The sequence below is a fragment of the Thamnophis elegans genome, chromosome 3 (genome assembly GCF_009769535.1).
Source record: "Thamnophis elegans isolate rThaEle1 chromosome 3, rThaEle1.pri, whole genome shotgun sequence".
NCBI classification, from domain to species: domain Eukaryota; kingdom Metazoa; phylum Chordata; class Lepidosauria; order Squamata; family Colubridae; genus Thamnophis; species Thamnophis elegans.
The window spans coordinates 21,422,287-21,566,465 of NC_045543.1; the positions used below are offsets into that span (position 1 = coordinate 21,422,287).

The 144,179-nt window shown below is 40.9% G+C and overlaps 1 protein-coding gene across 1 annotated transcript; it reads right to left on the reverse strand.

Annotated features, from left to right (window-relative positions):
• Window positions 1-1,701: 1,701 nt before the first annotated feature.
• On the reverse strand, window positions 1,702-64,152 carry JAG1 (jagged canonical Notch ligand 1). The gene is made up of 26 exons (XM_032213680.1): window positions 63,452-64,152; window positions 62,352-62,657; window positions 48,727-48,778; window positions 38,180-38,434; window positions 34,249-34,309; window positions 28,899-29,029; window positions 28,535-28,654; window positions 26,983-27,096; window positions 25,756-25,869; window positions 24,567-24,680; window positions 24,040-24,086; window positions 20,254-20,427; window positions 19,701-19,854; window positions 18,272-18,436; window positions 17,581-17,694; window positions 15,295-15,408; window positions 13,520-13,633; window positions 13,314-13,430; window positions 12,388-12,415; window positions 11,169-11,254; window positions 8,684-8,797; window positions 8,077-8,186; window positions 7,743-7,979; window positions 6,972-7,103; window positions 6,261-6,411; window positions 1,702-3,998 (listed from the first exon to the last, which is right to left on the reverse strand). The coding sequence occupies exons 1-26, from the start codon at window positions 63,530-63,532 to the stop codon at window positions 3,541-3,543; spliced, it is 3,663 nt and encodes a 1,220-aa protein (XP_032069571.1). The 5' UTR covers window positions 63,533-64,152; the 3' UTR covers window positions 1,702-3,540.
• Between the last annotated feature and the right edge of the window lie 80,027 nt (window positions 64,153-144,179).

Genomic DNA, 144,179 nt, shown 5'->3' on the forward strand with positions numbered 1-144,179 from the left:
TGTAGAAGACCCCTTCCACAGCTAGACCTCGTCCACCGAGCTAATCCACTTTGCATTGAGTGAAATAGGGTGGAATGCATCCAGCAGGATCATAAGTCATTTGTACAATATTGACTGAAAAGAGATTCCATAGAGAGATTTCATGCCCTCAGCTTTCCACTAGCTGGCCTGGCACTCTTCAGTTGTGTTAATTGGGAATCCTGGGAGTTGTAACCCCAGCATATATAGGAAGTGCCAGGTTGGAGAAGAGTGATCTCTTGACTGATTTTTATCAAACCCTAATCCTGTAACGCTAAGAAGAGATAATGGTGCTTAGTTTAGGCACACAGTAGCAAACAATAATCAGAAAATACAGAGTTCAAAGTGTTTGCTCATGGGGAAATTGAAATTGCTCTTGCCTAAGTTGTTTTGCAACAAAGGGCAGGCTTCTTGTTTATCTCATAAACAGCCCTCTTGGCTTCAGGCATTCTTTTCATCATGGCTTAACTTTGTTGGAGGACGTCGAACAACCTTTTTAGTTGCTCAGAACCACATCAGCTTTTAGTAACCACAGACGGTCTTGTTTGATACTGTAGATCAGGCAGAGAAACCAGCCATCTTCTCTTGGTAGTCTAATAGAAATCAACAACTTGAAGAGCGTTTTATTAGCTCCTCCCCTGCCCGCCCTTTCTTGCTCTGGTGTCCCGGAAGATAAACTGGAGTTCTACCTCCACAAAGGCTGGAGTTGCAAGCCCAGGGCAGCTCACAAAAAGCATTGGTATAAGCAACAAAAATACTTTATTGAATCGTTCAACGGGAATGTGTCAAGACTCATTAAGCCAAATAGGTCCAGCCACAGTTCAGATATCCTGTCTGTCCCACCATGAGCTCCATGATGGAAGAAATCTCTGAATCATTCACTTGAAAGGAGTTGGGCCAAACGTTAGGAAAATATGGCCCTTCCACAGATCTTGAGTCTTCAGGCCAAGACTGATGGTAGCATCAGGGAACACACAGAAGAAACTTGGAAAGTTCACATTGAGAAAAACAGACATTTAATACGCTCCAGGGGTGTAGTCCTGCTGGCTTGAGTTGAATTATTCCATAATCAACCAGATTAACACACATAATTGCTGAAACCTGGTATAAGGCAGACGGTATAAATCCACTTATTGGAAATACTGACTGGATTCACAAATCACATTAAGTTATAATTTGCTTAATCATGATTTAATAAAGGATAATTTGCTAGGTTCACATAACACGCAAAAGCAAACACACCATATTATGGCTTCATATGCTGTCTGAACCCAGCCAAATCTCATATGTGAGTTGCACCTTCATAAAACTCATGAACGAAGAGAACACCATTGTGCAGCCTTACACTTTATTGTTGAGCTCTGTGAGATTGGGAGGACAATCCTTCCTAATTGATTGGACCCTAATTACGCTAAATTACAATTTCCAGATAGGACTGTAGTGAAATGACCACTCCCCATTCCTACAACAGTGGCAGTGGGTGCACATGACCAATTGAGTCCCCCGTTTCTTCCAAGCAAAGGAAGCTGGGATCTAGTGCAATTACATGTACTTAGTGAAGACGTAGTTGGATTGTGTTATCTGTGGAGATACAAACGCCATCTTGGGTTATTGATGGCTCTGGAGTAGAAGATTCTACTCCATATGTAGGATCAACCTGGCCAATTTTTGAGTTGTATTCCAACACGTAGGTGGCATTGAATTGGGAAAGGGTCTTGATGTTTATGCTATGAAAAATATATTTGCCAGACACTGAAGTCAGCAGCTCAATGAAGCTCATTTTTCACAGTTTTATACAAAAAAAAATTTAATAAATATTTTTCAAGATTTATTGCCAGGAATAACACATCAAGAGATGTATTTTCATGTTCATGTAACACTAATATTGTCATACAATTTATCTCTGTGATCCAAGTGGTCAATGTCTGAATCCTTTTTTTAAAAATTATTATTTGATCATCCATCTTTTGTAATAGCACTTTGATTTCCTCATTTCTTTTAAGGCGGGCAGTGGAACCTATGCAAATCTACACAGTGATCTTACTGGACGTTCTACTGTTCAAGTATTCAATGACTAGCTTATTAGAATACTTTCTACATACAGTAGATTACAAAAAAAAAGGAAGAAAGAAATCAAATCTACAAGTGGTTCAGTTTTATACTATTTTTGGTGGGGGGGGAAATCAAGAGTTTACAAAGTAAGATTTTGGTGCTTCCAACTTCACACACTAATTCAGTTTTTTTTAAATTACATGCAACCACTCACAACTCTCACATTTCATCTACAGAAGTTATAGCTCCTTTAGTGTTCCCTTAAGCTGCTCTGAAGCAGGTGATCTGTCTGTCATCCTTTCCTTCCTTCCCTCCCACCCCATCTTTAAAGCAGCCAGAAAAAGAGAGAGAGAGAGAGAAAACTAGATCTAACTGCCTTGGCTGGTATTTTACAAAAAAAAAAAAAATGAATGTGATACTATGGAAGATGTTTCCAAAGGAATAAAAGAGACACATTTGACATCATACAAAAAAGTCAGCATCGAAGGCTAGAAAGCCCTTCCTATTGTTAAAAATTAAAAATAAGACAAAACGAAATTCAGAACATTTAAATTTTGGCATGTAGGCAACATGTAACAACAAAAAAAGGTAAAAAAAGTAAAGAAGCCATAAGCAATACAATGCTATGAAAAACCTTCAGCTCTAAACACATACATATAAATAAAAAAAGGAATGATATTTAAGGCTCTTGATTATTAAGTTAATAAATCAAATATACACAGTGATTAATAAAAAAGAATTATTTACATAACTATACAAACTTCTACTTTTGACACATTTTCCTCTCAATTCTTCATTATTATTTTTTACCAGCAACTGCTGACAATGAATCTTCCTGGTCCCTCCCTTCCCGCAAACAAAACAAAACGAAACGAAAAAAAAAATTACCATAAAAAAATAAATAATAAACTTTTTTTTTTGATAGTTGCTGTGGTTCTGAGCTGCAAAGGCACTTTCAAATACAGAACTAGTTGCATGTCATCATAAAACCAATATACAAAAGAACTCTAATTCAATAAATAAATAAAACATACTTTTTCTTCTAAGACTACAGACTGTGATTTCTCGAGAGAGAAGGAAGTTTGGGGGGGGGGGGGACAAACAAAAAAACGAACAGACCCACCAATATGTATATATTTCTTTCCCACTCCAGGAAAAAAGAAAGCAAAAAATCCTAGCGGTTCCTTATGAAACCTTTCTGGGATGCGTCGGCTGCGGCTGAATTGACAGAGGGGGCACTTTTTGACTAGTTTTGCATAGATGTGAAATGCAGCACTTGGTAATCCCGCCAACCACAGCAACTATCACTGCCAGTGTAAGCCAGCTTGTCAAAACTTTAAATTAACACAGGGATATTAAGCAAATAATAGCCTTAGACTCAAAATATTACACAACCGTTTTAAGAACTACAAGCTCCGAGTTGCCTTAGATTGATAGGTAAAGGCCCTGCACGGCAGCACCTGCTGTCTGCTATACAATATATTCCATTCGGTTTAGGCTTTGTGCGTTTTCCAAGTCCCGGTTGTCTTGTTTGTTTGTCCAATTTGGCTGTTTTGTAGGCGTGCCGTTGGGTGGCTTTTCATCTCTGTCTACTAACGTGTAGGTTGCCTGTTTGGCAAATCGGGTTTTCTGCTGGTGCTTGTCCATGTCATCTTCTTCCACCTCTGAATTGTGTGTCCTTATTTTGGCAATTTTGGAGTTCTTGTTCTCATAGTCTTTGATCGGCACAGCATTGGCCCCGTGTTTCTCTATGGGGTTCTTGATCTGGTTCAGTTGCTCCCGCACGTTGTTGGTGGTGTTGTCTTCCGAGGTGGTGTGTGTGTGAGTGCTCTGCTTTCGCCGCTTCCGGATGCACCAGTAAAAGGCAGTGACCAGGCAACAGATCCAAGCCACAGTTAAAATGGAGCTGAGTAACGGGACCAAGAAATCTGGAAGGCAATTGAGGTTCACCATTAGTGCTTCAACAAGTGGAAGCTGCTCCTTCCTTGAATGACAGACCTCATGCCAACCTTCCCCAACCTGGTGCTTCATAATGTCAAATTTGATCCTGGAATTTGATGCTTGAATACCAATATGCTGGGGACGGAGGAGGGGGCTTCATGGTAGAAAAAGTTTTCCCATGCTAATGAATTCCTTAGCTTTTTTTAACTTTAAAAATTATTTTAAAAGGTATAGGTTACAACGTTGCACAAGTTTTTAAATACCAAAGCTGTGATCAAGGAAGGCTTCCTTTTTCTTATGTTAGAGAGTCAGGATTGTGCTATGGGAAATTCTGAAGGGTTGACCTAACTAGAATTGGCTCATTTAGAGAAAACCTACCAAAATCAATGGAATCCAGACAAATTATGTCTAACATGCCTCACAGATTTTTAAAGGTGTGGTTAAGTATTACTAAGCCTGCATGTAATCCTTGATATCAGATATTGATCTTCCTACTTAAGGGTTATCAACATAGCCTAATTAACATTCTAAGAGCAGCTTTGTATTCCTTTTCTTTTTTGCTTGTAACGCTAGTTTAACAATCTGTTGAGGTCATCCATACATGGTATAGGGTTTGGTTATGTACTGCCTGTCACTCATAACATCTGCCTGGCTGATTTGATCCTGTAGTGTTGACAGGTTCTAGGTTCCTTTGATTAAACAATGTCTTTGCTCAGGACTTTGGAGTATCTGCCCTCTAGAACTAGGTCCCTGCCCTCCAAGATTGATATGGCCTCCACATTGCTGTCGTTTAAAAGAGCAGGTCAAGATTTTGCTCTTCACTCAGGCCTTCAGCGAAAGGGGGACCCTCACTTCCTTGCACTTATATTTTCCTTGTTCATGTTATATTTTAATTTGATTGCTGTGAACCAGCCGGAATCATGTTGCATACATCATCATCATCATCATCATCATCATCATCATCATCATTATATACTTTATTCATTAAACATGAAACTCAGCCAACTGAACATTCAAAAATGCATTACAAATACCAGTGACTGGTGCTAATGGTTGATACGGTTTGCTGCCAGCGTCCTAGGTATTAGCCAAGTATCTTCTTAAAATATAAGATGTTCCGAGTACCACAGTTTTTTGCAGTTCCGCTGGTGTTATTGCAGGAACCTGCAATTTGTTGATGTATCTTGTAAAATTCTTGGATATGGTGCCAAGTGCCCCGATTACAATGGGTATCACTGTTACATGCTTCATCCATAACTGTGTATCGATGGCTAGGTCACGATATATTATTATTATTATTATTATTATTATTATTATTATTATTATTATTATTATCTTCATGTTAATCTTTGGTGAGATTCACAGCCTTTGGGGCTGGTTGGTAGCTCAACAGCTCGAGTCCTAACCAAGGGCCTAGGAACTGTTAAGGTTGTTGTTGTTGTTATTATTATTATTATTTTCCCCATTTCATTCAAAACCAGTATCTTACTCACTCAATAATAGGCCACTTGCAAAAGCTGACGAATGGGGACAATGTTTAGTAAGTTTCAGTATCTGAGCACAAGAGGAGTTTATATCTATGGTTCTCATAGGGCTAGTTCAACTTTGAGCTCTACCAAAGAACAATATTTATTGGAAGAAGCCACAGGGGATTCCACTCCTGTCAGATAGAAACAGGAGCATTCCACAAGGGGAATAAAACAAAATTTAAAAGGTTGACTGTTATTGTGCAATCCACGTCAAAAGCCAGGGAAATCGGGAGTTTCAGGCCCTTCAAATGAGTATAAAGATTTATTGCAAGCTTAAGCTCTCTACTAGAATCTGACCAACTAACGGTCAAGGGAAATTAGTGGGAGATAAGAAAGGAATTCAAGGAGGGCTGGACTAAGATCTCTTGTGGGCATTCAGGGACTCATGACTGATGATGCATTTGATCCCTCCCTCCAGCTCAGCCTGGTCATCTCCTACAATCAAAACCTCCCCAATGCATGCAAAGGGGAATGGGGCACTAGTTGTGTGGCTGGCAGCTTGCCTTTTCTGACCCTCCCATACCTAAAGATGCCTCCAGGTACAAACGGAACAAAATAATTTCAAGCCGTGTATTAAAACAACTATTATATTTGGAAACACTTTTATCTTACAATCAGCAAAGGCGCCTCTTCTAAAGCAGATTTAAGAGAGACCAGTTTGTCTTTTTAGTTTAAGAAAAAGAAAAAAAAAAACCCAATCCACTTCTGGAATTGGTTTACCTGTTTTGCTCTTAATTGGCCGCCTCTGGACCCGGACTTCTGCAACAGCTGCAATAAGGGTGCTATTCCCATCACGTTTGCTGACCAGATCGATAATTTTATCAGTTATTTCCTTTACTGGATTATTTTCCTCCTGGATATCTTCAGCAGACTGAAGGGAGAACAGTACAGCTATATTTTAGGAAAGGCAGAGTTTAAAAATCAGCTGCTACTTGAAATAAGACAAAGGCCTTTGAGTACAGTATGGAGCCCAGGGTAACCCAAGGTGGGAAGCGTTCGTTTGAATCAATACAGTACAGGCTTGGATTCCGCTAATTCAGCAAAAACAAGACTATTAATTACATGCAATTAAAGCCACCCGCCTACTTTTCAAAACCCTCCAATACATCCAAATGCACTGCCGAATTTACAAAAAATGCCCACTGTGTTTCTTTTATTAGCTCAGATTACAACATCCCATTATTGAGCTTCCAAGGTGGCTAACACAAAGCCACTCTTGCATAAAGAAATTTATCCTAGAAAACAACAAGAAACAAGGAAAAACGAAAGGCAGAGAGCCTGATTTTTTCCCCCCTTTGTTGGAATTAATTCCATCCAATGCAGTGGAAAATGGCAAGAGGAAGCCCTCTTTCGTCCTTCTCTCTCCCCTCCAGAGAGGCTGGGGGAAAATCTCCAGGCATTTCAAAAACCAGGCTAAAGGGATAGACTTACAATTGCCACGTGAATCTCATTGCTTGCCAAATGCGATGGCTCACAGGTGATATAGAGAGCATATTCAATGGAGACATTCCTCAAGATATTCAGGTTCCGCAGCTCGCTGCAGATATGCTCGGTTGTCAGACCCTAAGGGGGGGCGGGGAGGGGGAAAGAGCATAGGCAAGAAAGCATGAGAATCTGGACCGCAGAAGATTATGAATCATTCATTTTATCCGGCTGTAGTTACACAAGACTCCTTGTCTCCATGTTATAACTGGAGCTGTATATTCTTGTTATTTGCTATTTAGCAAAGAGGGATCATTATAAAACAATCAACCTGAGCTTGCAAAAGTAAACTCAGTAGAGACACACTTATTGTAGTTCCCCAATGAGGAGACTTGCACGAGGAGTGCATTTGCAATTATATTCCTAGAGGGTTTTTTTCTGGTTAAAAAAAAAAACTAATAAGTGAAATGGCTTTGAGGCACTTTGCTGACTTTGGCAATAAGAAAACCAAATTAAGTCACTGCTGACCGAAGCTTGCTCAGCCCTGCAGGAGTCATCTCTGCCTAGATTTTGTTGAAGACTTGATGTAAAGATATGATGAGAAAGCCGCCCCATGGAAGACACTCAGGGCACCTAGGGAGAAACCCGAAGTACCACTATGCGCAGAAAGGTTTTTTTAAAATTGGTTCTCTAAGATCACAGGTGAAACAGGACTGCTACTGCAAAGCAGACTGTTGCTAGGAGTTTCTTGGCTCCTTCTCTGGAAATGGGCTAACTTACTGGAGTCATCATCTCTTTGTTGAAGGTGAAGGTAATGTTAGCACAATGTTCCTGGTAGTAAGAATCAGAACTGCAGGTCATTTTCACCGGCTGTTGATTCGATGGCCAGCATTCGCCCGCGTTGTCACAGGGTGGGACAAAGCAGTGATCGGCTTTAACAGGATGACAGGTGTGGCCTGCAGGACATTCACTGTGGCCCTTGGCGTTTATCACACAAGGCTTTGGGCCGCACCAGACCTAGAGATAATCGAACAGTTAATTGCTAAGTGCCCACCTGAAACAGGGAGGAAAAAAGCAAAGGAGCCTGTTGGTTCAGAGATCTACAGGATGGTACCTTAGAACAGGAGACTTTTCCATTCACACACTGACAGCTGTTGCATTCGTCATCCCATTTTGAACCATCTGGAATAATATGCCCACTGGCAATGCAGGGTCTTCCTGAAACTAAGACAGAAAAGCGTTTAAGGGATTCATCTTCAAGATCTCTGATTCGGAAGGAGACTTTAGATGAAATACCCAGGAGGAAGGAGGAAGGCAAGACAAGAAAATCATCTACACATCTTTGCTCCCAGCTAAATGAAATATGTCCCATCACAGATGAGAATATTGTCTACAAGGCGGAGTGGCAAAGTAGTTAGAATGCAGTATTGCAAGCAAACTCTACCCATAACCAGAAAGACTCAGCCTTTCATCCTTCTGAGATAAAAAGAGGACTCAGATTGTTGGGGTTAATATGCTGATTCTGTAAACCGCTTAGAGAGGGCTGTAAAGCACTAGGAAGCGTTATATAAGTCTAAGTGCTCTTGCTATTCAGCCTAATAATTGATCCAAAAGGAGGAAGACGGCTTTTAAAACATAAGTGGCACCACAGCCCCTAATTTAGAGCATGCATTTTGCTGCAGCTAACTAGAATTATGCAATTTAAATCAGACATGGAATACCTTCTTGACATATGGGACCACCGCGGCCAGGTGGACAAATACAGCGATATCCATTGATTTCATCTATACATGTAGCTCCAAAAGCACAAGGTGAAGACTGACATTCATTGATATCTGGAGGGGAAAGGAGGAAGATGAGGAATGCAATTCATTGGTTTACACACTTTACCCCAACTATTGAGAGAAGTGGGGAAATTCATTTTTTTTTACTACCGGTTCTGTGGGTGTGGCTTGATGGGCATGGCAGGGGAAGGACACTACAAAATCTCCCTTCCCATTTCGCTCCTGGGGGAAGGATATTGCAAAAGCTCCATCCCTGGCCAGAGGTGGTATTTGCCAGTTCTCCAGACTACTCAAAATTTCCATTACTGGTTCTCCAGAACCTGTCAGGACCTGCTGATTTTCACTCCTGATTGAGAGTCTTAATCAGCCTGCAAACCTTGATTGTTTTTATTATGAAAGGTTTATTACAGGCAGTCCTCGACTTGCAACCATTACTGAGCCTGGAATTACAGTCGTAATTTGTGGCAGTTGTAAGATGAGGCATACATGTGACCAGAAGTAGTTTTATAGCCTTTTTCACAGTGGTTTTTAAGCAAACACCACAGTTTTTAACACAACTGTCATTAAGCCAACCCATTCATTGGAATGAGCATTTATTTTTTGCTATAAACTGCTCCTATTTTCTGTATCAAATGAGATGGATGACAACAAAATTTTTATAAATAAATAATCCCAAATCTGAGTCACCTGACCACAAAATGCTGCAACCAGTTATAAAGCATGTGGTCATGTGACTGGGTGGCGTTGGCACTTGACCAGTTACTATGGCCGGGAGTGCTGTATGGGATGCAAAACATCCATTCCGTGGCCACTGTGACTTTGAATGATCACAGAAATCACTGGTCATTAGCTGACAATCCCCTGCATTACATTTATTATTTTCATACACCTATTATATAAAATAATAATAATAATAATAATAATAACAACAATAATAATAATTGGAATTTGTGCAAAAATTATAATATTAAAACAGCAACAAACTGGTAGGAACATCAGCCTTAAAAAGTCACCGAAAATCAGATGGTCAAGATCTTGTGGGATTTCCATATACAAACAGACAAAATACTGGCGCATAATACACCAGACACCACACTGGTTGAGAAAAATAAGGTCACAATCATTGACATCGCAATACCAGGTGATAGCAGGGTCGCCGAGAAGAAACATGAAAAAATCGCAAAATATCAGGACTTAAAAATCGAAATTCAACGACTATGGCACAAACCAGCAGTGGTAATTCCAGTGGTAATTGGCACACTGGGTGCTATTCCAAAAGCACTGGAATTACATTTACAAATGTAAATGTAATTCCAGTACAAATTGACAAAATCACCATCAGTCAAATGCAAAAAGCCACATTGCTTGGATCTGCACGCATATTACGAGAATACATTACGACATCCTAGGCCCCTGGGTGGGGCCCGACTAGTAACCAATGCCAAATCCGGCGAAACAACTGGCCGCTGTGATACAATTTTATTATAATAATAATGATAATTAAAAGGAACACCAAATACTTATTTCAGAAGTTCCATAATTCAGGAATCTTATATTGGGCTATTATAATGATCTTAGATTTTTGGCTAACAATGCCCCTTTCAACATATCGACTTTTCTGATAACAACAGCTTCAATTACATTTTGTATTCTGTGTACCTGATTGGATTTCTGTCTCTTAGGAAGTACAGCTTTGCTTTTATTGGTATGTTTCTATCGACAAAGAACCCTATTCGCTATTTGAAGGTCTGAGCCCAAGGCAAAATGTATTCTAATTAGAGAACATTTCCTTCTGAGTCATTTCTTGGCCATAAGAAAGTCCATTCCCAGGAGGAAAGGGAAGAGGAGAGAAATGTTTACCCCTTGCAGCCCCTCTTGAAATGTCTTTTCCTTGGAAAGAGAAAACTATGACACTTGTGGGCCCATTCAGAAGGAAAAAAATGGGTAGCTTTTGAATACAAATAAGGAAGAACTTCTATATCGCACATTCTTAATTTGTGGAGTTCTATTACGGTTGTGTGATTATTTATTTATTGAAAATATTTATACAGACGTCACATCTTTCAACTAACTCTGGGTGGCTCCCAACCAAAAATTAAGAGTCATAATAAAATATTTGAAGAACTGGAAAACTCAACCAATTAAAACATTGAAAACAACAAAAACTGGTGCCAATCAATTCTAATGTGCAATCATTTAAACTCCCAATGCTTGGGAGATTAGCCAGGTCTTTAAAGCCTTATGGAAGACTAAAAGGGTGGAAGTCCGCCAAACTGCAGGGGGTAAAATGTTCCCATAGGGCAGGGCCGCCACAGAAAAGACATTGAATTGAAGACCAATTCCATGGCAACCACTACTCAAATGAGCCAATTTGCAAAGCTTTAAACCAACGTTTTTGAATCAAACCATTCTAAAAACTTACTTATTCTGCAGTCAGGACCTGCAAAACCTGGAGCACATTCACAGCGGTACCAATTTTCTCCATCCACACAGTTTCCATTATTGTAGCTGTTTGGGAGGAATGAATGAAGAGAAGGGGAGAGAGGAGGGGAAAAAAAGACAATGAAAAATGTTTTGGTTTTTACTTCCACAAAGTGCAGGATGACATACACAATGTAATAGATTTCTAAAAGAAGGCAACTTTGCTGCATTGAACGACAATCCTTAGCATTCTTTAACATTGACTCCGCTATCTGTGGCTGCTGGGATTTAAAGGCCAATGACGCCTGGAAAGTCAGATTGTCCATTCTATATATGCACTATTCTAAACATACAGTTGGCAGTTAATGACAGTTGGCAGCCAGGCATCTTTGTAGGACTGGCTCTCTACATATAAACAAGTATTTGCCGTATGCTAAAGTAAATAAATAATCTAAACATACACAAATGAGTTGTATTCTACTACAAATTGCACTGGCTTAACAAGACATAGGTAATTATATATAGTTATATATATCAGTGATGGCGAACCTTTTTGGCACAGAGTGCCCAAACCGGAAGGCGTGGGTACATGTGTGCACATGCACAAGTGCCAGAGCACCGGAAACCCGATGACCAGTTGGCAGGCAGGCAGGCATGCCTTGGAAACCCAATGACCAACTGGCTGAGCTGGGGCGACGGCGCACATGCCCACAGAGAGGGCTCTGCATGCCACTGGTTCACCATCAGTTATATATAGTGTGTGCTGACTAAACAGCTTGTTATTTAATGGAACAATAATAAACACGGCAAAGATGAAGGAAGTCTTGAAGAATTTGATAGGATGTTTTCAGAGAAATTCAATGGCTTTGGAGGAAGGAGAGGCAAATGTACAACACTTGACTAATCAAATGGAATCTTCTAAGTCAGGGGTGGCCACAGCCCGGGTCGGGGCCCACTACTGGACCATGAGCCATTTGGAACTGGGCCGCAGTAGTGATGTGCAGGCTAGCGCATGCACACCCCCATTTACACATGTGCAAACTATCCCCCCACCCCCTCTGCAAAATTGAAAAGTTTGGGGAATTCTGCTCCACGTAAAGGTATCTACAGCATAAATAGCGACGACAGTATAGGGGAAAAGGAAATGGCTTGGGTGGAGGAATTTCTTTCCCCATTCATCTTTTTTCCCATCTTTATTCAGATGCAAGAAAGTGACTTACCAAGGATGTGGACTGCAGTCATTTGTATCTGCAGAGAGATCAAAGAAAGGCAAAGTTAGGGGAAAGTACGGTAAGAGAAGCTGGGCAATGCATGAGTGATGGACTTTCTTGTGGATGGCCTCTAAATCTTGGTTTTATTCTTTAAGCTGGAAATTTGGATCACACAGATTTTTTTTAAAAAGTAGCCTTGTTGACTACTTTTCAATTAACAAACCACTGACAACATTCTACGTTTGTACAGTAAATGAGAAGCCCTCCTTCAAAGCTCTATTACTCACACAGAGTAATTTTCCTCTTTCTCTCTGCAGCTTTTGAAGTGACTGGCAAGGCTTTTAGACTCTTAGTTATTTTAACAGTGGCAACCGCTACAGGGCTGTCCCATATTTAATGCATACACACAAGTATTTTTTTTTAAAAAAAAATCCTGCTAAAATACTCAGAATAGTCAGGAACTGATTCCCCCCCCCCCAAGAAAAACAGGGTTTAGTATGGACATAATAGAACTCCTGAGCTCAACGGATAGATATTTAGAATATTAAAAAATGCTAGCTTTTGTATCTAGTCTCAAATAGAGGGACTCTTGTGCAATCCAGAGCTTGGTAGACATCCAAGAGGAGGATTACTATAAAGTCTCTCCCAGGGAACTGTTTTGAAGGGTGCGAGGGAAGAGGGAGGCAAAGCCATGTGGAGGAGCAAGTCCACATCTGCCTCCACTTATCCTGTTTGCCACTTTTCTCAGGCCCAGGTCAAAGCTCCATCCTACACTGTCATTAAAACCAAAGGAAAGAGGTGAGGTTCAGGTCCCACATCCAACAGCTTCCCATTTCTGGTTTCAATCTCCAATTCCCCAGAGCACCGTTGGCTCAACAAAGCCCCTCTAGATGTATTTATAGAAGAGAGAGAGAGAGGCGGGGGGAAGAACTCACTCTGCGTGCACGTAGGTCCTTCCCAGCCTTCTTTGCAAACGCATGTGAAAGACTCTCCACTTACAACACATGTTCCCCCATTATGGCAGGGGCTTGGCAGGCAGCTGCTGTTCCGTGCTGTAAAAAAAAAAGATAAAAAGCTTTGCTGCCGGTCTCTTCGGCCCACAACTCGGGAGAAGGAAAGGCGAGGACCCACTGGTTCATACCTATATTGCAAGTGGCTCCATCCCATCCTGCAGGGCACATGCACTTGAAGACGTTGCCCTCATCGTAACACGTCCCTCCGTTGTTGCACGTGGCTTCGTCGCACTGACTGTCACCTACCCGATGGGGAAAAAGCCAAAGGGTCAATTTTCTCTCAGTAATAACGTTTACTAAAATTTAAAAATAGAAAGATAGAAAGAACTAATGTTTAATGTATGTATGTATGTATGTATGTATGTACGTATGTATATATTCATACATGCATGCATATATGCATATAAATAAATAAATAAATAAATACATACATACATACATATGAAAGGACATTATAGTAAAAAGTGCAGAGAAAAAGAAAAGAATATGTAAAGAGAAAAGAAGAAAGATAAAGAAATGATTTCATCAAGACAAGTAAAAACAATTTCAGTAACTTATCCCTTCTTTAACATTTCAATAAAAGATCTTTTCTTCATCTCCTATCTCCTATCTATAAACAAATTATAAAGCCTCATAATTCAGGCCTCATCAGCAAAAGCCCATTGAGAAATAACAAGATAGCTATTTGAACCTCAATCAAATAAATCAGTTACATATTTCTTTCCTTTAATACAGTAATTTATCATTTCCTCTAAAAATACAACCTTCCCCTTTTGCCATCTCTTATCTATAAACAAATCTTTAAAGCCTCCTCATTTCAATCTAGTCAAAGCTACCAAGAAGCAACATGTTAAGAATCCTCATCTTTGATTCCTTCAAACAGCATCCCACGTTAATTTCTTATCATTTTCTCTTTCTTTTTTTCACAAATTTAACACATATCAAGAAGAACATCTATAGTTCAGTCTTAACCAGATAGCCCAACTTTGATATTCTTCCCAAATCCTATCTATAACAAATTTTTAAAGGGTCGTCATTCTGTCCTGGTCAAGAAATTCCCATTAAGAGCCACTGGAAAGAACACCTTATATATATTTAACCTTGATCAACTTTACATTCCTTCTTTTTTACTTTTAAAAACCCAAAGTGGTAAAATGGGGTAATGGTTGAGCTGCATTCAGCTTAGTTTCAAATTCATCAGGGTCCGACACACTCCTTTTTTTCAAAAAAAAAATATTGATTAAAGCTTATCGCAATCTTTTCTCCCCCACTCAGTCATAATAGCTTATATGAGCTGTGTCCCGCCCACTTCCTGTCGTCCCCCTCCCCAATATAAGCCCTGGTCCCTCAATGTTGATGGACTTTTCTAACATATAGGGAAGGTGTTGAGAAAAGGGCACCATCAGGTTGAGGCTGGGAACATTTCCCCATTGATCCCTATATCCAAAATGATGCAGGGTTGTGAAAAGAAATGGGCCCTGAACTCATGCAAGGCAGAGATTGGCATTATGTAACTTCAACACTGGGGTTCATAAACCAGCTGGCCTTGAACCACAGGATGCTTTGTCTATGGGGATTCTCAAGTCATCCAGGTTATGGCTGTCCCAGAGGTGCTTTTTCAAAAGGCAACTGGACTTCCTTTGTTTCTCTTCAAAGACATTTTGCTTTTCATCCAAGAAGCTTCTGAAGATCTTCAAGCAAAAACAAAGGAAGTCCAGTTTCTTTTTTTTTTTTAAAAAAAAGCATCTTTGGGACACAGGATACTTTGAACACTTCCAAGGGCAGAGGAATAGAAACCCACCTTCTACTCTGAAGACAATCACCTTACTGAGTGAATTCAGGCACCAAACATAACATTCTGAATACCACTAGTGTAAGTCTGGAAATGATTGAAAACACTCACGTGAGTGGCAAGTTTTCCCTTTCCAGCCATTTTTACATTCACAGAAAAAGTCATTGACCAAGTCTCGGCACGTCCCTCCATTGTGACAAGGGCTTTTACTGCAATCATTGATATCTGGAGATAACAGAGAATGTCAGCTGGTTACTCATCTGTAGTAGCTAAAAATATTTATAGAGCGCTCTTCGTCTGCATATTCCTCTTCCTCTTCCTAGCCTATAATTCCTGGATTAAATGCCACGAGATCTTGATGCCTATCGCCCCTATTCTGCACTCCATCCCTGTGTTCCCTTTTGGTTTTTCTCACTATTGAGAAAATTGCAAGTCCTTTGGAATGAAAAAGAAGATGTTATAATTGCACCCTTTCCAGGCCAAAATGGTCCTGGAGACACTGGAGCAGGGGTGGGTTTCAACCGGTTTGCGGCGGTTCCTGCGAACCGGTTGGTTGCCGAACCCGGAAGTAAGTAACTTCCAGAAACGGCGAAGGGCGCGCCCGCCCGCGGTCCTTACCCGGTTTTGATGAGTTCTGCGCTTCCATGCATGTGCAGGATGCATACAGCGCCTGTGCGATCGTCCAGGAGCAGCTGGAGCGTTGTACAGACGCTAGTACGCATGCGTGCACTGCGAGCCTGCACAAGGACGCTGCCGGCCCCGTTCCAACCGAACCGTTGGAACAGGGCGAGAAACCCACCCCTGCACTGGAGGCATGTGGCAAACTCCCCTTGAGGTTAGTATTATTGTCACAAAATTAAAACTGAGGACAACAGTAATACAACATACAAAAGGTAGAAGATTCTTTTCGGGTATAAGGTTCATAAAACGTAAGTCTGGTGGATTCCTAATGGTGTTAGGAGAAGAAAATATCTAGAGTGTAGCTCTGCAAAATACGTCAGCAATTTATTCGGCTCCTAGGGTACAGGTAGTCCTCAGCTTACAACAGTTCCTTTAGTGACCATTCAGAGTCACAACGGCAGTGAAAAAAGTGACTTATGACCATTTTTAACACATACAACCTTTGTAGCAGCCTCATGAACATGTAATCATGATTCATATGCTTGGCAACTGGTTCATACATATGTCGGTTACAGTGTCCCAGGGTCGTTGTAAACAGCTTTTGCAATCTTTTGTCAAGCGAAGTCAATGGGGAAGCCAGACACAATTAACAACCGTGTTATTAACTTACCAACTGCAGTGATTTACATTCACAGCTGTGGCAAGAAAGGCCGTAAAATGGGGCAAAACTCACTTAACTAATGTTCCACTAAACAACAGAAACTTTGGGCTCAACTGTGGTTGTAAGTCGAGGACTACCTTTATTTGCCTTGCAATGAAAGCCTTCCAGTACTTTAGCTACACTAACTTTATACTAAACTCAGATCACTGGAAGCCAACATTCCCTTAACCATATAGGAAGTTTAGATAGGGCACTTCAAGTACACAGATAACTTATATGGAGCAAAAGGATAGCTAGAAGAACGTTTCTCCTGTACAGGATATCCTTTTTGTTCAAGAACATTTATTTCATGTCTTATGTGAGCACGTAAAGATAGAAAAATGAAATGCAAAAATTACCCTTCCAGTGGTGCAACAATGGCTTGGAACTATAAACAGATTTCTCTGCACCCCCCCCCCCCCCCCCCAATGGCTTGGGAAAACTTTCCCAGGCTCCTTGGCTGCCTGGAACATTGTTCCAAATCTATATACTGCTATACATCTGGATGTTGAAGCCGTTCCTTGGGGCATTATTGTTTCGTTTCTGTTCATGCTTTATGATAGCTCTTATTTTATTTATCCTCGGTAAGCTGCTCTGAGCTGCATAAAAGCTGCAGTAAATAAAAGCAATAAATAAATAAGGGCTCTCAGCTATTTAGGGAGAGGTGAACGTAAGACAATCATCCTGAGCATCTCAACAGCCAGAAAAACAAGTAGGTGAACCTAAAGCATCAGCACATAAAGGGCTTGTGGGATGGGCTCAGATGTGAGGTCAAAAAGAGCAACTCTTTGGTTTTATGAAAAGAGAATGAATTCCTCTTTGCAAATTAAGACGAAGGAGGGTACAAAAGTGGGCAGGATAAAACATTCATTTACTATTTCCACAACCCGGGGTAGAATACACACTTGCAATTTCTAATGTTGTATGTAGCCTACAAACTCAGAAAAGTATTTTTGGAGATCCCCAATTCTCTCAATATCTACGCGGGCTGCTCAATTAATGAAGCCCATGGTGTTTTCAAGGGATTTCTCCTCCCTTCCATCTTCCCATCTCCTGGAAAAGGAGGAGCCGCTTACTTGCTTCACAGAAGGTGCCTTCCCAGCCGTCACTACAAATACACTTGTAGGAGTTGATGCCGTCAATGCACGTGCCCCCATTTTTACATGGATTGCTCTGACAGTCATTGATATCTGCAAAACAAGGATTGAAAAGGAGATGAGTAGACCGACGGTGCCCTTTAAAAAAATTAAACAGGGAATCTAAGTTGAAAAATGCCGGGTCCTCTGAACAAAACTATTCTAGCTCTGTTCCTAGAGATATTAAGATTAAATCTGTTTCATTCAACATGCAACTGCTCCACCATGGTGCCTGGCCCTTCGTTAAAAAAAAAAGGAAAGCAGGCTAATAAAAAACAGCTTATTCTTAATATCCCCTTCCCCCCAATGCGTTAAACATTATGTAAGGCAGTCAATAAAAATGGCAAGGTAAGTTTGCTGTGCGCTAGTAGAAGCCTTCTGTACACATGCCCAAGTTAATGTTATAATTTATTAAAAAGTTAAATATTCAAGGGCAGGGACGTCTTAATAAACAATTTCCCCAAGGCTCCAGTCTCAATTCACTGCAGGAAAAAGAGAACTCGGGCAGGGTTGACAAGATGTATGAGGGCCAATGCCACGTCCCAAAAACAAATGTTCTTATTATTTACACAAGGAGCTTCAAGCCTGGATGTAAATGAGAGGAATCAAGATAAGCATCTCCAAATCTTACTTTCATGACAGTAGGTGCCAGTGAAGCCTTTGTTGCATTCACAAGTAAACTTGCCGCCCGCCTGGCTCTTGCACTTGCCGTGGGGGCCACAAACATTGGAAGAGATATAGCGAACCCCTTCTGGGGTGCTGTTGGAAGCGACAGCAACAGTACAGCTGTCAATCACTGCAGAAGAGAGACAAGCAAGCAAAGATGAGTCTTCACTGACTTACCAGCAGCTTTATGGATTTTCCACGGTTGTTGCTGATGTGGGGAAAGTACATTCAAATTAAACTAGGTTTTAAAGCAGGGTTTTCCACAACCTCGGTAACTTTTAAGACTTGTGGACTTCAACTCCTAGGCATATTGGCTGGATAATTTTCTGGGAGTCGAAATCCACAAGTCTTAAAAGTTGCCAAAATTGGACATTCCTGTTTTAAAAGCTTGATAAGAAAGAAGAGGGTAGGCGAGGAAATGCAACACAGTTCAACTGGGGAAGAAAAATGGTTTCCACTTTGGACCTCACCACTTTCTACTTTGAACATATCCACTTCTCCCTTGCCATGGCTTCCACCCAGCCCCAATATTTCCCAGAATGTGGTATGCGATCTTCAGTTACAAAGAGCAGTATACTCTTATGACTCTCCCAATATTGCTATTAAAAATCCCTTTTGTAGTGCAAAAGATGATTCTAAAGCACTTTGTATTTTGTAAGTATCCCCAACTCTTTAGGATCAAGAGCATCATGTAACCAGGAAGGCCAGATTATTATTCCAGTTAGATCAGGGATCATTGGAGGCTGAGGATTGCACTAAACAATTTTAGGATGGGCTTCGAAGCAGATAATTGGGATCGGATGGGTTTGATTTGGATTTCTCCAAGTGAGCAGAGCTGGGATATTCTGTAGTTTTTAAACCTACTTAGAAATGCATGGTAAAGTTACTGGGTCTTCCTCCTCGAAATAGCAGGAGATCAATGGCTGCTAATATATTTAAAGGGCATAACTTAATATTCACTGGAGAAGAGCTTAATGCTGGGAAAGATGAAGGGCAAAAGAAGAAGGGGACAACAGAGATTGAGGTGGCTGGATGGAGTCACTGAAGCAGTAGAAGTGAGTCTAAATGGACTCCAGGGGATGGCAGAGGACAGGAAGGCCTGGAAGAACATTGTCCATGGGGTCGCAATGGGTCGGACATGGCTTTGCAACTAACAACAACAAACTTAATATTCAGTGTAACCACAGTAAATGGAGTCTGAAGGACCCATGTTGCCTCATGGCCCACGCCCGCTAACCTACTAACACAGCACTGATTGCGCTAAGTCACCAGACATATCAGACAAACATCTTGGTCAGGTGATCTTGGGACACTCTGCATGAAGAGCATCTATCATTGTCCCCAGTGAATGAGCGATTGCTACACTTCCTAGCGCAAATGTTCAAACAGCATACCTTCACAAGGAGTTGAGCGGCAGTGATCTTTGAGGTGGGAACAGTTCTTGCCCTCGTAATCATCCGGACAGTTGCTGCAGAAATAATCGCTCTCGTAATTGAAGCACTGGGCCCCATTCTGGCAAGGGTTGGGCTCGCAATAATCTACGTCCAACTGTCAGTGATGGTGGAGAGGGAGGAAAGAAGAGAGGATCTAAGTCAAAGGCTTTATTCATCTTCTTCCCACGGTCACAGGAAGGAAATGTGGAATCTGACCTTTTTTTATCTGCCACCTCTACTGCCTGTGCATGCCAGACACAATGCAGCTCTCACCAGCCTCGCTAAAATAATGTTATCGAACAGCATGCAGAGGCTGGGTAGACACAGAGCGCTTGTAACATGAATGTATACAAATGATCCCCGAGTTATGAATTCCCACACCTCACCCTTGGTGGCGGTGGGTTTTTTTTTAATAAAAAAGTGTCTATTAACGCTGCTCACTTGAATGCAGGTATTCAGCCTACAGACCCAGGAACTGCGCACCGAGTTGGCTCTTATCCGGAACCTGCCTCACCTGACAGATGTTTCCCGAGAAACCAGCCAGGCAGAGACATTGGAAGCCATTGATTTCATCTTGGCAGTGGCCCCCATTCAAACAAGGGTTGCTTGCGCACTCATTGATGTCTCTCTCACAGTGATCCCCGATATAGCCAGGTGGACAGAGACAGCGATAACCGTTCACTAAATCCTGGAAAGATAAAAGGGTGGTGCAAAAACAAAACAAAACAAAAAAAAGAGAGATAAGCTTACCTTGCCAATAAACACAAAGCATTCACACATGCAAGCGGCGCAAAACACAGAGAGGCCGTTTGATGTCCTAGGATGGTGTTAGAGCACGACTGTTACACAAGCCCTTCTTAGACTTCGAGGGAATCCTCAAATTATGATTAGCATCGGGGCCAGAGTTTCCACGGTCAAATAAAATGGTTCTTAAGTGAGTCATACTGAATTTTATGACCTTTTTTTTTGGCCACAGTGCCGCAGAGCCGAGGTGGTGGAGTGGTTAGGGTGCAGTACTGCAGGCCACTTTAGCTGACTGTGATCTGCAGTTCAGCGGTTCAAATCTCACCGGCTCAAGGTCGACTCAGCCTTCCATCCTTCCGAGGTGGGTGAAATGAGGACCCAGACTGTGGAGGCAAGTTGCTGACTCAATTTGCTAAAAAAATTTGTAAACCGCTTAGAGAGGGCTGAAAGCCCTATGAAGCGGTATATAAGTCTAATAAATAAATAAATAAATAAATAAACAAACAAACAAACAAACAAACTGAATCACTGCAGTTGTTCAGTGAATGACATTGTTGTGAAGGGAAGCTGGCTCCCCCCATTGACTTTGCTTGTCAGAAACTGGCTGGGATAGACGCAAATGGCGATCCTGATGCCAGGATGCTGCGACCGTCGTAAATACAGGTAGTCCTCAACGTACGACCACAATTGAGCCCAACATGCATGTTGTTAAGTGAGAAATTTGTTAAGTGAGTTTTGCCCTACTTTATGACTTTTCTTGCCACACTTGTTAAGTGAATCACTGTGGTTGTTATATTAATAACACGGTTGTTAAGTGAATCTGGTTTCCTCTTTGACTTTCCTTGTCAGAAGGTTGTAAAAGGGGAGCACAAGACTCCGGAACTCTGCAACCATCATAAATGTCAGTCAGTTGCCAAGCATCTGAATGGAAATCACATTCCCATGGGGATGCTCCAATGGTCGTAAGGATGAAAAATGGTCAGAAGTCACTTTTGTTCAGTACCGCTCCACTTTGAATGGTCACTAAATGAACTGTTGTAAGTCGAGAACTAATCCTGCACATGCTGATTACCAATGTAACTGTGGGGATGCCGAACGGAATGTAAAACACTTTTTTCAGCACCACTGAAACTTTTCAAAATGAATGGCTGTAAATCGAGGACCACCTGTGCAATGCAAATCCACTAAAGGACAATGGGGGAGAAACCAAGCAAACCAGAGGGATTTGGAATCACTGCATCATCAGAGCTAACCAGACAGGATGAGGCAGTGACACTGGTTCATTCCTGCATACACAGTCTGAAATTCATAGTCTAGAGCAGGAGTGTTAAACTCAAGGTCTGGGGGCCAGATTCGGCCTGCGGGGTGCTTAGATCTGGCCTGTAGAGCCACCCTGGAAACAGCAAAGGACCGGCCTACAGTGCTTCTGCCAGCAAAAACAGAGCTCAAGAATAGCAATAGCAATAGCAGTTAGACTTATATACCGCTTCATAGGGCTTTCAGCCCTCTCTAAGCGGTTTACAGAGTCAGCATATCGCCCCCACAGTCTGGGTCCTCATTTCACCCACCTCGGAAGGATGAAAGGCTGAGTCAACCTTGAGCCTGTGAGATTTGAACCGCTGGACTGCAGATAACAGTCAGCTGAAGTGGCCTGCAGTACTGCACCCTAACCACTGCGCCACCTCAGCTCTAGGCCGCAGGTGGCCCTCCTGAGCTCTGTTTTCACTGGCAGAGGGTTGCAGGAGGCCATCGCAGCCAAAAACAGAGCTCGGGAGCTCATTTTTGCTGGCACAGGGTTGCAAGGAGGTCGTTACAGCTGAAAACAGAGCTTGGGCCTTTCAGGCACCCCCAACGCTAGTGACATTGAGCTGGCCATGCCCACCCTAGCCATACTCACCCCGCCCCCCTAAAGTCAAACAGAACCCTGACGTGGCCCTCAAATGAACTCGACTTTGACACTCCTGGCCTAAAGGGAGAGAGATACTTACAGGAGGACAACGCTAAGGATGGACTCATGGCACTATAAAGCCCTGTTTTGGTTCTACAATGTTTACCACTTTAATAACAGCCTGATCCTCCTTACTAAGCTAAGCTGGAAAAAAAAAAGGGTTGGAATAGAAGTGGGAGGAAATTCAGGTTTCTCTCCCAGCCTCTTTTCCTGAAAAAAAAGAAAAGAAAAACTCATACATTTTGTGCTCACCACCTAATTTGTGGGTGAGCAACAATCTGTCAGGCTGAACTCCCATTTCATCTGTGCAAGCCCTCCTCTTTCTAACTGGTGAGAGAATTAAAATGAGAAGCCAGTGGGAGCAGAGCAGAAGAAGTGTGCCCGTTTGAATGAAGGATAGGCTAAAGACGGAATACATTAAAACATAGACAACAACTCCTGGGAGCAACCAATTATGCATTCACACATTGAGATTGCTGAACATGCTTTAACAGCATGAGATAGCGTAGTTTTTTAAAATGTGAAAAATGACATAGGAAGGGTGTTATGAAGTTGAATGTCCCTGCAAGGGAGCCTACCATTAACCTCATTTTGTGGCTTAGTGTAAAATGATTTTCTCTTTGTATGCAAGGGCCTAGTTCATGCACCATGCGAAGTCTTAACATGATCATTTCAGAGTCGATTAATCTGATGGAAAATCCACCCATTATGCTCATGGTGTGTGCAAACTATCCATGATTATAACCAAACCATGTGCTTTGTGGGCAGGTTAGCGTGTTGACACTAGCAGTAATGATACTAAGGTAGACAAGCATTAAGTATTGACGTTCATTTCTAGAACAGTGTTTCTCAACCTTGGTCACTTGAAGATGTCTGGACTTCAACTCCCAGAATTCCCCAGCCAGCATTCGCTGGCTGGGGAATTCTGGGAGTTGAAGTCCAGACATCTTCAAGTGGCCAAGGTTGAGAAACACTGTTCTAGAATGACCAAAAAGGTGTTTTCTACAGAAACAATGTGGTAATAAAATAAGCTTCCGCAGATGGGACCAGTAAGAGAGGCAAGTGTATGAAATTGGATTCCTTGGGATTTAAAGAATAAAATGGCGAATTTAAGATTTGACCGGCAACCTTTCCAAAGGGGAGATTTTGTTTCACAGTGGGAACACTGGGCCGAAATAACATGCCACAACCAGCGCCACAACCTTTCTGAACCAAGTGAGTAATTCTGGCTGTCATAGGGGGGCTTAAGTAATTTGATTTTTGTGAATTCAATTATGAAGCCTCCCAATCTGTTCCCTGGATTTGCTTGTAGACTAGGACTTAAAATTATATGTGATCTTTCTCCAATTGTCCACTGTGGAGCTTAATTTAAAAGAGAGAAGGAGAAAGATGGAACCCCGGAGGCGTATTTTGAGAGAAAAGTCTCTTTCGGTGAGAATAATGAAAATTTCACTTTTCCCCCAAATCCCATTCTCAGATTAGCAGAAATCTAGCCAAAAAAATGACACAAGTTCTAAAGAGACTGTGCTGCCTATTCACTCTTCATCACTATTCTCTGCTGAAAATTGGCACTAAGACCCATCAGAAGGGAATCAACCATTACTTTACCTTACAAGTTCCTCCATTCTGACACTGTCCCACACAGTCGTCAATATCTGTAATTAAAAGAAGAAAAAGGAAAAACACAAGCTGAGTGGGAAGGCAACACGGCAACTGAAATCCAAGATTGAAAAGAAAAGAGAAAAAAAAATCAGGGGGCTCTGTAGCTCTAGCTAGATAAACTCTGTGAAGTTTCCTGCTTGCTTTCCTTGAGATAACGTTATTGTAAATGGGTGGGAACCTTCAGCAATTCTTCCAGTAGAGTTAAACTGAAACTTCACATCATTGTTTCAAGGCACCTTATCAGAACCTAGCCATATTGTGGACTAATGGGTCTGATAAAATTGCTTCTTATTCATGCCAGATTGAATACTCCCTTTCTAAAAACATCAGTGACTCTTGCCGCCCCCCAACCTTACTCCTGGCTGAATTATGACAAAATTTAAACTCCAAGCTTGGTGCCGATTGGAACCTTTTGCCCTTCGACTCCCCCCGCCCTCCCTCCCCCCCCCCCAGCCCCACACACTCAAACTTACTTGTCTCACAATTCTGGCCAGTCCAGCCAGCAATGCAATTGCAGTAATAGCTACCAATCAGGTTCCTGCAGGAATTGGCATTGATACAAGGTTTGCCCTCGCATTCATTGGCATCTGAAAAGAGAAAACGAATTGCTCAATGCTCAGCTGTGGGTAGAGTGAAAGAGGAAAGCACACACCCCTCTCTTGTTTTCACAGCAGGCACTCCACGTTTATCAAAAGCTAGGGAACTCTGAAAGATTACACAATTGCACAAGTAAGAGGAGAACAACTTCAGGACTTGGCAACTTGATGCCCTCCAAACATTGGGGAATACAACTCCCAGCAGCCGCAGCCTGTCATCACAAACTAGAGGGAGTACAGTCCAAAAAATTCAGGAACGGCACTAGGCTGCCTAGTCCTGTGCTTAAATCACTAAACCATGTTCTGATTTCTCATAATGGCATCAATAGCATTGAGCCCCCACGATTAAGAGCAATTACTTTTAAAAGGGAAGCGGGAGGCAGGAAGAGTTGAGTGAAGTGGAGATTAGCCAAGGAATAGAGCATCCCCAGTCCTTGGGATTAAAACATGGCCCTCGGAATGCAGGGAACTCATTCTTCAGAGGATCAAGACAGAGGTTGGAATGCAGCTGCAAATTCTCCTGGTAGAATGAGTTAATGAGGCTGGTGGGATGCCCCGACTTTCCCACGAGGCCAAAAGGGAAGGAAAAACAGGAGAGTGCATTGCCTTGAGAAGGAATATTTGCCCTTCACAGCAACCAATTATGCATCGCAGCCGATCCCAAGATAAGCAAGCAGTCTCAAGAGTTGCATAAAGGGGGCTACTCCTCCCCCCAATCACGGTGCAGGTAGATGGGAAGGGCTAAGATAACTGCACAGGTTAGTCTTGTGTCCTTGGGCAAATGGTAAGGACGTTCTCCTCCTCTGACTTCAAGCAACTCCAGAGATTCCCAGATTAGCCATATTTGAATTTCTCATATAATACAACAGGCTCAGATACTCTTGATATTTTCTTCTGCAATTCACGGGGACTCATGGAAAATCTGTTATATTATGCAATTTAACAATCTCCACAGACTGAACATCTTATCTGGGAAGCTGTTTTCATCAGTTTGGCCCATGGAAGAAAAGAACTTGTGGTTTCCCTGATAAGCTCAAGGGATAGCATCCCTCGCGATTATACATACCTATTTGACATGTTTTCCCAGTCCACTGAGGTGGGCAAACACATTTAAATCCATCAACTAGATCCTGGCAAGTCCCTCCATGCCCACAGGGGTTTGGAGAACAGTCATCAATATCTGCCAAGGAAAGGTTTATTTAGCCTTAGGTTAGGGCAATTATCATCTGATCAACCTAATATTAGCAAAGGTGCATCTTTTTGCTGTATAGTATACCAAAGGAAATATCCAACTTTTATATTGTGCCCTTCACTTTTCATTCCTCCCTGCCCCCCCCCCCCAGCTTTCTTTTGTGCCTTGGACATCCTGAAACATTAGTTATGGATTTTGATAAGAAGAAACTTTCAGCACCAGGAATATTCACATTGGTCAGGTTTTCTGGTGTTAATAGCCTTCAGAAAAAGCGCTAGTCAATTTCACATTGTCTTCAAACAGGAGGCAACTACTCCAGCCAGAATATGCCAGTGAAAATATTCATTCATGGATATTCACACACACACACACACACAAACCCCAACAACCATTCCTGTCCTGCTTTTTAAGTGCCAGGATTAGAAACTCAAGTCTGAAAGGGATTTCAATTTATACTTGGGAGAAGTTCAAGTGAGGCCCAGGAAAACACAGAGAGCTGTCTTATTATCAGTTCAATCCTTCCAGCCTTGTACTCTCAGCCCTAAGTAGGACTCCCCAGGGTTTCACACACTAATATCTCCCCAACCAACCTGGGAGGTTCTGCACACATTATTTTATTACAATAATTTTCCTTATAATAATTTTAATAAACAAGAAACAGCGCCATTCTATTTTCCTTCACATTCCTGCATATTCCAAAACATCTTTTTCTGGGATTCTATCCCAAAGTACTGCCAAGCTCTGCTTTTCAGTTCTAATCTGTCCTTAACTGCAGTTCTAATCTCTCCTGATGTACAATTTTTACTTGTCCACTGGACACTGGAACTGAAAGGATAACACATATGAGGCAGAAGAACATGCTCTGGTTTTCTTTTCATCCAGACTCACAAATAATACTGGCAAGATGCAGGAGTAACAAATAAACAGTTTAAGGATTTAGGAATTTCTTAACGGAGAATCTTTAAAAGGTAGAAACCGGTACTATGTTTTTGGTAATTGGCATGATTTCTGACACTAGTAACTACTAAGAACCACTTGGAAATTTCTGTGACACTTAAGGAGGCAAGGGAGGTTAAAGCTTCAGCATTCCAATTCACTTACTAAGCATGCAGGTTGGTGCTGCCCAGCCTAGAGCACAGACACATTCAAATCCAGTAGGGGTCTCAAGGCAGCTTCCTCCGTTGTGGCAAGGATCCGAAAGACAGGCGTGTTCCGCTGCAGCAAGAAGAGAATCTCCTTCAGTTTAGCCAAAGCTGGCAAGGTGAACCACCCCTTACCCTCAAAGTCATTCCTTGCTTCCTTTGGCTCCTCCAACTTTCCATCTCGCAGTAGACCTTATACTCTCCCCATCTTTGAATGCTTCCAGGTTTACCACCGTGGTGAAATTCTCTGTTTTTTTACTATTGGTTCTATGGGCGTAGCTTGGTGGGCGTGTTGTGACTAGGTGGGTGTGGCTTGGCGGGCATGGCAGGGGAAGGATACTGCAAAATCTCCATTCCCACCCCACTCCGGGGTAAGGATACTGCAAAATCTCCATTCCCACCCCACTCTGGGGCCAGCGAGACGTGGTACTTGCTGGTTCTCCGAACTACTCAAAATTTCTGCTACAGGTTCTCCAGAACCTGTCAGAACCTGCTGGATTTCACCCCTGGTTTACCCCTGGTAAAACCAATGGCAGGGTACTAAGCTAAAGACCATCAGTTCACTTCTCAACAACTACTTCACACTTCCTGATCACACATTCCTCCCAATGCCATATTCAAGGACTAGGGCAGGGGTTCCTAGGCCACAGCCCACTACTGGGCCTTGAGCCATTTGGAACTGGGATGCGGAAGTGGTGGGCGAGCAGGTACGCACATCCACACTTGCACAAGCAACGAGTGCACATGTACTTCATTTGTGTGAATGGTGGGTACATGTGCCCAGCGTTCACACAAATGGAGCTGCGCATGGGCGGAACGGATGGAACCATCCTCTACCACCCCCACCCCCACCCTCTTACTTGTCTGTAAAGCTGGAAAGGTTGGCAAAATCTGGTCTAGGATGTTATCTGGATTAGATGGTTTGGAAACACACCTACCAGTTGTCTCATTACACCACACATTTCTGAACTAAGTTGATTTTAACTGCATGGTGACTGGTGAGCAATTCCAAATGATCCACTCGAGGCAACAGTCTTCTCCAGAAATGTGAAGTAATCCTATTGCCAATATTTCATTACCCAACTAAGTAACATCTTCAGTGTCAGTATTATGCTAGTATTTTACTACTATACTAGTACTACATTAGTACTTTAGTGTTTTATTTGTATATTAATTGGTGCATGCATGTGTCTATAACAAGAACATTTTTGTTAATGGGAATTAACCTTTAATAAATGCATGAAAACTATGGTTGCGTCTGACTTCCTCAAGACTGGAAGCCGTATGATATTTCTCCAGCTCTTTTGGACTTCAGATCTCATTGTCCTTGCCATTAGCCATGCTGGGTAAGCCAGATGAAAGCTGCAGTCCAAAGTTCTGGAGAACCACTGTTTCCCTACTGAAATGTAATTTTACATTTTCCCCACATCTCACGTTTTGTCCAGAACATCCATAGGGATGCAGCCATTGTGCTTAAATACAACAAAGTAGCCCCCTGGAGAATTTCTTACCAATTTCACAGTTTTGTCCCGAATAGCCTTCAGGGCAGGAACACTGGTATTTGTCAGGGCCTGTGTTGCTACAGGTCCCTCCGTTCAAACAAGGCGGGTGAGTCCCACAGTAGTTGAGATCTGCAAGGGATAAAGAGGAGCCAAAGAATGAATAAGAGGTTTCAAAACAGATGCTCTATGTCCTCTGCCATGCTATCCTCCAAGACAAAGCAACCAGATGGCAGCCAGCTCGTAAGCAGAGCAGGGAAGCAAAGACAGCAGTGCACCAAAGTGCACTTTCTACCTACCATCCCAACCTCCATGATATTGATCTGCATTTCAACACCCCTCCCCCCCCAAACAGCTCTTCCTAGATTCAGCCTACCTTTATTGCAGAATTGGCCACCCCAGTTGGTTTCACAGAGACATTGCCACGGTTCGTTGCAAGTGCCATGGACACAGCCTGGGTGTGGAATGCACTTATCGCAGTACTGGCCTTGCCATCCATACTGACACCTTCAAAGAAAGAGAGCTTGGAATTATATCCTGAAAGGAATAAAAGGACCAGTGGCTGGAAAGTCCAAGTTTCGCTTTTCCTGTTTTTTTTTTTTTTTAAAGGCTGCATTCTTTCTGAGACTTATTTGGTGGCTTCTTGTAAACAAACAGTTTTAACCAAGGTCTCTAAAGGCAGCCTTTGTACAAAAGAATAACTGTTCTGGGAGGCTCAGTGTGGAGCCATTGAAGACAAGACTCTATGCTATTCTGAAGCTCACATAAATGCAGGAGGGAGAGTGGGTGGGTGGACACAAGAGATCAATCTCTGGGCCTTGACAAATGGATTAGAGAAAGGGATCAGGGTGAAAAGGGAAAAGAATGAGTCAGGAGGAGCAACAATTATCCAAAGACCCTCATGAATACAAGGGGTTAGGGACATTTCAGCAGAAAGGCAAACAGCCCAGCAGGATGAAGCAGCTAGCTAACTAGGTTTCCCTCTGCTCACAACTTTGCCTCATGGATGTACCGCTGTTTGAGGGTATGCACTATGCAGTTACTAGGAGTCACAGGCTGACATGAGGAGAAGGAAGCCACTTTAAGACAGATAACAACAGAAGTCCTATAGCAATATTTCCATTCGGTAATTGATACTTCCATACAGAACATGAAAGGGATGGTGTGTGTGGGGGGGGGGGGGTAGGTGTTTGATACAGCTGCCCCAGACATAGGTCAGTAAAGGGACCCCAGTTCTATGATGATTTTATTTAAACTTTGGCTCAAAGGGACTTCAAGCAAACGAACACGTACTAGAACGCAAGTTGATGTAACAACAAAATCTGGGGAAAATAGTTTATTATCCAAATATCCAGCCTTCTCCGCGTTTCCGCCCTTGTGCACTGCCAATTTTTATTTTATTATTTTAAAAAATAATAAAATGTACTATCTGAGGCGAAGAATGAAAAATTTGCAAGTGTGAAATTGTAAGTGAACAAAAAAGGCATTTCATTACACCCAACATATGGGGAGAAGCAATCAACTCCACTTCATTGGACCTAACTTTCCAAAACAAGTGTTTTCATTTGATCTTCAAAGCAATACCCTGCCATACAAGCCTTGTGATGAGAGAAAAAAAATGACAGGGATATGACTGGGGAGCTAATCACTTAATGCTAATATCATGCTTCAATTCTCCTTGGAAAAAAAAAACACCTCTCAAATGGAAAGCCACTCCCCCCCTAATTATTATCTCTTTTTTTGACAGCAGCAGCAGCAGCTTTGAGAAAGAGAGATGCCTTGATGCCATTGAAAGATTGAAAACAACAGGTATTTCAAGTCCTTACTGTGGGATCTTCTCTGGGAGCAGCAGAGCAGAGGAAATGGAAGTTCCCCTTTGAATAAAGAAGGCCCAGAAGGACAAAAGATGGATTTCAATCCTTGTACAGAACAAAAGCTTTATAGCAGCTTCTCTCCTGCCCCTCACAAAAAGCTGCCTGAAATCCTGGACTACAGGCCCCATCACTGGCAGCCAGTGCTGGAAAGCAGAACGTGATATTGGGGAAGAGGGACTTCCAGAACAGAGCGCCGTAGTTAGGTGCCAAAAGCCTCTTGCAGCACACACACTGCTTCCACACAAAGCAGCATTTTAAAAAAACAAACAGCCTCCAATAGTCTAACTTTATTTTTAATGCTAGGCAAGGCCCATCTAGATAGTTCAGTTCCAAAAAGACAAGCCAAACTGAAGCCGGGCTAATTTTAGCAGAGGAATTTATTAGGCCTTTCCACATTAACGTACATCCAGCCATTGCATGCTTCAAAAATAAGAGTCTGGCTTACAAAATGGGCCCATTTCATCTTGATCAGGCCTTTTCTTTTTCTTTTTTTTCCGGCTCCACATCTAATGAGAATGAGAGAAAGTTCTATACATTTTTGTTTTTAGGTCTTGAAAGCAGCTTTGGCTGGGGTTTTATTTTTAAACGGGCTGCATCTGTAACATAGCAGACTATGACTCATCCTAACTCAGTGGGAAAAAAAACACACCATATAGTTTGGTTTCCCTGAGTCCAAGAAGATAATTTGAGGCTGGGGTATCAGGAAGGGCAGCTCTGCTGCTGGAAGTACTATATATATATATATATTAAAAAAAAGAAGTGTGGGAAAGTTGCACCTTAAGTAAATAAGGGCAATAATGCATGTCTGGGCAGCAAGTGGGAGGCAAAGAGACACAGGAAGGCTTGAACTCTGGAAACAAAGCCTGTTGTTCTGGCTAGCAAGGAATGCAGGCAAACCCTCTAAGGCACATTCAGCTGAATGACAGAAGCACAAATCTTTTGCTGCTTTGGCTTGTGCATCTCTTGGGATCCAGCCCAACCAAAATAGGGCAAAGAAATACGGCAGGCTGACTGAGGGCGAGTCTGCACGGAGAGACAGTCAGAGCGCAAGAATTTCACCACTTTTCCCTTCAGGATAATTCTGCTTGGGCCCCTTGGATTGATTTTGATCCTATTTTTGGGTAAAAGGCTCCATTCACTCCTTGCCTTTTTAAAAGCAGGCACACCTGCTTTTCAGCAATGTCTCCACAACAAAGGCACGGGATAGGGCCTATCTGCCTGCCCCACATCTCCCTCCATTCCAGGCAGCCCTGGGATAGGGACCACCTTTCGTGGAAGGCGTCTCAGAGGAAAGCTCTGATGGCTGAAAGGGGAAGGGCACTCAAGCTCACTGCCTTCAGTCGTTGTGGCTGCTCCATCACTGGAGGTTTTTAAGAAGAGACTGGACAATCACTTGTCTGAAATGGCAGGGGTCGGCAACCTTAAACACTCAAAGAGCCATTTCGACCCGTTTCCCACAAAAAACACCAGGAGCCACAAAACTCTTCCAGTGCCTGACTATTTCCTGAGCAACCACAAAACTAGTATATGTAGTTGAATTAAACATTCTGGGTTTTTTAAAAAACTTTTCTTGGATTTATCCATGGTTGGCCTACTGGAGATTGAAAACCTCAGTAAATCACATGCCAGTGGATATCGTACATTGGCGGTTGTGATGCATATTTTGAGTGACGGGGGAGTCGCAGCAGAGGGATGAAAGAGCCACATGCGGCTCCAGAGCTGCCGACTGTTGACCCCTGGTATAAGGCTTCTGCTACTTGAGCAGGGGGCTGGACTAGAAGACCACCAAGGTCCCTTCCAGCTCTTATTCTGATTCATAGTTAACATTTCTCTTCCCAATATAATCATATTCCATTTCTGCAACTGAGAAAGCCCTTAGGGGAGCAGCCACGCTGGGGTCGTCTTGTTCCAGACAGATTCTTCTCTTTTGCAAATACGGTGGCAGCTACAATGTGGAAGCCACTTCTAACAAGGGCCTTGAGAGCATGCAAAGTCTCCCTACTGCTGCTGAATGAATGTTGTGTACTGCACAAGGGCCCTCCTGGGGTGACCTATTGGCAGCCTCACTGATAGGTAGTTCTCGACTTACGAGCACAACAGATCCCAAAATTTCTGTTGCCAAGCAAAACATTTGCTAAGTGAATTATGTCCTATTTTACGACTTCTTGCCGCAGTTGTGAAGTGAATCACTGCAGCTGTTAATTTAGTAATGTGGTTGTTACGTGAATCTGACTTCCCCATTGATTTTGCTCATCAGGAGGTCACAAAAGTTGATCACATGACACTGGAACCATCATAAATATAAGTCAGTTGCCAGGCATCCAAATTTTGATCATGTAACCAAGGAGATCCTGAAACGGTTGTAAGTGTGAAAAATGGTTGTAAGCCACTTTTTTCAATAATGTTGAAACTTTGAATGAACAGTTCAATAAATGAACTGTTGTAAGTTGAGAACCACCTGTACATTCCTTTCCTTTTCAGGATCTTCTCAAGGCAGACCCAGATCAATAAAGGCTTGAAAGCTGCCAGACAATGTGGTCCCCGTCCCCCCCACTGCTACAAGTAATAGTCCTGCTTTCTACAGAGAGGCGAGAGAGGTGCTTGTGGGGTTATTGGCAGTGGCCCACTCCTCTTCTGAAAAACTCGAGAACACAAATGGGGTGGGTGCTGTTACCAGGGAGAGAAATGCAGGGAGTTGATTGGCTTTGATATTAAGAAAGAGGAAGGAGCGTGTTGGCTCGGTGTGATGTGATTGGGCAGGCCTGGGGATGATTGGTCACAATGCTTGCCAGTGGAAGGGGAAGGACGAGGTCTGGTTGACCCCTTTTTCACTGTGCTTGCCACCACTTTTTGGAATATAAATCTATCCTTTGGATTCAGACTTGCAAACCTCCAAACCTCAAGCGGTTCCCTGAGGCCAGAGATTTTCCTGACCTCCCCAAATGCTTCTGGCTTCTGGTGACCGAGTCTCGAAGTCAGACTAGGGAAGAAACCAAAAACCCCACAATATGTCTGATTACACAGCCAGCTTCTGGAGGGCCCCTCTGCCAGCCAGTCTCAGGAGCTCCCTCCTTTCCTGCGCCTGAAACCCAGGCAGCAATTACTCCAGAGAGAAAAGGAAGCGTTGAAAAGCAAAGGTCCCTATTCCAATCATGCTTGCCAGCCTTACCTGAATGCAAACCCAATTCAAGGATGCATCGTAATCATGATTCTTGGCTTTCCGAGCCTGGCTAGATGCAAGCTGTCCTCCCTACCCACCACTCTCCCCAACCTTGTCTGCTTGCCAGAAAAATAAAGGAGACATCAAAGAACCACAGCAGCCCTCTGCCTCATCAAGAAGATCTACGGACGGACAAGATTCCATCCAAGCTATTAACCTCTCATCACTCTGAAGTCTGGCTCCCAAGAGCAGAGGACCTAAGGAGGAGGCATTAATCCCATCTCAAGAATGCTCAACTTGTGCCTACTGGTGGGAAAAGTTGAGGGGAAGGAGGAGGGGAGAGGGTAGGAGATGGCGAAAGCTAAAACCAGTCATGTAATTATACTTACTAGAAGTAAGTAAACGGATTACGCACTAACGTTGGGTCAAGAGTTTAGCTGCCGTGCAGTATAGGAGATTCACAATCTATTTGACTTCCTGGCTCCAGACCCCAAAGAAATATGTTTACATGTAACAGGCTTTTCTAAGGCATCTCCCCAAAACATTGTTTTCTTTGCCCGAGCCCTGGGGTCGAGAATATTTGCTTCAAAATTAAACATCAAGACTGTCCTAATGATAACTCCTGCTTTTTGTTTTTTTAACTTTTACAACAATTCGGAATCATTTAAGCCAAGAAATTCTTTTGCTTTTACCTGCATTCGCCGGGTATTTTACAAGAACCATGTCTGGGGTTGCAACCCTGACGACAGATTGCTGAAAAGAGAAAAATGGGAGAAAATTAAAAAGAAAGGAAATTTAGGAGAAATAAAGGGACAATGTAACATTTCTTGCACTTTGAATCCCCTGGAAAGTTTTTAATAGCCCAGTCAGCACTGCAGCGGGTCCCTTGAATGAAGCCTTTTAGAAAAGAAACTGAATTGCTCCGTGCTAGCAACCTACAAAGAAGGGGTCCCAAGTGCGGTTCCACCACAAAACCGCGGTAGACTAAAGCGCGCTCGACGAAAGCGCGTACGTGACGTCATCACAGCGCGACGGAAACAGCACGCTGTGAGCGGTAAACTTAAAATTAACGCGTAAATCTAAACCTAACCCCCCCAAACCTAACCCTAAGCCTAACCCTAAACCTAACCCTATACCTAACCCTAACGCTAACCCTTAACCTAACCCTAAACCTAACCCTAACGCTTAACGTAACCCTAACCCTAACCCTAACCCTTAACCTAACCCTAACCCTAACCCTTACCTTTATGTGAATCGGCTTGCTTTAAAAGCGCTTTTTAAAGCGCCCTTTTTTCTCCGCGGTCGTATTTGTCACGCTGCTGATGACGTCACGTACGCGCTTTAATCGGGTGCGCTTTAGTGGACCGCGGTTTTGACGGGTCACGCCCAAGTGCTTGGTGGAAGCTTCATTAACAAAATTACATGAGGCCCAATGTTGAGCGTTCTAAAGACTTTACTGGCCTGCAGCATTTTCTGTCTCTCAACTTAAGTCTATACATTTAGGCACCCACATATTATAGCTGCAAATCATTTGCATAAAAGCACCTTTCACCCACTCCGACAGGGAAATGTTTGGTGATTGGCAGTGCACTGATAGCACCACAGCCAACACAGAACGGAAAAGCAACCAGGGATCTTTCACTTGCTTTATTGGCATTAAACAAAGGAATCTGGTTTTTTTTTTAAATCCTTGTTTGTAGGTAGGAATGGGAGATGTACCAGACTCAGAATGGGATCGTTTTCAAATGAAGCAGAATTGTATCTCACTTTCAGAAAAGGGAGTACATGCCAGAGGTGGGTATGGCCAAAAAAGCAAGCAGACACGGTCATGTCACCATCTTAGACATTCACAGACAACCCACACTCTTCTTGGATGTGTGCAACAATAGTGGTCTCCAAAGGCCTTCTAGCAGGAGCCACTGGAGGCATTTGCCAAGCCTAAATGGCAGCTGCAGGTATCGGAGTGCAGGCCATTTTTATCAGAGGTCTCAGCGCAAAAGGAGTCCCTGTCCAATTGCAAATTCACTCTACCCGATTTGCAACAAGTGTAGACCTCAAAAAACTCCTCACAAAGATGTCTTAAAAAGTAAAACTGGAGTAGACAAACTGATGGAAGTCTTAAAGGGCAAAACATTCTTAAATGGACACCCCAAAATTAACTCCCGTTCTGGTTAATATAGCAGGAGCTCAGGTGGCAATCTTTCCCTATCGCTCTGCTACCTGCTCCTCTGTTTTGGAAATGTGACGGCTTATAGCTGGGACTGTGCTGTACAAAATTAAACACTCCACAATTGAAATATGATCCTTATGGATGCTTTTTAAACACATTTGGCTAAAATTCATGATACCTTCATGCTGAACAATATTGTTTAGGCGTCCCCAGGCTTTAGGGCAGTGGTAGCCAACCTGGTCCCTACCGCCCACTAGTGGGCGTTCCAGCTTTCATGGTGGGTAGTAGGGGTTTGCTGTAACTCTGCTTTGTTAATTTTATAAAGTAAAGTTACTTCCCTACTTTATAAATCACCATTATTGTGGGCGGTCAGAAAATTTTACTACTAACAGAGATACAAAAGTGGGCAGTAGGTATAAAAAGGTTGACTACCCCTGCTTTAGGGACTGGTGGTCACCTCTGCCTAGAATGTTGAGGACATCCAGTGGGTGCTTGCTAGAAGATAGCTACTGGGAGGGGGCTCATCCATTCACAAAATAACCCCTAATTATTATCCTACTTGATACCTATTGAAGCCTCTCTTTAACAGAAACAACCCCCCCCCCCCCCATTTACTACTATCCTTCTTCCAGGAAGGGAGGAAAACTACCATTTTCAATTTCTTTTTTTAAAAAATGAGGCTTATTAGGCCTCATGCATTCTTGGCTATAAAGAAGCATGAGTTTTGTTTTGCAGCTTAATACGTATATAATTTTTAAAAACGTATTCCAAAAAATCACAATCACTCTTTCTCATTCACTCACTCACACATATAGAGCTCAGGTGGGCAGGGAGAGTGGCCTAATGGCCTATATTAAGTGAAGATCTGCATGCATAGTACTACCTCCAAGCGGCCACGTTATACCAAGTCATACGAGGTACTGGATGAAAGTCACAACTCGCAAAATAATCATGCATTATTAAACTAAATACAAACACAGCTTGGGAGGTCTCCTAGATATATCACTAGCTGAGAAAGCTTAAGCAGCAACGTTGAGGAGTTTTGTTTTGTTTTGCCAGCTGCAGCTCTCCCTGGAGAAGTCAGCTATTCATGCGCTAGTGGTGTCCAAGTTGGATTGCTGTAATATAGTCTTTACGCTGTTTAAATCCTTTTAGAACCTTCATTGGTAGGGAATGTAACTGTTCAAGGTTGGATGTATCAGTAGGGGAAAGAGTTTGATTCATGTGATATCTGCATTTCGCCAACTGCATTGTGGGCAAGTACATTTCATTCACTGATCTAATCCGCTTTTCAAACAAGTTAAACTGGTATCATCATTACAGCTTGCAGAAGCAACTTGTTCTGCTTATCTGCATCTCGTATGAAGCAGGGCTTCTTTTTTAGAATGAAGGCAGAATATACATGTCCGAGGATAATGTTGTAGGACCCCATCTGGGTCGGTCACTGGAACCTGAGGTTTTGTTTTCTGAGCTTTCGGACTTGTGCTGGAGCCCTCCTCCGACCCAGATTGGATCCTATAGTACATTCTTTTATCTGTTTTGATTTGTTCACCATTCAATTTTGTCAGCTAACCTTAATTTCTCGGATTATAACAGAGGAAGACAGTTTCTCCATTTATTTTCTCTACATCCTACATAATTTTATATACTGGTGCATCTTTTGCTTGCCTTTTTCTGAGCAAAAGAACCCCCAAATATTTTACCTTTCCTACTAGACCAGTTTCCTTTATTCATTATGGTTACTCTTTTCCAGCTGTAAATATCCTGAGTTAAACTAAACTGCATACAACATTCAAAGGTAACCTCCCGCTAAAGTCATTACAGTTCTGCTAACTTAATTACAGCATCTGTTTATTCCTCCATGTTTCCCAGCATGGGATTTGCCTTTATTCAAAGCAACTAAAAAAAAAAAAACCCTGGATGTTTCCTAGAAACCTCTTGACCACATCTGTATAGTTCTGCCTATTCAGTCATTACTGAATCTGACTCCATTAGCACACATATTAGAACTTTTTTTTTTGATGTACACTACATTGGTCATTTAATTGCCTATTCCTCTATTTTAGGGATATTCTTTCAGACCTTTTGTTGTTCTTGTATTTTAATCACCTTAGATAATTTGGTATCAACCAAAACATAGCCGGTCCTGTAGATGATTTGATGTAGCTGCCCTTTACATCTAATGTCCCTTTTATTATAATATTATAATATTATTTCATGACTTTGCTGACTGTTAATTTGTTCTAATCCTGTAAGCCATCTAAGTTTTGGATTCAAAAAGGTCAGCCTAAAATATTTTAAATTAAAACTATTCTAATTTTGCCCCGAGTTATGGCAAAACCATTTTTTTTGAGCAGATAATTAGTTGGCCTAAAAAGATAGCCCCATTTTTTGGCCTCTAGAATTTGGGAGTGGAAGATATACAAAAAAAACAGAACATGGGTATTACAAACCTTTGTTGCAGTCTGGTCCCATCCAGCCTTCCAAGCAGGTTTTATTGCCATTCTGATCACAAGTATAGTGTCCAAAAAAGTCATCTCTTGGTCGACAAAGTTTGTTGCATCCAAAACCATAGTAGTGTTCATCACAGGTGACCCGGATCTGGTATTCAAAATGAGCTACGCCAGAATTTTGCTTCAAGACCTGCCACTGACGGCTTGGATTGATCATCCCGGAATGTGATGCCTTTTCAATAATGCTATCTGCACCTGAAAGAGGAAAAATCAGTAAGAATGAAGCAGCCACTTGGGAGGACTTCAATGATAGTGTTAATTCACCCAAGAAGCCCCCAAAAGTGAAAGATGTGGAAGTTAAGGTAACAATATTGTCAAGTCTTGAAGCACCAGCCTGCGTTGAAGTGTCACCTACGAGGAAACATACATTTTCATAGAAATTTGGAGATATTTCATCCTTTGCTGTTGCTGTCCTGGTTGGCATTTCTAAATATACTATACACATACACTCCGATAAACTCCTTATTCCTAACACAGAGTGCCTCATTGCCCAGTTGTACCAGCTGTGCTGACAACGTTCTATCCATTAAATCAAACAATTATAAAGTGATTACAATCACTAAACAATTACAATTACAATCAGGAAAGTGCTGCTAGAAAACACATGGTTTATGAAAAAAACAACTCTAAATCTAGAGCGGAATATAAAATCCAACACCAACTGATGATCAACAATTAGGACGGCAGCACGAGGCTGGAACAGCTTTTCCAAACAAGAAGAGCACAGCTCCCACTTACAATGTCTTGTGCTTTATTCTGATCATTCATCCAACAACCCGATAGCCTTTGCATAGCATTTATAAAGCCTTCGGGCCATATACAGTAGAAGTGTTGTAACAAAACCCATTTGGACTTGGAAAATCCGTGCCAAAAATTTCCAGACAAGCAGGTATAAGCAACTTTAAAGAAATGGTTGCTCACCTTCCCAAGTTAACTTTTTAAAGCCAGTTATGATATTTATCCATCCTTTTAGATGCCAGTTTTCAAGCTACTTTAAGCTGTCATTACATGCACACTTAACTGTGAGTAAGCCTAATGAATTCATAGTGTCTGCGTGGACATGTAAAGGGCTAAATTGGAAAAATGAAAGTAGAGATAATCTGACAAGATTTCTCCACGATCTCTTTGAAGGAAACTCATTTTAGTTCTGAAAGAAAGCCCTCAACTGCTGTGGGGTATACCCACAAACCTGAAAATTTCACATTAGTGTGGAACATTGTTTATAGATCTGTGGTATTTCACTTTGTAGTCTAGCCTTGTGACTTCAGTTATCTGACACTGCCATAAGACTTGCTTGCTAGCAGGTCTGGGCTATAACATGAATTTTTTTCTGGACACAGAAAGGTGCCTAATACATTCAGAAAAAAAAGGGGGGAGGGAAGAAAAAATAAAAGGGAAAAAGATGGTAATGATGCCAAGATATAAATAAGGTGTCAGCAGGGCTAAGGACAAGAAAGCAAGACAGGTTTAAAGAACAAATCTGCTTTAGCAATTTTTAAAAGTTATTTTTTTTTAAAAAAAAATATAATTTGTTTTGATGAATTTTGGAACAACAGTGAAAAAGACAGTTATGAACTCCTGGTTTGCTCACTTGGTAAAGATAATTTCCAAATCTCCCAGGTTTTTTAATATATACACAACAAATTAATTTGAAGAGATGAATATTCTAACTGTATATTGAAACATAAGCCACTTTTGAAGGCTCCCTTCAGCTATATTGGTGACCAGATCACAGGCTAAAAACATCAGGAAACATAAATATATTCTAGCCTTAAACTAAGTTAGATGAGCATAGTCCTATTTAGCCTAGTTTTGTGAATTACAACTTTTCATGGCTGTCCAGGGCAGGTCATAATATTTCTTCTAGCTCAGCTGAGAATATTTCAGAACATGGATTTCTGTATACAAATCATTTCTGAAGTTAGTCTTGTTTGCAGAACAGCCATGGCTAAATGTAATCCATGAAGTTATAAGAAAGGACAAAAGTCAATTCAGGTATTTCAGGTTGATGGCTATGTTACTAAAACAGCCTCCTCGTTTGGTTTTATTTATTTATTTATTTATTTATTTTATCGTATAAGAGCTTCAGGGAGGATTATGTGATCCCACTTGATATTGTGAGAGAGGCTCTGCTCCACCTTTAGCCACAGTTCTATTTCCAGCATTAAAGGCTGCTTTAATTATGGGCTAATAGAGGTATTAATACTTCTGAACAACTAAATGCCATTCAAGCTGTTAAACCATCTGAGTTATCGCAAGAGGAATTGCAACTGAAATGTGGAATAGCAGTATATTCTGTTAAAACTTGTCCTGATTTCACCATGTGACCCAAACACATTAGAAGCCTTCAGACTATTATCAGCTCAGAAGTGCTACATTAGACAATTCTAAATCTGCAGGTATTTAAAAAATAGACAGTTAAAGAATATTGCTAAAGTATTGAAATAAAGAGTAAGATTATTATTACATCTCTTTAAAGTATTAGTTTAACAATTACAAAAATGGAAGTTTAAAATGATGGGGGTCAATTGTGCACAAGATTTGGAGTAGCCACATTAAAGATCAGTTTTGGCTCATCTATTTGCTCAAATGATTTTGTATAGAATTATGGATTTTCAGCAAAACTATTCAGCAAACTATATTATTCTTTTAGGACAGAAATACAGCAATTTACAATTTATCTTCAGTTACAATCTTAAACTAATAGTAACGACATGGTCACTCCCCATTTATAAACTGGCTTTACAGGCATGGTGGAAAGACTGATAATAATATGCTATACAGTCAAGGTTTAACGCTGTGTTTAAAAACTGCTTCCTGCAAGGATATCATACCTCTCTTTTGAGAACAGTTATGCTGGGAACACAGACCTAGTTACTTATTCAACTAACAGCTTTCAAAATATTTGTTCCAGGGCAGTTTGTAATGTAAATTGCACCATAAAGGCCCATTGTTGCACACTTCATTTCCCTAATAATGGCGATACCTGTAGGGCCAATTCACACATGCAAGGCAACAGTCCCCTTATCCATGGACGCAAGAGCCTGCTGCTAGCAACTGCGTGACCTCTATGTCTGCAAACCTAGTTTTATGTTCACATACAGTTCTGAATAGACAAGGGGAATGCAACTTGTATGTGTAAAATGCTGCGCCTCTGCTCCCCCTCCCCTCACCTTGGTATATCATAACATCATTGGGCAGTTATTAGCCACCGCACAGGAAAAAAACAAGCACTCACATAACCAGCTGTGGTAGGATTTTCCACATACTCTTTACTTCTTCTCTCCACTCCCACCTTGGCAGCTTGTGCAGTACCCAAAGAAAATTAGTTCAGAGCTTGAGAAACCTGCCATTACTAAGCCACAGAAATGGAAGGTTAATGACTAGCAATCCAATGGCGGCAGACAGTGAAAAAAAAAGAGGAAAAAAAAAAGCCAGCCTGCCTGCCTAGAGAGAAAGCGATCTGTAGATTTTGCCACTGAGTACATTGGAATCTTACACTTTGAATCAAAATGAGAAGAGAAAAAAAAATGAAAGCAATTGGACACTGAAAGGAATGTAGGAAAGAGAAGGTATGTATCGGGCGATGAAGGTGTCCAGAATTATTTTTTTTCCCTAAGCTCCTCATAAAATGTGTTTGTACTGTTTTGGGCGAGTCAAGAGCCACAGGTAAAATGCTGTTTTCTTGCTTAAATGGCTGATAGCTACGGTTCCACCACAAAACCGCGTTCGACTAAAGCGCCCTTGACGAAACCGCGTACCTGACGTCATCACAGCACGACGAAAAAAGCACGCTGTGAACGATAAAGCTAAAATTAACCCCTAAACCTAACCCCCCTAAACCTAACCCTAAACCTAACCCTTAACCTAACGCTAAATCTAACCCTAACCCTTAACCTAACCCTAACCCTTAACCTAACCCTTAACCTAACCCTAACCCTAACCCTAACCCTAACCCTTAACCTAACCCTAACCCTAACCCTTACCTTAACTGGAATCGGCTTGCTTTCAAAGCGCTTTTTAAAGCGCCCTTTTTTCTCCGCGGTCGCTGTTGTCGCGCTGCGGATGACGTCAGCGACGCGCTTTAATCGGGCGCGCTTTAGTGGACCGTGGTTTTTTCGTGCCACGGATAGCTTAGACACATTAGGATCATTAATCTATAGACTATAATCTGGTCTGTTGTAGTGGGATGCCTGACTGTTAAGATCCTTTCAGCTCAGCTTCTGATATCAAAATTCAATTTCCCTCTCGAGAATTTTCCAAGAGGGTATTCTGTACTGTTAAACCAGGACACATTTGGCAATCAATTGTTACTAGGGTAAAAAAAGGGCTCGAGCTATGCCGTGCAGATTTTTCCCCTATTTGTTAAGGTAAGCAAGTAGGTTAAAAGTAAAGGTTCCCCTCGCACATATGTGCTAGTTGTTCCCGACTTTAGGGGGCGGTGCTCATCTCCGTTTCAAAGCTGAAGAGCCAGCGCTGTCTGAAGACGTCTCCATGGACATGTGACCTGCATGACTAAATGTTGAAGGCGCATGGAACGCTGTTACCTTCCCGCCAAAGTGGTCCCTATTTTTCTACTTGCATTTTTACATGCTTTCGAACTGCTAAGTTGGCAGAAGCTGGGACAAGTAACGGGAGCTCAATCCGTTACATGGTGCTAGGGATTCGAACCGCTGAATCTCTAATTGACAAGCTCAGCATCTTAGCCACTGAACTATCGCGTCCCTGCAGGTAGACACAAGTAGGTTACAGCCTCTTAAGTTTGAAATAAGGAAGCTATTCCTACTCAGAGACTCATAAGGTCATTATTTATCCATCAGCATTAACATATCACATTCAATGGTTAAATATATCCTCAAGGCCATCTTTACCCATCTAACACTATCCAAAAAATGGAATACATTTTTTTAAAAAAACCCAACATCCTTAGGTGATCTCAAGAATTTTAGATACATAAATATGAATCAATTCGGATTTAAAGACTATAAAGATTAAGGTAGGGAGAACCAGGCAATACATTATCTTCAAAATGCTTTCCTAAGGTCTGCTTGAATTATTGAACTATAACATGCTGACAATATCTAACACTATTCAGAATGCATTCTTTTAAATTGTTAGTTGAACTTTCTCATTCCAACAAGAGATTCCAATCCTGCAAAAGATTCCAGACACCTGTAATTTTCATATGTATTATCTCAGCCTTATTTAGGATGAATTCCTGTTAATTTTCATTATGTTGCTGATGTGTCCTTTAAAAGGAGATGTTCATGATATGTTCCAAAGGAGGAATTCCCAGTCCTACAGGTTCAAGTCCTTTGAAAGAGCCAGCATGGCACCACCCAATGACTTTTGCTATCTTCAGTCCCAATCTTTTACAACCTACATTGGATTGCAACTCCCAGAATTCCTATACACCATGACGGAAACTAATTGCAGGCCAAATCCCATTACAGTCATTGTAGCTCAGGGGTGTCAAACTTGGGTTGTCATGTTGTCATTATGTGACATATCATAACTAGAGCCGAGGTGGCGCAGTGGTTAAATGCAGCACTGCAGGCTACTTCAGCTGACTGCAGTTCTGCAGTTCGGCTGTTCAAATCTCACCGGCTCAGGGTTGACTCAGCCTTCCATCCCTCCGAGATGGGTAAAATGAGGACCCAGATTGTTGTTGGGGGCAATATGCTGACTCTGTAAACCGCTTAGAGAGGGCTGAAAGCCCTATGAAGCGGTATATAAGTCTAACTGCTATTGCTATAACTTCTTTTCCCCTTCACTAAAATGAGAGGGTGTGGCGTGACCAGCATGTGATGCATCTGGCCTGCAGGTCGGGAGTTTGACACCCTGTTGTAGCTGATTTCCTAGCAGGCATCAGACCGCCTATCCTTTTAGTAATACATTTGACAGCTCCCATCTAAGAATATCTGAAGAAAAGTATTTTAAAACTGTCACACATCTATTTTCAGAGAAAGGACCAACAGAATACCTGCTTATGTATCATAACCACTCCATACCCGCATCTAATCTTATTCTTCAAGAACAATAAGCTCTTCATATGCCATATCTGGAAAGCACATCAAGGTAACAAGATTCCTATCATTCTTTTGAGATCCTGGAATTTATACAAAGTCAAGGCTTGCCTGGACTTGAATAAGACAGTATTTGTTGTGGAGGGCTGCTGAATGTGAGCCACTCAAAGCTTTGACTGGACGGTAGTAGAAACAAGATGGTAGACTAAATAGTTATCTTCCAGATATGTTAGATTACTTCTTCCAGTAAGCTATCCAAATTACTGGCTATGCAAGATAGAAGTGCTCAGCACTGAAATATAATTGATAATGTTTGCTCTTCAATCTGACATTAATAGAGCTTCTGGACTTTAGCTTTAGGGAACAGCATTCTAAAATTTTCCACAAAATAGTTAATACTTCAATTAGGACAGATAAATGCATTGTAATCCAGTCTAAATTGTGTTTCTCCAAAAGCAATTTAAAATGCTGTGGTTACATTACGGTAATTAATCTATCCCGTTAATTTAAAACACATGTAAATTATGAATCAATTGCCATTTCAATATTGCATTCTAATCTATTCATCATAAAGTTCTACGAGACCTAATAAAACTTTGCAATAGCAGATAGCCAACATAATATTGAAAGGGGGAAGTTTCCATTGCCTGGTCACCATTGTGATCAATTATGCAATACCAGATCTATTGCAAATTTACTCATGAATAAGCACAAAGCTCCATCTGGATGTGGTCAAACATGCTTTTCAGTAAAAAGGATTTTAAGTAACTTTTTTGAGGGAAGGGGGAGTTGGTGAAAAACTTCGCTTCCAGAATGTTCGAACAAATAAAGGATTCATTGTGAAGCTTCAGACATTCTGTTTCATGAAATAAAGATGAGATCTATTCAAAGAGATAGTACAAGATGCAGAATGAAAAGAATTAGGCTCTTCTAGCAAACAAGAGCTTCTTTCAATTTTCAGAGTTTCTCCAGTTGAGTTAATATGGCAACACCTATATGAGAATCATCTCTCTTTCATATGTTGTTTTATGCCTTTATCTTGCATTTTCTGGTTTCAGTGTCCACAAAATGCACTTGCTTCTATATAATGGAAGTGTTTTCTATCCTTTCCTTGCAATGCAGAAGAAAACATCCAACCAATGATGAAACCTTCACCATAGTAAGATATACCATGAGTAAATGTTAGCAAGCAAGTTTCTTTTGAGGAGAGCTTTCACAACAATTTTGGGAGAGGAAGATTTAAGGTTGGCTAGATAGAAATGAGAAGAAGCACTACCCTGCAAATTGAAGTCATTGTTAAACTGTTTTACTCCTCTCCTCTCTTTAAAAGGGAATTTCTATTTCATTTTTATTTTTACCAATTCATATATGGTAGTTCCTATGCAGAGTTATGTAAATTTCAAAAAAGGAAAGGAAGCAAACACAATTGTAGATGAATGGAAGCATTTCACTCAAGATACCCACCAGCTGTTCTTAGAGAAGGCATTAAGGTAAAGGTAAAGGTTCCCCTAGCACATATGTGCTAGTCATTCCCAACTCTAGTGGGCGGTGCTTATCTCTGTTTCAAAGTTGAAGAGCCAGCGCTGTCCAAAGATGTCTCCGTGGTTGTGGCCGGCATGACTAAATGCCGAAGGCGCATGGAACACTGTTACCTTCCTACCAAAGGTGGTCCCTATTTTTCTACTTGCATTTTTATGTGCTTTTGAACTGCTGGGTTGGCAGAAGCTGGGACAAGTAACGGGAGCTCACTCCGTTACATGGCGCTAGGGATTCAAACCACCGAACTTTCTGATCAACAAGCTCAGCATCTTAGCCACTGAGCCACCATGTCCCTACATTTTATCCCCCATCAATTACAATTATAAGGAGATAACAATTCCTAAATTTATTTATTTTTTAAAGGTTGAGAAATACCCTAAAAATTTCATAGCCATTAGGAAAGCTGTTTAGTGACGAAGAAGCATGACTGAATTACTCTGATTTAACCTATGTTTACCAACAGAACTGGCTATAAGCAGCAGTCTGAAAAAGCTGAGTATTATCTTGAAAAGGGAGATACAAAAAGAATTAGAATCCAATTTGTGTTAACTGTGAGGGGGTGGCATGCATGTGATTTAAAAGTGAATGATGGTGGTAGTGGTAGACATCTGTCTAAATCAGCAAGAATATTTGTTTTTATCTCCAAATCAAGATGCAACGTAAGCAAGCTTAAGAACATCATGTTGCTTCAAATATGAAGGTAGGATCTCCAAAACTTCATCTTTTCCTTGAACTGGATTTGCCATCTCTGAAAAGCCAGGTTGACTGCAGATGTTACTTATTCTATCTCTGCAACATACTGTACCTGTCACCTATTTAGGTGACCTATATGCTGCCATTTTTTTCTTTAGTCCATCAGTGTCAAACTGTAGCCCGGATGCATCACACCCAGGCCACACCCACTCCAGTTCCGTGAATGGGAAAAACGTCGTGAAACATCATGTGATGTGCTGAATTTGACACCTGTGCTCTACTCCATACATAGAACTTCATCTGAGTTTCAAGGCATAGCATCCTGCTGTGGATCAATTGTAAACATATTCATATAATTACTGAGCACACGACATAAAAATTGTATGGGAAGCAATGTACACAGAGGAAAGTGTTGTAAAATCAGTAGTTGTGAGTAGTTGCAGGTACCTGTGTACCTGCACAGGTACAATTCTCTAAAAAAAAAAATCTAGGAGGACACTTATGGTTTCAATGCTACCTCACTCATGAATTCAGATGTGGTTATACGTCAGGGTCTTCCAGAGATTTTGCCAACTTAATTTCTCTATGGTTTGAATTCCAATAAGAAATGGAATAGTGGCTAGTGATGAAGATCCATAATCATTGAACAAATGCTCCATTGCTTATGTCAAGCTCAGAGAGTGCTGGGTGATTCTTTTGGTCTCATTGGTCAAAGGATATGCCTGGGCTTTGTCCAATGTCTGCTCCCAAGAAGAAGAGAGAGACAACTGAGTAAGCTTTCACAAAATGCTTGATCTTTATTGGTAGTTATGTTTAATTCTTCATGGCAGATAGCCTTTTATGTCTTACTCAGGGAAGTTTCAGATGCATTCTTTCCCTCAGCCCCATTATTTTTGGGATATCTCACCTGAGATCAAAGGCTTGTCCAGGTTCCTACTTATTTTGCTGGAGAAAACCTGACACGCCTATCTCTTGGCTCCTATCTCTGCCACTTAGGTCCCTACCTCTGCTAGTAGCTTCATCCCTAGGGAAAACATACTCTTTAAGTGGCATGTCTGTAAGTTTCTGTCATGGCAGGAACAGAACAGTTGGAAAAGCATTTACATCATAGTCAAAGTTATAAATTATAGTACATTCCAAGAGAAGTTTGGTAGAAGACACCCAGTTTTCCTTATTTCTTGGGAAGATCTTGACTGTATCAAGAATCCCACTTTTAGGGAAGAAGGCCACGATTGATTTATCAGGAAACAGGGTCTCTGGATTCAGGGACTCTGCTACTGTTCCATAATATCTACTTGCTAGTTGTTGTTTTATTACCTGGATATTTTATCTATCCTGTTCTTTGTTCCTGCTTCCTTCTTCTGATTTGATTTTCTCTCTTTCCTATCTTTTCTCCAACATTTTATTATATTAAGGTTCCAGGTTTTCCTCTCTGCTCAGCCTCAGTTATAATACAGCCCCCTATTCAAGCAGGCTGGCTAGCAAATGGTCACATTATAGCACAGTGATACCATCCATAGTTTTCCTGGCAAGGATCTTCAGTGCCACATGGGGGAAACTGGATCAACCAATCCCAGTAGTCTCCCACAAGTACTCTCTATGCTTGCTTCAAAATCCTTTCAGCTTGCCTGAAAGGAAAGATCCTGAAGAATTTTCTGTCTCATTTTTCTTATTAATGTTCATTATGAGGCATGCAACAATAGATGAGCAGCCCAGATGTGTTTCTCCTGGAAGATAAATTCTCTCTCCCTAATGGAGCAGATTTCTTCTCATTCAACCTGGGACCACCATGGAAAGGGGGGGGGGGAATTCTTCTGTTGTTGTAACAGGATGTCTATCAAAAATATAAATTTCAGTATAACTTAAAGAACTGTCATCCCTTATCTGGTCAATTTAATCATGTGAGTCTTCCCCGATATTGACCTCACCCAAAATTCTGTCCAAGATTGGAGATATTCTACAATGTACTCTTTTACCATCAGATGCATTGTAACCACAGCAGCAGGCTAGTTAGGAATTCTGGGAACTGTACTCTCATGCATCCAGAAGTCTCCTAGTATATGTCCATCATTTTTTCCCTTTTCTTTTAGATGCACACCATTGTGATTAAGAAATGCACGCCAACTTTGCCAAAGCATGACGAAGGGCCTCATCTTTTGTAATGTCTTCGTAAGTGCTTACTCTTAAATAATTCCAGAAAAGGAAACAAAAAGGGAAATGCATACTTACTAGCACTGTCATTGCTGTAATCCCAGGCTTCAACCAGTAACGTGTAGGATCTCTGCAAGATAGTAAAAGGGATCAGTCATTTTTTGTAAGACACACTTATTCTACTACTATTGTCCTAAGTTTTGTAGAGCACCTTCTGAAAACTGTTGAGCTTCTTCCTTTAAATTGTGACTTGCCTGTAAGCACAAATAGTCAATAGATTATAGCTGAAACAAAGGTTATCCTCTTGCAGCTGCTTAAGCTGCCTTATCCTTCCTGGTTCAGGCAATTTAAGGTGAAAAGTCTCATCTTTGTCACCACTAATGCATCTTACATACTTAGAAAGGAAGTTACCATCCCTTCCAGGGTTTTGTTGTTATGTTACATAAAACGCGCTGCAAGGAAGAAAACAGCCCTGAGAGGGGGAGATTTTTTTAAAATAATAATAAAAAACCACAAACATTTTTACAAATATCAATGTTTCCCATTCAGATAGCCAGGCATGGTTGCTAGAATCGCACTCTCAAGGTTCAGAGCCATAATCTCCAAAGATTCAGCTTTTCAGCACCTCTTTGAACACTTTGTCTAAAGCAAAGCCATCACTGTTCCCACAAGGATCAGGTAACGAAAGAAAGGAAAGAGCAGATGAATTTGGAAAGGGAGGGGGAAGGGGAAGAGAGGGAGAAATGTGTAAAGCAGCCATGAAAGAAAGGGTGGGGAAAAGGAATAGAAGGATAGTCTCTCCTTGTTCAAAACCTACCTGGAGGAAGAGTTTACAAATGGTTGAACTAGTGGCAACTGTGTGCTTATAAACTCATTAAGCTGCCCTGTGAGATCTGAATGCCAGGAGTCATTGCTGTATACAAGGCAAACAGATTTAGGCTGGAAGGATGCCAGCTGTTATAGCTAAGCCACCTTCTTGTTAACCTTGAATTGAAACAGGAACTTAAAAACTCAGGGAGCAGAGGGATATAATCTGGTGCTTCCTCAGGTTTTGAACTTTGACCTCCCTATCCAAAGTTATAGACCCAGCAGAGCAAGGTATAGCAGGACCTGCAATCCAAATCAACTAGAGGGCAGTAGGTGTCATCTTCATTTGTCCATTCTCTACTCAATTTTTAAATTCATCCTGCCTTTGCCACTTTGTAGGTACCTCAAAGCAGCAAACATATGTAAAAATGCTCCCCTCTAAACCTCAACAACTCTGAGATGGGGTTGGGCTGAGAGAGACTGACTGTCATCTAACTGGCTTTCATGCCTAATGTGGGACTGGAACTTACAGACTCCTGGTTTAACCATTATATCAAACTGGCTCTCTTCGAACTCCACGAAGAATGAATGGTGAGTCAAAATGCTTAGATAAGTTGGACTGCAGGTGTTGGGCAGTGAAACCAGGAAAGATGTCTAGTAAGATTACATTGCCTATGATGAACATTATAACCGGTATAAACTATGAAATGAAGGGTACAGTAAGTACTTCCTATAAATGCTGAACATTGCTTTTCAAACTGTAAACTGCCAGGACATTACAGTCAAATTAAGTAGCATAGTTGGCTAGAAGATATAGAAACTTTTTAAAAAGTCTTTATTAAAAATGACATCCAAACCTGAGAGATAGCTAACACGATTAAATGAAAACCAATCCAAATAGCATGGAAGAGTGAGCAAACTTTCACATTCTCCAGAACATTTCTTTGGGTACTATTCTCCATGATGGAAGTTCTGGATGGATTTTAAAATTTTCTACACTGATGGGCCACAACAAACTTTGCAATCAAAAACTTTGGAATCATTTCAGTGCTTAAAAGTTTTTGCACTTACAACAAATAATACCCACTTGGTTCTCACACACACAAAAGAAAAAAAGGCTTATTTCTCATGTAACTCTGAGTGCCAAAAGATTAAGAGTCTGCCAAATATTAAAGAGACCGAGTGCAATCAGATCACCATAATTTTGAGAAACGTGGGAGAAGTCAAATGTTTTTTGGCAGAAGTGGGTTTCTGCCGGTTCACCCCAGATCAAGCAAACTGGTAGTGGCAGTGGCAGGAAGCTCCACCCACCCACCCAGACGCTTCTGCACATGCGCAGAAGCATCGCATGAGCACACGAGCGAACCGGTAGTAAAATAAATTGAAAACCACCACTGATTTTTGGGCAACCAAAAAGAACATTGTAACTCTTAAGGTTTAAATTTGCCTTATGTTTATTAACTGCTCTGCATTTACTGGCCATCTACTTAGAAGACCAGTGGGAAGAAATGAAAAACTACCTGCAACAAATAGTTTCTTTGAGATAAAACAACCACTGTTATATACACAAAGCTGACTTTTTCTAAACAGAACACAAATGAATTGCTCTTGACTTTGCTTTGCATTTGGTCTCTGAACAAGAGAAAAAGTTTAGTGTTTTTCTTTTTCTTTTTTTTAAAGGTACAGTCTTGGACTACAGCCCAAATATGCTTCATATTGAAAGCAGACAAGGCTTCCATTTCGTTCACTGATAACTGTGGGAAAATGCTTCCAAAAGCATGCAAAGTTGGGCAAGCACAGACTTGTGCCCCGTCTTGCAATGAATGGCCGATTTCTTTTTCTTTTACAGCGCTCATATTTCATTACCACTCCATTACAGGCCTTTTTTTCCCTGAGTCACAACTAAACACGAACAATCTTTAAAAAAAAAAAAGACTGAAAGTACCTTATTCATATCATTCCTTCTCACCCTCCCTCCCCCCCTACCTCATCCCTACATATCGGAAACCTAAGATACCAGCATCACAATGTAAATATACATTAAGCTTTATGGGCAAGTAGTTCTACCTGTCAAGGCAGCCTTCTTCCTTGGATTAATTGCGGCAACATTCAGGCTCTATCAGTGCAGAGAGGCACAACATGTTAGAGCAAGCTGGAAGCATACCACTCATACAAAAAAACAAAAAAACAAAGAGCCAATTATGGCCACTCATGCTACCTCTAGTTAAGAGGATGTTTTCACTGCTGGCTTGCACAATCATTTCAGAAGGTACCCTCCTCAAACAGTTCCTGCTCCTCTTAGCATTGTTGGCCAGCATGTTTCACTTCAGGATTATACTGGTACAAGGGCTGCTGTTGCTGTACTAACCACCACACCACATTTTAATGCCACTCCATTTGTTTATATGCTCAATTCAAGAGAGTCGCTTTCATGGTATTATTTTATCCCTTGATTTTTGTTTGATCTGAGAATGATAGTGGCCCCTTGGCAATCCTATTAGGCAACAAGGTATTTCACTGGGAGAGTTTTGAATGGCCATTCAAGAGCTTGCATGTAGTTGGCAAAAGCATGAAGAAACAATTCACCTGGCCTAGTGAAAGGACTCATTTTTGCACATTTTTTTTACAGTTCATACAGAAGCTTGACTCCCCTGTCCCATGTTTGTTCGGCCTGATCCGTTTTAGTTGTCAGGGTCAGGGAAATCTTCAGTGGCACCCAATCAGAGTTTTCTGCTTTAAAAGTCATGCGCCACCAAGACATTAGAGAGTTAAGAGGTGTGCATCAATCCACACTCTATAGATCAACAATTGAGATAGCCAAGGAATGCAGGCATACAGCACAGAGGCTTAATTTTTCCCATGCCATGTCTGACCTTTGCACATCTTTGAATAAATACACCAGTCAGACACAAGGAATTCCACATCTTGAACCTTATCCCATCAAGTCAAGGTACTAGGCAACAAGTAGGCAGGCAGCTACAAGAGAAAGTCACATCCAGTTCACTAGTGCAACTCTATCCTTAGCCAGCCAGAGACAAAGAGGCCTCCATACAATCACAGGAAAAGAAAACCATGTATGCCTGAAGTTTATGCTTGGGGACGATGAAAACCCCCTGTATGGCTTATTCAGAATCAAAAACACAAAGCAAGCCCCCCAAGGCATGTAATATGAACCTCCAGAAAGGAAGGAATAGGCTCATACTACTGTTTAACAGGTCATTTCTCATCAGGGAATCACACTGTGTCTGGCCACTATCATTTCAGCCTTACCAGGAGAGGAGGAGGAGGATGTGATGATTAAGTTGCCCCAACAGTAACCATTCTATACATGTCAGAGATAAGGCAAGGGAAAGTCTCCTTTTCTAAACTCAATGTTTTCCTTGTGATGCAGAATATATTGGGACAGCCTGTTATCAAGCATGCCCGCATCTACATCCAAGACAATCTTACCGCTGATCACATTTCTGATTTCTGATATAAGAAAATTTGTAATATCTGTAAGTTGTAGAGATATTAAGAAAATCTTAATATCTGTAAAAGCCAGGCACCCGGTCTTTTCTTGGTTCTCTTTTGTTGAGTAACTTTGCTCCTCCTGCGCAAACACTGTTTTGTCCCCTCTATACAGTTTGCCAGTCATCCCACTGCAGCCCCTTCTACACAGATATTCTTTCAGCAATCTGCTGTCCAGGGCTACCTCTAGTTGGGATGTACTGGCAGAGGAGCCTTGCAATCTTGGTCATTACAGAAAAGGTCTGCTTTAAGCTCTTGAGAGCAAACCATGTTGCTACAAAGAGACTCAATATGAATGCAGTCATAAGAGATTAAATGATTTGCTATTTGCCTTCTTCCATTTTTAAATAATTCTGTCTAGTTTAACAGCATAGAGATTTATTTCCTAGCAGTTTTCTATCCAATATTCACCAGCACTGACTCTGTTTAGCTTCCGACATCAGCCTCCAGCTGCCCTATGCTGTGATTCTGGATCAGTGTGAATGTGTAATGTTAATACTCAGAATTTGTAACCCAAAATTTCTAGAACATGCCCATTACCTACTTCTGGTTTACAAATCTTCCTGGACTTCTGCAAGCAATGACAGTTTGAGTGACAACAGTTTTGATATTTGTTTAAACTGGGGCAGGCCTTTTATGTGCTGGCATCCAATGAAAATGCATACTTGTTAGGTTCCCACGGCCATAAAACTGACCCCTACCTCTTCCTTCCTTAGTTAACTACACACTCCTAACCCAAGTATATAACCTCAAGAATACAATTGGATTCCCTGGGGTGAGAAAAGCTTACATCAATGGATAAAAGAGGAGGGATTTTTTTTTAAAAAAAAAAAGACTGCAATTCAGAAAAACCTTCTGAAACAGGTGTTATTTATTCTCTCTTTCTTGTTTTGTCCCATTTTGGGAAAGGGGGGGAGGAGCTGCAGTCATGATAGAATCAGAAATAATTAAAAGGCACAGGAATTCCTGAGCAAACCAGAGAATTTTAAGATGTTTGCAGGAAACATCTCCAATGTTTTCTCCTTCCTACCACTTTTTATAACATGAAACCAAGCTCCCTCTTGAGCCAACTCAACTTAAGAGAAATTATATCCCCCCCAACTTAATTTCTAAATTTGGGACATGCCTCTGTGGCCCCGTCTACATTCCACAAGCCTGGGAAAAGCAAGGATCTAAGTATGACTCTTGCCAGCAATGGTTCTTATTCCCACGCACCTCACCCTTGTTGTGCTTTTCCCCAAAAGAACCAGAATGCCATCCTGTACTTTGTACTAAGAGATTTTTTATGTCAAGGTCCCAGGTTTAAATCTGGCCTCTGCTGGTTGATGCAGCAAAAAATGTGAAGCCAATCTTGATATTCCAGCACACAAGATTTATGTCTCCTCCCACTTGGAGTGCCTTTTAAGTGGGAAAAATGGGAGGAAAACATTTGATGTTGTAATAAATCATATCACTTGGGTTGTCAAGACCTGGCTCTCGTGTGTGTGTGTGTGTGTGTGTGTGTGTGTGTGTGTGTGTGTGTTTTAAATATTAAACACAAACCTTGAGAAGCTTTATCCTTTTTCTCAATATTAGCCATTAATTAAAAATGTTTTCCCTTTTATACTTATCCTGTTTCCCTGAAAATAAGATCTCCCCACATAAGCCCAATTGGGCCTTTGAGCGCATGCGCTAAAATAAGCCCTCCCTTGAAAATAAGCCCTCCCTGAAAATACTGCAACATAGCAGCCGCCATGAGGTGACCACACTCGCCACCTCCTGCAGCTCAAAAATAATAAGACCTCCCTGAAAATAAGGCCAAGCGCTTATTTTGGGGGTCAAAAGAAAATAAGACCCAGTCTTATTTTCAGGGAAACCTTCTACTTTAGTGCTGTTGTCTTCAACTTCCTTCTGCTACTTTCCAAAGGGAACTGGTGGAGGGTTGGCATCAAATAATACCCAGCCACATTACTAAAAGTGGGTAAGAGAAAAGGATTTGGGGGTGCTGTTGGAGAAAAAATCATTCCCTTGAACAAAAAAAGGTAATGGGAATATTGTTCTTGTTCTAAGTTAGCAGTTCTCATGCTATTTTAGCCAGAAGTCCACTGGGGTGGGACTGGGGGTGAGTTGCTAACCCCAGCTCCCCCAGCCTTGAAAGAAACAGCAAGGCCTAGCAAACATCTCTTTCCCTCATTACAGATGCAAAAAGGGAAAGGAGAAATGTTAACATGCCTGACAGCATGTTAGGGACAAAGAAGAAATGTTCTCCTGCCAAGGCTTTCTAGTGGAAGAAAGCCCCAAAGTGGAAGTGATGCCATCATTCCAAATTAATTTCCTTCCATGCTTCTTGAAAGATCCATTGGCAGGATAGAGTCAAATTTAAAAACAAACCACCACCACCACCCCCCACACACATTAGGTGTAAAATCCAGATTAATTGGCAATACTTTCCATATACATCTGGCCAGATGCAAGAAAGCTAAGTCAGTCCATGTGGATACTCAGAATCAAGCAAAAGTTCCAGAGTGGTAGAATGGCTTCTTTTGTTGTCTGGGTATCTGCTGACAAGGACTCCTTTCCACATTCAGGGAAGACAAAGCAACTGGAGGAACCTCCTCTTCTCCTCCCTCCAATCAATGATCCTTTGGTAGTTATTTGAGTTATATACATATATAATATACATATATATACATATATAAAAAGTGGAAGATGCTCTTCTAGTACCTGCAAGGCTGTAAAGAGGCCAGGTGGGTTATAGATGGAGGAAAGAACCATCGGGTAGCAGATCCCAATTAGATGGCTTGAGAGATTTTTTGGCCAATACCATTAAGACAAAAGACTTATATCAGGGGTAGGGGACTAGAGGTGATATTCAGCAGGTTCTGACCAGTTCTGGAGAACCAACAGCGGAAATTTTGAGTAGTTTGGAGAACCAGTAAATGCCACCTGACTGGCCCACCCCCATCCATTCTCTGCCTCCCAAGTCCCAGCTGATCAGGAGGAAATGGGGATTTTGCAGTAATCTTTCCCTGGAGTGGGGAAGGAATGGAGAGTTTACAGTATCCTTCTTCTGCCAAGCCCACAGAACTGGCAGTAAAAAAAAATGGAATCCCACCACTGCAGGGGAACTTTATGACCCTGAAGAATACACAGGTCATTTATTCAAAACATCATAGAATACAGGCCTCTTCCTCTGTACCACTCAACAGACTCCCTTTCGTCCAGATAGCTTTCAAAATATTCAAAGTGTTTCCACCAGCTGTGGAAAATCAGCATTTATCCCCAACCAGCTGATCAGCTAGATCAGCTGGTTGGCAAGGAAGGAGGGACTACAATGGCATTTTTTGTGGCTAAGGACCACACATGGCCATCACATAACTTCTCTAGCTCAGCTATCTGTTCCCAGAGTAACTGAGCAAGCACACCCAACAAGTCTCAAGTAGGTTTGCTAGATCAGAGCAATTTTCACTTGGATTCCCTACAATCATTGGCTTTGCTGTTAAAAAAATGATGTTAATTTCAAGTTATATTTTTTTACTGCAAATCAAGTCATCTTTCTAGGATCTTTAGAACAGAAATAAACACTTAGCTGAACGTGTCGTGATTTTTAGTTCCAGATCAACAAAATAATACAAATAGAGAAAGCCTGGAAATCTGATAGCAGAGCAAGACAGCTCCAGCAAGCTGATGACAATTTTTTTTTTTGGGGGGGGGGGGGGAATCTTACTTGACATGGACCTGCTGAGTTGTTCCTTTAGTTCAGTCAGCTTTCCGGCCCTGCACCCCCCCCCCCCCCACTTTGTAGAAGCAGCAAAGATTTGTCCCACTCCTAAGCACCCCCAAATATGAAACCCCCCCTTCCTCCCTGAAATGAAGACACAGTGACTTCTGAATGTGCGTGCTCCGCCTGTAATGAACCAAGTCAATCAGGGCTCTGGCAAGGCTGATGGAATAATAATCACTATTATTAGGGATGTGCTGAACTTGCCATTGTGTAAAGCTAGCCCACAGTTTGTCTGGGAGCCAAACTATGCTGAGTCTACTGTTGCTTCCTGTTGCTTGCCCTGTATTAGCATTATTTTTGGACTGGCCCCATTATATTCAATAATCCTCTCTGCAGTCAGCATGGCCATGCTATTGTCACTGCTTAATATTAGCCACCAGTGCTTCTGTCTGGGTGGCCAGGCTACAATATTCCAAGGACTAAAGTGATCTGCTTTAAAGGGGGGCAGGGGCAGCGCGAGAGGGAGAACGTATAATTTTAGTAAGGACTCATGGTACTTTTGTCTTTCACCAGATATTCTCCAAAAAAGGCTTCATCTGCTGTCCAAGGGGGTGGGGCTAAGTTTTTCTTTAAAAAGGTAAGAAAACTGATAATTCTATAAGTGTTTGCACCTATCTTTTCCCAAGCCTACTGGGTTGCCAGTAGCTAGTTTAAATCTCACCACCAAGATTATCTTGCTATTCTCAGCATTTAACTTCACTACCTGCTTAAAGCACAGCTTTATTATTCAATGCCCTAGTTAGGACAGGGTGACAAGGTTAATAGGCAGAATGCCTAGCAGCCAGCCAAGCAAAAACTTAAAGAGTTGCACCCAGTAAGCTTCACACAGGGAGAAAAGGAGAAAGGGAGAAGAGATAGTAGTGGCGGTATTCTCCACAAGAAAATCATACAAAATATCTGGACATTTATTTGAGCCAATTTAACCATTTCATTACATGTTGGGCCATTTGCAGGGCAAGATTCTATTTCTCCAGTATATCTTATTTTAGCTTTCTTTTGGCATCTTCTCATTCCACCACTTCATTTCCAATACAGTCTCATACTACAATAAAGCAGTTAACTACTCAAAGTCTTCCAACCTCAGCATGATGAGCATAATACCACTGGTGGAATATCCCACTTAAAAAAAAATGCTGTGTTCTTTCTAACAGCAGAGGTTGCTCATGTACTTATCCAAGAGCAAAAGCTGATGGACTTTCAGGCTGATCAGAAGTGACCCAAAGCATTTATTTCCTAGTGTTCATAAATGCATAACCCACACTGATTTTTGAAGAATGTACCCAAGGGGAAATCAAGAAACAGTCAAATCATCTACAGAATTAGGTTATCTTTAAAAGGGCATAGACTTATTTATCTAGAGTGGGCCTTTGTTTTTGCTGCATGAGGATGTGGGTATAAACAAATCAGTTCCTGTTTTAAAAATGCACATATTCCAAGTTAAACTCATGGGCAAAGGGTGTAAAAAAATATTACAATCAGATTACAAAGCATTACACATTGTGGGTTACCAACCTCGCCCAATGAGCTGCAATCCGACAGGGATGAAGCGTTTGAAAAGTAACCAACTCCATGCAAACAATTACCTGCTCCACTGTAGCCTCTCATTAAAAATAACTTAAGTATTTTCACATTGCACAGTCTTTCCCACGATGTATTCAGTCCTTTTAGTGAATGTAGGTTTGCCCAACACTGCTTAATTCTATGCTTGGTGCTGCAAATTTCACTTTCAGAAAGTTACTTTAAGTGGGGCAACTGGTCTTGCAAAGTCTGAATGGAAAAGTATTCACAAACTCAGAGATAATCTGATAGCTTTTCTTTTTCCTTCCTCCTTAGGTCAGAGATCCTTTGATAGACCAGACAAAAGGCTTTTAGGCGAACTGGCTACAAATAAAAGCCTAGCATAACTCAGCAAAATGATAGTTGTTCCCAACAACAGATTCTGAAGCAATCTTACCATTTGTAAACTACTTTTAAAATAATCTGAAATAACCACCTGGCCTGTTTCCAAGGCTTTTCAAACCCAAAGGTTCATGCAAATGTAAGACACTTAAAACTTCCATCTTAAACTTTTTCTGCAGCCAGCGAAAGTACTTTAGCACCTTATTCCAAATCCAACAAGGTCAATACACATTATATATCAGCAAATTCATCAGGAATTTTTAAAAAGGGACTGTGTTTCAGGTTCTGAGGAATTTATTTTAGAAAAGCCAAAAACTCCTGGGATACAGGGAGAGATGGGGCCCACATCATAAGAAATGGCAAACTTTTAATGCTCCCCCTCATTTAATAAATAATGGCTGCTTACTTCAATGGATCAATAGAGTTCAAATACTGGAGATAAATCTATCTATGCACTGGATTGAGGTCTTTAAAACAAATGCCTTCTAAGGAATAAGAGCTAAGAATAGAGTCTCTTTAGAGACTAAGCATTTTTGTGAGATTTTATAATCAATACAGAGAATGTTCCTTGGATGAAGTGTTGGTCAAGCTTGCTAAATGTTAGCCAATTTTTTTTTCCTGCTTAATTTTAGCCATGATTGCAGGTGTGGTGTTCTGGATGGATCCCTTTATTTCCTTCCTGCTGATTTGCTGTCCTGTTTCCTAGCAACTAATTCAAATCTCCAATCTCTTAAAAGGAAATTTACAGCCCTCTGTCCCCACAATCATTACTCATCCAGCTTACATCAAAATCCAGATCAGGCAATGGGAAGTTTCAACAACCAAATTTGAAACCTACTTCCTAACACCTCTCTTTAAAAACAAAAAATAACTGTTTTGATTCACTCAAAGAAAACAAGAATGCATGGTTTATTAGGAAAAAGTGGTAGAAAAAATGCTGTGTCACACAATATTATTGCAGCAAGTGTAGTTTCTGAAAAGACCACAGGGAGAAACATCTTTTAGTAAATAGAAGATCCAATATTTTGTTAAAAACAAGCTAATAGACTTCCTTCAACATCACTCAAAGCAATAGCAATTCATATTTATGTGTCTCCCACTGTTGAAATGGGGGGGGGGGGGGAGAGAAATCTAAGTAAAGCAGTGGCTTACACCAACTTTCAAAAAACTGTCCGATTTGTTACAGGCTAGGAAGTTTACCCACCCATCATCAAAAAGAAGACAATAACTGTTCTATGAGTAACAGAGTAGATACCTAACCCAGGTCTCAGGAACAATTTCCTTGGTTAACAAGTTTAGAGTTGTGCAAGTTATGCCATGGATTGCCTTTGTAGCTCAATATCCCAAAACATGCCTGTAGATGACTTGGCCATGCCTAACACTTAATGAACAAGGGGTGGCATGAGGCCTGAAGCACGCCTGCAGAAGACAGGTAACAACAAAAGTGAGAGCTGTAATAGGAAAACAAATACGCCCAGCTAGATGGATGAAAGGGAGGAAAAAGCACCACGCCTCAGGAGCACTAGAGGAAAACACAACCTCTGTCCATGCTGTAGAAACTAGCTTTAATTTGAATCAGATTTCTGATTCTAGAATGTTTTGCCAACCCTAAATCTATCTTGGTGTGTCTTTTTGCCTGCATATACTGTCCACCATAATGCTTGCTTTATCTGGCAAATTCAAAAAAAAAAAAAAAACTCCCCCAACAGCTAGTACTTTTAGAGACAGACCTACTAAGGAACCTGGTGAGGCAAAGAGCTTACTATAAGATTAAGTCATGGCTATTTCAAAATGCTTTTTACAAAAGGCAGGTTGGTGTTTCTGAAGGAGTTGGAAAGAAAAGCCCGTGGCCATGCTGGAACAGAAAGAGAAGCAGACAAGTGTGTTTTACTTTTAAATAATCTCCACCTTCTTTCCAGATCAAAGGTTCAATTTTTACAGTGATTTATATGGAAGTAACTCCACTGACCTCTGTTTAGACTTGGTTCCAAATATAGACAGCGATTGTGTTATAAATAAATATGTGTGGAGCTGTATTCTACCAAATTTCCTAGAACCACCAATTTAAATCCTTGCTCCCTTTTTGCAAAAGTGCAAGTCACTGTTTGGTAATGAGGCAGAAACAATTTGCTTTATGACACCTGATACAGATTTCTTAACAAGGCATCCTCAACAGACTTCTATCAATTTAAAGAGAAAAAGAAAAAAAAATCTGAATTTTTAATAAAAATGTGCCAATCCCTGACCATTGTCAAACATCACCCTTTAAAAAAATGTAGCCATTTGATGACATGGTTGGCAAAATTCAACCAGAGCCCTGAATAGAGACCATTTTGTACTTGATACCGGTAACATCTTTTTATATACATGAATTTGGCTTCAACCCCACCCACCTACCCCCAAAAACAAAGAAAAAAGGTTGGGAGGGGGGCAAATGCTGAGGAAAAATGAGTGAGCTGAAGATTTTTACCACATAGGCAGACAGGAGGCAGTACAGCAGCATTTGGCAAATTGTGCTCCCAAGTACTAAAGAGGCGGTGGCTTGGGCATCCCTCCCACTGATTCCTCCCGCGGCCTCCAATTTAGTAATCTGAGCCAATAAGAAAACACAATCTTGTGTCTGAGACCTCATAGTTGCATCTCTTCCAAAGAACCAATGGGAGGGGGGATGGGACCCTCTTCAAGAAGAGGCAGATTCTCATCAGGGTTTCCAAGTAACCAGGAAATACTCCTTGAAACCACTCGCAACATACAACTGTTCAGCATCTTCAACAAGGATGTTAGATGGAACCCACATGTCTGGCCAAAGTTGTTACTTTTCTGTTTTTTTAAATACTGCTCAAGCTTTGGCCCTGAGCAAAGATAGCATATTCTGAAATAATAAATCAACCACCTTAACTTCAAAGCAGCTTCAACAAGAACAAGCGATATGCATAAGGTACAGATGGATTCATCACTTATTTAAGGACTGGATTATTTACAGCCAATATTACTCTTGGGCCTGCTCCAAAAGTTAAAGTTCAAACCTTCCCCAATGTAAACCCTTATGTTTTAGAATAGATATCCCCAGTTAACACTAAAGAACCATGATTCCAGGGGAAGAGGGGTTTTTGCCTAGCTAGAAGCAACGGTGGCTTACAAGGAGAGATCGGAAGATTTTCAAGGTGGGTCTTTGGGCTTTCATTCTGTTTTATAAGCATCCAAGATTCTTTGAGGTGGCATCACTGCAAACAGCTCCGATGAATACCAGGGAGAATATAGAGAAGAACCCTTTAGGGAGGACTCCCCAAGCATGCCCTTTTCTGGCAAGCTACTTTTCACCAAGGGACCGGGAGAGGCATTGCCCCTCCCTTTTTCCTGGGCACAAGAACTAATTGGGAAGAAAAATAAAATCGGTAATATGAACTTGTGACCTTTGTAATTCTCAAGGGAACTCAAGCATACTTTCAAAGAGCTTAAAGAGCAAATGCACAGAGACTACATTATACTTCAGGTGGTACAAGCTACCTGAAGCTGCTCCCAAACTAAATCGAACCAAACAGTAGGTCTCTAGCCTAGGAAGGTTTTGTACAATGCTTGCCAAATCTTGTTCTTTGGGCTGGGCAGAAAAGAGAAAGGAAAGCCAAGAACTCCACCAAGAATACTGAAAGCAGCCAGCACTTTTGTACTCATATACACACACACACACAATGTGGCAGGATGCCTTAAAAATGCTTTAACTCACCGGCCAGGCAAAACTGAAAGGGAGGACAATCCGGTTCCTTTCATTATTCCGGCTGTATCTTAAATTAAAGGTATTCCCACCGATGACAGGGGTAGATCCCAATCCAAAGCTGCAAGCGCCCTCAGCAGAAACGCGGGACTGATACTCCTTCAGGCAAACTTTGAAATAGGTATCACATTCATCTCTGGTGCATTTTTTATCAATTGGGTTTCGGGTCCCATCACAACAATTTCCATTTTGCAATTCGCCGTTTACATTTTGCATGGATATGATCTCAAACTCGAACTGGCCCGATGTTAGAGTAACCTGTTAAGAAAAGACCCTCCCCAGGAAAGGGAGAGGAACAGAGTTTTAGTCACACAGGTTATAAAAAGAAAACCCGAATCAGTGAAGGTTTACATCATAAATGGGAAAATTTCTATCCTTCCTCTAAACCACCAAATAAACTATGAAAACTGTGTTTCTTCCTCCCCTCTCCCCCCCCCCAAAAAAAAAAGAAAGGAAAGAAAGGAAATTCTAATAATAAGAGTTGGAAAAGGGTGTCATGCTACAGTCTCCGGATGGAACAACATTTTTTTTAAAATAACCCATCTCTTTCAATCGTTAATAATCCGCACACAGGGCAAACCCACAGTTCTAATCTAGCGCATGCAACCTTACAAATTGTAAGTCACTTTGCAATGGGCTCTGCAAAAAAAAAAAAAAAAAAAAAGCAGAACTCCTGTAGGAAAAAGCGAAATGGAGCAATCTTTGGAAAGTTTGGTGTAATTAGATAAATCTGCTTAGAGGGCGGGGCAGTTTCTTCAGAAATTTATCTCCGGCTGTTCCAACTGGGAAGATTCGTTGCATTAAAGCGTTTTTTAAATGAAAATGCAAGTAGGGGCGGGGGACCCTGAGGTTTGTAAAGCACGAGGTTCATCGAAGTCCTCAAGAACCTCCCTCCCCAATTCGGTTGTACGAAATTAAGGACGCTAATTATATCGCTGGAGAAAAGAGAGGAACCGAGATGCGTTTGTAAGGGTGGGTTTTTGTTGTTTTTTGTTTTTAAAAAGCAAACTCTTTTAAGCTACAGCGGGAAGAGAGAGAGAGATGCAACGTACCTTGACTCGCAAGCATAATAGCGCAAGAAAAAGACTTAGGGAAAACTCCGTGAGCTGCGATCGTCTCTTTGATAAAAGCATGCCTCTTTCCTGCAGAGTCCCCTTCGCTCAGAGACGCTCCCAAGGTGCCGCTGCTGTGGCAGCCGCTGTCCGGCTCTAATATACTCCCCGAATCGAAGTACGCACGGGTGGGAAGACAACCCCACTTTTCAAAAGCTTTTCAATAGCGCCACAATCTTCAATGCAAAGCAGCCCAGCCTCCTTTTATTATTCTCCTTGGCCTCCCCTCTCCCCCCCCTCTCTCTTTGCTTTCTTTTTTTCTTTTTAAATATATATATAAAACTAGCGATGGTTATTCTGGTCCCTTCCTGGCCCCCTTCTCCGCCTCTCTTTCTTTGCAGATCACTTGCCACCTCTCGATCAAGGCCACACAATAACCCGGGCGAGCCCCCCTCCCCACCCCCCGCGACACACACATAGACGACACCCAAAGACGACCACGACAACAACAAAAAAAAATTACACGCGCACAAGAAAAGAGGGGGAGGAGGGCGAGTAGGGACGCACGCACACACACACACACACACGCAAACGCACGCGCGCACACACACACAGACAAAAGCAGCCGGAGGAAAAGGAGAACCGATCTCCCGTCCCGCAAACCCCACTGAAGAGAATGCCTCTTCGCGCTAGCCCATGGCCACAAGAGGAGGGGAAGGGACAGGCGGCGCATGCGTTGCCATTAATATGCATTAAGGAGGAGGGTGGAAAGGAAGCGGCAGCGCCGCCTCGGGTCCCTGGGGGAGCCTTGCCTTTTGCTTGGAAGGGTGACAAGAGGAGGAGCGATGGCCACCCGGGGAGGGGGAGGGCAAGACGGGAGGGGGGTGGGAAGATGCACGAAAGGCGAGGAAAGGCGGAGATTTGCAATAGGTGAGTAAAAGGCAAGCAGGTGGGGAAGGCGAGCTGCTCTGCATTCGCACTGGATTCGCACCCCATCCTGTAGCTTGGCGCTAAGCTGCCGCTTGCTTGCAAAAGAAAAAAAATAAAATAAAAGTAATATTCATAAACCCACCAAATCTTTGCGCCGTTCAATGTTCTAAGGAAAGAAGGGCTAAAAAGCACCGGGAGGGGTGAAAGGGAAAAAGGGCTTCCTTTCACCAACGCCGTTCCCTTTTTCGGTGTGTGTGTGTGTGTGTGTGCTTTGCAATAGGGCTGCTACCTTCTCATTTTGGGGCTTTGGAAACGCTGCTTCATCCGAAGCCTCCCCCCCCCCCAACCCGTGCTCGGAGTATCTGTGGGAATGAATGTTCACACACACATAACGCGCGCGCAATCTGCCCGCTCACGCATCTGGCAAAGTGCGCCCCTAGTCAAGAGAAACTTCTACGCTCTTTTTTAAAAGATTTTTTTTGTTCTTCCTGTAAGGAAGAGAGAGGGAAAAATGTGCCCTTTCCTAATCTTTCCGAGAAGCGGAGCCCGTTCTCACAGCAGCCTGGGAAGGCCAAATGAATGCTAGTGAGCAGGGTGGGTGGAGGGTTTTTTTTGGGGGGGAGGGAGAAAAATCCTAGTTACTACGGCTTCGATCACAAAGTTCATGAGATGTGCAAAGAATAACTTAGTGCACGTGCCGGTGTAGCGGGGGGGGCGGGGGGAGTAGGGGCGGGCAGAGCTATAAAAGAACAGCTTTTTAATTCTCAAGTACGATCCATAGCATTTCTATCCTGATTTAAGTCACTTTAAAAACTGCTTTTATGGCAGGAAGGAATGTCTGGGCTGTGGAAATTGGAGGGAAACTATTTACTCCGCAGTAAGAAGGAGCGTTTTGGTCGCCCAACTTAACTGCTGAAGAAATCTATAGGGTTGCAATCTTCAGGCTGGGCAACTTCAGATTGTAATGAACCCTGTGTGGTGGAAAAGTGCCTCTGTTATAATGAAATGGGCTTCAGGACAAGAACGCATATTGCAATGGGCCCCCCTCTTTCTCCCCCTCCCCACAAGGCAGATCTGGCTCCCCATTTTATTGTGAAGAAAGTAATACACAACACTTATCTAAAGAGGAAGTCATTTTCTCCTCAATCATTTAATCTGATTATAGTTCATCTTGCATAGAAAGATAGATTTTGTTTCTCACACCTGATTTTCTAGGTGGAAAAATAACATTATTTAACTTTTTCTTCTATAAAGAGAGGAAGGAGAAATGTTACATCAAGTGAATGTGTTTCCCCAGCTGTCTGAAATAGTATATACTGTATATACTCAAGTATAAGCCTAGTTTTTCAGCCCACTTTTTGGGCTGAAAAAAGCCGCCTCGGCTTATACTCGAGTCAGTGAAAAATTTGCCCGAAATGGAGGAGAAAAAGGGGCGGGGCCATGCCGCTGGGTGACACTCGTGAATGGCCCAGTGCCCCTGTGAGTTTCCCCTCCCTCTGTGTCAGTTTGCCGCGCAGTGCGCACCGCACCATCCCCCCTCCTCACCTTCTAATGTAATGCAGGGCTGTCTTACGATTCCCCTTCCTCCCCCTCCTGCCGCTCTGCAACGATGTCCCACCTCCTCCTTGTTATGGCAAGCAGCCACATAGCGATGTCCCACCTCCTCTGGTACAGTGATCCAATGATAGGAATCACTGTGCCGTGTGTCATAGGAGGCGGGACATCGCTCCCGCGGCTGCACGGGACATCATCATCACAGCGGGACATCAGCATCATGAGGTGAGTGAAGTATTTCATTGAATACACCGCTAGTTTACTGTTTTTCTTTGAAATAAATATTCAAAAACATTATTGGTATCTATTTTTATTTTTAAAATTTACCGGTAGCTGCTGCATTTCCCACCCTAGGCTTATACTCGAGTCAATAACTTTTCCAGTTTTTTTGTGATAAAATTAGGTGCCTCGGCTTATATTCGGGTCGGCCTATACTCGAGTATATACGGTAGCTCAAATGTAAGTTAGCTCAAATGTAAGTTAACTTGTCCTGACTTTGCTATTAGAAAGGAGTAGTTCCTTGCTTCCTGTTCTCATCTTCTAATTTGGTGAGTCTGCTGGATTCCCAGGGCTGCTACTTCTTGACTTTGGGTTATGGAGTTGGGATCTACCCACTTGCTGTTCTTTTGGAATGACCAGTATAGGCCTTTAAAAATGAATTGCATAAGAATGTGAGCTGACATGAACAAGCCATTTAATAAATCCTGTTTCCAAGTTTGGCTTAATTTGGGAGACCAGTGGATGAAGGTTAGAAAATATGCTTAGAGGAAGTGTGTTTCTATGTGTGAAAGATGGCAGTCAGGTTTTAGACCCTTTTTTTTTTATAGTATACATCCTGTACTCTTACTTAAAGAAAAAGCCAATCTATGAATGTACCAAAGCACCTTTCCCTATGCCCAAATGATCCCAGACATCTCAGGAACTTGTAGGGATCAGTAAAAGTTTCACACTATACTTCCTGGGCTGCAAAAAACTAGACATCCATGGGAGCAGGGGTATATTTATTTATTTATCAAACAAAAATTACAAAATTAAACATTGGAAAAAAAAACACTAAAATGTGACAGGGATGATAGGCACATTACTGTACTTACTTACACATGCCCCCTAAGAACCTGTTAAATATGAAATGAGGTTCACAGAAGTTGGAATTAAAACTGAGAAAGTTAATAGCTGAGACAAGTGAGTCAGATAAGATATTCAAAATTCAATTCAAATTCCAGACTTCAACTGTTACAAAAATATTTTTTACAATCAGGCTTAAAGCTGTTTAAAGGTAAATGTAAAGGTTCCCCTCGCACATATGTGCTAGTCGTTCCCAACTCTAGGGGGTGATGCTCATCTTCATTTCAAACCCAAAGAGCCAGCGCTGTCCAAAGACGTCTCCATGGTCATGTGGCCGGCATGACTAAACGCCGAAGGTGCACAGAATGCTGTTACCTTCCTACCAAAGGTGGTTCCGATTTTTCTACTTCCATTTTTACGTGCTTTCGAACTGCTAGGTTGCAGAAGCTGAGACAAGTAATGGGAGCTCACTCCGTTAGGCGGCGCTGGGGATTCGAACCGCTGAACTGCTGATCTTTTTGATCGACAAGCTCAGCAGCGGTTTGTATGTGTTCTATTATGATTAAAACTAAAAACATTGATTTTGTCAATTTATTAGATTTGTCTCTGGCTTGCTGCTGCCATTTCCTTGACTGGACATCAGCACAGACATCTTAGGGTCCGGCACCCTCAGAAAGTGAGTTTTAAGAAGGCAGCTTAAAAGGGAGAAAAATAATGCTGACCAGGCTAGATGGAAGCCTGTAAACAAAAGGCCCTCACCACAGTTCCTTTGCCTGAGCAAGCATGCTTGAAGACAGGGTTACCTGTCACAAGTCGGCATGCACAGGCTCAAGGCTATATGGCAATAGCTAGAGGGAAGGGTGTGTGTTTGTGTATGTGTACGAGTGAAGATAATCACACTGGGAAAAGGAGGCATGTGGTGGAAATCATTGTCTGAAGACAAATTGCCAGCCTGAGGGAAAAAGAGGGTGTGTGTTGGAGAGAGGCTTTCTCAGCTGGGAAAGTGGCATTTCAGCTGCCGAGTTTCCTGAAATGTGTGAGAGCACTGACTCTGCACAAGTTGGCTGGAAAACTTCTTTTCTGGCAATGGGAGAGCTGTCAGGAGAGTCCAGAAGCCGTTACTCACCTGATGCAATGTGGGGAGGCTGATAAAAATTAGTGCAAGCAAAGCAGGGATTACTTCTGAGTTGCTGCACTCTCCTAGGAGCAGCCAAGAACAACTCTCTGAAGTGTTTCTACTGCTGTGCAATTGGAGCAGTAGTGATCCTATGAGGGAGACCAACTAGGCAGTCTTCTTTTTAGCTGCAGGCGAAATACTTTTGTTAGGAAATGAGACAGACACAGTTAGAATGGGGCTTCTAAGGAAACCAAAAGGTGTGCCAGATGATAATTTGGGAATAAGGAGTCTATGGAATGAAAACACCAATTACTTCAAAGCAGAAAGCTCCAGGTCCTTTGTACCAATTAGGGTTGTGTGTGTGTGTGTGTCTGTGGACTTTAATAGTTCAAGAACAATTCCTGTTCATGTTCTCAATTTCACAAGAGTTGAAATGTACATAAGAGAGAGTAACCCTTGCAACATCCCATTTATTGGTTATTATTTCTAATCAGCCCATTAACAAGGTTCTTTGGGTGGACTTCAGAGCTATTAAAAATAAAAACAATAAAAAGTTGACATCTATTTGAACACAGAGCTGAGCCTGAAAGGCAAACCTTGCTCCTAATGAACCAGGAAATCTTGGCTCAGCAACATCATTTCAAACCGCTGTGTGGAATGACTCAGGTGACAGAGCTTTGTGTTAAACATTGCGGAGGTTAGAAGATTCCCACGCATGCTGGCAGGGTTTTTTAGTGTAACCATTCTAACCTACTTGGGCTTTTTACTTGACAATGTTTATTTACAGAGAGGAATATGAAATCCTGAAGTCCCCTATCTTTAGTAAATTGCTTTAAGGAGAACTAGGCCCAAATTTAGATTAGATTAGATTAGGATAGATAGATAGATAGATAGATAGATAGATAGATAGATAGATAGATAGATAGATAGATAGATAGATGGTGGGTGGGTGGGTGGGTGGGTGGATGGATGGATGGATGGATGGATGGATGGATGGATGGATGGATGGATGGATAGATAGATAGATAGATAGATAGATAGATAGATAGATAGATAGATAGAAGTTGTATATTTCCTTCAATGTGGACTGAGTAATCTTGGCTAGTCTCAGGTATTACATTAAGCCACGGCTTGTTTAAATGGCTTGGTAAATTTATTTAATCAAATTTTGATGATACCCAACTCTGTAATGGCTCTGGGTGGCTTACAAATTAAAAATAAAATATGGAAAACACACACAACTGACTGGGTGTGTGTCTTTAAGTCCTGATGGTCAGGGTCACACATCTCACTAAGCTATCAATGATGATTTACAAACCACAGCACAGCTAGGTTTTATGGAACAAACCATAATCAAAACCATGTTCTCGCTTAGCATGATTGATCATTAACAATCAAAACTCCCCCCCCCCCCATGTTTGTTTCACTGTTGTGGAGGTCCTCTTGACACAGACTACACCCTGCGAATACTCCTTCCACTGTGGGTCCAGAGCTGTCTCTTGGCCTGTCCTGTTCAAAGTATTTAAGACAATGCTAAAAGAAGAGAGGTACAGAAGTCTCATTCCCGGAGTTCCTTCAGTGGAAGGCAAAAATATAATTAGACTCAAACATAGCTTTCTTAAGGACACAACCTGGGACAATAACTTCATCTCTTCAAGGACTTAAGGCTTTTTAAATTTATTTATTTATTATCAAAATTTATATGAATGTCAACCCACTGGGGCTGTTTTTTTTGTCTACTGGAACACATCTCAATGAGATTATTAAGTATTTTTCTGTGTGAGCTGAGTTCACTTACCTCATTAAGCCAGTGTGGTTTGGCTTAGCTTGCATGTGACCCTTGCTTTGCAAACCATGATTAATTGCCTCCTTTACCAATCCTGGCTAAACATTTAGTGTGACCCCTGCCTTGGTTTCCCATCCGAAGCTGTATAGCAATTTCCTAGAGCATTTCCTGATTGTGTAGCCTTAACAGATCAGAGAGATCTTTGGGCAACCATGCTGGTTTCTTCTTGGATTCATTGCTTTTCTTTTTCAGTGGTATTGTGCTGGATTGGGCTTTTATGACCATATTTTTCAGAGTTTCCCAAGCTTCTTGAGTTATTTTCTCCTTTAGGATTTTCATCCAAGGAATCTTTCCCAAGTTCTCTCTGAATTTGTTAAAATCAGCTCCTTTAAAATCTAGGACTCTGGTATAATTATGTTCCATTATTTGTGTTTGTGTTATATTGAATTCTAGTATGACATGGTCATTAACACCCAAGGCCCTTCCAACTCCACTTATCCAGCCTTTTTATCTCCCTTGGCCTCATCACATGTACCCATCCTGAGAGCTGTGAATGCTTTGCCAAAAGAACACCCCCCCCCCCACCAAAGTCTGTACTGTCTGCTCCTACCTCATTTGCTAAAGGCAAAGCTGGTATATATCCTGAATCGGATTCAGCCCTGAAGGTTATTCAGATGCCTCTGCTGCAAGAAATGTTGTGGGGTTTCTGTCCCTAGAGCAGGTAAGAATTACAGAGCATTCCATCCAAATCCAGGGTTTTGTTTCCCACAGAGACTAGCCAGAAGCTTCTGAATCAGGAGAGGTGAGACTCCTGTGAGAACCTGATTAGCTTTTGATAAGAGCTCACCCAAACCCACAAACTCGTTTTGTCATAAACGAGCCCTAAAAGCACCATAATAATAATAATAATAAAAGGAATATAAGAGAAAAACAGGTTGGGCAGATAGAGCCAAGTGCGTCGTTTTGAATTCCTGTGCATTGAGCCATGCTGGTTGTGTTGGCAAAATAGGGTTGCCAACCTCCTTTTTGGGAACAGGTTCCTTCTTTCCTACAGCAGGCAGGGATAGTGCGGTCCCTTCCAGGCTCGGAATAGCAGTGCCATTTTAATGCTGAGGGTGCAAAGAAGTGAGATTGTTTTGCTAGGAATGTCCCAAGTTCCACAGAGCTCCTAAGTGAGATGGTTAAAAGTTGCACTTTTAAAAGATGGGATGAGGGAGGGAAAAACCCCCCACAGAGCTTCTACTACATCCTTGGAAGCTAATAAGGAACTTCTGAAGGGTGTAGCCCTCGATCATTTTGTACTTTTCAACAACTATGATTTACAGGTGTACTGCTTCTGCTCCTGGAAGTTCCATGTCTTTGAAATGCTTAAAATAACCATTGATACTCTTTTTCCAGAAATTTGTCTAATTTGCTTTTACAGCCACTCAGCAGACCTTGCAGCTGTGAATGCCAGAAATCAGTAAACAGGCAGAGTCACAATTTCTAATCAATTATATTGGATAAACTCAAGTTCCAATATTAAGGAAACAAAACAAAACACCAAATTATCAGCTTCTCTATGCTGCCCTTTGTATTTTCTGACTTCCATTCTTTACAAGCCAAGGGGATCATGCGAATTTTGAGGATCACGGAAATATTACTACCAACAATATCTACACTTGAATAGCCTGAATGTGAGTGCAGGAAATAAAAGATGAGGGACTATATAAATTGGTTTAATAAAATAAATGATAAAATACTAGGAAAGGATTTGGCTGGAACCCCAATGGGGCAGATTACAAGTTTATTACTTTCCAACTTTATCGGGTGTCATTTATGCTCCTTCACACACTTTGTCTCTAAAAGATGGGGACTTTATGAATTATGGGGCAAGGTTTTGGTGGCACTCCTTATGCCCTGCCTCCATCCGGTTTCAAGGACCAGAGAGATCATTAAGATTACTTGGTATACCAAAGGGCAGAGATATAGCAGTTTTATTACCAGCAACAATGTTCAGATTGCTGGTTGCTCATGGCTCACCTGTATACAGACTTTGTTTGGATCCTAAATGTGGTTGGAACAATGCTGGAGCAAGCTGACTGTAATTTGGCCTTGAGGGCCTGGAAGTGCCATTCAGTTTTCTACCAGCTTTACATGAGATGGAGGTGCAGAGTTAAGTGAAGGAACCTCATGGGTAGTTGATCTGCTAGATTTGTTACACTTCAAACCAGTCAATTCTTTTAAAAAATGTATTTTTCTTAACCACAGAGGAAAGAATTTGCAGTAAAGCTGCTGTCAGAGGGGTTTCTATAATCTATAAATATATTTTATCTATCTACCTGCCGGTCTCTGTGGCAGTTGCAAGACTCTCAGCAGTTTACAGTAATTTCAAACAGCCCGAGCATTTAAATAAAATGTCCACCGCAGGAATTGAAATATATGTCATTCTAAAACCAGAAACGTCACCCAAATCAGACACCTCACCGCTCGCTAGTGGCCCTCTGGAATACGTCTGCTTTCAGGAATTTCCAGAAGATCGAGGCTAAGGAGGCCAACCGTGTTTCTTAATGGGAGGCTGTTCCGTGAAATCAACTGTTGCCCCTGAAAAGCGCCTCCTCCTCTGGGAAAGTAGAAAGAGAAAATTACCCTAAATTTTCTTCCAGGGTGCATGGGTTGGGCACAGATCAAATCCGTTGGCCGGAGATGGTCTTGTATAGGTATCTTGGTGGCAGGGCCATTTTAGATACAGGAAGGACTTTGATTGTATCCTGAGGCTAAGGGGAAGGCCAGCACAGGGCCTGGCAGGGCCGGATTTAGATGAAAAGAGGCCCTAGGCCAGTGTTTCTCAACCTTGGCAACTTGAAGATGTCCGGACTTCAATTCCCAGAATTCCCCAGCCAGCATTCGCTGGCTGGGGAATTCTGGGAATTGAAGTCCGGACATCTTCAAGTTGCCAAGGTTGAGAAACACTGCCCTAGGCTATTCCACTTATGAGGCGCTTTCACCTCTCATTTTTAAGTTTGTAAATTACACGAGAGACAATAAAATACATCATTACTGTCATATATATCAATATATATCAATATATATAGCTGGCCTCCTGACGGAGGGCGGCTCTACTCTGCGGCAAAGGCAGCGAGGCCAGCCACCTCCCCTGCTGCGCTCAGATGTCCGGCTCGGCCCCCTTGCCCTCACCTGCCTGGCCGCTGGTGGGCTCCGCGTCGACGGGGCAGCTATTGGCAGCGGCTGCACCTCTCGCCCGACTGCCGGTGCCGGGAACGTGGGCGGGCTCCCCAACTGCCGCGGCGCTGGAACGATCTTAACCAATACATTTTTATGTTTGTTTATTACTCATATGCGTAGAATTTCTCCTTATTTTCGGTTCAGTGTTGTAGTGTTCACTGTTTTTAGAATAGTGTAATTTTAATTTTGCTAACAATTTGAATGTAGGCCCCTCTTGATCTTGAGGCGCTAGGCTGAAGCCTAGTTAGCCTATAGGAAAATCCGGCCCTCCCTGGAGCACAGGAGTGATATTCTTGGCATGGTGAGTGCTTAGTTGTTGCTGGGCCACTGTATCTAATCCTGTCTGCACCAGAGGTGGTATTCAGCAAGTTCTGACCAGTTCTGGAAAAACGGTAGCAGAAATTTTGAGTAGTTTGGAGAACCAGTAAATACCACCTCTGACTGGCCCCGCCCCCATCTATTCTCTGGCTTCTGAGTCCCAGCTGATTGGGAGGAAATGGGGATTTTACAGTATCCTTCCCCTGCCACGCCTACCAAGCCACGCCCAGAGGACTGGTAGTAAACATTTTTGAATCCCACCACTGGTCTGCACCTATTTCAGGTGGTAGCAATCATTTGTTTAGTGACTGTTCAAAGTTACAATGGCATTTTTTAAAAATGGACTTTTTGACCAGTCCTTGCCTTTAAAGTGTACATGTAGTCCTCGACTTATAAAAGCTCATTTAGTGACTGAAGTTACAACAGCACTGAAAAAAGTGACGTGACTGTTTTTCACATTTATGCCGCTTGCAGCATCCCCATGGCCGCATGCTCAAAATTTAGATGCTTGGCAACTGACTCACATTTATGACGGTTGCAGTTGTCCCGGAATCACGCAATCCCCTTTTGCGACTTCTGACAAGCAAAGTCAATGGGGAAACCAGATTCATCTAATAACTGTGTTACTGATTTAAGAACTGCAGTGATTCACTTAACAAATGTGGCAAGAAAAAATGTAAAGCGTGGCAAAACTCACAAGGAATGTCTCACTTGACAACATAGATTTTGGGCTTAACTGTGGTCATAAGTTGAGGACTACTTGTACTAGTGTCCCTTTGCAAGAGACTTCCATCTATGAAGCAGAGTGCTGCAGAGTTGTAGTCCTACACATTTTAGCTCAAGTCTGTCCCATTAAACTGAGGTTTAATTTTGAGTAGAAGAGCATCCCACTGCATAGTTAAGGTTGTGTGAGCTTGGCAAGCCCACAGCAGGGCAGATGCGTTGAAGGCTGTTTGTCATTATGACTTTGGCTGCTGTTTAAAGATCCTCTGTGTAGCAAACCCAAACTGTCAAAAGACAACTTGATTACCTTCCCAACCGATGACGAGAGCTGCAGATAAGCTTGGGTAAAACCAAAAAGGCAGACTTCTCCATTGCTAGCTACAACCGCCAGAGCTAGGCGAGAACACGATACGAGTAAAATCACTGGAGCCACCCAAAATCGACACCAGCTGAGGTGCTCTGTAGCTTTAACAATATTCAGGGGCATTAAACACCAAGGACAGGGTTGCTGAGTTATGACAACTGCTGGAGTCCTTTTATCACTTAGAAATTGGAATAGACATTTAGAAAAAAATCTTGTTCTTCCCTCAATAGATGGCTTATCTATAGCTTATAGCCTATCCTACGTATATTGATTTAAAAGTTAGTCCAATTGATTTTAGCAAGGCTTATGGCCAGATGTGTAACTAAAGGACTGCATTCACTGTGTTTATAAACGACTATATTTCTCTCTTCTGTTTTTCTTGCCTTAGATGCCTCTTAACTACAGAGAAGACATTACCATCCTGAGTGTATCAACCTCTGAATAAATCTCACCTCTGTATAAATCTGGAGGGGTTTGCATTCATTCCATCCATGGGGAAAGGAGCTAGCAATCTTTTGGGGCACAAGAGCCTTTGGGAATTTCACAAGATCTTGAACTTACTTACTTAAAATGTTTATTTATTTATTTATTTGCTCGCTCGCTTGTTTGCTTGCTTGCCTGCCTGTTTTGGCCAATGGATGTTTCTTGCTGGAAACCAGAAGTAAACATGGCAAAGAATACCACATGACCATGGGACGCTGCAGTTGCCAGATGTCCAAAATGCAATCCCGTGACTACAGGGTATGCGTGTGTAGCTGTCAGAACTTCAAAAAGGAATTACTGATCCGCTGGGGAGGCCATTGTAACAGCAAATGATTGGTAAGCGACTGGTTGTTAAGTGAGGACCACTGTAATTGTAATCTTCTAAATTCTAAATAAATTCTAAATTCTAAATTCTTCAGGAGTTGATTTCCGGATCTGCTTTTTTCCTAGTGGAGCTGACAACCTAAGAGTCTCCAGAATTCCAAGACAAGAGGACAATTTCCTTGAGGAAGAATTCATAACGCAACCAAGTTCTACAAGTTGCATAAATTTGTATTCCAAACCAGGCAAGTGGCAGATAATTGACAGCATAGTATCACTAAACTTGTCTGAACCTCGGGAGGATCCCGGAAAGTATTCTAGATTGAACGATGACCCAGTGGGAGCCTTCAGCATTTCATGCAGCTTTCCCTCTTCCTTCCTACTCAGATCTTGTTCATCTTTCTATTCTGTAAAATAGAACCTGCCGCAGAAGATTACCATCATTCTAAAAAAATGCCATGGAAACCTTGAGCATTAGAGTGGTATGAGGTATCCAGATGTGATCACCCTGACCCGAGGCACTTTTGTTCCAAATTAGAAATAGGACAGGTTTAAGAAATGAAATAATAGAGCTCAGTTTTGCAAGAGACAGTAAAGCAGTGCTGTGAAAAACCAATAAAATAAAAAATCCAATGTTCTCTGGGCTAAAGAAATTGTAATTTTCCTTGCAATTTTGGATGAGAGCTGTGACCTGGCTGGTAATTATCATCATAATGCTAGGCATGTGGATAGTTCTTCATGTACGACCACTTTTGACGTAATATGCCTTATATTAGAGAACGGCAGGTATTCAACAACTGAATGGGTTGCTCCACCCCTTCTCATTTAAGAGGTGTGTGGCAGACCACAATTTAACTGGTATGGTTTCTCTCCCAAGTATTAGAAAATACACCCTGTTGAATTTCTGAGTGGAGAGTGGATGCCACCCATCTAGCTAATCCCTTTACAGGGATTTAAAGCTACTGTATGTTAAGGTGTGCTTTCAGAGAGAACATGTTGAGCAAGACTTCCTTTTAGTTATCCATAAATGCCCCCAGGCCACTTTTATCTTGCTCTTATGCTGAAACTGATCTCCTTCACTTGAATGAATGTGGTGGTGTCAAATATAAGAATAGGGCCTCTCCAGCTTCATGGTTGACTGATGTGCATTCCACCTGAGGAGCCCATTTGCACAGCCGAGTGATCTAAACTTGAAAGCTAATTTCTGTAATTACCAAGTGCAATTGAACTCCAGCAAAACTTTTCATCGCCAGCATGGGATGAGAATTGGGCCTCCATAACCATTTAACACGGGAGTGGGTTAGGGGGCAAGGAACTAATTGGAGGGTATTTAACTGGGAGATTTCCCTTCTTCTTAATTGTACTATATTTAACCAAGGGGAAATTGGTATCCATCATTAGAAAGTTGAGTGAAGGAAGGAAGCTTTCATAAGACCGATATGTCAAACAGCCCTGTCCTGCAAAGCCATCTTTGGGTACAGTATTCAAGGATGATTACCCACACAGAGGGGTTGCAGGTATCTCTCTGCTGAAATGGCAAGCCAATTTGCGACAGATAAGGAGAATGGCTAATTTCTGCAAAGTTCACTATCCCATGGAATACCCAGTTTTGAATTCTTGCATTTTTCAGACCTTCCATCTCTGAGAGTAACTAGTGGATGATTGTGCATGCATCACAAGCTTTCCAACTATGATTAAAGTGGTTCTCCTTCCTTAGCCTTTTTTTTTGATTGCCCAAAATGACCCTAGAATAAGGGCCTTCTCTTCCCCAACTTGTAAGGACAAGCCATTGTCCTGTATACAGATCTATAAACTCCCAAGGATCTACAACAAATTTCTAGACATTAAAAAGATTATATTGTATGATACGATATGTATTATGGGACAGATGCCATGTATGGAGTGCACATATTTATGTCCACATCATCTGGAGCCTGTGATTATGAGAATGGCTAGGGCCATAACGTTTTGGAGATGTGGGTATAGCTCTTCATGGTTATAACTACTAAAAAGGCAGGCTTCACTCCAGAGGAACGTTTGAAAAGTTTGAGTAGGGGCTTCAAAGGAAAATCAGTATGCATTATACTAGTTGACACAAATGGATCTTTCAACACACACTGACATGCCTATAGATGTATCCCCCCCTTCTATCACCAAAAGGTCACTAGCTGACCTTCAAAATCTTAGCCATAAAAATCTGACAGCCAAGAATTCAACACAAAGTCTTCTTAGGTGGCCACCTAAGATAGCATGAGTACTTCCTAGCTGCAGAGAAGCTGCTTTGGTTTGCTGCCAGCTCTTAGAGAGCCTCTGCCATCCATCCATTATGGAGAAATCTGCCCAGATATGGTAGGGAGAGAGGGGGGGAGTTACCCAGAGACATCTGCTCAAGATCTTCAACAGTCTTACATGAAGAACATGGGTTTTCTAGCACATAGACAACTCCGTTATTGGATAGAATGAGACAGCTGCCTTGAACAATATTAAGTTAAGAACAAATGTTGGAGCGTGAAAGCACTACACTCTTTCTGTTCTTGCCTCTGATATCATTTTGATTTCCTTCCTGAACAGGAAAGATTGGGAGTTTCTAAGCAAGCAATGGGTTATGAATATACTGTAGCTGTGTCTGATTTAAGCCTGCCATCTTTCCAGTGGGCTGTTGGCCAGTTCATACATTACTATGACCCTGCTTTCAGACATTAATTCAACCTTGTTTTAGTGTGATGTCTGAATGGAACCCTTAGAAACAAAAAAATAAAGATGGTTGGTCAGGAGGCAGCTTTTGTGGATTTAAGAAGACAGTATTTAATATAGTTAATAGAGTTATAGGAAGAAAAGCTCTTTAAAACCTGTGTAGTTTATGTTGCACTGAGACGAATACAAATCTTTTCATTAAACACTACTGAGAACATAAATACCGAAAGAAAATAATTAGCCCAAGGTTAACCTTTCCAAAGTAATCCCTTTAAAAAAAAACCAAAGTTTTTGTTTGCTTGCTTTTGCTGTTCAGAATTGGAAATGTTTGGAGAACTGCATAAAATAACCCATAAATGATGAGTAGATTCAAAGTCACATACTGTTCAACTGTGTGCCAAAAAAGCTTATTGCATCTCATTCAGAGACTATTTGGAGTGGCTGAAACCAGTGTTCTCAAAACTTGGCAATTTTGAGATGTGTAGATATCAACTCTCAAAATTCCCTAACCAATAATTCTGGGAATTGAAATCCACACATCTTAAAAGTTGCCAAGTTTGAGAAACACTGGTTTAATTCAAACTTCTCCAAAGCGATTCTCTCATCTCCCCAACAAAATAGCAAATGTTCATCTGAGCCAATTCCTTAGTTTCTCTCTCTAAATTATAAGAATTAAGTTGATGGCTGACTAAATGAAATAAAAATGGACCGAGTGATGTATTTCAGCTCAGAGATGAATCTTTATTGGCAAATACTGAGCAAGTACCTTGGTGATCCATAATAAAAATTGTATTATGATTTGAAAAATTACCTATTGATCTGTTTAAGAGATAATCTTTATTAAAATTTCAAGAAACAGTCTGGTGCTTTAAATGGAACAATGTCACCATCTGATTTACTATTCATGTCTGTGGTGAGGCAGTAATTGTAAATACTCTATGTTCTTCTGGTTTATTTGTGAAAATGGGTTGAATAGTTTTTCCTTACTCTACTTGTGGAAAGTTAATGAATGTGGGAATAAATACTTGCTTGTTTTTAAATCTTTTGAGGGAATTATTCAAATATACCTTTTGCTTTGAAAGCTGCAAAGCAGCATTAACACCATTTTGTAGAAGTGTTCTCATCTGGTTAATACTGTGGTTAGCTGAAAAGAAAACTAGTTTTGCTCAAATATAATCTCATTTTTTTAAAAAATGGAGAATTGTCTTCTGGGGAAAATCCTCTTACATTCAGATCTTCTTGACTAATAATACGTTGTCCTTTTGAGTAAACATAGTATTCATTATAAATTGAATATTTAATGTATTGAATGGGTTATCATTGCTTAATTGACTTTGTAGATAAGTCTGAGGTTTAATTTTATTTGCTATTCTGATCTTCTGTGTTTTAATTAAATATGACCCGCATAATGTGCAGCAGATAAGAAAATTGGCCTGTAATCTGATGTATGGACTTGCATGGAAATAAGACTTAAATTGTGGCAGTATGATTGTTAAATATCAGGTTTGACCCTGTAATGAGCTATCCTAAACCAGGCTATCTACCTGGTATATTGAGAGGAAAGAGTGAGTAACATTGAGACAGGAGAAGTACGGCAAGCTTGCAGCTTAAAACCAGCAAATTTTATGTTAAGATTTCTTTGTTTTCCTCAGGTGCTTTATTATAAAATATATAAAATATAATCCTAAATATTAGAAAAATTGTTCTGCTTCAGCAAAAGCCATTGTATTTTACCTCAAAATAAAAACGTCTCCTTCTCTGACTCCACTTCTTTCTTACGTAAAATTATTTCAGGTCATGTTGATCTTCTAAGTTCTTAGAATGCAAATCGGTGTTCTCTCCTAGGTGACTGATTACCTAACCAATAAGCTTACTTTAATATACAGATATAGCACCTGCATCTGGCTAAAACAGTGCAACTCCTTTAGCCAAGCTATGCAAAACCATGATCATTTCACATTCCTGTTGAGACTTTCATTTAAAAAAAAAAGTATCCAGAGGAGATAAGTATCAAAGACTCCCCCCTTCTCCATGGTAGAAAAAAACCCCACATTTCTTTAGTTGCTTTCTTCCAATTATTATTCTTGAGGCAGAATTGTTTGGGAAGTTTTGCCTGGAGATCTGAAGATTTAGATCTGCTACTTGTCAGCCAAAACGTATGTTGAGGGTGATGGTAATTATTAGAATTTCTGTCCTGCCTTTAAATGCAGCCTAGCCTTTTATGTACGCACTGGAGCAGCTGAAGCTGTTCTACGATAGAGAAAAATGTCCATTGCCTTTGTGCACATCAGATTAATGGGGTGAGCTCCTGAACTCAAAGCAGGATATGTATCTAGCAAGTTGATAAATAAATGCACGAGCAAAGCTGGCTCTTATCTTCACCCTTTCAGTTTGCTCATTTGTTTTGGGGCCAGCGAGGAAACTCACCCAGGGCAAGTGTTTTATTTGGGGTTACTACATATAGGACCTATAGTAATGGAGTTCTGCTAAAGGTATGGAGGAAATAACTAAATCTGATGTAACTTAGATTAGAACTAGTGTTTTTGTCTGATCCTGAAAATGTACAGTGTAAAGGAGGACAAGTGTTTATCAACCTGCTAAGTAGACTTTCCTCTGTGCAATTCAAAACTGGGACTTCCTTCCCATCCCCTTTCAAATATTTATTGGAAGCACATGCTAAGGAACCTGCGCTATAAGGTTGCTAATATGTGTGTAAGGCTCCAGATATGAGCAAAACTTGGGTTTGGGTGGTTGTGGGGGGAGAAGAACTCTTCCTTCCATCAGAAGCTCTGCAGACCCATCTGTTGTACTACATGGTGCCACAATAGAGCCAGTTGTGAGAAATGGAGTAAGAGTCTGAAATTACCCAAACGGGTGCATCTGATTAATTTTCAACAAGTGCAGTCCTGCAGAGAGCAGCTTGTGAGATGGGGGGGTTGCTTTTGTTATTTCTGCTAGATCATGTGAGCCTGAAAAGCACATACCACAGTTCAAAAGAAGGAGAGCTGCCCTTCCCTCCTGTTCTCCTAACCTTGGGCTGATCAATAATAGATCCCGCAACACAAAGCCTGCATTCTTTTATTCTCAAATCAGAGCAGCTGTTGTAGCAACAGCACAGCTTATTCCAAACCTATTCGCTTTTGGAAGGATATAATCCAGTTTGGAAATACTAGGGCTTCTGACTTTTCTCTCACACTAATTAAGAGGCAAGGTACAGGATGGAACTTTTGCTAATGCAATTTGCATGTTTTATTCTCTGGCCTAGTTCTCATAGTCAAAGTAGAAGATATTGTTAAGTGATAACTTGAATATTACCCTTACAGATGGTTGGTTCCTCTTTTATTAAATGTTTCCAAACCCCAATGTACCACTTCTACATAAAACACACAGGGCTTCCAGTCCATGAATTTTTTTACATGAATTTTAGCTTGAAGTTTATCCCATGATAATCTTTCCTGCTGCAGATTTAAAAAATCAGGAAGATGCACAGATCATCATAAGCCAAATAGATGCTAGTGAACAGGATTGTATAAAGTTTGTATCCTCCACCCCCATGATGGCAAACCTATGGCACGTGTGCCACAGGTGGCATGTGGAGCCATATCTGCCGGTATGCAAGCCGTCAGCTCCAGCATGATTTTTTGCCGGCCAGCTGATTTTCGGCCTTCTGGAGGACTGGCGAAGGCCATTTTTCATTCTCTCCAGGCTTCAGGAAAGCCTCTGGAGCTTGGGAAGGGCAAAAAATGGGCCCAACGGGCCTACCAGAATTTTTTGCCCTCCCCAGTCTCCGGAGTCTTTCCTGGAGTCTGGGAAGGGTGAAAACTGCCTCCCCTGTCCCCCTGGAGGAAATGCCAAGATCAGCTTGGAGACGAGCAGTGCAGTGCATGTGGGGGGGGCGCTTTGCATTATGGGTGCCCAACAACAAAAGGGTTAGCCATCACTGCTCTACCTTCATGTCATTAAAAAGAGAAATAAAAGATATTGCTAGCATACTCCTGCCCTGTCCGCATTTTCAGTACCCCTGTCGTCTTGGTTGCCGGTAAACCAAAACATGAGTAATGACTAGGAGGGAAAGCATCATAGATTCTCCTCCACCATTTTTTCCTAATCTTAAAAACCCATTGGAGCCATCAGGTTGAAATGAGCTTTTCCCCATAGCTGCAACCTTGATTTTCTGTTGCTGCAGTGGTTAGAGTGGGAGAAGACGACTTTAAAAGTCAGTCGTCTTCTTGCCCCACTCTAAGATGCTTCTAGGCGCATGTTGGGATGTCCTGTGTGGGGGAGAGCAGAGAGAAAAAGTAATGGCTGCCTTAATTCAGGAGATGAACAATGTAGTGAGGTAAGAACAGACTGCCTGTGAAAAGCCCTGGACACAATTTAAAGGAAAAACCCAGTTTTCATAAAAATCAGAAATAAATTGACTTAAATCCCAAACCCTTCTATGTTGAGTCCCAAGTAAGTGTGGAACTAATTCTGGACTGGTACAGTGCCACAGACAGTGGAATGAGGAAGAGGGAAGAGAAAACATGGACTTGAGAACAATTCTTGTCTAACCTTCTCCTCGACACACTGTCTTTCTGTGGTTGAGTTAATGAATCCCACTAAACTATAATGCAATGTATTGGTTTGGACTTAGAGAATTAGCCCAATGTATAAACCCAGCCCATATGTCGAAATATTTAATCTGTGGGAAACGTGTCATCATGCAAGTCCTTACTTTTCAGATAACAGAATTCACATTATCTACTGTTTTGAGGACATTATGCAGAACATGTTGCATGCATAATGCCTAAAGGAAAGGAAGCATGTAAAAACATGTGCATCTTATAACCCCAAGAATGACATGGGAATTAGATAAACGTGGAACTTTGCTCCAGTAAAGAAGAGCTAGTTCTGGAGGATAATCCATTACAAGCTCTATTCAGTGACAATCTGCTGCAGAAGAGCATGGTATCCTTCCCTTGTAGTTCTTCCTCATGCCAATGGGATGATCCCTTGGTTCAAACATAAGGTAGCTTGTTTTAGTGTGTTGGGTAAGCCAGCCAAGGTGGATGTGAATCAGGAATAGCTTTGGATGGTTGATGAATACAGCTAGTTGTGAATTATGCAATGAACTGTGGTTAAATCGTGACTCAGTGTGATGTGAGAATCCAGACAATGAACCTTGCAGAACTACCCTCTCATGCTTTGTAGGCACCAACCTTCTTGATCTTTCACTGAAATTAGCTATAAAAGAGGCTAGAATTTTATTTCCTTAAACTTTACGTAGCTTGGTAGATTTCAACGAGCTTAGTAAAGTCAACCTATTAGCATCAGTGCATAGCAGAGGCATTGTGTGTTTATGTGTGTGAGAGAGAGATAGAGAGGGAGGGAGGGAGGCAGGGAGGAAGAGAGAGGGGGAAAGAGAAAGAAAGAGAAAAATGAGAAGCTTGAAGCCTGACCACTTAGGGTATCAACATCAATAAAATAGTGAGGGTTTAAACCATGAAGTCATAGCCACCATCTTGACTTTCTTGATGGAGAACACTCTGCGGACATCCTTGCACAGGTCAGCATTAAAGAATGATCTCACTATGCTTGACCGAGATTGCATTTTAAGAGAGATTCAGTCAATATACAGGTGAAACTCGAAAAATTAGAATATTGTGCAAAAGTTCATTTATTTCAGTAATGCAACTTAAAAGGTGAAACGAATATATGAGATAGACTCATTACATGCAAAGCAAGATAGTTCAAGCTGTGATGTGTCATAATTGTGATGATTATGGCTTACAGCTCATGAAAACCCCAAATCCACAATCTCAGAAAGTTAGAATATTATATGCAATCAATAAAACAAGGATTGTACATAGAACAATATCAGACCTCTGAAAACTATAAGCATGCATATGTACTCAGTACTTGGTTTGGTCCCCTTTTGCAGCAATTACTGCCTCAATGCCGCATAGCATGGAAGCCTGTGGCACTGCTGAGGTGTTATGGAAGACCAGGATGCTTTAATAGCGGCTCTTCTGCATTGTTCGGTCTCATGTCTCCTATCTTTCTCTTGGCAAGGCCCCATAGATTCTCTATGGGGTTCAGGTCAGGCGAGTTTGCTGGCCAATCAAGCACAGTAATCCCACGGTCATTGAACCAGGTTTTGGTGCTTTTGGCAATGTGGGCAGGTGCCAAGTCCTGCTGAAAAATAAGTTAGCATCCCCATAAAGCTCGTCTGCGGAAGGAAGCATGAAGTGCTCCAAAATCTCCTTGTAGACAGCTGCGTTGACCCTGGACTTAATGAAGCACAGTGGACCAACACCAGCAGATGACATGGCTCCCCAAATCAACATAGACTGTGGAAACTTCACACTGGACTTTAAGCATTGCAGTGTGTGCCTCTCCATTTTTCCTCAATACTCTGGCTCCTTGGTTTCCAAATGAGATGCAAAAATTGCTCTAATCAGAAAAGAGGACTTTGGACCACTGGGCAACAGACCAGGTCTGTTTTTCTTTAGCCCAGGTAAGACACTTCTGATGTTTGTTGTTCAGGAGCAGCTTGACAAGAGGAATACGACATTTGAAGCCCATGTCCAGGATCCGTCTGTGTGTGGTGGCTCTTGATGCACTGACTCCAGCCTCAGTCCATTCCTTGTGAAAGTCCCCAACACTTTTGAATGGCCTTTTCCTGACAATCCTCTCCAGGCTGCGGTCATCCCTGTTGCTTGTGCACCTTTTTTCCCCACACTTTACCCTTCCACATAATTTTCTATTAGTGTGCTTTGATACAGCACTTTGGGAACATCCAACTTCTTTTGCAATTACCTTTTGAGGCTTTCTCTCCTTATGGAGGGTGTCATTGATGGTTTTCTGCACAACTGTCAGGTCAGCAGTTTTTCCCATGATTGTGATTCCTACTGAACCAGACTGAGAGACCATTTAAAGGCTCAGGAACCCTTTGCAGGTGTTATGGCTTAATTAGCTGATTAGAGTGGGACACTTTGAACCTAGAATATTGCACAATTTCTAATTTTCTGAGATTGTAGATTTGGGGTTTTCATGAGCTGTAAGCCATAATCATCACAATTATGACAAATCATGGCTTGAACTATCTTGCTTTGTATGTAATGAGTCTATCTCATATCTTCGTTTCACCTTTTAAGTTGCATTACTGAAATAAATGAACTTTTGCACAATATTCTAATTTTTCGAGTTTCACCTGTAGCATGTCTCCAAATGAAGATGCAAATACTATGGAAAGTTCTCTCTACTGATTTTTTTTTCTAATTTTCCCCTAATATTTTCTCATCTATTATGACTGTGATAAACATAACAATAATTAGATATGAGTATGATAACAATAAGAACAATAATTTGACATATTTTATGAGTACAATCATCTGAGAGGTAGATGTGCAGTACCTCCATTTGACAAATAAATCATAATCATAGACAACAGTGAAAAAATGTGCTCATCATGGCTTTGTTCTCACTGTCTAGCCCTCCTCTTGCTTAATATCGTCTTTAAGATGTTCTTGCCCCCTGCCATCTTTAATTATACAGTTGTTAAATCCCATTTTTGTTTTCTTAACCAGGAATTTTTCACAGTGAAAAATGAGTATGCCCAGACACAGGGGCATAATTTAATGAGAACAGAACAAAGGCTGGAGCTGCATGTTGGAGATCAGGCCTAATGCAGTAGAATAGAGGGTGACTGAACTAAATAAAATGCAAGGCATTAAAGATGATTAGAGGATACAAAACAAAAACTCTTGAGCAACAGTGCAAGAAATGAACAAGTAGCAGAATGAGAGGATGCCAATAAAAAATAATTATTTTTTTTTAAGATTGTAAATTCAACCCAGTGAAAGATTGGCTACATTTTGAATGAGTTCTCTTTAATTTCTGCAATGAGATGAATGTGGACTATCATTGAATCTTAACTATTCAATGATATGCATACACACATGGACACAGTATATAGTCTGTTATTTACTCTGCGGTTGTTTGCTTTTCTCTACTTTTGGGACAAATAAATGTTTAGATACAACTTTAAAATGAAGCACATCCTACACAAACAAAAGAAAATGCAGTGATTTACTGAGTAGTAGTTTCCACTCTCTACAGCAATTTTCTGGAACCTGGTGTTGTCCAGAATTCTAAATGAATATGATTGGGCTAGGAATTCTAGACGTTAGCTATGAATTCTAGTGCTCCTAACTCATTTACACAGCTGCTGAATTTGGATGGGCTCTGTAGAAAGTGCAGCTCGCTAGTCACCTTTAAAAAGAACAGGGCTATGTGGCTTTTCCATTGTGATACTCTGTTTTATAGTGGTCCTTGCTTTTCTCAGATTTGCAATATGAAGCTGAGTAAGAATGGTATGGAGGTACCTGGAGACCAGAGGTGGTATTCAACAGATTCTGACCAGTTTTGGAGAACTGGTGGAAGACATTTTGAGTAGTTTGAAGAACCGGTAAATACCACCTGTGACTGGCCCCGGCCCCATCTATTCTCTGCCTCCTGAGTCTCAGCTGATCAGGATAAAATGGGGATTTTGCAGTAACCTTCCCCTGGAGTGGGGAGGGAATGGAGATTTTATAGTATCCTTCCCCTGCCAAGCTCACCAAGCCACACCCACCAATCCATGCCATGCCCAGCAAGCCACGCCCACAGAACCGGTAGTAAAAAAAATTGAAACCCACCATTGCTGTAGACTCGGAATCACCTGATTCACCTAATAGTGAAGAGACAAGCATATGGGCATGATTTTCATTTGAGGTTGGTCATTCCTCAGACTTATTCATAGCAAATCAACCGATCATGACTAATGAAGAAGAATGCAAATGCTCAACTACCCAGAAAGTCTGTTTCAGGACCAGAAACGATGTTTGTACTAACATTTATCTGCACATCTTTGTATTTTAGCTTGTCTCAATTTTTACTGATTTATACAGACTCATACAGGGATTAGGATAGAGAAGGGATATTTTATTCTTTGACTCTGAGAGGTTGAGTCCTTACCGATCAGGAGGGGATCCAGATCTCCTCTCAGCCCATCATGAAATTGTATGTCCTTGTGATTTTCAAACGTTACCACACTTCTGTTTTTTTGTATTATTTTTGCCTCATCAACATTTTCTCATTGGCTTCTCCTCTCCTCCTGTTCTCCAAAATAAATTTGGTTCCTTTTATAGACCCACCTCTGGGCTGTTCCTCTATTTCCTAATGTGGAATGCATTTAGAGCTCTTAAATTGCTTTAAAATATGTATATATCGCTCAGTATGGCTTGTGAATCTTTTTTATTGTCACTGCATATAGTTTGAGTTCTCTGCTGTTTTATGGTTGATTACTGTATTTTAATATTTCACTGGCATGATAAACTATACAGACAACTTTGTTACTGGGTAGACTGCAAATACTCTTAATAAATAAATGATATGTCCCTTGAACATTTCTTAACTTTTCACATTTCCCTGCCTTTTTATGCCTCATCTATTTAACTATAAACAACATTAACCATCTGGTACTGTCATTTTATATAGTTATCTATTTTTACTGTTTACAAAGTTGATACAGTTTTATTTTTTATCTTTGATTTATTTTCCCCATGTATCTTTATATTACTTTTCATTAGGGCAGTATTTCTGATTTTAACAGGAAGTCTTGCATTCTTTTTCTTATGAAAACAGCATTGCACAAAACTTGCTCAAGAATAAGTACATTTTGTCATTCTGGTTTTTTAATTTTTTTCCTATTTATATTTCTATAATACATTTTTCTATCTCCCCTGGCTTTATGAATCTTCTACATAACTGGGTTCTTTCTTTCTTTCTTTCTTTCTTTCTTTCTTTCTTTCTTTCTTTCTTTCTTTCTTTCTTTCTTTCCTTCCTTCCTTCCTTCCTTCCTTCCTTCCTTCACTCTTTCTCCTATCTATCTATCTATCTATCTATCTATCTATCTATCTATCTCTATCTATCTATCTATCTCTATCTATCTATCTATCTATCTATCTATCTATCTATCTATCTAATCTAGTCTGTCTTCATTAAAACAGAGTAAAAATCAACAAAAACGGACAGAATTTAAAAGCAACAACCCCCAAAATAACATAGAAGTAGCAGTCAAGTATGCTAATAAACACTCAAATGTACAGTGAAATAATTAATTGAATGAATATAGTTCTTTAACTCATTGTAGAAAAATTAGTGAGATTCCTCTCCATAAATTTCTCATTTTTATCAGAAGTCTCAATGATTGTCCTTATTCAATATCTAAATTTAAAACAACGATCCCAATGAAGGTTGGAATGTTAAGCAAGTTATTCTGCTCGCTCTAACTCAAGCTTGATGGGCTGGATGATGGTGGAAGGAGTTGAAATTAAACCTAAATAAGGAGGAAATTATGATAATAAAAAAACCTCCCCTTTCCATTGCTGCTTCAGGAGACACTCAATGTGGTTGGATACCTATCAAAATGATCAGGGGCTGAATTCATTGGTCTCTAAAAGGAACCTACAGCTGTTTCAAGACTCAAGACTTCTTGCTATTTCTTGACCTCTCCCCAGTATGTTGTTTTCATTCTTCATATATTGATACGTGATGGAAATATAGAATCTGAATGAAGAACTGTTCTCCCTCTGGCAACAGTTGTATTGATTGTGTGACAAGGTCAGCTTATCTTCCAGAACTATAAGGAGCATCCTGGGCATGACGATGTAGAAGTGAGAGTCACTTTTGTGCCACTGGTCATGTATGCTGGTCAACCAGCATAAACCTGAAGTCCTCAAATGATTTCAGTTCTAGCTGGTTATTAGGATTTTAAGCATTTTTTAAAATATACTCTTGAGTTTGCAATTGTCTTCCTCTTTCTATATTTCCCTTTATTTTGCAACTTTTAGATTGTAAACCTGTTGGCCATGACAATCTTACTGATCATACATACGTTTTGTAGGCTTATGCAAGCTTTAGATATGAAACAGAAATATGTCTAAAATGATTGATAGATGTTATAATCAAAGTTATATATTTTTAAAAATGATTTTACCTCAAACTACATGCGCCCGTGCGCGCACACACACTCCCATTCATATCCATAGATATCCCATTCATATCTATATATATGAATGAGACATGTATGTAGACATGAAATAGATCTATAATTGCATTACAGAACCAATCCACCATACAGAAGGTAAATATTTATTTAGATCCCCCTTGGGGCCTATGATTACAAATCTGCTGAGGATTTACAAAGGCTTAATTAGTCATATATCTGGATTCTAAATAAATAGCTCCCCCCCCCCCCATTCTTTCTGTTTTAATGATGCTGCACTGAAGTATATTGAGTTTTTGGGCAAACAAGAATTTCAGCATTTACTCTTTCTAGTGGTTAACCACAGCATGGATCTGGCTTTGCAACTCAGTCTAGCGAATCTCAGAACCAGACTGACTTGGTGCCATGTGTTTAACCATGCCAGTTAGAGATGCCACAACTGCATTTGTCCTAAATGCTAAACTTGGTTAGTTTTAATCTTGATTCCCACTTTTCCTTTTTTTTTACATTTAGTGTGTTGGACAAACCCTCAGCATCCTAAATATTGCAATATTTTATGATCTGCCACATAGTGCAAATCCTGAAAATTGATTAATTCAGTAGCCAAATTAAGCAAGTTGTCCAGAGCAGTCTAAAAGCATCAATAGACAATGCTACTCAAGGATCAAATCCTTAAAAAATTAAGAGACCCAAAGAGTTACATTAGCTGCTGTCAAATAATGGATAATAATGGAAAAAGACCCGCCCCTTGATCTCTCTCTCTTACACACACACACACACACACACGCACGCACGCAAACACGCTGGGGGGGGGGGAAGAAAGACAGGACCACCATTCTTACTTTGAATTAAAAATAGATGATTTTGCCCTATGAACCTTCAAACCTCTTTTTCAAACAAACTAGTTTTTCTTTTGATTAGCTGGAAAGGAAATGGCACATCCAGGAGGAATGCACATCAAAGAGAACACTGTAAATGATGCAGAAATGCATAAAACAACAAACAAGGCCAGCAGGGAACAGAGCGATGCCATAAGTATATATGTCTTCATATTACAATGAAAGCCAGTTTGCTGAAGAACTGCAAATCGAGAACTAAAACTTTCTTGTCTGATGCTTTGCTAGAAAATTAATGGCTATTCCCTCCGCTGCCAAATTGATGCATAATGCCCCCTTAAAGGAATCACAGTCCTGTATTTCTGCACTTTGGAATTTTCTTCCATGTTAGAGTGAAAAGGCCTGTTGATTGCATTGGAAAGATATCCATGCTTAAAGCAGGTTGCCTACGTTGGTGCACTCTATAGGATGGAGAAGTAGTAGTTTTTCCTGCAAACATCACTATAACCATTTTTAATTTTGATTCCAAGATGGCCTCCTAAATCAGAACAGAAGCCCAGAAGCAAGGAAGTGATTGGGATCTTTTGGAGTGGATCAGTGGTTGTGAGGATGTTTTTGCTACTCTCCTGTCTCCTAATCCTGCGAATGGCTCATGACTCTTTGTCACGAATACCTTAAAGATCGACATTTGCTCTAGCTTCAACTAGTACCATCCTCCAAGGGATCTCCCAGGATTAACTGCAGAAACAATTGGTCAGAAAATCGAATCTTTTGCGTATGCTTTCAAGGTATAAGAATATAGGTTCTATCTAGAGCCCATGTTTCTGCAAGGCTTCTAATATGTATGCAGCAGGGATGAAATTCAGCAGGTTCTGAAAGGTTCTGGAGAACCGGTAGTGGAAATTTTGAGTAGTTCGGAGAACCGGCAAGTACCACCTCTCGCTGGCCTCCAGAGTGAGGTGGGAATGGAGATTTTGCAATATCCTTCCCCCAGGAGTGGGGAGGGAATGGGGATTTTGCAGTATCCTTCCCCTGCCACGCCCTCTAAGCCATGCCCACAGAACCGGTAGTAAAAATAAAATTGAATTTCACCACTGGTATGCAGGCTTCTCCCGTGTTTGGAGGTTGTTAGGATAGCACCAGATCTGCCTGTTTTATATACTGCAGTATAGGCGCCACTTAAACTGATCTTGGGGATTTTCTATCATACATCAGCTTTGCTGTGTCCTGGGAAGGCCTGAAACAAGCCCCAATTAGCCTTATCTGTGGCAGGCAATGCAACTTTGTACTTCTAATCCAGGGAAGACTAGATTAGACATGCAGTAATTGCTGTGTATGCTGAGTGCAAAAGCCATTGTTATTGCCTGGGACAATTTGGGATTACCTGTGATGCATTAAAGTGCAATGAAGCCATTGGTCAATAGCTGACAGAACAGATTTCTAACTCTGTAAGTGCACTCAACCTTTCTTAGTGGACTACTATGTACACTTTACAACTTGTAGATTTCAACTTCCAGAATTTCCCGAGTCAGCTATGAAGTTCCATGGAACTTCAGCTCCCAGATTTCCTGAGCCAGCATAGCTGATTCAGGAATTCTGGGAGTTGAAGTCTACAGGTGGTAAAGGGGACATAATTGCCCATCTCTGCTTTGAAATAACTGTATTAGACTTAACAATGTCATAGTGTGATTTAGACAAGTCAATGTGAATTTTGCTTTTCCCATGAAAATTGTTGCATATTTTATAGATATCAATCTGCATTAGGGCCTATGGTCATGGCCACTGCATAGCAACAGGATACCACTCATGAAAGAACTGGATAAAATCTTAGGAATTCTATCTTCTAGAAAGCATTGGACGATTAGCGAACCAATGCTGTTCATTGATTTCTAGAATTTTACTCGTGATTTAACTGCTGATCTAGTTAATGATGATAAGCAGATAATTCTACTAGGTATGTGTTGCAACTATGATGTGGATAATATTGTCCAATTATCATTTGTACAAAATGCACTTAATAGTAATACATCTACAAAGAGCCGAGGTGGCGCAGTGGTTAAATGCAGCACTGCAGGCTACTTCAGCTGACTGCAGTTCTGCAGTTCGGCTGTTCAAATCTCACCGGCTCAGGGTTGACTCAGCCTTCCATTCTTCCGAGGTGGGTAAAATGAGGACCCGGATTGTTGGGGGCAATATGCTGATTGTGTAAAACGCTTAGAGAGGGCTGAAAGCCCTATGAAGCGGTATATAAGTCTAACTGCTATTGCTATTGCTATTGCTATCTCAAGGGACATGAAAGTTTAGATTTAGATATTTCAAATTCTGAAACCCCCTCAGATATTTTGCGTTGCCAATATTTCATATTCTGTGCCAGAAATCCTCTAACGATGGCAGTGGATGAGTCAACTTTAGCAGAAAAGAGGAATCTGCAATATGTCTAAAACAACTTACTTTTGTTTGCTGAATCAAAGCTATAAAACTGAGAAGGAGAAGAATAATGGAAAATAAGATTTGCAAAAAATCAAGTGAAGAAAACCCAAGGATTAAAATACTAAATAAGTGTTTTCTTTACACAGCATCAGTCTTACCATATCATTCCAATAATTTTTCTATGGTGGTTTTCTGAATTACATCACTTCCTTTTGGAACATGCACGGACATCTTACTCATAATGATTTTCAAAGAGGGCTTGCGTGAGCCTCAAGGTCAAAGAATTCTAGCTGTGGGACCATTGGATCCTGGAGAGGCAGGATGGGTATTCCCCTACCAGCCCTTTTTACTTTCTTTTCTTACTTTCTTTTCTATATAGAAGAATAGAAATATTAATTCTCTCTGAGAAGGGGATTCATAATCATGCTTAAAAATCCTACACAAATTGAGCTGGGAATTAATTTTATTGAAACCAGAGGTGCTACTTCTTCACAGATATGCAACATATGGGCAGCCAAGTTCATTGCAAGGGGCATTATGTGCAAGAATACCACGTTATGACCTGTACACAATCTACCGTGGTGGATGATATTGTATTCAGAATGACGCACAGAGATCTAAAGCTACAGGCCCTGATTTTGGGGATAATTGGTCAATAAACAATTTCATTAAATGGTGACTTCTTGACCACTTTTGAAATTGTTCTGCAGCTAATACTGATCCTCAGGCATTTTCATGAACCTGTGGGACCCTCAGTGCCATACCTTGCATTTTTAATTTACTGAGACTCTATAGTTTATTTCTGGGAGGAGCAACACTGCTTTACCAAGTGGAACATAAGAGCTTGGTATCAGAGATACTAGACTCAATCAATTGAACTTAACTTGGCACAGAAATGAATGGCTCAATCCATGGATATCAACAGACTCAAAATCCTGACAATTTAATCTGAATCCAATCCATTTCTTTTTATTTATTTATTTTAAAAAGTGTAGCTGGATTTTTACTGTCAAGGAGCCCTTTTAAAACTACCCTTTTCATAAAATGCTTTAGCGTGTTTTTTGTTTGTAAAATCTCATTGCCAACAGACTTGTACACATTTCTCTTCCGTGCTGCTTTAAGCTATAGCTGCATTAAAAGAAGATTCTGGATAAGAGCTAAATTCACAGGAGACCAGAGAGACACAAATCAGCATGAAATCTACCATTACTAAAGGTAGAACATGCCTCCAAGCATGGCACTGATGAAAGCAAAGGTTATATAGACTATTAGTATAACCTAGAAAGTCTGCACCATAAAAGGATGTGACAATTTTATGGGTGTTTCCCTTTCCTTATGTAAATCTCCCTGTTTTCTTGGCAGGGAAAAAACAAACAAACCGTCAACTCTTTTGCTATTTTTTTTTTTAAATGAAGGTATTCCTATATCTTTTCTCCAAGAATTTTCCAGTGGGAGGGCGTGGGGAGACTTGTTTATCGAAAATGCCCAGTGGCTTCCCACATAAATTTTATCCTTGTTTTCCCACTAGGAATTCCATTCTCTTGAGTCTGTATTTCGCTGGTGACTTTAGGTGACAAACAATTAATGGGATGCACAAGTGTCAAACAAAAGGCAGAAAAGGCACACCGCTGCTGGGAAAGCACGAAGAGTGGAGTAATGTGATTATGGTAATGATCAACAAGTCATCGTCTGCTGCTTTTGTTCGCTGTAATTAACTTCTTGGAAGGGCACTGTGGTTTCCCCTGTGTTCATCATCTGGCCCTGTCTTTGTGCCCCCCAATCTTTCTCTCTCTCTCTCCCGACAGAGGCTTCCCCCCCCCCCTCCTCTCCAAGTGCCTCCCTAAATAAATTCAGGGCAGGAACAAAGATACAGCAAGGAGAATAGAGATGGATATCATTTGTTGTCAGAAATTCAATACCATCTAGCAATCCAATTACTTAAGCTGTTTTTATAAGTCTTATTGCTGCTCACAGTAAGACCGCTCAGTCTCACAAAGAATGTAGTGGAACAGATGAGGGGGTGGGGGCCTAATGAGGTTTCAGGAGACGAGGGTTTGGCTATTGTATTAATGTTGGGATCTAGGAATCTAACCCCAGCAAAAAGTGAGAGTCACTGTTGCAAAGGCCGATCAAAGGGGAATCGTGAAACTGCACAATTACTTATGGATTTTTTTCTTTCCTTTTTTTTCTTTTTGGAGAGCAAAGAAAAATGAGGAGGGCTACCATCCGTTGAGAGCCTGCCCGTGGTGAGTCTCAACAAGGATGAGAAACGGAAATTACTTCTGAATATTCTTGCTCCTAGGCTTGCAATCTCGATCTGTGCTTTAAACTTCCTCCCCACTGGATACAGGTCAAATGTTGAGCGCTGCTGCAGTGTTTCCAGAATGCTAACGATGGCTTTCTACATAACCTGCTTTCTATATTCCTCTACGGAGGATGCATTCGTTAGAGACAAGAGAGAATAGCATGTGTAGATCACAGGAATATTCAATGTGAAGGTGCAGCTCAGTATCAAGTCTATGAATCATGGACTCCGATACTAGATAATTTCAGACACATCCCTATAGTTTTTTTGGCAACAGCATGGACATGCTTTCCCATTGCCTTCTTTCTGGTGGGTTTCTCTCTTTTTTCTTTTTTCTTCCGAGACTCATTTATAGCCTAAGTTTCCATGTTAGCCACCCATCCAAATATAGAATGCGGCCAACCCTGCTTAGCTTCTGAGTTCAGACAAAGTCAACTTGATTAGCCAATGATCTAGAATACATAAGCAAATTGTGTACTGTTCTGGAATGGGATAGGCAAACGGCCCCTCTAATGATAACTTAAAAATCAGGGGAGGGTTTCAACGCAAGTTACGTTTGTGTGATTTTTGGAGAAATAAGCAAAATGGCTTTGTCGGTTAGCTTATGGCCCTGAGGGGGCGCTCTCCACTGGAGGTTGGGTAGGAAAAAAATCTCACTCCCATTCTGTCTGTTCCCTTGATTTTATTTTTTCTATAACTATTCTTAATTCTAATTGATTATATATTTACATATTTACCATTTCTAAGATGCCCAGAGTTGCCTTTTTGGTGAAATGGGTGGCATATAAATTTAATAAATATCTGGCCAGTAAACATTCAGCTCCATCGAGTTGCTCCATCTCTATCCCCAATTAAGAGACTATAGGGTTGTAAAAAGAAAAAAAAAAGCATGTCTCCAATGGATGTAAAACAGATGTTTTAATTTGGCAACCTCAAAATTACGTGGACTTCAGCTCCTAGAATTTCTCAACCAGCATTGTTCTAAACTTTCAAGAATATATATATTTAAAAAAAAATGTGTGGTCCTGCTCTGTTTAATAATGTCATTAGAATACTATTTGTGGTCTTTGGAGATAAAATTAAAGAATTAAGACTATAGTCATAAAATGAGTGCTACTACCCCTCGCTCTTCCATATGCATAGGCAAAAAGAATGCAGACAAAAGAAAAAATGTGAAAATATATTAGCAAAAAGAGTGAGATGTTCTATTTGCTTAACCTTTTCAATACATAATTTCAAGTTAATACTGTATGAGAAAGGATGTCTTAGATGGACGAGGGCAGTGGAATTAATTATGTTCTGTAAATATCAAATCTTTCAAAATAACTGTCCTCTTCCATTGTTGACATAGAAGTTCTTACTGATAGAAATTTGAAGCTGACATTTTCAGGCCCATGAAAAAGAATAAAGATGTTGAGGAAAATAATGGGCATAATTCCTTGGGAATCCTTTCACATCCAACCCAGGCAGCCTTATATAATTTGGAAAGGTCTACTTTCAAGACATGTGAAGGACACTATCAAGCAAGCCACATTTAGCTAACTTTGGCAAGATACACCTTTAAGTATTCTCAACATGCCAGATTCATCGTTTTTTAAAGAAGAAATGAGGGGGGGGGAGCAGAGATGGCTGCAAGTTTGTTCACAAGTCAAAATTGCATACAAGTGTAGAAAGACACATTAGGGATAACAAATTCAAAAAAGTAACGAAGACCTGTTTCACCAAGACCTCCGTATAATTCCGTGTTTTAAATGCCTCTGTTGTTTGTAGTTGCAAACATTTGCACCAGCTGTTCTACAATTCATTTATTTATCTTACTAATTTATTTAAGCAGTTTAGCATAATCACAGGAGCCTATGTGTTCGGAATGCTTATCATTGTTCCCTGGGAAATACCACTACCGTGGGCCGTTCCCCCCCTCCCCCCATTTTTGTAGCTACAATGCTTGAAAGGCAATTTTAAACACAGGGTGGGGGTAAGTTTAACCCAGAAATGTGTTTTGGTTAATCATTGCTTAAAATGGCTGTATAGCATATGCTCTTCTCATCCAGTACTACTACCTGAAAGCTATATGAACATTCAAAAGGTGGAGGTAGAAAAATCAGGCACCCCCAACTAATTTCAGCATGGAATGCTTGCTTTGAAAGACAACCTAATCTTTTCAGGCCTTAATCTGCAGAATCTGAGATAATAAATTTCAAATAAAAATGAGCAAACAAACAGATCCACAAATGTATTCTTAATATAAAAATTAAATGAAACAAGGGAATGCTTCCCTAGGCTGTTACAATTGAAGAATCTTTGGAAACTGACCATCTAAAACATGGAAGCTGATTTTTTTATCCTAGTCTTTGTAACTGTGTAAATATTAGATGTTTTATGCTGCCAATTGATTAAGACTATCCCAATATAAATATATATTTAAATTATTCTAAAATGTTAAATATTATATATAATACTTTCTTTTTTTTTAAGAAATAAAATTTGGATGCAGTTTTTCTGTTTAATAAGGATGATAAGGAATTTTGACTAGGAAAAAGTGCCAGATTTTTAACACAAAAGTTGCTACTGTATATGGCACTGAGAAAGAATGACTATATAAATTTGTCTCCAGAGGCTATTATAAAACAGTTATCAAGGTCTGGGAAGATCTACATGGGCAACCACCATTCTCCAGCAGACTAGATTCTCATAAGGCATATCCAAAAAGTTAGTATGGTTTTATTAGGGAAGTTTTAAAATACAACTGGTGAACTCTGCTTAGTAAAGTCATTAGAGAGTCAGGTGGCTTTACATAATGGATGGATGGATGGATGAATAGAATCCCATTCCAAACCTGATGAGGTGTTAATGTAGACAGATCTCATTGAACATCCTTGGTCTATGAATAAAAAATTAACTCCAAACTGATTTCCATTGTTTAAAAGTTGTGTTAGCTCGACTAGAAGGATCAGATTATGACACCAACTTCATAGGAAGGCCAAAACTTTTTATTGAGATTGGATATAATTAATTACCACCAAATTCATTTTTCTTACTTTCTACTATTGGCAGACTTCCAAATGACCTCATTTCTCCCCCAGCTGTGCATCAGGCAACAATGCCTGCCCCCTGACCTTAAATGTGATACCAGTGTCATCTCAGTCATTCAAATTATGTCCTAATAAGCCCCACTAATCCAGTTGTTTACATTTGCCACAATGTGTGTGAAGTTCAGTCTCATTTCATTCATCATAATTGTAGGATTTAACATATGTAACATTATTACATACCATGTTCATTGTTCTCTTTTCATCTTAACCTAAGTGAACTGTAATCAGACAAATATGCTTCTTTTATGATCAAAGCAATGATGATACTTTATGGTTGGTGCAGATGGATGTAAAGCACCCACCATGAATACATCCTTGTGTCATCTGTTCCCCTTTTCCTGTTTTTATAAAATGATCTTTCCCAGGCTTGTTTCAGGGGAGCTTGGGAGAAAAGGCCAACCTTGACACATCAATGAGCCAGGTCAACATGGCTGCTTCAGCCAACAATATTAGTTAAACTATAATAAGTGTTGTTCCTACTTGCTGCATTGGCCCTGCTAAAGAAAATCTATAAAAGCTGCAAAGGGAAAACAAAACTGGCACTGAATGGATGTGCATTCTGTTTTGTTTCAGAGAGCTCAGATCTGCAGCAGATGCACTAAAACCCCAGTAGAAGAAAAGGTCAGAGCTGGGTTGGGTTTGCTTGATGCTGCTTGGGATCTCCAAGAAAGCCACGCTATTCTTTGTTGCTGAGGGAAAAAATCCTGTTGAGAGTCCTTTTTTTCTCTTCCCACCCCTAGATCTGCCTCACTTCTTTCTGTGTGTGGCAGATGTCACTGAAGTTGAGAAATGCTCTCTCCCTGGTGTGATGGGAATCTAAAGTGCCTGGAAAGAATATTGCAGCCCTAGCATCTCCATCTTCTTTCATGGAAGATTAATACTGAAAGCATCCTGTGGGGTTGAGGTCTGCTGCCTTCAAACAAGGGGCAGACTGTTGCTCGTCAGGTTCCAGAAGATGATGGCTACTTTGCCCCTAGGTGCTCAGGTTTATGATCAGAGAGAGTCCCCCTCATTTACGTAAGACTATCCTAGATGAAACAGAGAAGCATCTCCTGCCCTGAATCTTATTTCCTGCTTACTAAGAGTGTGAAAGTAGCTGAAGCATTTATATACAGCGTAGACTTTAGTTATGGGAATTAAATTGGTGGCAGTAGATGAATATTCCTTTATCATGTGCGGGTGTGACCATATGCATATTTACTGCTAACTCATAAACTGTGAGTGTTTTCACAGGTTTGTTTGTTTTATTCTAATGAATGCTACTACAGTGAAAATAAGGGCAGTACTGAAAACAAGCTATGATAAACGAGATTTTTTTTTTACTCCTGGTAGCAAAGGCTAGGGAATAATTACCCAGGCCATGGAGAGAGCTTGATTACAAGCTACTGCATATGTAATGGATGGGCTCAAAGATCCTCCAGGGGAATGGATCAGGATGTACACATTGGGGCATATTTATGTTGTTAGTTTCACCTTTCAATCTGCAGATGGACAAATCTTGGTAAAATAATTGGTCAAAAGATAGATATATGGTAAATATACTGTTGATTGTATATGATAGTATATATAGATATATGTACTGTTGACTAAACCCAGGGCAGGGGGAAAATGACCTCTATTACTTGTTTGACTTCTATTACACTATGAATTTAGGAGATTAGTTCCAATTATTAACAGCAACATCATTAGATGAACATTCTGATTTTAATCAAAATTCTACTGTATTTCTAACATTAAAGGCTTCAAGGCCTACTTAAGATGTTGAGCTCCAATTTTGACTGTTGTGCTATTGACTGTTAATAAATTTATCCTATGAGGTAAAAAAGCTGAGGTGGTGCAGTGGTTAGAGTGCAGTACTGCAGGCTACTTCTGCCGACTGCCAGCTGACTGCAATTTGGCAGTTCAAATCCCACCAGGCTCAAGGTTGACTCAGCCTTCCATACTTCGGAGGTGCATAAAACGAGGACCCAGACTGTTGGGGACAATAGGCTGACTCTGTAAACCGATTAGCGAGGGCTGTAAAAGCACTATGAAGAGATATAAGTCTAAGTGCTATTGCTATTGCTAATATCAAAAAATTCTTTTTGTCCTTATAAATATTGTTAGTATTTATGGACCAAGGGAAGTATTAATACTTTAGAGAATAAATGGCCAAACAAAAAGTTAAATCACTTGATTTAATACAAGAAATTGGATTATTTAAATATTTGGTTTGATTTTACTATTTGGTCCAGATGCATTAACAGCATCTAAAACCTTTGTGTTTGTGGTAATTCCAAATCATTGCAGTATTATTTAATAATGCAATTCTTAAGGTAGATATTAGTTATTTGTAAGAACTTTGGCATAAAGGGAATATCTCCATATTAACAAATTGTGTAAGTCAGTGGTCTCCAACCTTGGCAACTTTAAGACTTGTGGACTTCAACTCCCAGAGTTCCTCAGCCAGTTTTGCTGAGGAACTCTGGAAGTTGAAGTCCACAGGTCTTAAAGTTGCCAAGGTTGGAGACCACTGGTGTAAGTGTTTTAAACAAATCAGATATGAAAAGTCTCCATATTGGCATAATTTAGTTCTGGGTTCAAACATTTAGTTGTTTTTATATGTATGTCTCTTCTTTCTATATAATAAAGAGAATAACATATTTCTTTGACTTTACTAGTGTTAAGGATAGGTCGTGCTGTATTGTAAAAAAATATTCAAAACGTTTCTTTTCTGATGCAAGAATTCCTAATAAGGGGTTCCTTTCTCTTTGGGAAAAAAATAATATTTACAAAATTGATAAGTATACTTTTAAAAGTATTCTGCCAGTAGTTGTGCTTCAAGAAAGATTTGGTTGCGTACGCTTGTAAGTTATTTCTAAATGGATGCAAAGTTTCTAAGTACTCTGAGCCCCACCTATAGAAGAGGCCTCATGCAAATTATAATTTGAAATAATCAAGTCAATTAATATTATTTTATCCAAGGCAGCCGCACTGAAGAGTCAAATTAAGGAGTTGAAAAATATGAGCAAGCTGGAACTTCAGCTACTTTCATTCAGAACCAGGTTTCCCCTTTCTGAAGTAGCCAGTGAAAAGATGGGCCTTCGTCTCTAACGCCCCAAGAAATAAAGGTATTTAACTACAAATAGGTTTGCCTGCTCCCTTAATGAGGCTGGTTCACAGAGAACAAGGAACGGCAGAGAAGGTAGGCCCAGTCAAACAAGCCAGCGGTCGTCCAAGCTGAACCCTCAACGAGCTCGCGTTGCTTCACAGCATGCCTTCCAGCCATGGGGAATTTAAAAGCCCTCGATTACAGCGCCATAAAATAAAAAAAAACACGCACATTTACATGTGGTCACATGCAAGCTCGGAGATGTCGAAGGGGAATGCTTACTGTAAGTACCCGGGCACCAGCTGAATTAATGACATAGCAGGGCCGGTCAAAACACAAGAACAACTTGTCAAACTCCCTCTATTATAAGTTGGTCCGGCTCCACGCTCAACTGGCCGTTCGCGTTGCTTGCCATTATTGCCCACCCCGGCCTTTAATTGCCTCTTGTCCTGCAGTCGTGGGCGCCCTGAAGCGGAATGCATTTGCCCGGGAGGCTTTCAGCTTTTCGCGGCTCTCTTCGAGGTCTCTCTCACTCTCCCTAACGCTAAAGCAAACAGATTAAAGTTGCAAAGGAGGCAGACAGAAAGGAGGAGGACGAGGCGGGAGGGGGGCGCTTTTCCCCGCGAGCAAAAGTTCAAGCCGCGCGCGTGATTCCCGGGGAGGGAGTGGTGGGGGGGAGACGAGTCCGACCGGGCGCACGGCATAAATATTCATTCCAAAGTCTTCAGTTGGCTTCGCGGGCAAAAACTGCTTCTTTCCCCCTCGATCCTGATGCCTTCAGACCAGACCACCTTGATTATAGCATGTTGGTGGGGCATTCTTAGGGAGAAGAGAATGGATTTACTGGATTTATTTCTTCGATGAAACCAATCTGGAAGCCAAGTGGAAGTTTTCTTGGGAATGAACAGGTGGGGTTTTTTGCAGAAGGGGGAGGGCCTCCACCCCATCCCATCCCTCCAAGAATATCCTTGGCAATAATGAATGAAGAATCCCTGTAAGAGCAACTTGTCCCGATTTTAAGTGAGCCTGCTTGGCCAAGGTCCCATTTCAGTAGTTTTCCCTCTGCAGATCCAGGATAAGCAAGGCCCTCCAAGGCAGATAGTTCTGGTAGCACCCAGTTTGGTGCTATCCTCACTGATCGTGGAAGATCTGCAAAACTACACACCTAGGATTTGGCAATTACGACCCAACTCTGTTCTTTTTAACAGATCCCCAGAAACGGTAGTTAATATATATTAATTGAGATGTTTACAAATACTGGGAAGCCTGGAGTAAGACAGTACATCCAAACCCTACCTGACTTCCAGAGATCATCGATAGTCTTCAAAAATACTTGCAGTGACCCTGCCATGGATGCCAGCATTTTGCCGTTCTTGCACAAAATGCTCTAAAGTGATTTTGGTCCTCTCATTTAACCTTTTTAAAAAGAATTTTTTATTGGTTTTTGCACCTCTTTGAATACCACCTGGGCAGGACTCATATGCCTTCATGTCCACAAACATGTTCCCAACCATTAGGTTATGTGATGATTTCGGTGACGATTAATGATCTTTATGAAGCCATAGAATGAGGAACTGTAATGGCAGGACACAAACATCAGGAGTCAAAGACCATATTTTATTTCAATATATTTAAAGTTACAGTTAATTCAGTAAATATTATCCTTGGCATGCATTGAGCACCTTTGCTTTTATTTACAAGTAAATGGAAGGTTCTACTAATTGTTGACAAATGGCATTCAAAAGAGCCAGGGTCCAGACTAGAAAGCAGGAGACCTTGAGTTCAAGTCTTGCCTCAACCATGAAAGCCAGCTAGGTGACCTTGGGTCAGTCACACTGTCTTAGCCCAACTCACCTCAAAAGGTTGTGGGGAAACTAGGAAGAGAAAGGTGTGTTAGATTAGTAGCCCGCCTTGAGTTACTCAAGTTAATTAAATAATAAACTCACCTCATAAAGATAAAATAATAAGAAATAATAAATAAAAAGGCAACGCTGGTTCATGTGGTTATGCACTGCCATGTGTCTCTTGCACAAAAGCTCCTCATATTCATTCTGATTTGTTTTTGTTTTTTTGCAAATGCTATTTCTTTTTCTTTAGAGAAAATATGCAAAAGGTTTAAAATCTAGCAGGAAAGCAACAGAAATAGATTATCATTATCGTGTTTATGGTCACACACAAAAAGGTATAACAGAAGACCAGAAAATTATCTCTTCTCCATCAGTGTATGTAATGGATATAAAACCTATCCATTTTTAAACAAGCAATCTGATTTGGAGGCCTGTTTCAAAATCTGGGCTGGGTACACATTCTATTCATTTTTCCCCTCCTTGTTGCATTGTTAACTAAATGCAAGTAAATTAATTGTATCATATTACCAGAGAGTATTTAATATGTATGAGGTAGATGCATTTATCCTTTCGCCTCATTTTCCTCCTTTTCTTTTTTGCAGATAATGATAACAATGGTGATGCTGCTGCAGCAGAGAAAATGGCCTTCTTTTGTGGTTGTGGGCAGGTACTTTCCCTGAGAGAAATGTTTGCAGGTTGGGTGTGCGGTATCTTTGCCTTCCAAATATATCTCTTGCCAAGTCAATGGTTGTTTTTATTTAGCAGATCTTCCTTTTTAAAATGTTTTTATCGACTGAACCTGTTTCCTGGTTTTTTGCTTTTAACAAATGTGCGTGATAAGGTTGCACTAATGCTTTTAATTGTTGTAGGCCATCCTGTGCCATGTAAGTGCATTGGAAGAGTTGGGTATCAGTTTTCAAACAGAGTAATCCTCGAGGGAAACTGAGAATACTAATGACGGAGCATTTCAACAATTCCTAAATGCCTCCCAGGAATAGGGATAAAAGTCAGGGGAAAGGAATATTTGCTAAACTTTTATGTTTTGAAAAAACATTTGCATCTTTTTCTTTTAAGCTTTGACTGTCTTCATTTGTTATCCTTTCTCATCTTCTCATCTTTCCTACTATCTTCTCCTATTAGTTTCTTATTTATCAGTTCTTTGTAACTTATGATTAATGGCAAAAGTGATTTACAGAGACAGCCTATTGCCCCCAACAATCTGGATCCTCATTTTGCCAACCTTGGGAAAATGGAAGAGTCAGTGAAATTTGAACTACTGAACTGCTGGTAGCCAGCAGTCAGCAGAAGTAGCCTGCAGTACTACATTCTAACCACTGTGCTTCCACGGCTCTCATTACAATCTAATGTTTGTAATTACCGTGTTCCCCTGAAAATAAGACTGGGCCTTATCTTCTTTTGACCCCCGAGAAAAGGACTAGGGCTTCTTTTCGAGGGGGGGGACTAATTATTGACTCACCTCGCAACAGTGGCACCAATAGCCCTGCCCAGCAGGAGCCTGCTACCAGCCCACTTCTTCTGTGGCCATTTGCCACCGCTTGCACAAGTCACACTGGCCTCCGTTTTGTTGTCAGAGCCTTCTGGAAAGTCCTCTGCAGCAGACCAACGGGCTCTGGATTGACGTGTGTGTTGCTCCCTGGCTTCTGTTTTGTCTTCAGAGGCCTTCCAGAAAGCTCTCTCCAGCTGATAACAGAACTCTGGATCGATCCGGAGCTCTGTTATCAGCTGCATTGGTGCCACATACGTGTCAATTCCATTTCTCAGCTGCAGAGGGCTTTCCGAAGCCTCTGATGGCAAAAAGGAGGCTGGGAGTGAGTGCCACATGCGAGCGGTGGCAAGCGCCTGCAGAAGAAGTGAACCGCAGAAGAAGTGAGCCACAGAAGAAAGCAAGGCGGGTGTAGGTGCGTGCGAGGCCTGGTAAGTAGAGCAGCTCCACCCCCCATTCCCACCCTAGCTTAATTTTTACCTTTGCATTTTGCCCCACCCCCTGCACCTCAGGGTGGGTGGGATCTTAATTAGAGCTAATTTGGGGGGTAGAGCTTAATTTGAGCGCATGCATTAAAAACATGATAGGGCTTCTTTTCGGGATGGGTCTTATTTTAGGGGAAACATGGTATGATTTATGACTTATGACCTACTACTTGCAGTTTATATTTATAATCTTGAGTTTATGCACCAGAGATAAATTCCTTGTGTGTCCGATTACACTTGGCCAATAAAGAATTCTATTCTATTCTATCTATTCTGTTCTCTATATTCCACTCCTCTCTATTCCCCATCTACCCCCTATCCTCTGCTTAACCCTGCTCTTGTTCCCTTTCCAACTTTCTTTGGAAGATCAGGAATTCATATCCTTGGAAACACAGACAAGAAGACTGGCAGGAGGCAAAAGGCAGGTGCTAAATTGGCATTCCCTTTTTGAGGCTGTACTGCTACCTCCAACCTCTGACAGGGGAAATAGAACCATCTTAGTATCCTTTGATGCGAGGACTCTAGAACCTCATCCTAAATAAACAAAGTAAGTATTTTGTTAGCTGCATTGGGTGTCAAGAATAGAAATATTAAATGCATGTAACAAAATAACATTTGAATTGAGGTTGTGGCTAGAGACCATGAGCCAGATTTCTGGCCTATAATCTCTTTCCCATAAATTCACTGCATAGGTCTTCTGTACAAAAAAGAAGCAATGTAATCTGTGTTTCCAAAGCTGTAAGTTTTCTCTATTTATTTTAAGGTACTATTTTGATTCATAAGCTTGAGACAAGAAACATTTTTCTTGATTGAAACCCAGCCACAGAATTAAAATAGAGCCACAAAAATAAGGCATGTTTTTAAGAATATTTCAGTCTTTGAAGAAATATTTTGGTTATACAGGAGTAGTGGGAGAACTTATCATTCACATGGGAATCCTGCATGGTTGTCCCCATACCAGTTCCCTAAGAGCCAGTCTGAAAAAACAAAGTCAAACACATACTCCACGTTGAGTCATGCTTGGGAAATGTCTGAGAGCAGAATGGAGACTTCTCATTGCATTTATTCTTAGGTGGGATCAGCCAACCTTGGGAAAAGAACATTGTTTTCGAGGGATGGAGCTCCCATCCTAAAGAATGGCTCAGTGTCTGAAATGATCCAGAGGGGTTCAATGTTTTTGAGACAGTAAGATGAATTTCTCAAAATATAATCTTAAGCCTTATTTCAGAGTTTCTTCTTCTGTCCCTTACTTTGAACAACCACAGACTGAAGGGGGAAAAAACACACAACATTGACATTGGGTCAGTGGTGAAATTCAATTTTTTTTTTACTACTGGTTCAGTGGACGTGGCTTGGTGGGTGTGGCAGGGGAAAATCTCCATTCCCACCCCACTCTGGGGCCAGCCAGAGGTGGCGTTTGCCAGTTCTCCAAACTACTCAAAATTTCTGCTACCAGTTCTCCAGAACTTGCTGAATTTCACCCCTACATTGAGTGCAGCAAGAAGAACATGGAGTTGTTCAAATGACAATGCTCTCCAAAAAACAAAGAGGATCAGTTTCATGTGATGATGGCAACAATAATAAGAATGTGATACGAGGATAATCATTTAAGTTTTGCATTAGCATTTTAAACTGTGTTTGCCTTGATCGGCCTAGCTATCACGTTTCTGCCTCTGTCAAATATCTATTAATACAGGCCTTGCTGTAGGACAGGACATCTTATCTTGCAGCGGGGAGGGTATTTTATATTTATAAAAGGCAGATATATTTTAGAAATTGTACAATTACTGAGAAAAGATAGGGAGAAAATCAAGGACTGTTAAAGTGCATAAGGGATGCTCCTGCAGATTGATTCCAAACATATAACCCATTTAGTGGCAGACTCACTATACTACAGCTGTAGGGATGGGCTGCTGGGAGTTCGCACTGGTTCAGGCAATCCTCTAGCTAGGATTCTGCCCAGTTTGGTGAACCCCTAAATGCCACCCCTGGCTGGCCCCTCCCACCCTGCCCCTCCCACCCTATCCCACTTGTCCCAGGAGTCTCCACGCGGCCTGTTAATCATGCCAGGTAAGTGCAGGGCCCGCATGGAGGCTCAGGGAGGGGGGAATGAGGTCTACCGGAGGTTCCAGAAGTTCAGAAACGGGCCTGTTTCTGGTCTCCGGAGTCCAGGGGAAGCAGTTTTCGCCCTCCTGGAGGCTCGAGGAAAGCTTCTGGAGCCTGGAAAGGGCAGCCCCCCCCCCCCCGCCACGGTGCAGGAGGCTGGCTAGCCACGACCACCCAGCAATGGGGCAGCGAACCCGTTGCTGCAATTTTTGAAGTCCACCCTTGTACAGCTGCCCTGTACCAAGGCTAATATCTTTTTAAACTCCCCAGTTTCAAAGTAGGTTATCATAGGGCATGGAGTAGGCTGCTGTTGAAATTGCCTGACTATTCATCGTCCTTCAAATTGCCCAGTCAGATGCTAAACAGTTAAGTAGTGGTTTGTGTTACAAGTAACTTCCTCCAATTTGTAATTTTAAAATAAAATAATTTGGAATTCTTCAGCTAAGCTGGATCGTTCCTTGCACAACACAATGTATATGTGTCCTACACTATACTCATATGATGCATTACTTGTTCTAAGCATTATTCGTAAGGAGGATGGGTCAAAGCAAGACAGAGAAGCATTCTCAACCTAGTGTTATTCCCACATCCCATGATGCAATATCATAATCCCCAGCCAGTATAACTGGCAATTACGGAAGTTGTCTGATGTACCAGTAGGACAACAGACAGATAATATTGCAATAGAGGAATTCTATGTATGGTAGGAAAAGAAAATGACTGTCACGAATAGCTTGATTTTCCTTGCAACACACCTGTAATGTTTTCTCCAGTGGCTCAAATAACCAGTAAGCATGCCTCCACTTTTCCAGTTTTCTATCCATTGAACAGAAAAAGCCTGAAACTGCTATAGTGGGGAAGGCTGCCCTAGGATGATTGGCAGGTCCATTTGCATTTACCACTTCATTACAAGCTCCATTAATTAAATGAAATTGGATTCCCAGCTGTTTAATAAACAAAACCATTGTGACTCTATTATGCTATTTGTACATTGTTTTGTTGTACTTGTCTTTATTTGAAGGATATTGCATCAGCTGATGATGTTCATTGTGCAATTAGACTTTCCGCCACTGGCCATAATTTTTCCATTGATGCAAATGGATTAACTCGCCTCCATTAGAATCAACAGTGGCTTTTTTTCTGGTCAGCCCTAATGCTGGGTGACAGAAATGCATTCAGGTTATCCTTCTTGGAGTCCTTTTACCAACTCCTCATCCAAGGGGATTTTGGAGGGGGATAAACTTTTTAAATTAATGAGATCTCTTCATATGCATGCATTACGACAATTCTTTATAGGATTTTTTTCATAGGGTAGTTGGTGTTAATGCCCAGTGAGAAGAGAAGGGCAGGCTCTAGCTGAAGAAGCTTCAGCTTCCTTCTCGCTTTAGGATTTATGGTCTCATTAATTGTCTTTCTAGAACAAACCTAGGATGATGTTCTACACAGCAGGCCTTGTCTGGAGTATTGAATTTGAATTCTTGGAATCAGAGTGGTGTGCTAGGGAGGGAATAAGGAGGTACAACCAGCTACATATTGCTTTAATTTTGCAGCAGAAATTCATTGGAATGATATCCTGTCTCTGATGTATAATGTATAAATGTATAAAGTTTAATGTATAAAGAAGGATAAATATTTACAGTCTAAGAGACACCCAGGGTTAGGATCCATTTTGATCCTGAAGGTTACTATCCAGGATTATATACCTCATTAGGGCCTTCAGTTGGCAGGGCTAAACCATATTGATACCTATGGTTATCTATACTCATGCAATACCTTCATAGACATTCACCTATAATATACACTATATCTGGTTGCTTCTTTGTTTATTTTATTTATATGCTGCCCATCTCACAAAAAACACGATTCTGGGCAGCATACAATAAAAACATAAAAACAGCAATTACAAAAATGTCCTACGATTAAAGCAAAATTATTTAAAAAAACCAAGGACTTCTCCCCCAAGCTGTTGACATAACCAGGTTTTAAGGGACACCTGGAAGGATGTCAGGGATGGGGCCAGTCTTGGGGGTGATGAAATGATGTTCCATAGGGCAGGCACCATGGCAGAAAAGTCCATCTTCTGGGTTCCTCTAGATGTGATTTCTTAGCAGACGAGTTCTGGAGCATAGTTCTTCTGCCAGAGCTGAAGTAATTGGGGAGAGGTCCAGGGATGGGATTCTACCAGTTCGGACCAGTTCTAGCGAACTGATAGTGGAAATTTTGAATAGTTCAGAGGACCAGCAAATACCTCTGGCTGGCTCTGCCTCCATCTATTCGCTGCATCCTGAGTCCCAGCTGATCAGCTTCCCAGCTGGTCGCCTGGTCTTCTGTTGCCCTGCACAGGAGAATGGAGCTGGAAAGCAGGTTAGTGGGATGAGGAGGGAATGGAGATTTTACAGTATCCTTCCCCTGCCATGCCCACCAGGCCACGGCCACCAAGCTATGTCATGCCCACAGAACTGGTAGTAAAAAAATTTGAATCCCATCACTGGAGAGGTCCCTCAGCCCAGTTCCATGTCATGAGGGGTTTTAAAACCAGAATCTTGGATTGGGCCTGGAAACAAACCGACAGTCATTGCAGCTCGTGGAGCAGAAGTATAATGTGCTATTTTGTTATCCCTGTATTAAACTGCACACGGAATGCACAGGTGCATATTCTTCTCCAGTACCCCTCCCCCATTCTCCTACATCCATATACTTACTGCTGAGGAAGAGTTTCATTTGATGGAAATAAATGACAGATATTTTTTTTTTTCCAGAGAAGACATTTTTGGCAGATTTGACAGAAGTGGCTGTAATTATTTTCATAATGAGGTGGCCAAGAGATGCAGGTTAGAATTATCCTGCCTTTCACTGGATAATTCTGTGTTCTACAACTGCCTTTCCTGGCCTTTCTGCAAGTCAATTAACTTCCAGAGGAAGCCTCATGAGAGGTTTTTCTCTAGCTTCCCCCACCCCCTGCCATTTTCCTTCAGGAAGAATGGGGAGGTGGGGAAAGTAGAGAAAAATACAGAGGTGTGTGTGTGGATGTTTTATCTATGCCAAAACATAGATATCAAAACTGAAAAGCCCCTACAAATGAGATAGGGAAGAAAGTTATTTTTTTTTTGGTGGGGGGGAGGTAAGAATATCATAGGCTAGTGGCCTGCATTTATCTTTTCCCCGAAAGATTTGAATATGAATATTTTTTTATTTTATACTTACCTGCTTCAACTACGGACGCTGTGGCTCAGTGGTTAAGACACGGAGCTTGTTGATCAGAAAGGTCAGCGGTTCTGCAGTTCGAATCCCTAGCGCCGCATAACAGAGTGAGCTCCTGTTACTTGTCCCAGCTTCTGTCAACCTAGCAGTTCGAAAGCACATAAAAAATGCAGGTAGAGAAATAGGGACCACCTTTGGTGGGAAGGTAACAGCATTCCGTGTGCCTTTGGTGTTTACTCATGCTGGCCACATCACCACGGAGACGTCTTCAGACAACACTGGCTCTTCGGCTTTGAAACGGAGATGAGCACTGCCTCCTAGTGTCGGGAACGACAAGCACATATGTGAGAGGGGAACCTTTACCTGCTTGAAAAAGCCTTCAGTTAGATATTGTTAGATATGATTAGACACACATGCACGCATAGGACCAGACACAGACAACCACACCCACCGGGTGTCTGAAGTTTACAGCCACCTATGTCATTTTCTATCTTTTGTGAGAAACAAGACAGATTTTTGTCCCTTTTGCATTATGAAGGCTATAAAAAAAATTCTCTTGGGGCGCTTCCAAGGTTTTATTTGTTCAATAGCAGATTGGTTTGTTTCTTTGGAAGCACAAATTTTGCAATTTGAAACTGCTCCATTTTTCAAAAGAAAAAGAAAAAAAAAAAGACCTGCCAAATCTCCATAATAGGGCATTTGTGCAAGGACTGAATAAATTGGCTGAATTGAGAGATACAGTAAAAAGTATCAGCTTCACTCAGCCATTTTCTTAGCATATGGGTCACATGCATTAGTGAGATCAAGCTGGGCTTCCCATGTACAGCCAGATGGCTGCATGGACATGCTATTTTCCGGTCTTCAAGTCAGCAGAGTTTATCCCAGCATAAATTCTGAAGCCCGGATTGCAGATCCCTGTTCTGCTTCAGGAAAAAATAGAAGCTTGGAATGGTGCTGGTTTTATGGTAAAATCAATGGTGCTGATTTTATGGTGAAATTAATGGTGCTGATTTTTTTTTTATTGAAAATTTTGGAAAAAAAAAGACTTTTCCAAATATTTACCTCCCTCCCCCTCCCCTCCCCACCCAAACCCCAGCCCCCCGCAACCTCCCCCCCCCCCCCCGCTTCCCAGAACCAATACAGGGTATAAATCTTTAACAAAGATATTCTAAGATAAACTTAAAAAAATGTTAGTATCATCTTTCATTTGAGCTTTAACTCCTCTTTGCTAGGCTAGCTCTAAACAGATTATATCATTCCTTGTTTCTTCAGTCATAAACTATCTGGAATTTCTTAGTCCCATATTTATTTTGAGTATAGTCAATCCATCTTCTCCACTCCAGTTTATATCTCTCATTTGAATGGTCCTCGAGATACGCTGATATTTTAGCCATCTCTGCTAGGTTTGTTACTTTTAATGTCCATTCTTGAATAGTAGGCAAATCTTCCTTCTTCCAGTATTGCGCCACCAGCAGTCTTGCTGCGGTTATTAAATCAAAATCAGGTTAGTCTCTATAACTGTACAATCAGTAATTATACCTAACAAAAACAACTGAGGGGTAAACTTTATCCTTTTTTAAAGAACATTTTGCATAATCCACCATATTTTTATCCAAAATGCTTTTTAACCTTTTTACAAGTCCACCATATATGATAGTATGTAGCATCAGCACAATCACATCTCCAGCATTTAGGTTGTAAATTCGGATACATAGAGGCCAGTTTTTTAGGATCGAAATGCCATCTATAAAACATAAAAGTTTTCTCTCAAATTTTGGGCTTGCGTAAATTTTACAATTCTTACCCAAATCTTTTCCCATGTATCCAACATTATTGGTTCTTCAAAATTTTGTGCCCACTCTGGTGCTGATTTTTATGGTAAAACCAATGATATGATTTTAAAGCAGGACGTATAAAGGAAAAATATTGGCACATTTCCCTAGCTTGGCTTCTTCTTCTACTAAGTTCACCTCTCAGCATGTCTGTCTGTCTTCCATCTCTCTCTCCCTCCCTCTCTCCCTCCCCCCTCCCCCTCTCTCTCCATCCATCATCTATCATGTATTGATTACATTTATATAGCCACCCATTTTAAGCAGTTATTCTGGGTAGCGTAGACAATAAAACAATCCCCCCAAAATTTAAGAAATCATTTAAAAATACAACCAAAATTAAATTTAAATGGCAAAAAACAAATGGCAAAAAGTGGTAATACAGAGAGTACATTCCAGTCAACCATCATGTAACATCTAAGCGGGTTCTATTCTATCAGAGATCTGCAGACCAAATTATGTTTAAGGGTCTCCTGTATGGCCAACAGGTGAAATGGAAGGCATCCTGTAAGGCCTGCCTCATCTCAGGGGGAAGGATGTTTACAGAGTGGGGACCATGACAGAAAAGGCTTTCCTCCTGAATCTCACTTGTTGAAACTCCCTAGGTGGCAGTCTTTTCTTCCAACCCTCCCATGGGACAGGTAGAACCAAAGCAGTTCCTCAGATAACCTGGCTTCATGCCATTTATGTCTTTAAAGGTCATAATCAATACCTTGAATTGGACCTGGAAGCAAACTGGCAACCAGTACAACTTGCATGGCAGAGATGTAATGTGTGCGATTTGTGCAGCGCACATAACAGCCCACATCTCTGCATTTTGCAGGATACTCTTCAAGGGCAGCTGCACAATGAGCACATTTACATTAATCCATTTGTGTGTGTGTGTGTGAGGGGGGTGATTAGGGCCAGGTTGGTGGCTATCGGAGCACCTTTGGGTTAATCCCTTATCAAATGTACACTCCATGTAGTGCATACATCCTTATGTCCTTAGCTGGCTTGGGTGCCACTTCTTGCATGCTTTCATCTGAAGCCCCTCAGAAGAATGTCATTGACCAATCGCAATGCTCGTTATTGGCCAGTTTGTTCACCCATTTCTTTAGGAGATGCCCCAAGTTGCCAAGAAGTAAAACAAGCCTTTGGAACCAGACTCTTCTCTTTCTTTCTGTTGGAACTAATATTAAATTAATTGGGAGATTATCCAAAGCATACTGCCCTTCTTGGGGCTGGCTGACCGATCCCTGGAATCAGCAAACATGTTTGCTACCAGCATTTTTGAGGCTGATCCCGTAACCTACACAAACACACACACACACACACACATACACACACACACACACACACACATCCTCTGTATTGTGTCAGTTATGTTATTTGTCATGGCTGGAGGAGCCTCGTCTCATAATTCACAAAACGAATAAATACATTCCTATCCCTGAGTCCCTGATAGTATAGCATTTGGCACCTTCACCTTTAGACACAATCATCACCTCTGAAAATATTTTCCAATTTTTTTTTCTTTTAACCTCCCTTTTGGGGTATCCTATCTGCTTCCCCCTCCACCTCAGTCTTTTTATTACACTAATTCAAACATCACTTCAGAGGTTAACGTGTTTGAACTCCCAGACTGATGCTTTTAACTTCTATCCTGTGGTCAATCAGAGGCAAACTCTATCTATAAACAGTGTCAGATGGTGTCTCACACACTGCACTTAAGAAACTTAACTCCCGGTACTTCCTTGACCTTGGTGGCCTTCTAGATTGAGGCAGTTTAAATGATACAGAACAGGGTCCCTGGAAAGGATCAGGGGGCTTGGTGGTGCAAGGCTGAGATTGGGTGAACGAGGAGAGAAATTTCAGCCTTACACAGTCAAGCTGGAGAGAAAAAAGATATGTTCCAGAGCCTATTCAAACTTCCGGTAGGGGGAAAAGTTGCAGAGGGCAAGGTGAAGAGAAGTGGGTCTGGAACATCATGGCTTTGAGTGGGGTTGAGGCTTTTTGTTTGAGGTTTTGGGCAGTAGGGCTGGTGGCTTCCCTCCATTTTGAAATTGTGTGATGGCTTCCCATCTCAATAAATGAGAAACCTCCACTAGGCTTTGGAACTAGGCTCCTTTTAAAAAGGGAGTAGAGCAGAGTATGTTAAATAGTTAGCTTCTCTTTAAAAATGGTATTTAATACAATGTAGTCATTGCATGATAAATATTTTTGGGATAGAGATTATTTCCCCTCATATAAAGTAACATGGCTTATATGAGTGTTGAGGGACAGTTTTTTCCTTCATGCCATCACTCTACTGAATATTTAAGCCTCACAGTATTGTTTTATGTCTATTTACCCCTGTTGAATGATTGTGGTATTATTGTCATCTTTCTCATCTGCTCTACTACCCCTTTTATTTGTAAATTTATGATTATTACTCTGTTGCTTTGCAAGTACTTTGAGAGCTTCTGCACCAGAGGCAGATTTCTTTTGTATCCAATCCTACTTGGCCAATTAAGTGTTCTATTCTGTTCCGAACTGATCTATTGTATGATCCTACTTTTTCAACATTTCTCTTTGTAAACAAACCCACTAACTGTTTTGGAAAGAATTGCTAACTGCATGATGAAACATCAGCTGATGACCTCCAAAGGATGAAACGGACCTCATATATCATGAGAGACAGACCTTTCCTGTCATCTGAATTTGCCTTAGACTTTATGCTTGTCATCAGAAGCAGTGTCCATTCTTGGCCATAAATCCATCCAGGGATGAGTTATTGCCTGATGCATATGCCTTTAAAAATTAAAATCCAGGAGATTTCATTTGTTTAAGCCAGTCATACTTAAATTGAAGGCTGTTAATATTTCAAAATGAAAGCTTTTAAACTGTTTATAATAGTTCATATCAACATCATTGTAGATTAGTTGGGTTTAGCTAGCAAAACATTACCAAAAACAATACAACAATTTAAAAGAAAATTGGCATATTTTGATTTATATGCAAATGATCTCCACTTAAAATACTTGCTATCATTTTAATGTAGTTGGGATAGATCTTATTATATGGAGAAAATTGTTAAAGTAATTTGAATATATTTTTAGATTCTTGTCTTGGGGTAGTATTTTGATGGGCACTTACCAACTTCCTGCTTGCCTTCCTTATGTTTTATTTTTAAATTGGACTTGGACCAGCTGGATCCATGATGGTGAACATCTGGCACGCGTGTCAGAAGTGGCACATAGAGCCATCTCTCCAGACACACCAGCCGTTGCCCGTTGCTCTTTTGGTTTCCGCTACATGCATGCACACTGGACAGCTGGTCTTTGTGCATGCATGCATGCCAGAAACCAGAAGACCAGGTGACCAGTGTGCATGTGCATGCTGGAAACCGGAAGCTCAGCGTGCACCGGGGAACTGCTCTTCCGGTTTCTGGTGCTCCCCTGCGTGCGCGCACACTCCCGTTTCAGCACTCTGCACCGAAAAGGTTTCGCCAACACTGAGCTAGATTCTCAAAACCAGGACATCTTGAAATAATAATAACAACTTCTTCTTCTGTGAAGTAAATCTGTGGCCATCCTATACAACAGATATTTGTTTAATATGAAATTTGCTCATTTCCCAAATCCTTTAAACTGATACAGAGTTCTGACATGGAAGGTCAATTAGTGATATATGCTTCAAGAGGAATCATAATTATGACATTCTGAAGTCAAATTTCATTACTTACCATATAATATTCATGGTATTTGGTTTCTAAAGTAGGAAAATTGAACTCCACAGGGTTCAGTCAGCCCAAAGTTAAATAATGCACACTATGATTTGCAGATAAGCTTCAGAGACCTACACACAGGTTTTTCTGGGTTCAGTGGAACCTGCTTTCATAGGAATGGGTCTACATCTTTCTGAACTCCAAAGGGGAATACAATACCTGAAATGTATTTAGTCCTTGCTATTGGATCACCATGATCTGAAAGACAGGTGATACTGCTGTGCAGGTACAGAGATTGCTAAATGTGTCAGCAGTCTTTGAAAGGCTGGTGGTATTTTAAGTACATGTGCAGATTCAAACATATCCTCACAGATCAAAGTTGAGCCATCAGCAGCTCTCTGCAACAATGCATCCTGACACAAAGCCACTTAGATCCATTCTCACAGTGGAAGGAGGTCCCAGTTAATTGGATACAGGATTGTCATTTTAAGAGTATTTTCTCTGTCTGTAAATAGATAACAGTTTATTGCTGCTTCATTTGTTGACCATCTAGTACAGTGATCCCCAACCCCCGGTCCGCGGACCGGTGCCGGGCCGTGGAGTACCTAGCACCGGGCCGCGCAGCGGCCGGGGGCCATGATCGCTGCAGCGGCCGGGGGCCATGATCGCTGCAGCAGCCGGGGGCCATGATCGCTGCAGCGGCCGGGGGCCATAGTTTCTTTCTGTATGCAAATTAGGGCTAACTGGCACAAGGGGTGTTACTGGACCGCTGGTGGCACTCTGACATCACCAGCGGCCCACCGCCCCCCTGTGTCCAGCGCCGCCCTTCTCATTCCTTTTCAGCGCTTCAGCGCTGGCCGATTCCTGAAAAAAACCTAAGAGCGCCTGCGCAGCTACGTAGGGCTAGCGTAGACAGCGCTAGTAGCGTAGCCTTGCACTTTATATTTATGTAATTGTATTTTATTTTGTAAGGCATGTTTAAATACAATAAAATAAAAGTTGTTTAATCAAAACAATCTGATATATAAACAATCAATGTGTCGTCGCGACCAACGCCCCCCCACCCCTGCGCGCACTCAGCGGGCCACGGTAAAATTATCAAAGGCTGACTGGTCCGTGGTGATAAAAAGGTTGGGGACCACTGATCTAGTAAATCTACACTGTTGATGCCAGCTAAGGAATCTAGTTCAAGGAATTCAAAAGTGGAAGAAGTTGATTTGCTAGTATCATAAAACCAATTTCTGTAATTCAGAACAGCTTTTTGAAAAGAATGATTTATAACAAAAATATAGGAAGGAACCTCAAATATCTTTTGAGGTTGCAAAAATACAGGAGGAGGAAGAGGAAGAAGGGGTGGTGGAAGTGAAATAAAATAAATGAGAAGGTATCCACTTTGGAAATAATATTCATTCATTCATTACAATAATAAATGAATTAAGTTAGGAAGGTGGAAGGTGGAACATGTATCTTAAGAAAGGGAAATTTCCTGACATTCCTGCAAATGGCAATTTTTAAAGAGAAAATTGCTTTTCTGCAAGCTAGTTTACCCAGTCATTTCTCCCTTGTTGTGCGCTTCAATCTTGATCATATTTATCAAAAAGAAGGATAGTTGGAAGTATGAATATGTTAAAATGGTTTTGGCTGAATAGCATTGAATGTTTAAAAGGGGTCTCTGACATCTCCATGGCTACCAGATTGAAAAATGATTTGATGTTCTTATAAATGAACCTAAAGCTCTCTCCCATTTTAAATTATGGCTGCAGATTTTTGTATAGTATATCCATTTCCTTCTTATAAATGTTCTGGACCTAAATAAAGAATGTACATGTAAATTAAAATGTGGGTCTGGTGTGCACACGTGTGAATGTGCATACACATGAGTCTATGCTTGTAAGCTTGTTACTTGTTCAACATATGTAGAGATGATCACAACCAAACCTGATTTCTGAAGAGCATCTAATCTAGCTCGTGGGTTAATGCAGTGCATTCGTTTTCAGCTAGAACAACACTGGGATGTGGTTTCAACTCCTGCAGGAGGGCAGAGTGGGGCACCACGTTGAAAGCTGCAAGCTCCTTCAGATGCCCACATAACTGAACTTTTTGGAAGTTATAGCCCAGCACGCTTGAGAGGGCCATATGACACCTGCTTTCTGCTAAATTAGAGCTCATTTTACGATGGCTTGAAACAACCAGCTAGATAGGGTTCATCCAGGAAACCAAAACTAGTCAAAACACAAAGGGTCAGGACTCAAGCAAGACTAGTTATTAATGTATTTGCTATCTTCCAGGAAGAAAGTTCAGTCCTTTTTTCTCTTTATGGTTTTGGATAGTTTTTCCTCCCCTGGAAAAGAGGGCTGAAAGAACCACTCTCAGGATTTCTTCAAATAGGCTGGGGAAGGACAACAGGATATTTCTGCATGTTCAATTTGGATTCTGGAAGGAACAAGAGTGAAGGAGGAGAAGCAGAACAGATCTCCCTCCCTCCCTTCCCTCCCTCCCTCCCTATTTTTTCCTCTTTCCTATCACTTTGTTGTCCTCAGGTTTTCATATACAAGCAAACATTGGGATTAGGGATTTTGGCCAGCCTCTCCAAACTATTAATTGAATAATAAAAAAACACCTAAAAATGTCACAGAGAGAAAAAAAGAATGCTGGAGAATAATTGCATAATTAACACAACCATCCTAAATGTAAGTGTGTTTCCATAATTAAATACAAAGGAATATTATCTAATATCCTTTGGCCAAGAGGGTAGGTGTGGTCTCAGAACATCACATTGGGCACTTAAGACTATTGGAAATCTAACAACATTGCCTTTAAAATAAGAACAAGAAAGGGAAATAATGTAATAATTTCCAGCTGATACTGGCAAGACTTACATAGAGGCCTTTGACCTTTCTTCTCTGAGGAACATAGTGATTCACTTGCAAAATCATAGAGTATTAAGTTTGAAGTATATTTTTTAAAGTTACTAAACACCAGCTGTGTGGAATACAAGTTTGTTTTTCTGGAAATTTAGTTAAAGCAATTTATGATGTCTATTCATGCACATGAGTCTTATACAGCTTGTCTTTCTTCCTTGCTCCCAAACAACATATAGAAGCTATCCAACTAAAATCACATACAGAAATTCACATCTATTTTAAATATATCAGAAAAAGTAGCTGAATAGAAAATAGCTTCCTCACTTCCCTTTAAGCACAGCGTGAACGGAATAACAGAATTGGAAGGGACATTGGAGGTCTTCTAGTCCAACCCCATGTTCAGGCAGGAAACCCTATACCAGCCACATTCAAACAAGTGGCTGTCCAGTTCAGTCTCTTCTTGAAAAACTCCAGTGATGGAGCACTCACAGCTTCTGAAGGCAAGCTGTTCCACTGGTTGATTGTTCTCACTTGTTATGAAATTTCTCCTTAGTTCTAGGTTGGTTCTCTCCTTGATTAATTTCCATCCATTGCTTCTTATCCTACCTACAGGTGCTTTGGAAAATAGGTTGGCCCCTATTCTTTGTGGCAGCTGCTCAAATATTGGAACACTGTTATCATATCATGTCTAGTCCTTCTTTTCACTAGAAAACCCATTTCCTGCAATTATTCTTGATATGCCCCCTAATCTTTGTTGCTCTTTTCTTCACTCTTTCCAGAGTCTCCACATCTTTTTTATAATCATGATTCAAACTGAACATTCCCAGTATTTTTGTTAATGTAACATCCTCATGACACTACCATCCTGTCACCCCAGCCTATTGCTGAGGCACCTTAAAAGATCCTTTCAGTACTTTCTCTCTTCCCCTGGCACAATACTGTTGGTGACACGATTGAAATGAGGTCTACCTAGTTCCTATTGGCCTCTTTAGGTTTCTGCTGGCAGATCTCCTTCCTTCTGTTCAGCAGATATTGAATCTATGGCCATTTGGCTCAAACTGTAGATGTGATTTCTTAAACACTTCTATGTGTGATCTGGTCTCTTTATATACGCGAGTTTAGTATTAAAATGTACAATTTAAATTGGAAACTTATTCTTAAGTTCTACAAGCTCTGTGTGGGTGGCTCTATCCCCAGAGAGCGCATTGCAGAATTTTGTGCTGGTTTGGCCCACAGGGGATTTTACAAGGCTTGGGTTTTGCAGTTTTTATTACTGGGGGTTGGTAGCACCATTTTCCATATTGCTATCCATTCTGCCTATTCCCTGGGCTACTCTAGGTATTGCCAACTCACTGCCAACACTCCCATTCGCTCGAGACCAAAGCTGGCTAGTTATAGTTTCTTCACAATCCTCCCCCTTTCCCCACCCCTATGATTTTTTAGCTGGCCATTTAAAAAACAGATGGGATTAATGTGCTTTCAGAAAGGCCCTAGTGCCACATTCAAAGATCTAGGTCTATGTCCTAAATCAGGAAGTTTGGCAGATGGATAAACCAACCCTGCCACACCATATGATAAAGAGAACAATTGGTGATAGGTAACAATGACAATGATAACAAAGGCAGAAGAATCAACCAAGCATTTTCCTGAACTTTTCCTGTGTTATAACTGTAGGGACATCATCACTGAGGCAAAATAAGGATTAGCAAAAAGTCTACTGCCATATTTCTGCCACATCATGAACTTGAGGAAAACACTTTAAAACAATCATCTGGCAAAAGTTACAAGTATAGATTAAGCAAAACCTGGCTCAGAAACAGTAACTATGAGAGGGACCTTGGAGTCCTAGTGGATGATTACTTAAATGTGAGTCAGAAATGTGCAGCAGCAGCCAAAAAAGCTAATACAATCCTTAGTTGTAATAACAGAATTGTGATCCTCCAGCGGCCTGCGGAACTGGCAGCAGAGTTGGACAGTGAGGAGATTGGGGAGGAACATGGGCCAGGTCTGGGGTCTGGGGAAGGCTCGGATGAGGGCTCTGCATCGGAGGCAGAGAAGGGACCAGGGTGTCTGGTAGTTATGTGCTGCCTCTGGAGTTTGACATTAGCGAGGCAGAGGAACAGGGGGAGCCTGTTCCCAGTGCGTGCATGCACAGAGCTGCCAGAAGGCAAGAACAGTTAAGAGAAAAGGGGTGACTCATGAGTAAGACTTGGAGATGATTGGCCCCTCCTATAAGACATAAAGGAGGAGCAAAGGCATGTGAGCCTTTGCGGGAAGCAATTTTGTTCATTCTGGTTGGTTTAAACTCTGAAGTTCTGTGTTCCGATTGGCCTTGCAAAACTAATTTGCAGTTAGGTTTCTGGCAGCGTTTCAAAGGAGATAAAGGTGGGTGCTTATCAGCATTACCCTGAAAGACTGTGACAGACTTCTGTCGGACTCTTCACAAACTGTGACTCATTATGGGCTGTGAGTGAACATAATTCACAGCCACTTAAATAAAAGAGAGTTTTGGGGACTAAGCATGTGATTTTTACTGTCTCAGGAAGCCTAGGTCAGAACACAAGTTAGGACATATACAAGCGGTATCAGCATGATGTCATCATTACTGCATGTCACCGTGTGAATGTGACTGCAGTTTGCTGCTATAGCTTATGCTAAACAATGGGTTGTCAGAAGATTGTGTTATTAGAATCTCTGAATGAGCAGACTGACTCCAAGCGTATTATTGACTTGGCCAAGTAATAGGAGGCTGAAAGAAAAGCAACACTTGTTTTCCAGTCTTCAGCGGCATCTGAACGCAGCGTACAATCCCATCCTATTCCCAGCAGAGAACATGGCTAAGGCTTATCCTTGGCTTCCCCGAGTTGCTGTGCCAAATACAGAGTTCCTAATGAAGTCTGAATGCAGAGTGGTCTCGGCTATTAGAGAAAGGCTTTCAAAACAGTCCTTGCTTTTACTCATTGTTGGAAGCTACTGGGATTATGAGACGCTGGAGCCCATTATGGCCTGTTGCGCAATATGTTTTCACCACAGTTTCTCCTGCAGTGCTCTCCGGTCAAACAGCGTTTGCAAATCTGGGAAGCACTGCCAAACCAGCTTAATCTGTAGACGGTAGTGGCACCGGGGAAAAGAGGATGTGCAAATTATATGAAATAATACACTTTAAATAATACATGCTCATCCAGCCCTGCATGTCTGGAAAAGCTGTTCATTGTTTCAGGTGGAGATCCTACCTATTAATTATTGAGATGCTTTTAATTGAAGACATGATGGGGTGGCAGATTGAATCCTTGATCAAGAAAACATGTAGTTTGCTACTGAGCTAAGGAAAGCACCCAAATGGTTTATGCAAACTTCACATTTCTGAAGTCTATTATTGATACATGATTCATTTGTCATCTTTTTTTTTTCTGACCAAAAATGGCAAAAAAATGGCTTTTTTCCCCACTTTTATCCTCACCATAGCAACCTTTTTGACATGGATTGAAGTGCAGAAAGTGAATGATCCAAAGTTCACCCGATGCAGTCTTTAACTGGATGGGGACCTGAAACCTGGATCTTTCTCAAGAAGGTTATCTGCAGTATGGGATCCAGTCATTTCAAATACTCAGAGTTGTGCTGTTTTGCCTCTTTGGTACGTGCAACATGAAGTTGGATCCAGAAGAAGCAAAAAGCTGCTTCCAATATTTTCACAAAAGTTTGGAACCCGGAGACGTTTCTGTCCTTAATTTGAGCCCTGCTAAGCTACTTTGGTTGATCAACACGTTTTCTCGTCTTATTGTTTTCTTTTCTTTATCAAATTAGTTCTTCTGAATTCTTGAATTACCTGCAATGAGTTTGTCTGGAGCCTCAGCTTGACTGCAAATGAAAGTACTTCCAAGCCCTCCTTGAGTTTCTCCCAGCCAGAGTGAATTTAGCAATCAAGAAGTAGCCTCAATGCCAATGATTCCCCACAAAAATGCTTTGATTCTCCAAAACCTCATGGGCTTAAGGACCAAACTACCTTTGTCATAAGATCTATGCAACAATGATGGGATACTCTTGAGTCTCAAGCTCATCTTCTGCCTCAAATAAGTATGCCAGTGCATGGGTCCCAGTCCCTGGTGGATGAATCCCTATATGTCTCCAAGCCATTGCCAGTTTTATACGCTGGTCACATGCTGAAGCAACTCTTTTAAAAACTTATCACCGAGCGAGCATATCTCCTTTGTGAAAATCCTCATTATGGTTTCATTGTCCGGCAAGATTTCTGGTTCACTGCCATGAATATTGACTTCATGCTTTCTTTTCTAATTGAATTACAGGCGGTTTCCTGCCTACCCTCCTGCAGCCTTGGCGGTAGCTTGAATAGAGGGGCAAAGAAAAGCTGTTTGCTAGAGCTGCAGGGATAACAGAGGCTGTGTCACATTATTGCTACAATGATTTATTGAAAAGAGAGAGGGGACTGGGGAGAGGAAGGCACCCTTGCTCACTTTTAGCACCAGCTGCTTGCATCCTTTTTTTGTGGGTTTCAGTATTCTAATAAACGGGGAGGGGGGGGGAGATTAGGTTATCAATGGATTCAGGCTGAAAAAAGGCCTTCTTTTGCAAAACCATGCTTCTTTATGCACACTCATGTTTAACATTAGGAGGAAGCTACAGTTAGGCATAAAGAGCATCGGTTTTCAGGAATAATGGTACCAGCAACAAAGGAGACCCTCCTGAAACCCGTAAATAATTGGATTCTGCTGCTAGATTATTTACTGCTACCCTGCAATACATACATGCATACATATATGCATACATACATTTACACACATACACAAATAAATAAATAGGTGTGGCTGTGCTCACATGCTTCTGCCTAGTTATCTACCATCAAGATTTGGTTCAGAGCTGAATTCAGTGTTTCAGAAATGATTCCTCTTTGACGCAACTCCGAGGTCTTCTCTCTGATGTGGAATCTAATTCAAGGCAATTCAAGGTTTGTGGCTCCTATTAGCTGGCATGGGAAAAATGCAGACTGCTGCTTTGTTGTTTGTTTGCTTTCTTAAACAGGAATCAAAGAAATGTTTAGAAGCAATTTTGGGGAATAAGACTGGGAACTACCCTCCTTCAATTTCTTTCTTTCTTTCTTTTTTAGAAAAGTATCCACAATGTTGTTTTGAACAGCACGCCATGCATTTACAAGCGTAGCTGTTTCTTCTAAATGAATAAACCTAACCAATTTCAGACAGATTGGCTGAGAGGTTTTCATACAAGGAAGTCTATACATACCTAACAACGTTTTTTAAAAAAGGAGTAAACAATCTCTGCTTAGTGGTCAGAGTTGCTAAATTAATGGGAGAGCAGTGCCTTAAGCTTGTTCTTTCAAAATGTCTATGCCCCAAATATCTTGGGTGCCAATTCTGAAAACTCAATGGTCTTGGAGGAAAAGATCACTGGTGAAAAGAAAGAACTCTGGTTGGATAGAACTCGAGTTTTGATTATTGCTTTCAGATGAGTAGGTGTGATACATTCATAGGTATGTTTCCTATGGAGACAGAATTAATTATATTTGCTGGGTAGACCATGGTTTAACCAGATGTTTCTATTTGAGGAGTGTTCAAAGATTATTTTAGAGCAGGTGTGTTGATTTGAAAATTATTCCTAAAAGCTTCCACTGATTTCATATAACCCTGAGCAAAGCAGAGCAGTTGCTGTCTTTTGGTAGGAAGAACCGTGGCATGACAAAACCGTGCTCGTCAAAATAGTGGTGATAAAACCGCGTCGCTAAAGCTGCGACGTCATCACCGCGCGTCATCACCGCCGTGACAACAGCGCGGCGACAAGGGCGCTTTAAAACAGCGCAGCAGCAGAAAGCCGATTTAAATTAAGGTTAGGATTAGGTTTAGGGGTTTGCTTTAGGGTTTGCTTTAGGGTTAGGGTTAGGTTTAGGGTTAGGGTTAGGTTTAGGGTTAGGTTTAGGGTTAGGTTTAGGGTTAGGTTTAGGGTTAGGTTTAGGGTTAGGTTTAGGGTTAGGTTTAGGGTGCTGAGTGCTTCGTAAGGCGCGGATTTGCCCTCCGCCCTTATGTCAGTGCGGTAAGGTCGCATTTGCTTTAGCGATTCGGACGGCGCGGATTAGGGTTCGCGCTTATGTCTCCACGGATAAGGGCTTCGCGGTATTGTGGTGGAACCAGGAAGAACAGTAGAGTTTAGGATGGGACAATGGTTGGGGCCCTTTGCTGGGGGACATGGCAAGGCAGGCAAGATGGCGCACCATGGAGACCAAAAGAGTCATGAGCGCCATAGCTGATCAGTCCTGTGATAGACTTGTGAATGTGCTCCTCTTCGTCCCTGGGATTTTATGGAGACAAAAAGAAAAAAAAAAAACCAACCCCAACTAAGATAGCCTTGTAGACATGTTTCCCTGGTTCCACTGCTATGGAGCATGACATCGGTTGCAAAACTTTTCAGTTGAGATTAGGTAATTTGGTACACATTCTGCTTCATTCTGTGTAGGCATTAATTAGATCTAGAATTGTCCACCATACTACAGTAGCCAACTCCAGTTCCTCCTCTCGTCACTTGTATTTCTTTATATGCAGTCTAATGAGCAGATGAAACTTTTAGTGGGATGAAGTTTAGAGGTTTCTTAAAAACTGCCGCTGTTTATAAGCTCCAGGCAATCATCAATTGTTTGTCTTTCTCAGCTTTGTTGACCTAAATAGGAAGAGATGTGTATCCAAGGTGATATTTTATTGTCCGTAAATGTGCAAAGTTTCCGCACAACTAAAATAATCAGTGTGATGGCATATATGAGTTAGAGAAAGGATTGATAGCATGGTAGCTGCAGGCACCAACCACCCCATGGCACCTCTAAATCAAGTCTTACAGACTCCCAACGCTAAATTAAAAAAAATATATTTAAAACACTAGAAACAGTGGCAAACCTCATAAATGGCAACAGTTTATGAGGTTTGGGTATTCTCACTTGAGATCTTGCAGTATTTTGTATGCAAATGCTGAGCTCATCCACTGTTAACAGTTGAGCTAAAATCTCACAGGAAAACAGTGGTAACAGTTGTTAATCTCTTATTAACTTTTGAAAACTGATATGGAATTTGTTTAGACATTTAAATCTATATTTCACCATCCATCTCTTCTGAACATTTGTCTCATAAGGTTAATTTCACCAAATAATAAGCATTTACATACATGAAATATGAGTAAATTAAACACATCTGGAGTTTTGTTTCATTTTTAGATAACTTGTCATGCATCTTCTTCAGAATGTTTCTTGAAAAGTTCAGTAAAGTTTGATTTTGATTTAGGTCAAGCCTTGTGTATTCAGCCCTTGGGGGTATTGCAAAAGGTTATTATTTGCATATTCTGTGTATTACTATGCCAGATTTATGATGTTGGTTGTCTCTGCCCATATCTGTATCCATGCAACTAAGGTAATGAAAGTTCTTTCCAGTTCACAGAGATTGCATTCACAGCAGACTCAGTGTTTATACAATGGAGATAATTCTCATTTGGTTTGCTTTCATATAAGACTCGCAGTATGTGGAAAACGTAATCTGATTGGAAATCCATAAAGCCAGAAATGTGCAACCCCATTACATTGCAAATGCACCATGAACAGCAATAGATTTTTTTCTGCAATAAATTAGTTATGGAGCAGACCATTATAACTTCCCTGATGTACATTTATAAAGGGGGCACACATCAACTTTGTGTGTGTTTATTTAAGTCATAATATGATGCCATCATCTGTTTGTTAAAACCACTTGATTATTTAATTCACTCATTAATATATTTGTATCATTTTGCCTTGACTGTCTTCCTCCCACTCCTTCTGATCTTTTTATGTGTCTCCAGGACTTCCCTTCTGTCTTGGCTTGCTGTGTCCCAAAATTCCATTGGATGACAGACTGTCTTTGCAGCCAATTGTAACAACTAATGCCCATACACCAATTTCCATCAATTTCACCTCTAATGGATCCACCATCACTTACAACAGATATTATGCAGCTCTAATACAACATCTGTTTTTGTTGCACTTTGACCACTGCACAAATATATGGATAAGTCTTCCGTCTCTGATCCTTTCTTCCTCTTTGGCTTGGTGAAACAGAAACATTTTATTTATATTTCTTTGGACCTTGCTGCCAGTTTCTTTGAGTCTCTAGGTACCCAAGCCTCTCAGTAACTTCTTTTAGGTGCAAGATCCAAATAAAAACTTTTGGTTGTGTGTTTTGGGAGCTGATAGTGAAAATTCTCCAACTAAGCTTTGCTTCTTGAATGGGTTGGTTGTTATGTGCCTTCTAGAACAACAACAACAATAACAGCAACTTGATCGAAGGAGGAGCCAATGTCGTGACGATATGGTTGTGTGGTCTCAATGCTCTGAGACCACAGCCAACACTTTTGCTGCTGACCTAAACCATCCCGAAGAGACAGTGAACAGGAACAATACGTCTTGCTGATCTCAGGGATATCGCAAAATCACTGAAAGAAGCAAGAGAAGTTCTTCAAGCCGGCGACAAAAAATCCAGCCAAGGCTGACAAAGTTGGGGCGGCTCCAAAATGGAAGGATACGGAAAGAGAAAGTGTTTCCAGCTGGTGAGGAATTTTTATTAAAAAAGAGACTGCCTATAAAAACTTAAAAATCAATTTAAATTGAAGAATAGAAGAATCAAGCGGTAGAATTAAATTTGGAATGGTTTTGGACAGTGGTTATCTTACTTTTTAAATGTTATTTTCATGGATCGAATCTATGCAAACCTTTTGAAACGGATGGATTAAGTTTTCTTCTTCTACCTTCTCTTTGTGACTGTCTGTAATCTATAGACTAAAGTTTTCCTCTTTTATTGCTGTGGGTATTTTTCTAATTTATTTAAAGATTGGACCTCTTTTTCTAATTTGAAATACAAAAAAGATACAAAAAGAAACTCTTTAACAGTGTTTCCGCTTGGAGGTGGGGGGGGGCTTTGTTGATCGAAGCTTTGTGTATTCAAAACGGAAAGTTTTTTTTCCACAGATTGCTTTGACATGGCACCACAAGGTTTTACTGTTTGGCTACAGAGTGACAAGAAGGGAAACACACAGAAGTTTCTTTGAAGAATATTTTCAATCAGAGAAAAGTGAAAACAACGTTCTTTGTGAATCTGTGCTTTAATTTTATTAACCTTCCAAGCTAGAGCAGCTGTGTTTGTTAGAATGACACAACGTCAAGAGAAAATAGAGGTTTTAACTTTGCAAAATATATTTTCAGAACTACAGAAATTATCAAATATAATAGAGAAAAAACTGGAATACCTAGAGCACATAACAAGAAAATATGATGAAAAAAATGAGGATGTTCATCAAATGCAAAACAGGGTGATTGAAACTTAAAGAAATCAAAGTGGAAAATGAATATAAAGAGACTAAATCTGCTGATATCTATGGTAATTGGTTTGTTCCTGAAAATGGAAAGAATGGAATACTGAAAGAGGAATTAAATGGAGAGGAAATCTATTCCAAAGGTCAAGATATAGAAGAAGATAAAATTAAAGAATCTATGGACTTAAAGAAATTCTATTAGCAAAAGCATTGATAACACTGCTGACAATCAAAGACAAGCTCAATAAGGAAACAGAAAGAGGGCATCAAGATTATATGAGAGATTTTATAAGCAAGGAATTGCTAAGAGAAGTCCATACAAAGCTGATCAAGAAGATGATTAGAGGATTGGTACCACAAATGGCAGAAGATATGAGATTGTTTTGTTATTGGAAAGATACAAGTTGATAGATGGAAGAATATAACTTAAAATTAGTTAAACTTAGTGAAATTTAGTGATAATAGATATAGTTAAATAAATAATTGATAATGATAATAATGTATACAATGTGTAGTGTTATGATAAGTAATAATTGGATATGAATATTGAATGGTACCCATGAAAGGAAGATTAGAAATCCTTTTGGATTATATACAAAGATTAATAAAAAAGAACTAAGTTAGATACAGTTAAGTTTTGATTATTAGGGGGAAAATGTTATGATATGGGATATATTCAAATAAAGGAGGGATAATGATGACAACCTATATATATGTATGGGTACAACATAAGGAAACTGGATGAAAATTGCAAACTGATTTGGAAAGGAGGATTAGAAAAAATTGTTATTAAATATTATGGATGTTTAGCTAGAATAGGACATAAGGATTCAGTGTTATTGGAGGATTTTAGAAATATTAAATGAAATGCCAGTATGTATTAAATCTTGGTATATTTTATGATGAAGGACATTTAAACAATTATAGTCAAATAAAAATGGAGGTATAAGGGTAACATGTATAAATATCTGAGTTAAAATACTTGAATTAATATGAATTATGCTTGATGACTGTGGAAGAGATGCACGAAAGCCTTTTGTAACCAACTGATACACTTTCTACAGTATGTAAAGAAGGAAGATTTTATGTGTCGTGTTTGTTTTGAAAATAAAAAATAAAAAAAAATTAATAAAGAAAAGAAAAACAATAATAGCAACTCACATTTGTGTTGCATTGTCCTTCCCTTTAAAAAACTTTTCCCCGCAGAGATTCAGACCCTCACCTCTCTCCAGGCCTTCCGAAAAGCCGTTAAAACCTGGCTGTGTCGGCAGGCCTGGGGTCGATGAGTTCCCTTCCCCTCTCGAATCATGTGGCTGTTGGTTGTTTTAAATTCCCTGTACTTTTTGTTGTAGTTCTTGTGTTTCCCTTCCCCTCCTTTGGGTTTGTGCGCCGCCCTGAGTCCCCCCGGGAATAGGGCGGCATATAAATAAAATGAACCTTGAACCTTGAACCTTTTTGATAGAAGCAGCAGCCTAATGGCCTGGTGTAGAGTTTTTATCATACAACTTTGTAATATTGTTCGGTTCCTCTATGGTGGCTGCCACTATTTCTCTACTATTCCTCAGAAGAATATAGCATGTGGACCATTCTAGGGAAAAGTGATCACTGTTGCCAGAAGATGGCCATCAGAAACTGCCAATTCTGAAATACTGAAGATGAGTTATGAATATATAATGAAAACAAATCCCTTTTGTAGCCAGTAATTCACATCTTAACAAGTGAGAATATAACCACATGGGTTCATTTCAGTTCATTGTCCCTTATTAAGCCAACTAAAACAGAATCCTTGTGCCATAGTTGTTAGCATTTCATGCCTGTTTGTGAGTCTGGCTTTAAGCAGGTGCCAATTCCTATTTGGGCAACCCTGAAAAAAGTATAAACAAACACTTACACTTTTTATAAAAAAGGCGCAAAGCTGAGTTGAAAGCTCCATTAGAAAGCCAAAAGGAATCTGCCAAGGTTTCAGGTTTTAAGTCTCTTTGAAGTTGAGCAAACCTGAGACTAAATTCACCTGTCACATTATCTCTTACCTGGGTCACTGAAATCCTTCAACTTTTTGTTTGCAAACAGCTTAACAGCTACTGGAGAGAGTAGTTATCAGTAAGCTTATTTCAAACAAAGATTAATGTGCGATTCAGTTTAATCATAAGGAGAATCAACAAGGAGTGACCCAGCAGGTCCAGGCCAGTAAAGCAGATTGTGTGGTGATTTATGAGACTGTGTGGTTAATTGCTGCATGATGAAAGAAGTTCTTTTTTTGGGGGGGGGGGGAGAGAAAGCAAACTGAAGTTAGAAAGAAAGACCAGAATGAACACTATCAAAAAGGAAGTTCACTAGTATGTACGATCAAGTGAAAAATGAAATAAAAATCGAAGGCTAAAAATAAAGAGATGCAAAGTTATCAAAATAACAAAACAAACAAAAAGACACAAACTGAACAAACACATATATTTGGACAACTGCCATACGTACAGCTTAACAAGGAACTCAACAAAAGTCTTTAGAAACTGGAAGTAGATTGTTGGCCGTTGCTTTTCAAAGCTTTTCTTTCTTCTATTGAATTAAATACATCAAATTTATTGGGCAAGTATAATTTGAATGGAAAGCCAGCTTGGTATACTGGTTAAGGTATTAGGCTAGAAACCAGAAGATCGTGAGTTCTAGTCCTGCCTTAGGCACAAAGTCAGCTGAGTGACCTTGGGGCAATCGCTTTCTTTAAGCATTAGGAAGGAGACAACTGCAAACCACTTCTGAAAAACTTTCCTGAGAAAATTGCAAAAGGCTTGTTTGCAAGAATCAAACATGATTGAACAGAACAAAAAAAAAAGCATTTTTATTGGATTAATCTTTCAATGTCAGTTTTACATTTTCTTGAACTTATTTTGGACCATTCATAGTATCTAATTGTGAACTCCTCAAAGAATGTATAAATGTTTATCCATGGTGTCCTTGTCTTCCTCCTGCTTTCCTATATGTACATTTTACATATGGGTTGCCTTGGATGTATATATTGGAATATGTTTTTTGCTATACCACAAGATATCTTCCTGTGACTGGTGTATACTCACCTGGGCATTTTTGATCTACATGTTTTTGGACTATCTTCATTTTACAAAATGGATTGCTTCCCACCTTCTTCTGCATAGAGAAAAGTGCTTCTTAAGAAAAACAGGCAAGAGCAATGGTGTAGAACTGAAATGTCTCCCAGTTTAGTTCTACACCAATTGTTTCTGTGTAAAGAGGAGAACATGGATCATCACAGTTCCTCCTTGCATCTCCACTGAGAAACTGATGCGGTCGGGAGGTGACACTTTTGAAAAAGGGAAAAGCTTTCCCTACTTAGACTGTATCCCTATCTTGGATAGGGATAGGGATAGGGATCAGTGTAACTGTTGATGTAAGATCCCTGTTTTAGTTCCCAGGCTGAATCCTATTTTCTAGTCCAGATCTAAAGTTTTGAAAAAGGGAAGAAGATAAATCTGCATTAACAGGATGAAATGTGTAGACATTTATCTCTATATCTCAAAGTATAATTTCCCTTTCCATTATTTTGCCAGTTGCTTTCGCAGGCAAGGCAAAACCAGATATGACCATAAAAACTCAAAATTTTGTTAGTTGAATGTTTAATTTATATTGTAGAAGCTCACACACACCTTTACACTGAGAAATTGATTAAAGTTTGCTTGTAGCAGAAGAAAATCAAAGGAGAGGAAGAGCGGGTTGAAGGCAGAAGCCAAGAAGAGAAGAATTCTTATGGAGATTGAAGACTAACAGTTGCTCTGAGACGAGAGGTAAGGAAAAGCAGAAGCAACTATCTAACTATCTCTCTCTCTCTCTCTCTATCTATCTATCTATCTATCTATCTATCTATCTATCTATCTATCTATCTATCTATCTGGTTTGTCAAACTTGTACAATATAACAGGTATAATTATAAACATGGACATGAACAATGGAAATGAGTACAAATAAATGGGGAAAGTAGAACAGGGATGGTAGACACGCTGGTGCGCTTATGCACGCCCCCTTTATGAACCTCTTAGGAATGGGGTGAGGTCCACGGTAGACAGTTTGAGGTTGAAGCTGTGACAGTTAGAGGATGTAACAACGGAGTCAGGTACAGCATTCCAGGTGTTGACCACTCTGTTGCTGAAGTCATATTTTCTGCAATCGAGTTTGGAGCGGTTTACCTTGAGTTTGTATCTATTGTTTGCCCTTGTATTATTGAGGTTGAAGCTGAAGTGGTCATTGACAGGTAGGGCATTGTAGCAGACAATTTTGTGTACTATGTTTAGATCAGGCCTTAGGCGGTATAGTTCTACTGTAGGTTGTCCAACCCCCAAATTTCAAGCCTGGTGGCATAATGTATTCTATTGTGAGCAGAGGAGTAGAGGACTCTTCTCATGAATTACTTTTGGACCTGTTCAATTGTATTAATGTCCGATATATAATGTGGATTCCAAGCAGACCATGGGGAGGAAGATCAATGAAAGGGAGGGCAAAGTGAAAGGGAAAAGGAGACAAGAACCAACAAAGAAAGGAACCAGAACAAGGCCAAGTCACCACAGAAGATAAGACGGTTGGGTTTAATTTTCATCAAATACTACACCTGTATTTCTCCCCCAGCCCAGCAAATTGAGCCCCTCATGTCTGTTTAGTTTCTTATTGCTTCCAACATGTATACATTTTTATTTCACAAAATAAAACTAAGTTTTATGTACTGTTATGCTTAAATTGTTTTTATAGCTATAATTAGTATTTAGTCCCTCACATTACAGGGAAAAAAAAGGATTGAGGGCACAATTAAACAAGCTTTAATGAAGATTATATTTACATGTTAAGAGAAGAGAACATTAATTAATAAATTGTATTTGAAAAGCACAGTTTGTAAAAAGGATCTTGGAACGAATAGGTCACCAGTGTAATATGGCTGCAGAAATAGCAACCACAAGTTTAGATTGAATACAGTTTCCAAATAATGGAGAACCAACTCTGCTTTGATCAAATGATACCATCAGTAACGTGTTCAGGTAAAGTGGAACACGTTTACAGAAAGGGAAGGAGGAAAACCAGGGAACTAAGATTCAAGGCCTAACAGAATAAATCAAAGGATTTGGAATCTTTCAATCTTGAAAAGACTGTGTGCATGTGAAATATGAAAGCCTTTCAGATATCTAAAATGATTCATACAGAAGAAGATCAAAACGAACACAGAATAGTGGATTTGAACTATAGGAAGGCAGATTCCAACAAAATGTTAGCCGGGGGAAAGGAACTTTCCTAACAGAGCAGTTTGACAGTGGAATCAATTATTGCTATAGTTTAACCCCTGTCTAACTTGCGTCGTCACGGCAGTGTCACATGACATATCGAGACTTTCTCCCTTTCATTAAACTGGGCATGGGCGTGGCCAGTGGGTGACGCATTTGGCCTGTGGGCAGTGAGTTTGACAACCCTTATTTAAAGCATCTTTCAGTCAACTGAATGTGAGGAAGGAGGCTTGAAATCTTCCAGATCATTGTGTCCATGTCTCTTCTTTATTACATACTAGCCATGTTCTTACCCAATCAACTTCCAAACTTCTCAGAATAACAGAGTTGGAAGGGACCTTGGAGGTTTTCTAGTCCAACTCCCTGCTAAAGCAGGAAACCCTATATCATTTCAGACAAATGATTGTCCAATCTTTTCTTTAAAAACTTCCAGTATTGGAGCATACACAACTTTTGGAGGCAAGAGGGTCCACTGAATAATTGTTCTCACTGTCAGAAAATTTCTCCTTGTTTCTACCAGTAGGTTGCAGAACTTAGATAGGTTTCTATTGCTTCTCCAGTTACTTTGGAGAATAGGTTAAACCACTCTTCTTTGTGGCAGCCCCTTAGACATTGGAAGTCTCTCTCTCCCTCCCTCTCCTTCCCCCCCTCTCTCTGTGTGGTCTGTACATACCTAATACTACCAGAGAAGGAGTGTTTCTCCTTGATTTCAACTGTACAGGCAGAGACGAAGTACTGTAGCTTTCTGTGGAGGATGCTTTAACTGGAACTGTTACACTGGACTTGCTAGTTTCAAGGGCCCCTTCGTGTGGGAAGGTTTAAATTGGGTTGCATTCATTGGATAGCATTTCTGCAAGCTTTTCTTCCATGGGCAACAAACCTCATACAACATTTGTAAATTTGACCACCCCTGATCACCTGATATGTCTCAATCAATGTCTCTGGATTCAAGGTCAGCCTGCCAAGGACTGATCTCAGTAGGGGGAAACAAAAAGTCCTTTATGTATTATATAAGCTGGACAAGATTAGCCACCCATTTGCAAGTCTGTCAAGATAACAGTTAATTATATTTGAGCAACTAGATAGTGATCATCATCACTCCTAGTGGTAGGGAGCACATTCCCAGAGTGCCAATAACTTGATGTACAGAATGGACTACTGAGTAACAATATGGGTGTGTCTTTAAGGTAAGAAAACTTAGAAGTTTATGGAAATGAACACACAAGTTTGGAGTTGGTTGGGTAAGAAAACTGACAAAAAGGGGTTCTGAAATAGGCTGATTGGCTAATAAGTAGTAAAGAGGAGACGGATCACAATTAGTGGTGGGATTCAGCCAGTTCACACCACTTTGGGAGAACCGGTTGTTAACTTTCTGAGCAGTTTGGTGTACTGGTTGTTGGAAGAAATCATTAGGGCAGAGAACCAGTTGTTAAATTATTTGAATCCCACCACTGGTCACAATGGTCTGGAAGATTTCAAGTCTCCTTCCTCCCAAACAAACTGACTGACAAGCAAGAGAAAGTAGCTGTGAGAAGGTAAAGTGTGTAGAAAAAAACAAAAACTCATCACCTGGGGAGAGATTTGAGTTCACACCGAAGGCAAAAGGGATGAATCTCCATCTGTACTGTATTGATATAGCTTGGAGTAATCTAGGGCTTAGCAAAGTTTTGAAAGGGAACATTGATTTGCTGAACCTGATCCCATGGCCTTGTTGAACCGGATTAATGAATCAAAGCCGTGACTCACTTTGACTCAACTGACTTGAATCAAGGGGGCTGTGAAGTGGTTTGCAGAGTTGTGGGCTTTTCTGCTGCTTCTGGAATAACTCCAAGCTATATGCGTTGTGGGAATATCTCTTCCATATTTGGACAGGGGGTGAGGGGATGTGGAGTGATGAACTAGGCTTTTTGATATTGGCATGGGTAACACCCCAGTGGCTGTTACCACTTAGTTAAACTCCTTTAATCTCGTGGGGAGATCGTGAGATCTCCCCACGAGAGCTGCATGATTGGGGGCTTACAGGCACTGCATTTTTCAGAATGGGATAATATGGGAAGGTACAAATGCTACTTTCTCAAGCCTCTGTGGCCTTGCGTTTCACTTGGTTAACTTACCAATGCTGGCACAGCCAAGAGGTAGATGGCAAGTTTTAATACATCATGTCAACCTGATATGCTAAGCTAAGCAAAGCAAGCTACAGTAAGCTAATGAGGATACTTCAGTATTTCAGCTGCCACCAATACTTATTTTTAATGATTTTTGAAAATTTTAAGTGGAGTAGGATATTTTTTGTACAGATGTGCAGGTTAGGAATGGACCGTCCTGGAGAAAATCTATGCGGTCACTAACAGTCAACACCAACTTGATGGCATATCATCAACCAAACTGTCATTTTTTCCTATGAATGTAGGGAAAAAGATACAAGAAATATCACCCACTCAGTTCTTAAATTTTGAGATAATTAGGAAAGAGAAGAGTATTGTTAGTGGAATGAACACCCTGGACATTCCTGTGCTTCCTTGTATGTATGAGTCTCACCTCCAACATCCCTGGGTCTCCTACCCTGAACACAGGAACTTGAAGGTTTTTGCTCACAATTGTTTTAGTGTGACTGGAGCATCTAATGCAGCAACACCTTTTATTTTCATTCCAATAAAGAAGATTAGAGATCCTTTACAGACCTCCCTGTCTAACACAAGGGGAGTGCAAGTGATGACCACACCGAGCCCAAGGGAGGGGTCAAAAGTATCATCAGTCATGAGTTCCCACTTGCCCATAAGAGATCTAAGTCCAGCCCACCTTGAATTCCTTTGACTCTTATCTTACACCAATTTGCTTTGACTGTTAGTTCAGATTCTTGTAGAGACCTTAAACTTGCAATAAATCTTTGTACTCATTTGAACTGCCTGAATCTCCTGATTTCCTCCACACTTGATAGGGAGGTTTCTGATAAGATAGGAAAGGGCAAATGGAGATGGTCTTCTTTTTCTTGGGCACAGCAGTGATTGAACTATGTAACGACTTAATACTGGTACAGTGATTTGCATGCATCTTAAAGTTTAGTCTTTGTTGGAGGCAGGTTGTTCTTTGGTAAGATGAAGGTGGCAGCTGAGAGGAAGGAGAATGGAGAAAGTGGAATGGGCCATCAGTGGCTGCTCAAGGTTAGCATTGAGGTTATCAGTTTAACCATTCCATGTATCTGATGAAGTGAATTGGGGCTCCTTAGAGCTTATGCCTTTAAAATATTTATTAGCCTGAAAAGGTGCTACTAAACTCTTTGTCATATGAAGGTCAAATGAATGCATTGTCCCATAATATATTCCACATACAATATATTAATAGTGGCTTGGCTGCTCCAGCCACTATGACCATCCATGAGGGATATCGAAAATAGTTGGTCATCAACATCTGGACAGTTAAAAGTTTCTTACCTTTGCAATCTAGGAACAAATGCTGAACCTGGTTTTTCATGCACTGTGCAACATAATAACAAACTAGTTTCTGAAATTTCAGAAATTAAATCCAGAAGGAACCCCGGAGGAAGAGCAGTCCTGCTGAATTTAATAGGACATATTCCCCAGTTCATATGGATTGGAGGTCAACCAACTCTTTATAAGCTCCTTAGCAACTTCTTTTGCCAGGAAGCTAAACAGAATATGGGAATGGCATTTCAAATTATTTTTGTAGCCTTAATGCTTGGCAACCTGTAGCATGTCAAATGTTTTTGCTTTAAGATGAAATGCAACAATACCTGATTTGGTTTTCTTAGAGATGAAGCAGTAGGAACAATATAGGAGGTACAATATAAAGCTGGCAAGGAATGCAGACTTCCTCTAACCTAGTCTCAACAACTGTTGTGCTCACCGTGATGTGTGGAGATGCTATTGAACGGATTCTTTGAGAAGATGTCTGGATGAAGCTCTGATTCGCTCTCTATAGCTAATCCCTTGATGCTTTATATTTTGTTACCAACCTCAACAAGGCTTTTACTGCTATTTTTCTTGTTATTTTATTGATCATCTTTCTATGTGATTTGGAGCATTCTTCCAGCAGCACAGCACATGTGATAGTACCACCACCTCAAAATATGTGAAGCTTCTAAAAGTACACAAAAGAGCAGCAGCGAAAATGTAGCTCAGCAAAACTATCACTTACGAAGGCATTTGCTGAAACTGAGTTTGTTGGGTAGCAAAGAAAGTTGTCTTAACCAGGTTTCCTTTGGAAGGCTGTTGTACCTTACACCAACATGAAAGCCTGTTATTCAGAAATATTTGGGAAGACGGTAAAGATGATATCTTTATACAATATCAGGATGAATGGTGGTGAACCAGGATCTCCTTGTTGATATTTGATACTTGCCAAAAATACCATAACAGAAAAAAAATGGCAGAGAATAGATCATAGAAACATTTGTAGCCCTTGTTCCCTTTCAATATCAAATTCATTTAGGGCAGTAATGGAGACTCTGATGGACTTGGCAAGCCTAACATTCAAAAATGCCTAATTTGACTCTGCTGGCATCTCACAGCCCGTCACCCCTGAACAAAAGTGAAACAATTCTTTACATATTCATTTATTTTAAAAAAAATACAGACTATTCAAATAGCTATGAAACATGAGTAAAACAAACTCATTTTGGGAGGCTCGGGAGGCCACATATATGAGCAGCCTTCTCACATAACTTCTGCAGGATCTGGAGGCCGCACAAGAAACCACCCCATTCTGGGGTGGTCTCCACAGCCTTCAAAAATCATGCAGAAACATGGTGTGCTTTTGAGAATAGTTGTCAGGTGTTGGTGAATGTTGATCTATCATTCTAACCATCATGGCGTGTCATCTTGGACATTTGTGTCATAGGTTCACCATCACTGATTTAGGGTTTTCCAGAAGACAGTGTATATATGCACAATATAAGTTGATGTACTATGTAATCCAGCCTTCTGAATATCTGAATATGTCACATAATTCTGCAGTGACTGATAGCTTGAGATATTTTCAAGGACCATATATGATGCTATACATTGGTGATGGCGAACCTTTTTGGCACCGAGTGCCTAAGCTGGAATGTGTGCATGTGAGCGCCAAAAACCCAAAGATCAGCTGGATAGTGCACATGCACATGCCGTCCACCTGGTCTTTGGGTTTCCAATGTGCGCATGTGCATCAGCCAACTGGTCTTTGCACATGCCAGAGCATTGGAAACCTGAAGACCAGGTGGCTGCCATGCACATGCGCACCGGCCAGCTGGTCTTCAGGTTTCCAGCATGTGTGAAGACCAGCTGGCTAGCACGCATGCGTGCACCGGAAACCAGAAGAGCAGCTGGCAATGGCGCGCATGTCCACAGAGAGCATTCTGCATGCCACCTGTGGCACTCATGCCACAGGTTCCCCATCACAGCTATACATGTCAAAAAGTACAAGTTAAAAAGGCCTGAATGAAGGTGGATGGGTCCTGTCTAGAAGGTGGGAGAGGAAGCTTTGCTAATTATATATATATAAGAAAAGAAATCAGAAAAAAGGATCCAAGATTAGCATCTCACTGTGATCCCTTCTAGCAACATCTCCTTCTATTGCTTTTTCTGAATTAAAAGGTGACCATGGGAATTTTGGAGGCTTCTTGCTACCTATAAAATGGGGTACTATGATGGTTTTTTTAAATTTTGCCCCGTGTAGGAAACAAGGGCATGCATGTTCCTTCTCAAAACTTAACTCATGGAGAGAAGTTTACTTTGTATAATTGGGCACAGAAAACATACCAGATCATCAACTAGACTAATAAAACACACATGCAATGTTCACTTAGGCGAAGCATCGGTGCTATTATGACTTAATAGGCTGGCATGGTTCACACACCATGCTAAGTCTGGGGCTGAGTTTCCACGACATGTTAAGTCACAAACTACTCAATTCACTTTAGCTTAATTTAGCAAGTTGTGGACCTAGCTGATGTTAATTTGGTTGTAGGTTTATTGCAGTGGTGACATCTAAACTTTTTTTGCCACCAGTTCTGTGGGGGTGGCTTGGTGTGTGTGGGTGTCATGTGACTGGGTGTCGTGGCCAACTTTTTTTCACTTTTTAAAGCATTTTTTCCCTACCTAGCATGTTTCCCCACCTGTTCCCCCATGGCTACCGTGGCTTGGCGCCTTCGGGATACTACTGGGTTGATAAGTGGAGCTCTGCCCGGCTGGAGAGGTGTGTTGTTGGGCGGCTGCTTGTGAGCGGGGTCACCTCATAGCTGCTGTGTTGCGCTGCTGCAACAGCGCAACACAGCTGTTCGCCCCTGAGGCTGTGCCCAGCTCTTCGGGAGCCCACTAGCAAGAGAGCAGCTGCCCGGAACCCCAAAACAATAAGCCTCACCTGATAATAAGGCCCAGGCCATATTTTGGGGGGGGGGGGTCAAAAAAATAAGACCCTGTCTTATTTTGGGGGATACATGGTATTTACCTGAACCGTCAGGAAAAAAAATGCTTTAAAAAGTGAAAAAAACGTTCCGATGATTCTGCGGATCAGCTGTGAGCCACGCAATCATTGGGACTGTTTTTCCTCCACTTTTTAAAGCATTTGTTTACTATTTATTCACCTGAACAGGCAGGGAAAAAAAGTGGAATGAGGGGGAAAGGTTCCGGCAATCATACAACTCACAGCTGATCTGCGCAATCATCGGAACCTTCCCCCCCCACCTTTTTAAAGTTTTTTTTTTTACTACCGGTTCTGGCAAATAAGTAGTAAATAAGTAGTCCGTGACAATCAGCTGTGCCACACGATCGTCAGAACCTTCCCTCTCCTCTTTTAAAGCTTTTTTTTTACTACCAGTTCTGGTGAATCTTAGCATTTTTTTTGCTACCGGTTGTAGCAAACTGGCTTTCACCTGTGGTTTATTGGATTCTAAAGGTAAGGAGGACAATTTCAACTTTACTAAAATCCACTTGTCTAGTTCTTGAACAATCTCCATTTAAGGTGATAACTGCAGGAGCCGATTGGACAGGAATTCTCAGGCTAAGGCTGCTGAAACCAGACCTAGAAATTCCAGTTATACAATTTTCCTTGCTCGGTAGCAACTGATACATAAGGGTGGCACAAGATGAGGTGTCAGATAGCAAGCCTCATGTGCTCAAAGCCCAGAACAACCCAAAACATTGCTTTTTTGGAAGCACACGATGGGGAATAACTATATAATGAATATGCGAAACACTTTGGAGTTTGGAGGCTGGTACTTTTCTACCTACGCATCAGAGGTACTTTGATCCTTGCATAGCATTGCTTTGTGCTTAACCACTTATTAAAGTCTAGACGCAACATTAAAAGCATGTAAATTGGTTCCAGACCTTTCCAGTCAAATCTTTAACTTGAGTTAGAGATGGATTGGCGAATCTCTTGTGTAATTAAAACTGACTGTTAAAGACTTTTTTTTTTAAGCTTAATTGGTAGCACTTTCTTTGTGAGCCAGTGAGTTAAGAATTTTGCTGGATCATTGAAATTAGTTCCTGGATATCAAATCAGAACTTAAGTGTAGTTTTATTATGGGTAGATATGCAATTATGGTCTACTTTGGTGGTCTTCGCTATTCCAGTATCTTTTCTAGTTTAGATTCATGTTTTCACCACAGCCCTAGTAAGTTCTGATTTTCCTTTTAAAAATACATTTTTCAGACTTAAAACTGCCATTATTTTCACTTTTTAAATTATGAAATCTTATACTGTGCCAAACTGGTTTTATTTCCCCCTTGCAAGTTATAAAATGCTATGTTCTTCACTTACTAGGGTGGGCTAATACATGCCATAGCTTTCACCAATCTAATGGTGACTAAAACATGAAGAACGGTTGCAAGAAATGGACATGTCTAGTTTAATGAAAAGAAGGACTAGGGGAGACATGATAGCAGTGTTCCGATATCTCAGGGGTTGCCACAAAGGGAGCCAAACTATTCTCCAAGGCACCTGTGGGTAGAACAATGGGTGGAAACTAATCAAGGAGAGAAGCAACTTAGAACTGAGGAGAAATTTCTTGACAGTTAGAACAATTAATCAGTGGAACAACTTGCCTCCAGAATAGCAATAGCAATAGCAATAGCAGTAGACTTATATACCGCTTCATAGGGCTTTCAGCCCTCTCTAAGCGGTTTACAGAGAGTCAGCATATTGCCCCCAACAATCCGGGTCCTCATTTTACCCACCTCGGAAGGATGGAAGGCTGAGTCAACCCTGAGCCGGTGAGATTTGAACCGCTGAACTGCTGATCTAGCAGTAGCCTGCAGTGCTGCATTTAACCACTGCGCCACCTTGGCTCTTGTGAAATTGTGAATGATGCAACACTGGAAGTTTTTAAGAAGAGGGTGGACAATCATTTGTCTGAAATTGTGTAGGATTTCCTGCCTGAACAGGGGGTTGGACTAGAAGACCTCCAAGGTCCCTTCCAACTCTGTTATTCTATTCTATTCTAATGTATAGTGACCTTTCTGGCAGGGGATTCTGAGTGCTGAAATTCCAATACATCTGAAGGGAAACAGATTGGGAATATTTGCTGTTAATTAACCTTTCTGATCGTTCATTATCTTTTCTGAGTGTATTGAGGCAGACTAACAATGCTGCAAATAAAATAGGTCAATAATTGAAGGTCATTTTTCATCTTATTAATAGTCCTTAGTCCTTTGCTCTCCAGCTCCATCTTATCTGAGTCCCACCGCTCCTCTGTCAGCCAGGTGAGTTTTCATTTGACCATGGGAAAGTGCAGACCTATATCAATCCTGGAGCCTTCCAGGATGCATAGATAAAACAAAAATGTCTCCTTTGTCTGAGTGAAATCGCACCAAAAGTCCTGTATTTTTTTTCTCATCCCTCAACAGGACAAGGACAACAGAGCAGGACAAGAAGTTTAAAAAAGGAAGCTTATCAAAGAGAGATCCAACTTACAATTAAGGAGACATTTCATGTCAGCAAGGACAATTAATTAGTGGAACAGTCACCCAGATGTTGTGAGCGCTCCATTACTGGAGATTTTTTAAAGAAGAAATTGGACAGCCATTTGTCTGGAATGGTGCAAGGTCTCTTCCTTGTGCAGGGCGTTGGTCCAAGGTCCTTTCCAACTGTAATTCTCTGAAACTACAACCTTTTATTTCTTCATTTAGATAATTTATAAGCCACCCTTCTTACATTGGTGAGCAGCTGCACAGCTTACATATGGTTAAAAACACGAAATAGAGAAACTCCACAAAGAATGTAAAAATATGTGAAATAACTGAGATCAACCACAGCACTTTCACATTCAAATCATGTCATTCTGGATGGGCTCAATACTTGTGGGACATTACTAGTCTAAATTCTTGGATCAGAAGATGTTTTTTCTAATATTTGGACCAGTCAATTGCAAAGGCATAATTTGCATACATATTCATAGTTAACCTGTATGTTTATCTTGGGTTTATTGGCTTAGCCTAATTATCTGGGTTCACACAACACCCTCAGCTATAAACTAACCATATGGTCTGAGTTTACATGCTAGTTTATATTCTAGGCCAAAATACATTTGGTTAATTTGTGGTTCAATATGTCACATGAACACAACCATTGAGTAAGGAGAAACAAGTGGAAAGAAAAAGCAAATACATATGTATTTAATTTATATGCAAATGAAAAAAAATATCTCTATGGACACAACATCTACAACCTTAGAATTATAGTTATAAAGCCTTTGTAGACTGTGGAGACTCAATATAGCAGTAGCAATAGCAGTAGACTTATATACCGCTTCATAGGGCTTTCAGCCCTCTTTAAGCGGTTTACAAAGAGTCAGCATATTGCCCCCAACAATCCGGGTCCTCATTTTACCCACCTCGGAAGGATGGAAGGCTGAGTCAACCCTGAGCCGGTGAGATTTGAACCGCTGAACTGCTGATCTAGCAGTAGCCTGCAGTGCTGCATTTAACCACTGCGCCACCTCGGCTCCTCTCAATGCCATACTTGGTGTACTCTAGATGAAGTATCCTGGAAGGATGGTTGACAGCCTTTGTTTAATGTTGCGTTTCAAGCAAACTTTTGCCCTCTCCTTCTTCACCTGCATCAAGAAGTTCTAGGTTGTCATGTTAAAAAGGATCTTCATTGCTAGGGATACATTTGGTCTGATTAACTAATCCAGCCTTAGAGAATAGTATTGCATTGAGTTATAAGCATTTCTTCCAAGGCTCTGTAAGTTTGAAGTTACAGGTGAAGAGCCAATTTTAGGACTCCTTGCTCAGCTGGAATAATTAAGGGGAAAGTGTTGCTTGGCTACACAAATCAATGGTGAGCTTTTAATGGTGGTAACAATGATCTGTTTCAGCAGGAGAAAGGAAGGGACAGCCTGTGTTGCACTGCTTCCTTAGGTATTCATCTGAAAATACCATATACATATTCTATGGGATCCAGACAACCATCAATCTATTATTTTCATGCATTATTTTCATGCATCAACCTATTATTTTCATGCTTGTTCTTATGTATTGAATCTCTATACAATACATTATAATTGACAATACTTGGAACAACGGGGCTATGTAACTTCCTTCTGCAAATGATCAAGGAAGAGTGGGGTGAAAGATGTAGATCAGTTATCTAAGACAGCATTTGGAAACTGTGAAGACTCTTATCAGGGTTCTCTGCAGCCAAGAGTTGCTCACTGAGATAACAGGCCAGTTGAGGATTTCATTCATTACAGCCAATAATTGATGAAATTAATAAAAGTGTGACTATTTAAAGGGGGTAAAGTCTTAAGAAGTACAGAATGGGATGAAGCCTGATTAAGTTCTACTTGGCTTAATTTCTTATTCTTCCAATGGTATGTTCATTTTGACCAATTCCTGTAGTAATTTGTCAAAAACATTTTTTGAACATTTGGGAGTATTGGGAAAGACATTTCTCATGCTCATTATTTACAAGTAAATGTCAGGCATGCCTCCTTCAGTAACCAAGAAAGAAACCTCTCCAGTCGATTGTTTAGGAATTTAAAGTACTTTTACTAGTTATGAATAGATGGCAGCAAAGTAAAGCAAGGTCTGAGTCAGAAAAGCGCAAAATCATAAACATTTGCCCAGCCCCCTCTCTCCAACAACCTCCACCCCATTACCCAATCTGCAACTCCCTTAGGTGTCATGTGGGTTGCATCTCCAAGAAGCATCATCAGGTTGGCCTTGACCAGGTCCAAACATCGTCCACTAGCATGAGCAGAAGATGGTGAGAACCAAACTCC

What these genes read in the sequence shown, in the direction of transcription:
- JAG1 (XM_032213680.1), bottom strand. Translation starts at nt 63,532, where the DNA reads ATGCTTTTATCAAAGAGACGATCGCAGCTCACGGAGTTTTCCCTAAGT. An exon ending in AAAATACCCGGCGAATGCAG is followed by an intron (nt 29,030 to 34,248) that starts GTAAAAGCAAAA and finishes CTTTCTTTGAAG; the next exon opens with GTGTCAGTATGGATGGCAAG. An exon ending in TGGTCCCATATGTCAAGAAG is followed by an intron (nt 8,187 to 8,683) that starts GTATTCCATGTC and finishes TTTCTGTCTTAG; the next exon opens with TTTCAGGAAGACCCTGCATT.